Genomic DNA, 144,179 nt, shown 5'->3' with positions numbered 1-144,179 from the left:
TTGATGTGCCAGGTGACGGGGCAAGGCTAGTGTCCTTGGGGGCAGCCGTCTCAGGCCTGTTGCGCCGGCCCTTCATTTTTTGGTTCTCTTCCCAGGGGGTGGGCTGGCTGTCCCCTTGCTGCTGCCCGATGTTCCTGCCCTAGGAGCTGGTGGACTCCAATAGCCCTGAACTATGGTCCTAGTAGATGCAGGGCTTGTGGTGGCTGAGGTGCTGATTGGACTCTTACCAGATGGAGGGGGTGGGTCAGTTTTTGGAAAGAGGTCAAGTTTGGAAAGGAAAATCAATTTAGAAAGACAGTGACGGGTAGTTGTAGTGGGTATGGGAGTGGAGGAAGAGGATGTGGTTGTAGGAGAGTCAAGTGTGCTGTCTTTGGGTGCAGGTGCTTGTGACGGAGGCTGTTGTGAGGTGGATGGCTGTTGGGTGGGTGGCTGCCTGCGTTTGTGTGGTTTGGAAGAGGGGGTGACAGACACAGTGGGAGAGGACACAGGGGACGTGTAAATGGCAGTGGGGGTGGTGACTGCACTTGTGCGGAGTGTACTGGAGGGTGTGCTGGTGATGGACGTACTGGCTGATGGTGGTGTGCATGCAGGTGTGAGTGGAGACGTCGCAGGGAGGGAGGAGGGAGATGAGGAGGAGGGGGACACAGAGGAGGCAGTGGCTGTTGGCATGTCTGCATGTGGATGTTGCTTGGGTGAATGCTTGTGGGATGTGTGGTGCTTATGTCTGGATGAGCTGCCCTTGGGTGTTGAGGTGTGTGCAGGCTGGTCTGTAGGTGTGGCTGGGATAGGCAGAGGAACAGGGGAGTGGGATTGGGTGGAGGGAGTTGGAGGAGGGAGGCTGGAGACAGGGACAATGGCTGCCGTCAGTGCTGAGGCCAGAGCATTGAACGATCGCTGATGGGCAGCCTGACCCGAATGAATGCCCTCCAGGTATGCATTGCTCCGATGCACCTCCCTTTCTACACCCTGGATGGCATTCAAAAGGGTAGACTGCCCAACAGTGATGGTCCTCAGGAGGTCAATGATCTCCGCACTGAGGGCAGCAGGAGTAACTGGGGCAGGGCCTGAGGTGCCTGGGGCGAAGGAGATGCCCGCCTTCCTGGGCGAGCGGGCACGGGGCGAACGCTGAGGGGCTGCTGGGAGGGCGGAGTTGGTGCGCTGGGTGGCGGCTGTACTTGTTGTAGCGGTGGGCACGGATGTTGCCGCCACCACAAGGGAGCTCCCTTCCGAGGACGTGTCGGTGTCGCTGACGTCTCCACGGGTCCCCGTTGTGGAGCTCCCCTCGCCCTCCGTCTCACTGGTGTACTCGGAGTCGGTTGCATGGCCCTCCGGGGCCATGTGAGATGCAGCTCCCTCGTGCGCCGATGCCACTTCTCCTCCGCCTGATGATGCTAATGCACGCATGAACAGGAAGACCAGAAAAAAGGGGGGGGGAAGAAAGAAAGACATGTTGAATGCATGCATTGGCGACACCGTTGGCGGAGAGGACAGACACAGAAGCCCACTGCACTACGCCGCACACTTGGGGTACACCACTCAATCACTGGGACATGGCCTACAAGCCTATGGACGACAACTGCACACATAGATGACACAGGGCCATGAATAGCTGTACTAGGCACCCTACAGAGGTGGGGGGCGGGGGCACAGGGCCATGCCTCACGGAGGGGCATAGCCTACAGAAATCGCCCTGGCCTAGGGATACCCACATCCCTCCTCCCCCACCCAGACACCTCCACTGAGCGCAAAGATAGCAGAATGTGCTGGTACTCACCCCCTTGTTTCTGCTGTGATGTCCTCACGTGCCCATCCAAATCTGGGTAGGCCACCGCCAGGATCCGGGACATCAGGGGGGTCAATTGCCGTGTGGCACCCCTCCTAGGTTGGGAGGCCATCCCCAGCAGAGCCTCAGCGGTCTTTCTGCTCCCGCGGCGGATGTCCTCCCACCTCTTGCGGCAGTGGGTGCCCCGTCTGTTGTGGACCCCCAGGGCCCGGACGTCCTTGGCGATGGCACGCCAAATGTCGATCTTCTGATGGGCGCTGACCTATGTGACATGTACAGGGTGGGAAAAGAAACATCATCACTTTTATGCATGGTCGATGTGAGTGGCCCCCACTCCCCAACCTTGCCATGTGGCACATGCTCTCATCTGTCGTGCGATGCATTCCTCATCCGCTCCCCTCACCACCATCGTTCATTCACCCCACTCAACCCAGGCATTGCCCACTAAGCATGCTCCCAGTGTACTAACCTGTTGGTCTGGAGGACCATGGAGTAGCGCATACTGGGGGAGGACCCCATCCACGAGTGTCTCCAACTCTTCTGACGTGAAGGCAGGGGCCCTTTCCCCAGTCGCAGCAGCCATTGTCACTTCCAGACTGAGGTCACAGCAGCACTTGCAGTATAGGTCCTCTCCTGTGGATGATCAGGTCTCGAGTGATTAAGCAGATAGAAAATGGCGGTCACGCCCGCGGCGGTGCGTACCGCGGCGGTGCGTACCGCGACCGCCGGCGCACATCCTCATTGGCTTCTGAAACCCATAGGGTTCAATGTTAACCAATGCGGCTTTGCACCGCGGTCTTCGACCGCCTACCGCCACGGTGTGCCACGCCAGCGCAATGACCTCACATCACATAGTCACACTTCACAGGTCAGGCAGCCGCCATTTCAAAGGCCCACATGGCCTAATTTCTACTGCGTCACACAGGCCTAGGCCTTGCATTGCCACTCATACAAGCCATTCAATGCATAGAGATCGTGTACAGTGCAAGCTGTGTGAACGTACCTGTGGGTTGCTTGACTCTGTGCTCCATGTTGTCCTTCCTAGGCACCGTCCACAGGGACTTGTGAGGAGATGGAGGGCTGTTCCCGTGTACAGACCGCTGGTGGACCTGTCGACAATGGAAGAACGACATGTCATACTGACATACAGACTTGACCGTGCCACTATACAGGAACTGTGTGCCCAGCTGGAGCCAGACCTGATGTCACCCATCCGCCAACCCACAGGGATCCCCCCTCTAGTGCAGGTTCTGTCAGTACTCCATTTTTTGGCTAGTGGATCATTCCAAACAACAGTGGCCATTTCATCTGGGATGTCTCAGCCTATGTTTTCTAAGGTTTTATCCAGAGTGTTGTCTGCCCTGATGAAATACATGCAGAGCTACATTGTTTGACCTGAGGTGGAGGATTTGGCTACAGTGAAGGGTGATTTCTATACCCTTGGACATATTCCCAACGTCATTGGTGCCATTGATGGGACCCATGTGGCTTTGGTACCCCCCAGAGGAAGTGAACAGGTGTACAGGAACAGAAAAAGTTATCATTCGATGAATGTCTAGGTGGTCTGTTTGGCAGACCAGTACATCTCCCATGTAAATGCCAAGTTCCCTGGGTCAGTGCATGACGCGTACATGATGCGAAATAGCAGCATCCCTTACGTGATGGAACTACTTCAGAGACACCGTGTGTGGCTAATAGGTGACTCTGGTTACCCCAACCTGTCGTGGCTACTGACCCCAGTGAGGAATCCCAGGACCAGGGCAGAGGAACGGTACAATGAGGCCCATGGGCGTACTAGGAGGGTAATTGAGCGGACCTTCGGCCTCCTGAAGGCCAGGTTTAGGTGCCTGCATATGACAGGTGGATCCCTAATGTACTCACCAAAGAAGGTGTGTCATATCATCGTGGCGTGCTGTATGCTTCACAACCTGGCTTTGCAACGCCAGGTGCCTTTCCTGCAGGAGGATGGTCCAGATGGTGGTGTTGTGGCAGCGGTGGAACCTGTGGAGAGTGAAGAGGAGGAAGACGACGGGGACGACACAGACAACAGGGACAGAGTGATACTACAGTATTTTCAATAACACACAGGTAAGATTCAACACCGGCATTTTACAATTACTTACAATCTCCTGCCTCTCTACTGTCTGGCCTATTCCCCCAATGTATGTTAACTGAGTTGTGACTTTCCCTTCCAATTTCAGCGATGTGGCCCCCACTGCGTGACCTCTGCTTTGTTTCCCCATGGACTACAGCTGTATGACATTGGTATGTTTTCATCACTGTGTAACTGGACATTTTGGCAGCATTATGTTCAGTACATTTGTTCACAATACAGGCAGACTCCAGTTTGTTTTTGTGCAATAAGTGTTTTTATTAAAATGCTGAATTTAGGGACATGGTGGGAAATCGGTGATGGGTGATGGTGGAGGAATGTCCATGGCAGAGTCCAGCTTTTCAGTCTCACAGGTGCATTGTCCATATGCCTGTGGAAGGTGGAGCAGGGGCAGTTAAAGGTTGGACAGGGTGACAATGTGGGACAGTGGGATGACATCAGGGGGTATCCTTTGCTGGCGGGGGTCTTGAAATCCTACTCTGTCTTCTTACGAGATCTCAGGCCCCGCTTGCAGGGTGGTTCTTCTTCTGCAGGAGGTGGGGTTCTGGTGGCCTGTTGTTGTGTGGGGGCCTCCTGTCCATTAGCGCCGGCGGAGGTGGTTGCCTGTTCTTGGTCCATGCTAGTGACAGGGGCCCTTTGTGGTGCCACATGGTCCCGCAATGTGGTGACAATCAGGTTGAGGCCCCTACGATGGTGCCCATTGCAGAACTGATGGTTCTAAGTTCTTCCCTGAACCCCATGTACTGTTGCTCCTGCATGACCTGGATCTCCTGGAACCTGGCCAGTACCGTTGCCATCGTCTCCTGGGAGTGGTGGTACGCTCCCATGATGGAGGAGAGGGCCTCGTGGAGAGTTGGTTCCCTGGGCCTGTCCCCCCCCTGTCGCACAGCAGCCCTCCCAGTTCCCCTGTTTCCAGGTGCCTCTGTCCCCTGGACCGTGTGCCCACTACCACTGCCCCCAGGTCCCTGTTGTTGTTGGGGTGGTGGGTTAACCTGGGTGCCCTGTAGTGGTGGACACACCGCTGATTGACGTGTCCTGGAGACAGAGGCATGGGCCCGCTGGGTGGGAGCTGTGCTGGTGTTCCCAGAGGGGGTTGGGTCTGCTGTGGCCTGTGGCTCTGTGAGGGGAACAGACTGTCCCGAGGTCCCCGATGGTCCGGGCTGGTCATCTGGGTCCAGGGAGACAGAGCTGCTGTCATCACTGGTGGCCTCTTCTGGGGGTGGGATGGATATTTCTGGACCCTCCTGGGCAGTGCGGTGGCGTTCGGGTCCTGCAGGGGTATAGAGGTATGGTTATTGCTTCAGTGTGTGCCATATCGGTCTATGGGTGGGTGCCCGTGTACCCCAGGGCTGGCATTCCTGTGTGTGGGCGTTTGTGAGGGTGGCTTGTGGTGGAGATGTGTATGTGCAGTGGGCATGCTTTGGTGATGGGTGTCCATGCTTTGTGGACGCAGGCAGGTCTTGGTGTTGGGATGGGTGGGTTGTGATGGTGAGCCATTTGCAGGGAGTAGGTGTGATGGGGGTGGGGGTGAGGGTGGGGGTATGTGCTGGCATGCAGGTGGGGTGGGGGTGGGAAGAAGTAGTTAAAATTTGACTTACCAGAGTCCATTCCTCCGCCTACTCCTGCGAGGCCCTCAGGATGCAGGATGTGCAAGACTTCCTCCTCCCATGCTGTAAATTCTGGGGGAGTAGGTGGGGGTCCGCCGCCAGTCTTCTGCACCGCGATGTTGTGCCTTGATACCATGGAACGCATCTTCCCCCGTAGGTCGTTCCAGCGCTTCCTGATGTCATCCCGATTTCGTGGATGCTGTCCCACAGCGTTGACCCTGTCGACTATCCTTTGCCATAGCTTCATCTTCCTGGCAATGCTGGTGTGCTGCACCTGTGTCCCGAAGAGCTGGGGCTCTACCCAAACTATTTCCTCCACCATGACCCGGAGTTCGGCGTCTGAGAACCGGGGGTGTCTTTGGGGTGCCATAGGGTGGTGTGGATGAAGTGTGGGGTGGTGTATGTGTTGTAGAGTGTGGTGAGTGTGGTGATGTGTGGTGTTTTGTGCGTGGATATTGTGTGGGTGATGGTGTGGTTTGCCTCTGTGTGATGGTATTGTCTAAGCAGTGCTGTGTATCTCTAGCTTTCTGTCGATTTTGTTTTTCGAAGGGGTTTGTGGGTGATGTGAGTGTGTGTTTTATATTGTATTGGGTGTGTGGGAGTGTTGTTTGTATGTGTATCAGGTGTGTGTGTTTCAATTGTCCAATGTGGTTGTGTTTTGTAAGGGGGTGTGTATTTTGACCGCGGCGGTGTGTACCGCCAATGGAATACCGTGGTTGAAAGACCGCCACGTGGATTCGTGGGTCGTAATGGCAGGGGCATTTTTCTGTTGGCGTGACGGTGGAGGTTTGGTCATCGCCAGTTTTTCGCTAACCTTTGGTGTGGCGGACTTTTGTGGATGTCGGGTTTTTGGCGGTTTGCCAGTTGCGGGTCAGAATGACCGTGGCGGTTTACCGCGGCCGCGCGGGTGTTATGGCGGTCTTCTGACCGGCGGTAAGCGCCTTTTACCGCCGAGGTCAGAATGACCCCCATAGTGTTTATACATTTGCTCTGATGCCAAATCATTTGCTGTTGTTATGGTTAACACCTATATACATATACCTTCTTACTAAACACTATTTTCATAGTTGAGCTACTTATCACCCTCAATCTACTGGCACTGTTTTGCCCACTTATCTCATCTATATCATAATTATGGGTACAACCAAATTCCTTTATTTTGTTTGTCTATACTCTATCCTAATGGCACAGCCTCCAGTCCTTTGGATCGAGGTTCAACCTCTTATGGCCTCTGTCACCCATTCTCCAAATAGGTTTATTTCCATACCCCTTCCTGGTATCTAGACACATATTCACACCCTCTATGCTAAATCTATACTATCTCATCTTCTATCTTCTTGCACTCTCTCCCCCTTTATCCTATCCTTTAGTATCTCCTTTCCCACCACCTTCTTCACGTACTTCCTTCTCCCCCTCACCACTCCGCCACCTCCCCTTCGCCCTTCTTCACTCCAATTTCCACACCTTCACACACCTCTACCCCTATACCCCTGCTGCCATCACCTACCTCACACCAAAAACCCTCTCCGGCAATCTACTTGGGGCACTTCTGACATGAACCATACATCACAATTATGCATCGCATAAATATACTATCACTTAATGTTGAGGAACTAAACCACCCTACAAAACACAAAAAATCCTAGACTATACCTATAAACTCAAGGGACACCTCATACTTCTACAAGAGACTAAAGTTGCTTTGAAAGAAGCTGTCCTTCTAAGGGAAACTAGGGTTAGCAACCTATACTGTGCCCTAGCCACTAACAAAATAATGGCCTATTCACCCTTATCTCCAGCTCCTCTGTTCTCAGAATTACCTCTACAGAAGCAGACCCTGAATGCAGAGGGCTTATTACCAACTCCAGAAAATTATAGTTGTGAACTTTTATGTCACCTATAGCAACCTCCCAACATTCTGGACACATCTTAACAAAAAAAGTCTCTCTTGCCACCATAGCAGACTCATTGTGGGTGGAAACTTTAATCTCCCTTAGGACAGGATCCTCAAAACAAACAAATGCTAAATATTTGCAACACTCAGAAACTAAAATATGTTCGGAGACTGTTCAACCCCACAGGCAAAGACAACTCATTGGTTACCCATCCTCCCAATTCCTTTTCTTGCATAAACTATATTTTAGTGGATGAATCACACGTCCAGCTACATACAGCCCCACAATCAAACCAATCCTAGTTTCCAATCACACCTGCATTTCCCTGCTATACGATATTTCATGCTCCACTTCCATACCCAAAGCATGGAGAATGAATGACCTCCTCACAGAGGACCCTATATTTAAGGAAAAATTAGCAAAGAATTGTGTGATATGCTTTCAAATCCAGCACTCAGGGACATACAATCAAACTAATGTCAGTGAAAAAAACATCAAGATAACATGCCCTCTACCACCTGGAACAACAAATAAGATCTTTGGAAAAAGACCTGAAACAATTCAGACACAAATCACAGTTAAACCACTTAACCAAATTAAAATAGCAATACAATAAACTATTAAGTAACAAACCTCCCATTATTGCCCAAAGACCTTGCAGACAGAACAAAGCAGGGAGATTATTATTAGTTTTTATCTAAAACAAAACTGTCATAGACCAAGGATTACCCTCGTCACTATTAAACATGGCATACCTGTTACTAAAGAGGAAGATATATTATCCACCTTTCAAAACTTCTTTTGCACCCTTTGCTCAAAAAACAATGACACTCCCTGTGATTCTTGCCTAGAATACCTCAACAAGATTAACATCACCAAGATAGACGGCACAACCAAATCCTCACTAGATGATCCCATCACTAGTAATGAAATTACAAATGCAAATAATAGACACAAAGCAAGGAAGGCTGCGGGCCCACACTGGTTCCCTGCCTCTTTCTACCAAACTTGGGGACCTTTCCTAATCACCTTCTTCTCCTCTACAGGCATGATCAAGGGCACCACTGCAGAAGCCGCCATAATTGGTATCCCCAAAGAAGGGAAGGACCCGTCTAACTCCAGAAAACTACCACCACCATTTCCCTAATAAATATCTATTGCAAAATCTGTGCTAAAATCCTTGCAGTGAAACTGGAACCTATTCTCAAAAAAATCATTCGCACATCACAATCTAGATCCATGAAAGCCAGGTTCAGTGCAGACAACATCAGGATATTCAGCCACGCTATCGAGAAAGCCCAGCACCTCGATCTCCCCACCTGTGTGATCACTTAAGGCACATAGAAGGCATTTGATATAGTATTGTGGCCCTTTTTCCACTCCACTCTCACCACTTTTAACCTGGGCCCTTCCTTCACTAGAATGATTCTTGCTCTATACAAGGAACCCAGAGCTAGAATAACCATCAATAAAATATTTCCAACACCTTTACCCTTCAATAAGGTACCAGACAAGAATCCCTCTCCCTCCCCTACTAATATTACTTACCCTGAAATGTCTTCTTATAAAAATGAGAGAAAACTCTTACATTTCTGGTATCCTCTTTACTGCAGGCCTGCAAAAAGTGGGTGCTTATGCAGACGGCATCCTTCTATTCATTACACAAGCGGATTTAGCTCTGCCTATCACAATGTCCAACATAAGTGACTATGCTCAAGTATTAGGCTACTGCCTTAACAAAGAGAAAACAGGAGTCCTCCCTCACAATGTCCACTGTAACAGCTCTATCAACCATGATCACGGTCTTAATTGGGCCCCTCACAAAACAAAATAGACAAATGGGCACAAAAAGGCATACTGCTAGTAGGAAACCTGGGAGCTCCTTCCAATCAAATACCCTTTTCCCAACTTAAATCTAAATTAGGACTGGATGGCATAGGGCCTCATTTAGTTGGAGATATGTTACTCCATTACAATGGTCACAGATATCCTGTCCGCCAACATCTAAATACCATACGATATAATGGGATTTAGATATTGGTGGACGAGATATCCATCACTCTTGTGATGGAGTTACTTGTCTGCAAATACCTAAATCAGAACCATAGACTTTTACTACTTCTTAAAAATCTAAGCAATCCTATCCAGACAGAAACCCCCAGGACATCCTGACCAAGCCAAAAATTACACACCTATACCAGAGGAGGACACGTAGCCTCTGAATGTAGTCTCCAAACTTTACATTCTCTCCTGGCTCCCTGAACCTCCACTCTAACTATATCAATACAAAATAAATAGGAATCAATCTCAAACAATACAAAAAGTACTCAGGTTAAGTCTCTGAACTGGTCCTCCATCTGGGTGAACCTCACCTTAAACAAAATTACATCAACATTAGCTCAAAATAGTTTCCGGACTGCCTATATGGCCTATTGGACCCCTGGTAAAGTGCTTAAACTAAGTCCCTGGTACTCTGACACTTGCTGGAGCTGTGAGAGAGAACCAGGTGACCTGAAACAAATGAAACTTGACTACACCTTTTCTAAGAAATTCTGGACGGAGCTCAGTGAAACTATTTCACAGATTCTACAGATAAACTGGACACCTAACCTAGCCACCATTTCCCAAAGACTCCTCCCCCAGATACAAACTATACTAAGTAAAGAAGTCTGCTTTTTATGGGATATCCTTAATTCAGCCGGCCTAAAAGCCATTCTGTCTGAATGGAAAGACATCCAATCTTTCAACCCACACATGGTGGTGATGGGTACAATTCAACAGAGGAGTGAATAATCCTCTAAACACATACCTAGAGACACCATCAGGGAAAAAAAGATAAAATCAGATCCAAACTAGATGTATTTATCTCAAATATGTTTCCATATTACATGTCATTTTGCCCTTCCCCTCCCGCCTCCCTCCCCGAGCCACTCCTTTCACCCCATACCATCTCTCCCTTCTTACCACCTCTTCTATCCCTTTCTTCTTCCCATCCTTACTGTGCTATTCCTCCACAACACAGCTTTATCTTTTCACCACATAAGTAACAAGAGAGCAGATTGGACAGTCTATTGCAGGTTTTTCGCTTGTGAACATTTACATGTTCGACAGAAACAGTTTCCAGTTTCCCTAGCATATGCTATTACTACTCATAAATTGTAAGGTTTTAGTTTAGATGCAGCATTTATTAATATTGGTAGTACCCTGTTTATGGAAAGTATGTCATATGTAGTGTTGTCTCGATTTAGGGCATTGTTTTGTTGTTGGATCTAGATGCATTTGATCAGAGCAGAGTAAACACAGACTCAAGTTGTGTTACAGAATACACTGATTAAGAAGCCTTTATGCTCCTCATTTAGGACACTATCCATCTGTCCAAAGCTGAAAGTTTGAAAGCAGTGTAGTGATGGTGTTGCAGAAGAAGGAAGTTGTTAAGAAACAAAAAATGGAAAACGATGGAGAAATTGTTGGTTATTAATCATCAAACCCCTCTTGGTGTTAACTGCTATGCTAATGTTGTGGTAAACATTTTGTTTGCATTATCTCATGTTGTAGATGCAATTCAACAGAAACAACAGAAGATATTGTGTTCTGCTCTGTGTAGTTTGTTGAACCTTCTGCGTACTGACAGAACACAAATATATTCTTCACCAGTAATTCGAGACACTGTAGATCTATGTAGAGGATCTGCACAGTTTACACAAAACACTCCAGAGGATGCACAGGAGTGTTTAATGGTGATATTTGGTCTGTTAGAAGAAGAGATGTCTTTAAATGAACTCTTTGGGCTTAGTTACTCATGGCACCATGAATGTGAAGATTGATCATACACATCAATTACATAAATAGAATAGGAGCTTTTTCTTTTTTTAACATTACCACATTCCAAAAGAGTGAAAAATGCAACACAAAACAATGTACATCCAAATGATGTTCTGCTAAACGTACATGTAGCAAGAAGTGGGAAGTATGTTTTTTTTAACGTTACAATGGTGCAGAGCGGATGGTAGTAAATTACATACTGAGATTAATATCTTTAAAGCAGGACAAATATTTATTTCTAGAAAAAGTACACTACTGTTGCTATCATTTTTCATGAAGTACTTAGGGGGTGATTCTAACTCTGGTGGGCGGCGGAGGCCGCCCGCCAGAGTTCCCCCCTCCAGAACACCGCTCCGCGGTCTTAAGACCGCTGCGGTGATACTGGGTTTCCCACTGGGCTGGCGGGCGACCGCCAAAAGGCCGCCCGCCAGCCCAGTGGGAAACACCCTTCCCACGAGGAAGCCGGCTCCGAATGGAGCCGGCGGAGTGGGAAGGTGCGAAGGGTGCAGTTGCACCCGTCGCGAATTTCACTGTCTGCAATGCAGACAGTGAAATTCAAAGTGGGGCCCTCTTACGGGGGCCCCTGCAGTGCCCATGCCATTGGCATGGGCACTGCAGGGGCCCCCAGGGGCCCCACGAAACCCCATACCGCCATCCGGTATGGGGTGTCTGAATCCCCATGGCGGCGCAGCGAGCTGCGCCGCCATGGAGGATTCAGAAGGGCAGCGGAAAACCGGCGGGAGACCGCCGGTTTTCCTGTTCTGACCGCGGCCAAACCGCCGCGGTCAGAATGCCCTGCGGGGCACCGCCAGCCTGTTGGCGGTGCTCCCGCCGACCCTGGCCCCGGCGGTCTAGTACCGCCTGGGTCAGAATCACCCCCTTAGTATTAAAGCTGGCCATTACACTGTTAATTCAAAAAGTAGAAGTGGCTGGATAGAATGTAATGATAGGAATCTTAAATTCAGACACAGATTGCGTTGGAAGTTATCAAATTCCTATCTTTTGTTTTTGAACCAAAACTGCAAGGAGGGCCACAGCTGTAAAAGTAGAATAGGCTAGTTATAGTAGGTGCACTATCAGGATTTATGCTATCATGTAGCCTATCAAGGGTGATGTCTTTATAAGGTTTTGCCTATGCTTGTGAGTCTTTTATATTTAATAGCACTTCTAATGATAAATTCCACATTTTCAGCATATGTTTCTTTGTATTAGTAAAGGTGAAATTATCGTTTAAAAAATGTGGATTGTTGCTTATTTTCAGTGACATACTGTGCACTTTGTGGTGGTTTACTTTTTATCCACTGTTCAAAAAATGATTCTTTATACAGCAGATAATGTATGTTGTACAAGTATAAAAGCTGAGAATAGTAAAAAAGGGAAATTAAATCCTTATTTTTATTATAACAGAGCATTACAGCATAGGAAATGTATAGTGGTTGGTTTCTATTATGACGTCATACATTGTTGGAAATTCTAAGTTTATTTTAGAATTTTATAAATTGTTAAACTAATGTATATTTGTGTTTTTCTTTTTATACAGATGAGTGGCACCATCTACTGTAATGTGGTTTACAAATTAGTTCTTCCAGTGTTGTTGTATTAGTGTAGATTGTGAGGGCTTTCCAAACTACAATTAAAAAAACATACACCTACTTACACAGTCAGACACCCACTTACACTTCCATACAGCCACTCATATACCCACTCACACACTTATACAGACACTCACTTCACACATAACCACACAGTCATTCTAAGACCCACGTGCACAACCATGCAGCCACTCACACACCCACTCACAGATCCAACCAATCACTCACATACCCACTCACACACCCAGCCACTCACACACTCACTCATATGCCTGCACAACCACTCACACACCCACTGACAGACCCATACAGCCACTTATACCACACTCACACACCCATACAGCCACTAACACACCCATTCACAGACCGACACAACCAGTCACACGCCCACTCACAGAGTCGCACAAGCACTCACACAGCCACTCACAGACCTGCACAGGTACTGACACAGCTACTCATACACTCATACAGCACTCACACACCCACTCACAGACAGGTAAACCACTCACATGTACATTTGCACACTTACACACTCACTCACAGAACTAAAGAACCATTCACAAACCCACCCACAGACCCATACAGCCTCTCACAAAGTCACTCACACATCTATACAGCCAGACACAGCCACACATACACCCATAAAACCACTCACACACCCACGTAGCCAATCACACTCCCACTTACACACCCACAAAACTACTCACACACCTACTCACTGGCCCACAGAGCCTCTCACAAAGCCACTCACAGACCCACAAAACCACTCACACAGCCACTCACAGATCCACACATAAATTTCCATTCCTACTAACACACATACTTTCGCTCACACAAGTAGTGACACATCCACAAAGACACTTGCACACCAATTTACACTCCAAACACTCAATCACACACTCATTTACACATGCCCTCATCTTCTTAGATAGACTCAGATATCACTACAGACACTCACTCACTTATTCACACATCCACACCTCCACTTGCACACCCACTCTTAGACCCATGCAGCTGGTCAAGACATCCACTCACATGAGCTCTGATATTCCTATCCAATCAATCAATCAATCAATCAAGGCATTTATAGAGCGCGCTACTCACCCGTGAGGGTCTCAAGGCGTTGGGGGGGGGTTACTGCTGCTCGAAGAGCCAGGTCTTGAGGCGCTTCCTGAAGGCGAGGTGGTCCTGGGTAGTCCTGAGGTGGTCAGGAAGGGAGTTCCATGTCTTGGCTGCCAGGTAGGAGAAGGATTTACCTCCAGCGGTGGTTCTGAGGATGCGAGGGACGGTGGCGAGAGCGAGGCTGGTTGAGCGAAGTTGACGGGTGGGCGTGTAGAAGGCAAGGCGACTGTTGAGGTATTCGGGGCTCTTATTGTGGAGGGCTTTGTGTGCGTGGGTGAGGAGCCTGAAGGTGATCCTTTTGTTGACGGGGAGCCAGTGCAGGTGTTTCAGGTGGGCGCATATGTGGCTGTGGCGGGGTACGTCGAGGATGAGGCGTGCAGAGGCGTTTTGAATGCGCTGAAGACGTTTCTGAAGTTTTGCAGTGGTTCCTGCATATAGGGTGTTCCCGTAGTCCAGGCAGCTTGTGACGAGGGCGTGGGTAACAGTTTTTCTGGTATCAGCGGGGATCCAGCGGAAGATATTTCAGAGCATACGAAGGGTGTGGAAGCAACAAGACGAGACGGCGTTGACTTGCTTGGTCATGGTGAGAAGGGGGTCCAGGATGAATCCGAGGTTGCGTGCGTGGTCTGAGGGGGTTGGTGCGGTGCCCCGGGATGTGGGCCACCAAGAGTCATCTCAGGCGGACGGGGAGGTTCCGAGGATGAGGACCTCCGTCTTGTCTGAGTTCAGTTTCAGGCGGCTGAGCTTCATCCATTGTGCAACGTCTTTCATTCCATCTTGCAGGTTGGCTTTGGCGGTGGCTGGGTCTTTGGTTAGGGAGGGTATTAGCTGGGTGTCGTCGGCGTAGGAGATGATGTTGATGTTGTGTTTGCGAGCGATGTTGGCGAGGGGGCTCATTAAGATATTGAAGAGAGTAGGGCTGAGCGAGAAGCCTTGTGGGATGCCGCAGATGATCTTGGTGGGTTCTGAGCGGAAGGGCGGTAGGTAGACTCTTTGGGTTTGGTCCCAGAGGAATGAGACGATCCAGTTCAGGGCCTGTCCTTGGATACCAGTGGAGCGAAGGCGGGTTATTAGGGTGCGGTGGCAGACGGTGTCGAAGGCAGCCGAGAGGTCAACGAGGATGAGGGCGGTTGTTTCTCCATTGTCCATCAGGGTTCTGATGTCGTTGGTGACTACAATGAGGGCGGAAACTGACACAACCACTAAGACACCCTTACAGTCACTTACTGATCCATTTCCATTTTAGTATTCTACATAAGATTGCTAAACATTTGCTAGTGTCTTCTTTAATACTTTATAAGTTTGTTCCCCTCAGTGAATATTAAAGTTGTGACATGTACTACTTTGATTTCACTCATATGGGATGTGATACATATATTCATATAAAAACTCAAAAACATTTAAACATACAATTGCATAAAAACATAAAACATAAAGTTATCTCTATCTTTGACCAAAGATGGTTCTGCTGATGATGATGCTCAACCTCTTGACTCTCTCTCATCATTCTGTGTATGTGCAGTGATGTATCATTTTCAAATGCTTCCACATGGATGAAATTCCATGGGAATACTTTTTCAATGTTCCAAGTGACACTTGATTTCTGAGGATGTTACACTGGATGATTTTAGCCACCACCTTCTTTTTCACAGATGGAATTGAGAAATGTTTTAATACCTCAGACTCTTTTTTGGGAGGTGGCATATCTTTTTCATCATCTTGAAGTGGTTCAAAGTCTCTTTTCACTTTTGAAGAAGACATAGTTGTATTCCAAGAATGTATTTTTGCAGGCATGTAAAAAGCAATAGATCACTGGGTTTCAGTGCTCTCTATAGAGATCTAAAAGTCAAATGACTGGCTTAGGGTGTGGTTTGCAATGTGTATGGGTGGGGACTTACTATAGCCAACCAGGAAGTGAGGTTTGGGTGTGTTCCAGGCATCATGATGGATCCATGGATCTATCCTGTTGATCTGCAGATTTGCCAAACTTGTAAGATAAATATGTATGTTTTAAAACATATATGGGCTTCAAAATATTAACATATCATTATGTTTTCTCTGATGTTTATGTTGAAATTTGAGGGGCATGTATATCATATTTATATATTTTTTTTAAAAGTTTTTAGGAATCTGTGGATCCAAATCCATGGATCCAAATTTGCAGATCTCTTGCGATTTTGTCGAAGGAACTAGTAACCATCAGGTGCTTGTTTGGGCTTCTTTCAGGAATTTGCGGGAGATCTATGGATCCATAAAATGATTTAAAAAAATAGAAAAGCTTGTTGTAATGCATTGACATAAACAGTACATTTGTTCAATTAGTGTAAATTGCTAATTTATACTTTTAAAATGTATAATAATAAATATGAGAATTAAATGTATTTATAAACATTTAAAAATGTATATTTCTGAAATTTCAGTACAATGTATATTTTTAGAAAAACTTGAAATTCACTAAAAACCCAACGCTTACATGGGCATTGTAGTTAGAAAATAACATTGAAAACCCTTAGAAATTCACTGATAAAAAACAAAGGTTACACAGACATTATAGTTAGGAAACAGAATTTGCAAAAAACCTTAAAACGTTCAATAAAAAAAAAAAAAGGTTTCAGGCACCTTATAGATAGGCTAAGATTTTACATACACAAAACCATTGATATTCAGCAGTTAGAGTTACCTGAGCTAACTATAACTTACGCCCCCGCAATGCACCGTTTATGACCTCACATATTACAATCCTCTTGATATTTTCTTTGGATTACCCGCATCTATGAAAACCTATTGGGGGTTTGAATTCTGTATTTTCAGAGAATGCTGGTAAAAGTAATACAAGTGGCCCTGGCAGCACACAAAATGGACTAGGAATGGGACAAGGCTTGAAAAGTAAATTGTTTACCCTGGAGATACTTTCAAAGAGAGAACTCTCCAAATGCTGGGAGAAAACATCACATAAGAGGTATGTTGATATATGAGGAATAACCAGGGGATTAAGAATTATGACATCACCCAGTTATGAATACCTTCAGCTTGACCTCCTGAAGGAATGGGCTGGAAATAAATCAAGCAACTCACTAGGAATGGGAAAGCTTGACAAAGTTGGTGGAATTGCTTTCTCAAATAAAATAACTCAATGACCAGCCAGACAAGGAGGATGGCAAAGAGCAAATCAGTAAATTTAAGAAGGAAATGAAAGAGCGATTGAAAAAATATGTGGAAACCATAAAAATTAGGAAAGCTATCAAATTTCATAGTGATTGCCTTGACTATGACAGGGGCCAAATGAATATGTTCGCTGGATTTGAATGCATTAAGAGGCAAAAGGTTGGAGAATACAATAACACCAAGCATGATATTTCTATAAACAAGTTGAGCTCTGAAACCTCCAATCTTGACAGGAAAAACAAGCAGGTAAACAACTTACTGATGAAAGTGCTTGTACTTCGGTAGCTGATGAGTTTTGTTTTTTGAAGATGGACCAGAGGACAAACCACACGTCCTAAGGAGCAAACGGAAAGCCAAAAGATGGAGAAAGCAAAGGAGAAGAGGTCAAGACAAAAGAAAATTGTGAAGGGCAAAGCAGGAGAACAACGAACAGCAACAAAAAGTGATGCCAGATGTAAGAACTGTATTAAACCTTACTAGTGAGGTCCGTCAACAGATTTTGTCTTTTGGATTATCTTATTGCTTAGAATCATGTGTTTATCATATTCAAAGTAGAGAGAACTTGTACAACTGAAACTGAAAATTAATGAAACTTAAGTGAGTGGAGAAAAACCATGGGACATGACAGTATGGCTAGTGATGTAAATATCACAGAGAGTAATCTTTTGGCATCTGATGTCACTTTAATGATGGATTTGATTGCCTTAGAACATGGATGTGAGAGTGAACAGAGTGTAGTGGATAAACCTTTGGCCACAGAATTGACTACTTTGAACGTTGAAGAGGAAGGGGGACACAATTCAAGGCCAAGTCAAAATGTGTTCCACAAACTACACACAACAATTAGATACCTTTTCTGAAGTGATGATAAATGAGTTGAAATCCATACACAATAGAGTTTCTAAAAGAAAGATCAAAAAGAGAAATAGGGAGAAAATGTACTAGTGCACTATTGACAGACTACGAAAAAGTGATACTAAAGGGGTGAATTCCTCTGACAAGGGGTTAATGTAGTCCTGCGGCTGAAACAAATATATTTGTTAGAAGCTTAAATGTATCTCAATGCGGCAACCTGTTATGACAGAATTACTATGGATGAGTATCACAAGTCTAATGAAGAATTTGATCAGTAGCTGAAAGAGTGGAGAGGCCAGTGTTTGACCAATGATGATGAATATAAATTCCTGATGGAAACCTATATTAAACTCCCCATGTCATATCTCATCCCAAAAGTTCGTAAAGATGCCAGTAATCCCCTTGGATGCCTTATTATCAATGTTCAGGAGAGCACATTTGAAAATGTCCAAATATATAGAATCTTTCCTTAGCATCCGGTTTCCCCTCTTACATAAAGGATACATCAGTTTTCTTACACAGAATGTTTGACATTAACTAGGAGAGTAACATGCTACTTGTTAGACCTGGCATTCATGGCATGGATTCCCCCTGACTTTTTCCCTTCTGACCTTATGTTTGGCTGACTTAATTTTTGGTGGTGGTATGATTCTGCCGTGTTTATCACTGCTGACCCGTGCTAAAGTGCATGTTCTCTTTCCCTAAAATGGTAGCATTCATCTATCCACGGTTGCCATATTGAATTTACTTGTAAGTTCGTAGTAAAGTCCACTACATGTGTTAAGGGCCTGTCAATTAAATGCTACTAGTGGACCTGCAGCACTGAGTGTGCCACCCACTTATGTAGCCCTCTCACCATGTCTCCGGCCTGCCATTGCAGAGCTTGTGTGTGCAGTTTTACACTACCACCATATTGACCTAGCAAAATAACCCTTTTGCCAGGCCCAAACCTTCCCTTTTTAAAAGTATGTCACACCTAAGGTAGGCCCTGGACAACTCTCAAGCACCGCTCTGCTGGGCCCTTCATCTCAAGCACCGCTCCGCTGGGCCCTTCCTGTAAAGCACCGCTCCGCTGGGCCCTTCCTGTCAAACACCGCTCCGCTGGGCACCGCCGTCTCAAGCACCGCTCCGCTGGGCCCTTCGTCTCAAGCACCGCTCCGCTGGGCCCTTCATCTCAAGCACCGCTCCGCTGGGCCCTTCCTGTCAAGCACCGCTCCGCTGGGCCCTTCGTCTCAAGCACCGCTCCGCTGGGCACCGCCGTCTCAAGCACCGCTCCGCTGGGCCCTTCATCTCAAGCACCTCTCCGCTGGGCACCGCCGTCTCAAGCACCGCTCCGCTGGGCCCTTCATCTCAAGCACCGCTCCGCTGGGCCCTTCCTGTCAAGCACCGCTCCGCTGGGCCCTTCCTGTCAAGCACCGCTCTGCTGGGCACCGCCGTCTCAAGCACCGCTCCGCTGGGCACCGCCATCTCAAGCACCGCTCCGCTGGGCCCTTCCACTCAAGCACCGCTGGCCCATTGGCAGGGCCGGATCTGTGTCGGGCAGGCCTTCACGAAACACTCTGGCCACCATGCCTCCTCCATAACCAGTGGAGTCTGTAAACCACCTGATGGACTGTGGCTTTACACTCCCAGGATGGCACAGTGGGCAACCCACCCACTGCAGAGACTTGAGAGACTGTGGCTTTGCACTCCCCAGGATGGTCCAGTGCGCAACCCACCCACTGTAGAGACTTGTGAGACTGTGGCTTTGCACTCCCCAGGATGGTGCAGTGGGCAACCCACCCACTGCAGAGACTTGAGAGACTGTGGCTTTGCACTCCCCAGGATGGTCCAGTGGGCAATCCACCCACTGTAGAGACTTGTGAGACTGTGGCTTTGCACTCCCCAGGATGGTACAGTGGGCATGGAGGCCCCTCTTGGATCTGGCGTCGTGGACTCATGTGGCTGAGGTGCCCCCCCTTCCCTTCCCCCTGAGGTGCCTGTAGTTTTATTATCTGATGCCCCAGCAGTGTTCTCTCCAATGGAATTGGGTCTCGTGTGTGGGCTTTGCCCATGTGTTAATGCGCATTGGCCCACGAACAATGGCAGGTTGCCAAAATGTGCCGGACTTTTGGCCTATGTATATCTTGTTCATGCTGTTATTTATTTTATTTATGTATTTCATATTTCACATTACTTCATTTGAGCTATAATATACTTCAATTTTAATGATCATTTTATTTTGTCTTTGCATTATTCCGGGTTTGGGGGGTGTCACTCTGACTTGTTGCTCTGCATTGGTGTGTAGGTATTTGGGGGGGTGGGGGGGTGGGTGTGTCGCGTATGTGTGTGCCCGTAACCTTTTCTCCTCCCCCCTCCCCTGTGTCGTAGGTGCAGTACTCACCGTTGTCGTCTGCGCCGGCGTTCGTGCTCCTGGTAGAGGAGTAGGTAGACAATAGCTGGTAGGATGTTTAATTCGGGTTCCATGCTGTCCTGATTCCTCGTGGAGTGTGTAGAGGTGAGCGTTTTCCCGTTCGTAGTCTGTTTCCACCGTGTTTTTATCGGCGGTGCTCCCGCCCCGGAAAAGGTGACGGATTGGTGAGTTGTGATAGGGTGGGCGGTACATTGTCTGCCGCCTGCCTGTTGGCGGTGACCGCTGCGCTGTTTGTTTGTCCCGCCGTGGCGGTCGGAGTGTTAAAGTGGCGGGCTGTGTTGGTGGTTCCCGCCAGGGTCAGAATTCCATTTTTTTGACCGCCTGCCTTTTGGCGGGTTGTCTGCCGCTTTATCACCGACCGCCAGGGTTGGAATGACCCCCATAATATATATATATATATATATATATATATATATATATATATATGTATATATATATATATATATAGAGGAGGCTGGCCTGGTGTGTAATGCATACCTATGGTGCTCACACCTTATATCAGGTCCAGGTATCCCTTATTAGTGTAGTGTAGTCAGTGTCTAGAAGCCAGGCTCTTTAGATGTAGCTGTGGATGAGCAGCCAAGGCTTACCTAGGAGACATGCAAGGCTTATGCAATACCTCTGTAGTCCCACTTAGTACTTACACACATGAAAGAAAACACTCAGGGGGTCATTACAACATTGGCGGTATAAGGTGCTTACCGCTAATACACCGCTGCGGCCGCGGTAGACCGCCACAGCTATTATGACACACATCACGGAATCGGCCGAAATTCAGACACCCGCACTATATGCTACACCAAAGGTCAGCGAGAAACTGGCGGAAACACATCCTCCACCTCCACGCCAACAGAAACACGCCCATGCCATTACGACCCACGAATCCATGCGGTGGTCTTTCAACCGCGGTATTCCATTGGCGGTACACACCGCTGTGCACAAAATACACACACAGCTCCAAAACACCGCCACATTGGACAATTCCAAATACACACACCTGAGACACATACACACACCACTCCCACACACTCAATACAATATAAAACACACACCCATATCACCCACAAACCCCTACGACCAAACATCCGAGACGAAGGCCATAGAGATAGCACAGAACAGACAACCCCATCACACAGAGGCACACAACACCATCATCCACGCAACAATCAAACACAAAACACCACATACCACTACACTCACCACACTCATCAACACATACACCACCCCACACATCACACACACCACCCCATGTCACGCCAAAGACACCCCCGCTTCTCCGAGGAGGAGCTCAGGGTCATGGTGGAGGAAATCATCCGGGTAGAGCCACAGCTATTTGGCTCACAGGTACAGCACACGTCCATAGCCAGCAAGATGGAGCTATGGCAAAGAATAGTGGACAGGGTCAACGCTGTGGGACAGCACCCAAGAAATAGGGAGGACATCAGTAAGAGGTGGAATGACCTATGGGGGAAGGTGCGTTCAACGGTATCCAGGCACCACATCACGGTACAGCGGACTGGCGGCGGACCCCCACCTCCTCCCCCACAACTAACAACATGGGAGGAGCAAGTCTTGACCATCTTGCATCCTGAGGGCCTCGGAGGAGTCGTTGGAGGAACGGACACTGTTAAGTCTAATCTTAACCATCATACCCCCCACCCTGCCTGCATGATATCACACACCCCCACCATCACACCCTCCCCTATCACCCCAAATCCTCACCTATCTACCCATGACACCAACCACCCATCCCGACCCCAAGACCTGCATGACATAACTAAGCATGGACACCCATCACCAAAGCATGCCCACTGCACAGACCCACAACACCCCCCAACCATCAGCACACAAGCCCCCACACAGGAATGCCTGCACTGGGGTTCACGAACACCCAACCATTGCACTCCATGAAACACACACATGCAATAATCATGTACTTATACCCCCGCAGGAACCCGAAGGAACGTCACCACACCAGAGGGTCCAGACAACACCACTCCACCCCCAGAAGAGGCCCACAGTGACCACAGCAACTGTGCCCCACTGGATCTTGATGACCAGCCCGGACCATCGTGGGCCTCAGGACAGTCGGTCCCCTTGCCCAGCCACAGCCCAACACTGAGCTTACACCCTCTGGTAACACCAGCACAGGACCCACCCAGCGGGCCCAAACCTCCCTACCCAGGACAGGTCAATCAGCGGTGTGTCCACCACTACAGGGCACCCAGGCTAACCCAACACCCCAACAACAACAGGGACCTGGGGGCAATGGTAGTGGGCACACGGTCCAGGGGACGGAGGCACAGGAACACAGGGGAACTGGGAGGGCTGCTGTGCGACAAAGGGAGGACAGGCCAAGGGAACCAACTCTCAATGAGGCCCTATCCTCCATCATGGGAGCATACCACCACTCCCAGGAGACGATGGCCACGGTCCTGGACAAGTTGCAGGAGACCCTGCGTCTGCAGGAGGAACAATATTTGGGGTTTAGGAAGGAGCTCAGGACCATCGGCTCCGCCCTGGGCACCATCGTAGGGGTGCTGATGGACATTCAAAAGACATTGAGGGACACCGTGGCACTCCAAGGGGCCCCTGACACCAGCCACGACGATGAAATGCCCACCACCTCCGCCAGCGCTAGTGGACAGGACGCCCCGCCACAGGACCAACACACCAGCACCCCATCCCCTGCAGACGGACAACCACCACGCAAGCGGGCCCTGAGATCCAGGAACAGGACAGAGCAAGATGGCAAGACCCCCGCCAGGAAATAAGACCACCCTGTTTGTCCTCCCACTGTCCCACTTTGTTACCCTGTTCAAATCGGAACTGACCTAGTTCCGCTTCCAATGCCCAGATGGGCAATGTACCTGTGAGACTACTAGACTGGACTCTGCCATGGACATTCCTCCACCATCACCCATCACCATTTTACAACCCACCTTCATTTTTTAACACTTAAATAAACACCCTTGAAACACAAAAAAAAAAATGGAGTCAGTCTATGATTTGTAAATCTGTATTATCAATTACAGTTTCATAATGGGTTACCCATTGGAAGGCTAACATACCTATGTCACACATCACAAGCCCTTCAAGGATGCAAACAGTTGACACGTAGGTTACCACATTTGTGAAACTGAAATGGAAGGGGACAACTCAGTTAACAAATAGTGAGTGAAATGTCGGTACAGGAAAGAGGTAGATGTGTGAAAGTTAATGTAATGTGTCACTGGAAATATTGCAGTATGACTGACTCCCTGTTGTTGTTTTCGTCTTCCTCAGCTTCATCCTCATCTCTGTCTACAGGCTCCACAGACTCCACAGCTGCCACAACACCGTCATCTGGATCATCCTCCTGCAGAAAAGGCACCTGGTGTCGCAATGCCAAGTTATGGAGCATTGAGCAGGCGATGATGATGTCGCACACCTTCTTTGGTGAGTAGAATAGGGACCCACCTGTCATATGTAGGCACCGGAATCTGGCCTTAAGGAGGCCGGAGGTGCGTTCGATAACCCTCCTAGTCCGCCCATGGGCCTCATTGTAGCATTCCTCTGCCCTGGTCCTGGGATTCCTCACTGGGGTCAATAGCCAGGAAAGGTTGGGGTAACCAGAGTCCCCCAATAGCCATACACGGTGCCTCCGGAGTTCACCCATCATATCAGGGATGCTGCTATTCCGCAGGATGTAGGCGTCATGCACTGAGCCAGGAAACATAGCATTTACCTGCGAGATGTACTGGTCTGCCAAACAGACCATCTGGACATTCATTGAATGATAACTCTTCCTGTTCCTGTACACCTGTTCACTCCTGCGGGGGGACCAGAGCTACCTGGGTCCCATCAATGGCACCTATGACGTTGGGGATATGTCCAAGGGCATAGAAGTCACCTTTCACTGTAGGCAAATCGTCCACCTGAGGGAATATGATGTATCTCCTTACGTGTTTCAGCAGGGCAGACAACACTCTGGACAAGACGTTGGAAAACGTAGGCTGGGACATCCCTGATGCCATGGCCACTGTTGTTTGAAATGACCCACTTGCAAGGAAATGGAGCACTGACAGCACCTGCACGTCAGGGGGGATTCCAGTCGGATGGCGGATTGGTGACATCAGGTCTGGCTCCAACTGGGTACATAGTTCCTGGATTGTAGCACGGTCAAATCGGTAGGTCACGATTAAATGTCTCTCTTCCATTGTCAACAGGTCCACCAGCGGTCGGTACACCGGACGATTCCGCCATCTTCTCATATGTCCCAGCTGACGGTGCCTAAGAAGGACAACAGGGAAGAACCAGTCACTATTCCTCCAGGTATGTACCCACAGTTACACACAAGACTACAGCTGACACAAAACCCTTCCTGTATGTGTGTTGAGTGTAGGCCTCAGTATGTGTGATGCAGTTGAAAATGAATCCATGTGGGCCCCTGAAATGGCGGCTGCCTGACCTCTAAACTGGGACAATGGGATTGTGGGGTAATAGCGCTGGAGTTGCACACCGTCGCGGTAGGCGGTCGTAGAGCGCGGCGCAATGCTGTATTGGTTAACATTGAACCCTATGGGTCCCAGGAGCCAATGAACAGGTGTGCCGGCGGTGATGATGTGCCCGCCGCGGACGTCACCGCCGCGGACGTCACCACCATTTTCTATCTTTTGAATCACTAGATACCCGACCTTCGACAGGAGAGGACCTACACTGCTAGTGCTGCTGTGACCTCGGTCTGGAAGCGACGATGGCTGCTGCGTCTGGGGAAAGGGCCCCTGCCTTCACTGCACAGGAGTTGGAGAAACTTGTGGATGGGGTCCTCCCCCAGTACATGCTACTTTATGGTCCTCCAGACCAACAGGTTAGTACACAGGGAGCACGTTGTAGGGGCTAGGCCTGGGTGGACAGGGCTGGGATGGAAGAGGGAAGGGGGCAGAAGTCATACTACAGTAAAGCATGGGAATAAATGGGCCACATGGTCAGAGTAGGGAGGGGGCCACTCACATTGATGGTGCAGTTGGTAATGACTGTTCCTCTTTCCTTGTGCATGTCATGTAGGTCAGCGCCTACCAGAAGAGGGACATATGGCGTGCCATCGCCAAGGAGGTCTGGAACATGGGGGCCCACCAGAGACGGGGCACCCACTGCCGGAAGAGATGGGAGGACATTCGCCGCTGCAGCAAGAAGACGGCGGAGGCTCAGCTGGGGATGGTCTCCCAACGTGGGAGGGATGCCCGTCGTACCATGACCCCCCTGATGTTCCGGATCCTGGCGGTGGCCTACCCGGAGTTGGATGGGCGCTTAAGGACATCACAGCAGACACAAGGGGGTGAGTACAACCTCATTCTGCGGACTTTGCGTGCAGTGGAGGTGTCTGGGTGGGGGAGGTGGGCTCTGGGTGTCCCTAGGCCAGAGCGAGTTAGGTAGGCAAGGCCCCTCCGTAATGTAGGCCATGTGGCACTCAACCCCACCTCACTAAATTAGCAAGTTGAGGTATAGTTGCCCCTGTGGCATCTATGTGCGTAGATTTCCACCATTGCCATGTAGGCCATATCCCAGAAATTGCATGTGCAGAGGGCAGGAGCGCGGCGTTGTGCATGGGGCTGCTGCGTCTGTCTTGTCCGCCAACGGTAGCGGTATGCCATGCACTAAAACTCTCTTTCTTCTGTCTCCCCCCTTTTCCTGCTCTCCCTGTCCTTTTGAACATCAGCATCAACAGGCGGAGGTACAGTGGCACCGGAGCACGAGGGAGCTGCATCCCACATGGCCATGGAGGGCCACACCACAGACTCTGAATACACCAGTGGGACGGAGGGCGAGGGGAGCTTCACGTCGGCCACCGGATCACCAACCAGCGACACAGACTCGTCCGCCGATGGAGCACCCCTGTGGTGGCGGCACCATCTGTGCGCCCCACTTCTACAGGTACAGCCGCCACCCCCCCTACCAGCACCGCCCTCCCAGCAGCCCCTCAGCGTTCGCCCCGTGCCCGCTCACCCAGGAGGGTGGGCATCACCTTCGCCCCAGGCACCTCAGGCCCTGCCCCAGTCACCCCTGCTGCCCTCAGTGAGGAGGCCATTGACCTCCTCAGGTCACTCACTGTTGGGCAGTCTACCATTGTGAATGCCATCCAGGGTGTAGAAAGGGTGTTGCAACACGGTAATGCATTCCTGGAGGGCATTCATTCTGGTCAGGCTGTCATTGATGGCAGCAATTGTCCCTGTGTCCAACCTTCCCCCTCCAACTTCCTCCACCCAGACCCAATCCCCTGTACCCCAAGCCCATCCCAAGCACACCTACAGACCAGCATGCACACAAGTCAACACCCAAAAGTAGCTCAAGCAAACATAGGCACCACACATCCCACAGGCACTCACACAAGCATCACACCCATACAGACACAGCAACATCCACTGCCTCCACTGTGTCCCCCTCCTCCTCTTCTCCCTCCTCCCGCCAGTCTCGCCTACACACACACCTGCATGCACCACATCTACAGGCACTAGGACTCGCACCAGGACACCCAGCACCACACGCCGCTCACCAGCACTCACCACCTCCACTGCCATTTACACGTCCCCTGTGTCCTCTCCCAGTGTGTCTGTGAAGCCCCCTCCCAAAGTACCCAAACGCCGGCAATCACTCACCCAACATCCATCCACCTCACAACAGCCTCTAGTACCTGCACCTGCACCCAAAACAGCTAAAGTGACACCTCCTACAACCACCTCCTCTTCCTCCACTCCCAGACCCCCTCCAGCTACCCATCCCTGTGTTCATCAGAAACTGTCCCTCTGTCAAATTGATCTTTTTGCCCCCACCCCCCTCCAATTCATCAGTCCCGTCGTAGCGCCTCAGCCAGAAAGCCTCCAGTACCAGTGGTGCATGTTCCAGGTTTTTGGAGTGCACCGTCCACAAGGGCAGGCAGTAGGACCCGGAGCCAAGGCACTGGCAGCCCATCCCCTGTAAAGGCCCCGAAATTGGAGAGTGGACGACTGGACCGTGTCAAGACTCCTGGTGGGACAACAAGTGAAATGGGATCGAAGGCGATTGGTGAGTCAGCTGTAACTCCAAAAAAGGTGGGGAAGGTCCAGAGGAAGTCTGCCCAGCCTGTTGTGAGTGTCACGGCGGAGAAGTGCGCCATCATTTCCGGCGGTCCAGTCACAACCGCCAGCACCGTCGTCACTGGTCTAGAGCCCACCGGCAGAGTCAGTGCCCAGGAGGGCCCAAGTATTGTAACTGGTCCAGAGCCCACCACCAGAGTCACAGCCCAGGAGGGCCCAAGTATCGTAACTGGTCCAGAGCCCACTGCCAGAGTCAGTGCCCAGGAGGGCCCAAGTACCGTAACTGGTCCAGAGCCCACCGCCAGAGTCAGTGCCCAGGAGGGCCCAAGTATCATAACTAATCCAGAACCCACCGCCAGAGTCAGTGCCCAGGAGGGCCCAAGTATCGTAACTGGTCCAGAGACCACCGCCAGAGTCAGTGCCCAGGAGGGCCCAAGTATCATCACTGGTCCAGAGAGCACCGCCAGAGTCAGTGCCCAGGAGGGCCCAAGTATTGTCACTGGTCCAGAGACCACCGCACAAGACACAGCCCAGAAGGGCCCAAGCATCGTCACCGGTCCTGAGACCACCGCACAAGACACAGCCCAGGAGGGCCCAAGTATCGTCACTGGTCCTGAGACCACCGCACATGACACAGCCCAGGAGGGCCCAAGTATCGTCATTGGTCCTGAGACCACCGCACAAGACACAGCCCAGGCGGGGCCAGGATGCCACAGCCCCGCTGGGCAATGATGGAACGTCATGCCACACACCAATGTCCAGTGTGGAGATTGTCATGCCACACACCAATGTCCAGTAAGGAGATCGTCATGCCACACACCAATGTCCAGTGTGGAAATCGTGATGCCACACACCAATGTTCAGTATGGAGATCGTCATGCCACACACCAATGTCCGTATCAGAACCGCCATGTCAAGGCACCGCTGAACAGTCCAGAACCGCCATGTCAAAGCACCGCTGAACAGGGCAAAGACTGCCATGGCAAAGCACCGCTGAACAGTCCAGAGACCGCCATGGCAAAGCACCACTGAACAGTCCAGAACCGCCATGTCAAAGCACCGCTGACCAGGGCAAAGACCGCCATGGCAAAGCACCGCTGAACAGTCCAGAGACTGCCATGGCAAAGCACCGCTGAACAGGGCAATGCATCGGGTAGGAATGAATGGCCCACCACATCAGGCATCCTTATCCCATGTGCAGCTGGGACAGTGATAGGACACTACCTTTCACGGGGAGACTCATCCAGTCTGGGCACCAGTCACCCCCCAGTACCAGTATGGACCTGCATCGACTTGAGGGACTGTGGCTTTGTACTCCCCAGGATGGCACAGTGGGCAACCCACCCACTGTAGAGACTTGAGAGACTGTGGCCTTGCACTCCCCAGGATGGCACAGTGGGCACCCCACCCACTGTAGAGACTTGAGAGACTGTGGCTTTGCACTCCCCAGGATGGCACAGTGGGCAACCCACCCACTGTAGAGACTTGAGAGACTGTGGCATTGCACTCCCCAGGATGGCACAGTAGGCAAGCCACCCACTGTAGAGACTTGTGAAACTGTGGCTTTGCACTCCCCAGGATGGCACAGTGGGCAACCCACCCACTGTAGAGACTTGAGAGACTGTGGCTTTGCACTCCCCAGGATACATCAATGGGCATGGAGCCCCGTCGTGGATCTGGCTTCGCATTCATGTGGCTGAGGTGCCCCCCCTTCCCTTCCCCCTGAGGTGCCTGTAGTGTTTCTATCTGATGCCCCGGCAGTGTTCTCTCCGGGTTTGGTCAGGTATCTATTGTGGGCCTCGCCCATGCATCTTTGGACTGTTTGTGCACGGACATTGTTGTGTACATATCTGCAATACTTCTTGGATTATATATGTAAATATGAGTGATGTTTTAATACATATATTTGTATATATTTGTGTGACATGTATAGTGGCACATTACAAAGTTTGCCCGAAATTCGCATTGTCTTTGCATTCTTCCGGGGGGATTGTGGGTTGTTACTGTTCTTTTTGTGTCTGCATTGGTGTGTATGTTGTACTATGCGAGGGTGGGGGTGTTTGGTGGGTGTCCACCTAACTTTTGCCTCCCCCCCTCCCCCTTGTCGTAGGTGCAGTACTCACCGGTATCTTCTGCGCCTACGTCGCTGTTGGTCGTGAAGGAGCAGAAAGACAAGGGCAGGTAGTATTTGGAGTTCCGGGTCCATGGAGTCGTCGTTCCTCGTGGGATGTGTAGAAGGTGAGCGTTTTCCCATAGCAAAAGCTGTTTGTTTCCGCTGTGTTTTTATCCACGGTGAATCCGCCCCGGAAAAGGTGGCGGATTGGCCTGTTGTGATACTGTGGGCGGTACATTGTCTTCCGCCTGTCTGTTGGCGGTGACCGCCGCGCTGCTTGTCTGTACCGCCGTGGCGGGCGGTGTGTTAAAGTGGCTGTCTTTGTTGGCGGTTTCCGCCAGGGTCATAATTCCCTTTTTTTGTCCGCCGGCATGTTTGCGGTATTTCTGCAGCTTTAACACTGTCCGCCAGGGTTGTAATGACCACCTCAGTGTTACAAAACTAAAGTTACTTTATTTTTGTGACACAAATACCAAAAATACCATATAGACTATACTCCCTTAGGAGGTAGGTAATACACAAGTTAGATGCACTAGTATGCAGAAATAGACATAAAACAGTTGGGTGACCACCTATCAGGAAGGGGCTCTGATGTCACCTGCTGACACTGGCCACTCAGATGCTCCCAGAGTTCCCTGCCAACCTTGAATCCAAGATGGCAAAACCCAGGGACTCTCTGGAGGAGCTCTGATTACCACCCCTGGGTAGTAATGGACAGGGGAGTGGTAACACCCCTTTCCTTTGTCCAGTTTCACGCCAGAGCAGGGACTGGAGGGGTCCCTGAACCAGTGTAGACTGGTTCATGCAAGCAGGGCACCAAATGTGCCCTTCAAAGCGTCTCCATTGGCTTGGAGAGGCTACCCCTCCCAAGCCTGTATCACCCATTTCCAAAGGGAGAGGGTCTGACACCCCTCTCCCAAAGAAAATCCTTTGTTATGCCTTCCTAGGCTCAAGCTTCTAAAGCAACAGGAGGGCAGAAACCTGTCTGGGACGTGGCAGCAGCTGGAGCTGCCTGGAAACCCTCAGAAGGCTGTAATGACAAAACTGGGGGTCCTCTAAGGAGCCCCTAGAGTGCATGGAATCATACAACCAATTCTTGCAAATGCATTGGGGTATGATTCCAACATGTTTTATTCCAAACGTGCCTATATTCGGAGTTACTATTATATAGCTGGACATAGGTAGTGGCCTATGTCCAGTACACACATAAAATGGCATCCCTGCATTCACAAAGTCCGGGAAAATGGGCCTGGAGTTCATGGGGGCACCTCTGCCAGTGCAGGGGTGCCCTCATACACAGGTACTTGGCACCTTGCCCTCTGGGCTGGAAGGCCTGCCATAGGGGTGACTTATAACTGACCTGGTGTACTGAAAAGTGCCAGTGAAAGGGTGCTTGCACCTTTTCACGCAGGCTGCAATGGCAGTCCTGCAGACCCATAGGGATCCTCTGGAACTCAAATGCCCTGGGTACCTAGGTACCCCTATATTAGGGGCATATCATGGGCCACCAGTGTGCCGATTGTGGGTGAAATACAGACTTTTGGGAGAGAGAGCATAATCACTGGGGTCCTGGTTAGCAGGATCCCAGTAAACACAGTCAAACACACTGATATCAGGCAGAAAAAGGGGGTAACCATGCCAAGAAAGAGAGTACTTTCCTACACCCCCCCCAAATGAGGAACAAGAAGGCTAACCTTGCCCAGGTGAGTCTTACTTGTCTAAGTGGAAATCTCTGGAGAGACCATCTGCATTAGAGTGGTTACTCCTAGGTCTATTTTCCACTGTAAAGTCCATACCCTGTAGGGAAATGGTCCACCTCAACAATTTGGGGTTTTCTCCTTTCATCTGTTTAGGCCATAAGAGAGGTTTGTGGTCTGTCTGAACAATGAGTACCAAAGAGGTATGGTCTCAACTTCTTCAATGTCCAGACCACAGCAAAGGCCTCCCTCTCTATGGCTTACCAACGCGTTTCTCTGGGGGTCATCCTTACATTAATAAAAGCTACTGGTTGATCCTGGCCCACTGTATTAAACTGTGAGAGAACTACCCTAACCCTTACCTCTAAAGCATCCGTCTGAACTATGAACTTCGTGGAGTAGTTTGGGCTCCTTAGAACAGGTGCAGAGCACATGGCCTGGTTGAGTTCCTCAAAAGCTTTTTGACAGTTGGCTGTCCATAATACCCTTTTAGGCATTTTCTTAGAGGTGAGGTCATTAAGAGAGGCAACAATGGAGCCATAGTTCTTAATAAACATCGTGTAATACCCAGTGAGACTTAAGAAGGATCTGACCAGGGTTTTCTTGGTAGGGGGAGTCCAATCCAAAATGGTTTGGATTTTCCCCTGTAGTGGCTGAATCTGTTCCCCACCTACTAGGTATCCCAGATAAACCACTTTACCCTGCCCTACCTGGCACTTTGAAGCCTTGATAGTAAGGCCTGCTTTTTGCAGAGCCTCCAAAACCTTCCAGAGGTGGACTGGTGATCATCCCAGGTGGAGATAAAGATAGCTACATCATCTAGATACGCTGCACTGAAGACTTCCAAACCTTGGAGGATTATGTTCACCAGACTCTGAAAAGTGGCAGGTACATTTTTCAAACCAATGGACATTACTGTAAATTGGCAGTGCTATCCAATGGTAGAGAATGCAGTTTTAAGTTTAGCATCTTGTGACAAGTTTATCTGCCAATAGCCAGCAGTGAGGTCAAAAGTGCTATAAGCTTGGCAGATGCCATAGTATTTATGAGCTCATCTGCCCTGGGGATAGGATGAGCATCAGTTGTGGTTACTGTATGGAGCCCTCATCTCTCTTTTCCCATTTTGAGAGTGTGGTTTTGAGACCAGCACCACTGGCTATCTGAGTGCTCAGTGACTCCCAGGTCCAGCATCTCTTGCACTTCTGCTTTGATGCAGTCCCTTACATAGTCAGGCTGCCTGTAGATTTAACTATTGACAGGTAGGCTGTCCCCTGTATCAATGGTGTGTTCACACCATGTGGTTTGAATAGGTGTAATGGAAAACTGTTCAGAAAACTGCCCTAAGAGATTTTTGCAGTCTTCCTTTTGGGACTCAAAAAGGCAAACTGCTGAGACTACTGCCTCAACTGAGCCATCAGCTGCAGAATTTGAGAAGCGGTCAGGGAGAGGCCCTCATCAGTGGCAATGAGCAGGGTTAAATCAGCCCTGTTATAGTATGGATTTGGGCGATTCACATGAAGTAACCTGAGGGGACTTCTTGGAGGTCAAGGTCTACTAAATGAGTGACCTCACCCTTCTTTTCTACTGTGGTGTGTGGTCCACTCCACTTGTCTTGGAGTGCTGTGGGTGCCACAGGCTCCAGGACCCACACTTTCCGCCCTGGTCGGTACACAGTCAGGACAGTCTTCTGGTGATGCCATTGCTTTTGCAATTCTTGGCTTGCCTGAAGGTTCTTACTGGCCTTCTTCTTGTACTCAGCCATCCTTGATCTGAGGCCAAGAACATAATCCACTATATCTTGTTTAGGGTGCTTCAGGGGTTGCTCCCAACCCTCCCTCACAAGAGTCAGTGGACCCCTAACAGGGTGACCAAAAAGCCTTTTGGGGTACCTCCCTGTAGGCAAAGAGGAGGCATGGTAACAGGACGTCCCATCTCCTCCTGAGTTTTTCAGAGAGTCCCATTATCATACCTTTGAGTGTTTTGTTAAAACTCTCAACCAACCCATTTGTTTGGGAATAGTAAGGTGTGGTGAATTTGTAGGTTACACCACACATTTCCACATTACTTTTAAGTATGCAGACATGAAGTTTCTACCTCTGTCTGATACAACCTCTTTTGGGAAACCCACCCTGGAATAGATTCCCAGGAGGGCCTTGGCCACTACAGGAGCTGTAGTGGTCCTAAGAGGTATAACTTCTGGATACCTGGTGGCATGGTCCACCACCACCGGAATAAACCTGTTTCCAGAAGCTGTGGGAGGGTCAACAATGTCAATCCCTACCCTTTCAAATGGTACCCCAACCACTGGAAGTAGGATTGAGGGGGCCATTGGAGTGCCACCTGTCTTGCCACTGGCTTGAAAGTGTCACAGGAACGACAAAACTCCTTTGTGTCTTCTGACATATGGGGTCAGTGAAAGTGAGGGACCAGTCTGTCCCAAGTTTTGTTTTGCCCCAGGTGACCAGCAAGGGGAACGTCATGGGCTAAGGTTAACAAAAACTCCCTGTATTGCAGAGGGATGACCAATCTTCTGGTGGCACCAGGCTTGGGTTCCCTTGGTTCTGAATACAGTAGGTTGTTTTCCCAGTACACCCTGTGGTTGCCACTGACCTCCCCTGCATCTAAGAGTTCAGCTGTGTCAGCTTGAAATTCTTCAGGTGTAGGTTCTGTCCAAGGAGTCGATTCCTCCTCCTCAAAGGGGGATTCATCAGTGGAGGGAGGGATAGGGGACAAATTCTTACCCTTTCTACCCCTGCTTTTGGGAAGCTCTAGGTCTATAGTTTATAGTATTGCTCTGGGCGACAGCCACTTGGAACTGATGACCAAGTAGCTGTTTCTCAGGGGGCACCAGTTTTTCAGTCACCATGGTGACACTGGCACCTGTGTCCCTGTAGGCCTTAACCTGGACACCATTTATATAGTTTTTGCTTGTACTTATCCATATTAAGGGGACAAGCAACATGGGTGGCAAGGCCAATGCCACCATCAGAGATTAAAAAAGCCTCAGTTGTTTCCCTAACTAAACCATCCCCCACTATATGTCCCAGAGTTAGTCCTGCTATACCCTTGGATTGACTATTGGTAGTATTGGTCTTCCCACCACAGTGCTATTGCTAGGGGTACTAGTTGTAGTAGTGGTGGGAGGTTTTGTCTTAGGACAGGAGCTGTATCCTGCCCTATGGCCTTTGCACCAAGGCTTTTTGTTCTGTTCTGTGTGAAGAGGATTTAGACCCACCCCCAGAAGAGGTTTGTGGGCCTGATGAAGACTCTTTATTTCGTCCCCTCCTTTGTCATGTTACTGACCATCCATCTTCTTGTCCTTGTTACCCCCAGTATGAGCTTTTCTGCTCACCCTTGTTCTGACCCATTTGTCTGCCTTCTTTCCCAATTCTTGGGGAGTGTTCAGATCAGAGTCTACCAAGTACTGGTGCAACAAGTCAGACACACAATTATTCAAAATATGTTCTCTCAATAACAGATTGTACAAGCCCTCATAGTCAGACACTTTGCTGCCATGTAACCGGCCTTCTAAAGCTTTAACAAAACAGTCCACAAAGTCAACCCAATCTTGTGAGGCCTCTTTTCCGATCTCTCTGAACTTGATCCTATACTGCTCAGTTGTGAGACCAAAACCATCTAAGAGTGCAGTTTTTAGATTTTGTTATTGTCTGCATCCTCTTCTCTGACAGTGAGAACTCTATCCCTCTCTTATCAGAGAAGGACAACCAGAGAATAGCAGCCCACTGCCTTTGAGGGACCCTCTGAACTTTACAGGCCCTCTCAAGTGCAGCAAACCGTTTGTAAATTTCATCCCCCAGCTTATATAGGGGAACAATTTTGTGCAGGTTTCTGGAATCCGAGTAGTCTTCCCTGACTCTGTAATCCCTGAAACCTGAGCTGGTGCTGCCTCCATGGGGTGCTAACCCCAACCCTTGTCTTTCTCTCCTCACTGCCAAGGGCTCCCTATCTAGGGCTAGCTGTTGCTGCTGCAAACTCACACTGGCCTACTCCAGTCTCAGTTTCCTGTGTTCTCTACCTATAGAGTCATCCCCTGGAGTTTTGCAGTGGGATCCTTCAGATACCAAAGTAATGTGAGAATGAGCAGATGTGGATCTATTCCTAGGTTTGGTGAACCTTTCTACTAGCCCTCTGGGTGTGTAAGGAGCCCTACCAGTGTGACTGCCCTTCCCACTACCAGCTATGCTAGTTGGTCTACTAGGAATATTGTGATCCTTTGAGGAACCCTCCCCAAGCCTAGAATGCCCTCTTCTACCTCAGTGGGGTTAGGGTATTCTCCTTCCTCCTCTTCCTCCTGACCACCAGCTTGATCCTGGTCATCCTGGAGGAGGAGGCCTAAGAGCAGACTCTTGTTAGGGTTCATCCCAATATCTAACTTCCTCTTTGCACACAGCCCCTTCAATTCCTTGAAGGTCAGGTTCTCATAGGAAGCCTCCATGACCTCAGAGATATGTCATGCTGTAGACATTGGTGTGTGTTAGGATAGTGTAGGATGTACCTAACCTACCTAACTCCTAGTTTCTCAGAAATAAGTTTATAGTAAGGGCCATGTCTTTACCCTAGCTTACCTACACTTTAGAGACTAGTTAACTTCACTAGGTACTATGTATACCTCTAGGTATGGTGTAGTCTTTTCTGTGAAACTAGCCAGGTGACAAAGTGATAAGGCAATTGCAAGTAATTATCCCACCGCTGCCACCAATGTAGGATGCTGGCATGGTGTGTGGTCATACCTATGGTACTTAAACCTTATACCAGGTCCAGGTATCCCTTATTAGTGTAATGTAGTCAGTGTCTAGTAGCCAGGCTCTCTAGGGGAAGCTGTGGATGAGTAGTAAAGGCATATCTAGGAGACATGCAAACTCATGCAATACCACTGTAGTCACACTTAGGTCCATATTCATACTTTTTTAGCGCTGCATTTGCGTAATTTTTTTACACAAAAGCGGCACAAACTTACAAAATACAATTATATTATCAACTTTTGCATCAAAAAATGATGCAAATGCGGCACTAAAAAGTATAAATATGGGCCTTAGTACTTACACACATGAAAGAAAACACTCAGGCCCTCATTACAACCCTGGCGGTCAGTGATAAAGCGGCATTAATACTGCCAACAGGCCGGCGGTAAAAAAAAATGGAATCATGACCATGGTGGAAACCACCAACACAGACAGCCACTTTAACACTCCGACCACCACAGCAGTAGAAACACACACCTGCAGCGGTAACCACCAACAGACAGGCAGAAGACATTGAATCTCCACACTATTACAAGGCACCAATCCGCCAGCTTTTCCGGGGTGTACCAATGCCCTCAAAAGCAAGGCGGAAACAGTCTTTGGAAGGGAAACCACTCACCTCTCGACACTCAACGAACAACCAGGACTCCATGGAGCCCGAGTTACAGGTCCTGCCTACGCTGGCCTACCTCCTCATCTACCAGGAACATCAAAGACGGCGGCGACAATGACAGTGAGAACTGCACCTAGCACACCGGGGAGGAGAGGAGGGAAAAGAGAGTGACACACACACACACACAACACCCCCACGCCCCACAACAACACCCACACACATATCCAATCACATCACAGATACATCCCCTTCACCCCCTGGAAGAATGCAAGGACCAAACGAAATGAGTTTAACAAGTGTAATATTCGAACAATCAGATAGCCCAAGATAACTTTAAATTATCAGCACATACAAATATTAACAGAAAGTACACAAGTCCGTACACTGTCCCATTAAATGTCCGTGGACCATTGGTCCCAAAAAGCATGGGCAAAGCCCACACATGACACCTGCCTCAAAATGGAGAGCACACTGCAGGGGCATCAGCTCGAAAAAAACAGGCACCTAAGGGGGAAGGGGAAGGAGGGCACCTCAGCCGGATGATGGGATGACGCCACTGCTCCTCGAGGGGGCTCCATGCCCACTGCTTGCTCCTGGGGAGTGCAAAGCCACAGTCTCTCAAGTCTCCCAAGTGGATGGTTTGTCCACTGCTTAGTCCTGGGGAGTGCAAAGCCACAGTCTCTCAAGTCTCCCAAGTGGGTGGTTTGCCCACTGCTTGGCCCTGGGGAGTGCAAAGCCACAGTCTCTCAAGTGGGTGGCGTCTTCCACTGGTTCTGGAGGGGGCTTGGTGCCCAGAGTGCTTCATCCTGCCAAGGACTGTGTTAGTGGATGCTTTTCTCCACTGGTTCTGGAGGGGGCTTGGTGCCCAGGGATGCTGCACCAGGGGTGTGGCAGTTCCCATTCACTCACCTGGATGTCTGAGCCACAAGATTTTCCGGTAACGGTAGCATGATACTCCATGGAGGCAGAGCCACACTCCACCTTGCGACGACTTAGGCTGCAAACTGCTGGTAGTGCCAGTGCTGGTGGTGCTGCCTCATGTAGTGTGTGCAGGGTCCAGGATGTCTCCTGCAGCCTCAGACGGCTGCCCACTGGGGTTGCTGGCCTGTCTTGAGAAATGGGGGTCACCAGTCCCTCATCCGGATGCTCCATGCCCTGAGGTGACTTTACTTTGCTCTTGTGTCCCTTCCCCACCTGGGGATGCTGCTGATGTCCACTGTAGTGGCACTGGCTGGGCACGTCGTGGGGCGGTGTCTATGGCGGAGATGCTGCCGGTGCTGCCCGTGGTGCAGGTGTCTGTAGTAGTGAAGGGAGACACCAGGCCGTCTCCTACAGCCTCAGAAGGCTGCCCACTGAGGATGATGCTGGTGCCTGTAGTTGTGGCAGCTGCCGTGCAGGTGGCGGTGCAGATGGAGGTGCAGGTGGAGGTGCAGGTGGCGGTGCAGGTGGTGGCGCAGGTGGCAGTGCAGGTGGCGATGCGGGTGTCGGACGTTGCGGCGGTGCTCACCGTCGTACAGGTTGCTGGCCTGTCTTGAGAAATGGGGGTCACCAGTCCCTCACCCGGATGCTCCGTGCCCTGAGGTGACTTTACTTTGCTCTTGTGTCCCTTCCCTACCTTGGAGGTCGCTGCTGGGACCTTGGCACTGTCCTCTTTGGTTCTGGATGAGGCCTTGCTGGGTGGGTGGTGCGGCTTTTCTATTCTGCATGCTGGCCCCTTCTTTACCTTGGCAGGTGGCGGAATAGCGTGGTCCTTGGCTTCAGTAGGTGGCACACTGGCAGCCCTGATGGGTGCCCCCTTGGATCCTCCCGGACTTGCAGGGACCACAGTGGCTGAGGATTTGGAGGCTGAGGTGCTGGTCTGGGCTCGAGACAGCCTGACCCTAGGGGAAGGACGGGGGGAGGTGTAGGGAAGAGCTGCAGGTTAACAAGGAAAACATTTTTGGACTCACCGAGACGGGAAGATGGAGGAGGTTTGGGAGTGGAGGAAGAGGTAGTGGTTGTAGGAGGTGTACGTCTGCTGAGTTTGGGTGAAGGTGCATGGGATGGAGGCTGTTGTGAGGTGGATGGCTGTTGAGTGGGTGTGTGCCGGCATTTGTGTACTTTGGGAGGAGGGCTCACAGACACACTGGGAGTGGACACAGAGGATGTGTGAATGGTAGTGGGGGTGGTGATTGCACATGAGCGGTGAGTAGTGATGAGCATGCTGGTGATGGAGATAGTGGCTGAGGATGTAGTGCATGCAAGTGTGAGTGGAGACGAGACTGGGAGGGAGGCGGAGGACGTGGAGGAGGGGGACACAGTGGAGGCAGTGGATGTTGTTGTGTCTGCATGGGTATGGTGCTTGTGTGAGTGCCTGTGGGATGTGTGGTGCTTATGTTTGCCTGAGCCACTTTTGTGTGTTGATGTGTGTGCATGCTGGTCTGATGGTGTGCTTGGGATAGGCTGAGGTAGAGGGGATTGGGTCTGGGTAGTGGATGTTGGAGGGGGGAGGCTGGACACAGGGACAATGGCTGCCATCAGTGATGAGGCCAGAGCCTGAAATGCTCTCTGTTGGGCTGCCACGCCAGAATGAATGACCTCCAGGTATGCATTTGTTTGCTGCAAATGCCTCTCGACACCCTGGATGGCATTCAAAATGGTTGGCTGCCCAACAGTGAGGGATCTCAGGAGGTCAATAGCCTCCTCACTGAGGGCAGCAGGGCTGACGGGGGCAGGGCCTGAGGTGCCTGGGGCGAAGGAGATGCCCACACTCCTGGGAGAGCAGGCATGGGAAACACGCTGAGGGGCTGCTGGGAGGGCGGTGCTGGTGGGGGGGTGGCGGCTGTACCTGTTGTTGCGGTGGGCACAGAGGTGCCCTCCACCGCAAGGGAGCTCCAATCAGAGGAGGAGTCACTGTCGCTGGTGTCCCCTCCTGTCCCCGTCGTGGAGCTCCCCTCGCCCTCCGTCCCACTGGTGCCTTTAGACTTCGTACATTCACCCTCCTGGGCCATGTGGGATGCAGCTCCCTCCTGCTCCGATGCCTCTGCTCCTCCGCCAGATGATGCTAATGCCCCCAAGGACAGGGTGACAAAAGAAAAAGGGGGGGAAGACAGAGGAGACACATGGTCCATGCCAGCAACACCACTACAGTTGGCAGGCACAACACACAGGGAGCAGCCCTATGCACTAGGGCATGCACTAACAGTTTGTAGGAAACTGACCTGCCCATGGGGGACTATGCCTACCCCCATTTGCTGCACACCTGGAAGCCACAGGAGCCTGACTTGTTGTAGATGGCCACTACCACTACTGGGGTTGGAGTGCCACAGAGCCTGCCTAACAAGGGACCTACCCTACCAAGTTCGCCCTGGCCTTGGGGAACCCACAGCCCACATCCCCCACCCAGACACCTCGTAAAGTGTGCAGAGTCAGCTGAATGAGACTGTATTCAGCCCCTTGTGGCTGCTCTGATGCCCTCAAGCGCCCATCCAACTCCGGATATGCCACCGCCAGGATCCGTAACATCTGGGAGGTCATGGTGCGACGGGCACCCCTTCCACGTTGGGAGGCCATCCCCAGCTGGGCCTCCGCCGTCTTCTTGGTCCAGCGTTGCAGGTCCTCCCATCTCTTGCAGCAGTGGGTGCTCTGTCTATGATAGACCCCTAGGGTCTGCACTTCCTTGGTGATGGCACGCCAAATACCTTTCTTCTGGTGGGCACTGACCTAGAGGAAAGGTAAAGTATGAAAGGAACTTACCCCCCCTTCCGGTTTGCAATACTCATTGGCCACCAGTTCCCTCCCATGCCCTGACACACATACACTCACCATCCTCACATGCAGGCCTCAGCCCCCCCCAACATGTATCTTCCATCCACACCACTCCATACATTCATGTCCCACGCATCATGCTCACAGTTTACTCACCTGTTTGTCTGGAGGACCGTAGAGTAGCGTGTACTGGGGGAGGACCCCATCCACTAGTCTCTCCAACTCCTCCACAGTGAAGGCAGGGGCCCTTTCCCCAGTCACTCGAGCCATTGTCGCTTCCAGACTGAGGTCACAGCAGCACTTGCAGTGTAGGTCCTCTCCTGTTGAAGGTCAGGTATCAAGTGAGTGAAGAGATAGGAAATGGCGGTTACCTCCGCGGCAGTGCGAACCATCACCGCTGGCGTACATTGTCATTGGCTCCTGGAAACCGTAGGGCACAATGATAACCAATGCTGAATTGCGCAGCAGTCTTCTACTGCCTACCTCAACCCTGCACAACGCCAGCGCAGTTATCTCATTTCCCTCTTGTCCCTCCTTAGAGGCCAGGCAGCCGCCATTTCAGGGTGGCACATGGCAGGGCAACTAATGCATCACAGCACATTTGGGCACAAATACGGACAGACAACGCCACACACAGATTTAATCACATTAGTGCAAAAACCCTTGTGCAACCTATGTGGTACATGACCCTCTGCTCACCATTCTCCTCATTAGGTAACATCCGCTGGGGTAGATGATGAGATGGCGTCATCCTCCAGTGTACAGACCCCTGGTGGATTTGTCGACAATGAAAGACAGACACATCATTATAACCTACAGACTTGATCGTGCCACAATCCAAGAGCTGTGTGTCCAATTGGAGCCAGACCTGATGTCAGCTATACGCCATCCCACAGGTATCCCCTCTCTAGTGCAGGTCCTGTCAGTGCTCCATTTCCTGGCCAGTGGTTCCTTTCAAACAACAGTGTCCATGGCATCAGGGATATCTCAGCCAATGTTCTCCAACGTGTTGTCCAGAGTATTATCTGCCCTGCTGAAACACATGCGCAGCTACATCGTTTTCTCCCAGGTGGAGGATTTGCCCACAGTGAAAGCTGACTTCTATGCCCTGGGACATATCCCCAACATCATTGGTGCCATTGATGGTACACATGTGGCATTTGTCCCCCCCCGCAGGAATGAACATGTGTACAGAAATTGGAAAAGCTGCCATTCAATGAATGTGCAGATGGTGTGTTTGGCAGACCAGTACACCTCCCATGTGAATGCCAAGTATCCTGGCTCTGTGCATGATGCTTACATTTTGAGGAACATAAACATCCCTTATGTGATGGGCCAACTCCAGAGGCACCATGTGTGGCTAATAGATGAGCCCAAGGTCCCCACACAGTATGAATAGGTGTCTGGGTATGGGGTAGTCCCTAAGTGTTGGTGTATGTCTAACAGATATCCCTCGACATTTACAGGTGACTCTGGTTACCCCAACCTCTCATGGCTACTGACCCCAGTGAGGAATGCCAGGACAAGGGCAGAGGAACGCTTCAATGAAGCACATGGCGAACTAGGAGGATTATTGAGCGGACTTTCGGCCTCCTGAAGGCCAGATTCCGGTGCCTCCATCTAACGGGTGGCTCCCTATACTACTCACCCAACAAGGTGTGCCAGATCATCGTGGCTTGCTGTATGTTACACAACCTGGCTTTGCGACGCCAGGTGACTTTTCTGCAGGAGGATGGCCCTGATGTTTGTCTTGTGGCAGCTGTTGAGCCTGTAGACAGTGAGGAAGAGGAGGCAGAGGAAGAAGATATTGACCACCGAAACAACATCATCATGCAGTACTTCCAGTGACACACAGGTAAGAGACTGGCATTGCTCATCTCATATCTGACTACTGTAGGACATTGTATAAGTCAGCCTTTTTACCTTTGTGTATGGACCCTGACAGTTCACTTTGGCTTTCCTTTCCACAGGTCTGGGTACCACATTCTGCCTTCTGCTGTGTTTACTGCTGCCCAACAACTGTCATACTTTGGTATGTGCAAATGAACATTTACATTGATATTTGTCTAAGAGGTTGTAATAATACATAGGTGAAAGTACAGACTGACCCCAGATTGTATTGTGATTCAAGGGTGTTTATTTAAGTGCTAATAAGTAGAGGGGGATGTGCAATGAGTTGGGGTGATGGTGGAGGAATATCCATGGTAGAATCCAGTCTCTTTGTATCACAGGTGCATTGTCCAATGGGGCATAGGAAGTGGAGCAATGGCAGTTCAAGGTGGTTAGGGTGAAATAGTGGGACAGAAGGGTGACAATCAGGAGAGTCTTATTTCCTGGCGGGGTCCTTGGCAATGTTCTCTGTCTTGTGCCTGGATCGCAGGGACAGTGTGCGCAGTGGTTCACCTTTTGCAGGGGGTGGGGTGCTGGTGGCCTGTTGTTCCTGTGGTGGGACCTCCTGTCCACTAGCGCAGACGGACGTGGAAGGCTGTTCATCATTCGGGCTGGGGTCAGGGGCCCGGTGGTATGCCACTGTCTCCCTCATGGTGATGCCCATGTCTGTCAGTACCCCTGCAATGGTGACCAGGGTGGTGTTAATGGACTTCACGTCCTTCCTGATCCCCAGGTACTGTTCCTCCTGCAGCCACTGGGTCTTCTGAAACTTGGTCAGTACTGTGCCCATGGTCTCCTGGGAATGGTGGTTTGCTCCCATGATGTTTGAGAGTGCCTCTTGGAGAGTGGGTTCCCTGGGCCTGTTCTCCCTCGTCGCACAGCAGTCCTCCCAGCTCCCCTGTGGTCCTGTGCCTCTGTCTCCTGAACCGTGTGGCCACTGACCCCAGGTCCCTGATCGTCCTGGGTTAGTGGGGTTGCCTGGGGTCCCTGTAGTGGTGGACACAATGCTGATTGACGTGTCCTGGGAACAGTGGCATGAGCCTGCTGGGTGGGTGCTGTGCTGGTGTTTGCTAAGAGGGGAGGTTCTGTGGTGGGTTGGGACTGTGGCAGGGAAAGAGACTGTCCAGAGTTCCCTGATGGGCCAGGCTGGTCATCTTGATCCAGGCATGCTGTCGTCACTGTGGGCCTATTCTGTGGGGGGACTGGATATGGCTGGCACCTCCTGTCCGGTGACATTGTGTAGGGGTCCTGTTGGGTGTAAATGCATTGTTATTGTATCTGTGTGTGCCATCTTGTGCAATGGGTGTGTTTCCCTCTACTACTGTGCTTGCATTATCGCCTTGGCCCTTGTGTGTGTGGTGATTGTGTGCCCTGGGTGAGTCTAACCCTTGGACATGCTGTGGTGATGGGTGTCCAGTCAGGTGTTTGTTGGGGGTATTGCATTGTTGTCACATGCAGGGTTTGGTATTGGGATGTGTGGGTTGTGATAGTGGGGTATCTGTGAGGTGTTGGGGTGGTGGGTGTGAGGGTAGGGGTAGAAGTGTGTGATGGCATGCAGGTAGGGTGAGGTTTGACTTACCAGAGTCCAGTCCTCCTGCTACTCCTGCGAGGCCCTCAGGATGCATGATCGCCAATAATTGCTCCTCCCATGTTGTTAGTTGTGGGGGAGGAGGTGGGGGTCCACCGCCAGTCCTCTGTACGGCTACCTGGTGTCTGGATACCATGGAACGTACCTTCCCCCGTAGGTCGTTCCACCTCATCCCGTTTTTTTGGATGCTGTCCCACTGAGTTGACCCTGTCGACATTCTCCGCCATAGCTCCATCTTCCTTGCAATGGAGGTCTGCTGCACCTGTGATCCGAATAGCTGTGGCTCTACCCGGATGATTTCCTCCACTATGACCCTGAGCTACTCCTCAGAAAACCTGGGGTGTCTTTGAGGTGCCATGATGTGGTGTAGGTGATGTGTGAGGTGATGGTTGATGTGATGTGTGGGGTGATGTGTTGGGGTGTGTTCTTTGAGGTGCGTGGATGGTGTATGAGTGATGGTGTTGTGTGCCTCTGGATGCTGGTGTTGTCGTAGCTTTTCTGTCTCTCTGCTTCTTCCAAAAATATCATTGTACGGAGTTGTGGGTAGTGTGGGTGGGTGTTTTATAGTGGTGTGAGTGTGTGGGTGTGGTGTGTGTATGTGTATCAGGTGTGTGTATTTTGGATTGTCCAATGTGGTTGTGTTTTGTAAATGTGTGTGTATTTTGAGCGCAGCGGTGTGTACCGCTAATGGATTACCGAGGTTGATTGACCCCCGTTGATTTGTGGGTCATGATAGTGTGGGCATATTCCTGTTGGCGTAACGGTGTGCGTTTTGGTACCGCCAGTTTATCACTGACCTTTGGTGTGGTGGACTTGTGTGGGTGTCTATATTGTCTAGGATTTTTGAGTGTGGGTCATAATAACCGTAGCGGAATTCCGCCGCGGACATGGTATGTTGGCGGACTTTACCGTCAGAGTTGTAATGAGGACCTCAGTGTTACAAAAATACAGGTACTTTATGTTGGTGACACAAATACCAAAAATACCATAGAGACTATACTCCCTTAGAAGGTAAGTAATACACAAATTATATTCACTAGTATGCAGAAATAGGCATAAAAACAGTTAGAAAACAGTGCAATAAGTGAAAATCACAATAGAAAGAAATAGGCCTAGGGGGAGTACAAACCATGTACTAAAAAAAAAGGAATGCGAAAGTTGTTCCCCCACCTAGGTAAGAGTAGTGTGTAGAGGGGAGCTGGAAGTACTAGGAAAGCCCAAAGGTAAGTACCACAACCCACCCCAGTGACCAGGAAAACACGAGTAAATCACAGTAAGTTTCCCAGAACACATACAGAGAAGTTAAGAAGAATACTGCAAAACCCAGAAGAGACTGCAAGACACCAACAGTGGATTCCTGGACACGAAGACCTGTGGAAGAAGGGGACCAAGTCCAAGAAGCACAGCAGAGTCCAGGAAGGGCAGGAGCCCCTATCCACAAAGATGAAGATGCAAGAAGTGAACAACCGGTGAAGAAGCATCAGCACTGCACTCAAGAAGACGAAGTCGGGTTCCTGGAGGATGCGGGTGATGTTGTACGCCGAATGGAGGATTGCAGTCTGGTTTGCATCTTCGTATTCCGCCAACAAGCCTTGGCACACGCAAAACTCACAGTTAGCAGAAAGTGCAGCTGCATTGACCAGGAAGGACCAGTTTAAATCTACACAGGAAGGGAGTCAGAAGGGTCCCTCAGCAACACAGAGAGCCCACAGAAGCCCAGGCAGCCCCCACAAGAGTTCCACAGTACGGGAACAGGAGAGGCGCAAAAGAGGCCCATACAGCACTACAAGAAAGGCTCCCACGCCACTCAGGGAGCTGTGCGTTGCAGGAAGGAGTGCTGGGGGCTGGAGCTTCAAGATGACTGAAAATCTTGTGGAAAGGATGCCAACAAGCCTTGGCAGCTGCAAAGGACCAGTGCACAGGATTACTGTCCTGCCTGGGCAGGCAAGGGCTTACCTCCACCCAACTTGGACAGCTGGAAGAGAAGACCATTGAGACCATTTCAGTCTACCACTTGTGATGCAGGATCCATGCCACTCAGTAGGAGAGGGGATCCATGCAGCCGGTCATTTCAGTTGGTGCCTGCAGAAGCAGGGGAGTGACTCCTCCACCCCAAGGAAGATTCCTTTTTCCTTCTGATGCAGGCTGAGGACGGGCTGTCCTCAGAGGATGTACAACCGGGGAAATGTTGCAGTTGCTGGAAGGAGCCAGAGATACAATGTTGCTGGAGGTGTCTTGCTTCTTTGATGCAACTTGTAGGGGCCAGAAGAGTCCAGATGGAGTTTCTTCGGTCAGAAGCCAAAGTGGAGGTTGCAGAGGATCACTGCTGGAGACTTGCAATCTGAATCTGAGGAGCCATCCAAGAGAGAGACCATAAATAGCCCTGAAAGGGGAATTGGTCACCTAGATGGGTGACTACCCATCAGGAGGGGGCTCTGACGTCACCTGCTGGCACTGGCTACTCAGATGCTCCCAGAGTTCCCTGCTAACCTTAAATCCAAGATGGCAAAACCCAGGTACCCTCTGGTGGAGCTCTGAGCACCACCCCCGGGGTGGTGATGGACAGGGGAGAGGGGGTCCCTGAACAGATGCAGACTGGTTTATGCAAGGAGGGCACCAAATGTGCCCTTCAAAGCATTTACAGTGGCTTGGAGAGGCTACCCCTCCCAAGCCTGTAACACCTATTTCCAAAGGGAGAGGGTGTAACACCCCTCTCCCAAAAGAAATCCTTTGTTCTGCCTTCCTGGGCTTGAGCTTCTCAAGCAACAGAATGGCAGAAACCTGTCTGGGAGGTGGCAGCAGCTTGGGCTGCCTGGAAACCCTCAGAAGGCTGTAATGGCAATACTGGGGGTCCTCTAAGGAGCCCCCTAGAGTGCAAGGAATCATACAACCAATACTTGCCTATGTTCGGAGTTACCATTATGTAGCTGGACATAGGTAGTGACCTATGTACAGTAGACACGTAAAATGGCATCCCTGCAGTCACAAAGTCTGGGAAAATGGTCCTGGAGTTCGTGGGGGCACCTCTGCTAGTGCAGGTGTGCCCTCACACACAGTTACATAGCACCCTGCCCTCTGGGCTGGAAGGCCTGTCATAGGGGTGACATATAAGTGGTATGGTGTAGTAAACAGTGGCACTGAAAGGGTGCTTGCACCTTTTCACGCAGGCTGCAATGGCAGTCCTGCAGAACCCTTTGCTGGGGCTCTCTATGGGTGGCAAAATATATGCTGCAACCCAGAGGGATACCCTGAAACCCCAATGCCCTGGGTACCTAGGTGCCATGTACTCAGGACTTATAATGGGGCACTAGTGTGCCAATTGTGGGTGGAATACAGACTTTACAGACTTTTGGGAGAGAGAGCATAATTACCTGGGTCCTGGTTAGCAGGGTCCCAGTGAACACAGTCAAACACACTGACAGCAGGCAGAAAAGGGGGGTAACCATGCCAAGAAAGAGGTTACTTTCCTACTGTATATATATATATATATATATATATATATATATATATATATATATATATACATTCATATATGCAAAATAAAAGAGAGAACTCTGGGTAGTTCGTAGGTTTAGGTGGACAGCAGCTCCAGTAAAGAGCACCCTGTAACACCAACGACACTCTGGATATGCTCACCTCAAATGTCTGTTTTTCTAGCAAAGTCTTTTTGCATAGTATTGGCTCAGTGTCATTTTTGCCGAGCTGTTAAATGACAAAAGCCTTTCACCACTCCAGACACAGTATTACAGCTTTGGATTTACAAAATACCATCCAAGCCAACCTGGAATAAACAAAAGCAACCCATGACAAGGTGTTTCGGTGTCATTACGCCTCTTCAGAGAGGTTTAGCTTTGTCCAGACACAAGGGAGCAACCAGTATGAGTCAAAACAAAATATTTTCAGGGTTAGAGTGGTGCATAAATTATGCAAAATAAAAGAGAGAACTCTGGGTAGTTCCCAAGTTTAGACGGAGAGCAGCTCCAGTAAAGAGCACCATTCAACACCAGGACACTCTGGATTTGCTCACCTCAAATGTCTGTTTTCTAGCAAAGTTTTTAAGCGTAAGATTGCCACAGTGCCATCCACACCAAGCTAGAAAATGACAAAGTCCTTTGCCATTTGTACAGCAAAAGCTTTCAGCATAGGATTGGCTCAGTGCCAACCTTTACCGAACTGTAGAATGACAAACACCTTTCACCACTCCAGGCACAGTATTACTGCTTTGGATTGATAAAATACCATCCAAGCCAACCTGGAATAAACAAAAGCAACCCCTGACAGGTGTTTTGATGTCATCACATCTCTTCAGAGAGGTTTAGCTTTGTCCAGACACAAGGGAGCAACCAGTATAAGTCAAAACAAAACCCTTTCAGGGTTAGAGTGATGCATAAATTATGCAAAACAAAAGAGAGAACTCTGGGTGGTTCCCAAGTTTAAGTGGAGAGCAGCTCCAGTAAAGAGCACCCTGCAACATCAGCAACACTCTTGATTTGGTCACTTCAAATGTCTGTTTTACTAGCAAAGTTATTAAGCATCGGATTGGCACAGTGCCATCCACGCCGAGCTAGAAAATGACAAAGTCATTTCCCATTTGTACAGCAAAATCTTTAAGCACAGGCTTGGCTCAGTGCCATCTTTGCAGAGCTGTAAAATGACAAAAGCCTTTAACCACTCCAGGCCCAGTATCAAAGCTTTGGATTGATAAAAAAAAAATCCAAGCAAACCTTGAATAAACAAAAACAACCCCTGACACGTGTTTCGATGTTATGGCATCTGTTCAGAGAGATTTAGCTTTGTTCAGACACAAGAGAGCAACCAGTATAAGTCAAATATACATATATATATATATAGAGAGAGAGAGAGATACACACACACACACATATACACATCTATCCATTTATCTATCTATCTATCTATCTATCTATCTATCTATCTATCTATCTATCTATCTATCTATATATATATATATATATATGAATGAATATATAAATATATATATATATATACATATATATATATATATATATATATATATATATATATATATATATATATATATATATATATTCAATTAAAGTATTCGGAGTACGGAGGCTGTAAGTGGGCGGTCTGTTTCGGGTTCCGGTAGCGCTCTTCCATCTACACAAAACCTTCTTAAAGCAAAGAAAATTCTGGACTCCATGGCACCGCAAAAATGTTTAATACAAAATCGTAGGAATTACAGGCATCCACACCATCATGTTTCAGCCATAGCCTTGGTCATCAATCCTTCCAAAGGGGTAGGGTGGAAGGCATGAGAGTAAGAGTAAGAGGAATCGGCAAGCCAAGGCGAGAAGGTGGAAGAGAAGAACTAAATCCCATGGAAATGACAAGGGCCAAGAAATCAGCCGAATGAATGTGGTAAATTTATCTAATAGACTTTTGACAGAAACAGAACTCAAACTTCTATCATTAGGACTTTCTTTTTGTCCCACTGGTAATTTTGATTATACTCAAACACAAATTGATTTGTTCAAGTTTGTGAGGAAATTGAAATTGAGAAAGTGGTTTCATAATAGACGAGAGTACTCCAAAAAGACATATGAAACATCTAGTCCAAATACATTGTGCACTGGGGATGTGGAGTTATTGCATACCTTAGCAACTTCATATGAGGATGTAGAGGTTCATGAGGATCCGTTTATTAATTTGGCCACTTTGGGCTTTGAAGTAGATAGACCTTGCCCTAGTTCATTCAAACCCAAATCTATTTTTTGCCAGCAATGCCCTGTGATGCTATTGAGGTCTTTAAAACAGATGTAATCATGGAATTTAAAAAGATAAGGAAAAAACCAACTAACAGAGCCACTAATAATTTATTCCCATTACAAGTCAAGGCATTGGAGAATCTTAAAAATGATGACCCTATTGTAATAAGGCAATCAGATTAAGGGGGTAATATTGTCATTTTAGACAAAAGACAATATATCCAGGAGGGCATTAGGGGGTCCCAACTGCTATGCTAGGTCCAATTTCGATCAAGCTAAGCAAGCAGATAGGACATATAGGGATATACTGTTTGATTGGGAGGAGCAAGGCCTCCTAGAGTGAGAGGAATATCAGTTTTTGGAATGTGATCACCCAAAAATTCCAGTCTTAAACCTCATGCCCAAACTACACAAAGACAACATTAATCCTCCTCAGAGATCCATTGTGTTAGGACTCACACTCACACATGCACGCTTCTTGCTGCACCCTCACAAAATAAGAGTGAACATGGTCTTGTCACATTGTATCAACAATGGGCTCTCTACTGGAAAACACTTCCAAATATATTGATGTCTACCTTCGACCTTTTGTAAAGTCTCTACCATCTTATATCAAGGACACTACACATTTTCTCAAGGTCATTGAGGGCATACATTGGGAACAAGATTATCTGTTGATGACATTGGATGTTGCTAGCTTATACACGTGTATTGAGCATGAACTGGGAATAGGTGCAGTGAGATATGTGTTAGTTAGATCTATCTCTTTCCTGTTGCATACAGAGATGATATTAGATATGATGGCATTTTGTCTCAAAAATACTTTTTTATTTTTGACAAACTAATCTACAAGCAGATGCAAGGAACTGCGAAGGGCACCTGCTTCGCTCCCAGCTATGCAAATTTGTTCATGGGCTGGTGGGAGGAGCAGGTGTCTATTGGACACACTGAATTTGAGGAGCAGGTGATTTTGTGGTGCCGATATATAAACGATGTGATCGTTATTTGGAAAGGGGATGAAATATCAGCCAAGGAGTTTGCATTGAATTTGAATACTAACAAATACAATCTACAATTTAGTGGTAATTTCAGCAAGTCCTGAATCAAATTTTTGGATGTGGAGGTTATGGTAAAGGGAGATTGCCTGAGTACTAGGTTATTCAGAAAACAAAAAGCAGGGAACAGTTTGCTAAATGCACATTGTGCTCCCCACCTAGTCTCATACGTAGTATTCCTTATGGAGAGTTACTACGTGCTAGGAGGATGTGTAGTACTATGAAAGACTACGAGTAGGAGTGCATGATTATGTGCGAATGTTTCAGACAAAGAGGTTACAGCAAGCAGATGATATTCCAGACAGTAGAGAAAATCAAGAGTGTCACATGGAATAGTTTATTATATACTGTTGGCAAAAATAAAATAGAAGAAGATCAAACAGTAAGGTTCATTACAACGTTTTCCAATCAATCATATAATATTTGGAAAATATTTAATAAGAGTTGGAATATTCTGCTAACAGATCCTGTGTTGGCTAAATATTTACACGTTACACCTCAGAGTACTTTTAAAAAGAGTACATCTCTTCGTGATGATCTCAGGCACAATATGGTATCTCGACAAAGTCTGGGTTATTTTTGCTGCCTACAACGTAGGGCTTCTTCCAACAGTAGCACCTGTAGTAGTCTGCAGACTGGACAAGGCAATAGGCTGTATCACATTAGAGTTATCTTCAATTGTAATACTGATTTTTGTATATAGTGGCTATCCATCTAGCCCAAAAAATAATTGTGGAACATAGGAGAGCCATTTGCCACAACGATCAGAACTATCTTGTTGCCAGACACTTCTATAAAGTACATGGTGAAGATGAAAGGTTACTGAAATTTGTGGTAATAGATGAGGTGAAAACAAACATTCAAGGCGGGATAGACAACAAAGATTGAGAATACTAGAATCTAGATATATCATTGATTTTGAGACTCTCATCCCTCGAGGCCTGAACTCCAATGAAGAATTAGCCATACGTTTAGGGTGAGAATTATGTGGGCATGGGTTATCGTACTCTGAAGTATCTTTTAGCCTCCTAGGGTATTTCAATGATTGTAAGTTTGTAGCATCTTTTTAATGGGAGTGTATTTAATAACTGTTTGCTTTATGTTTTCTTTTTCATTTTTTCTACATGTGAAAGAAATGGTGAGCTTATAACAAGAGCCTTTTGGGATTACCATAGCCTCTGCATATCTGCTTCAATACTCACAAGCCATATGACTGATGGAGTATTTGATTCATACGTGAAATGTGGTCCATTGAATGCCCACTAGGGCAGTATTTATTCTTATCATGTATATGATGCAACATATTTTTGGGGCTTTCTTTTTTAGGAAATAGATATCACCATTAATAGATTTGATAATTTGTGATATTTTTTAAATAGGCTCTACTTATCTGCACTATTACTCAGTCATACACCCACTTGGGCAAGATTGATGTGATATGGGAGTTACACAAGAATTACGGCTCATGGAATGCCCACTGAGGTGATGTGTATGCTCTTGAATCAAAAACAATGGTGTAAACACATTATTCCTTTGATTGGGTGAGGCGCAGCATGAAATGAGTGTAGATGTAGATGATTAATTTGTATTTCTGATATGTAAGGGGCTATCCTATGGTTATTACTATTAATAAATTTGAGAATCTGAGGTACCTACATGTGAGAAAATGGGACAGATTGCAGAGGCCCCCTAACTTTTTCCCCCCATTTTTCACTTTTTGCTGGTATTTTCCTGACTCTGATGGTGCCCTGGGCACTGCTAACCAGTCCCAGGGCCTGTGGTCTGTCTAAAATGAGTATGCAAATTAGGCTAATTATATTTGGCTATGTCTACCTACCTATAAGTCCCTAGTGTATGGTAGGGCATGTAGGTGTAGAGACCCCAGCATAAGTAGTGCACCCATAGGTGTACTTCTGAGGTGCACAGTGTCATTGTAAAGGCAGGCCTGCCTTGCTGCCTGCCTTGCTGTCTGCTTTTAAACTAAAGTTATATGCAAATTCAGCTTTGGAATTAAAAATACTTCCAAAGTCTTAAACTACCTTAATTGTACATATAGGTCACCCCTAAGGTGTGCCACATGTGCCCCCAGGGTTGCGTGCCATGTAACTATAAGCAGGGACCTTATAAAAAATGTTTTATAAGCCCAGGTGAGGTAGAATAGCCAAATTTGTTTTCCCTCATTGTAGTGAATGGCCTCCATAGGCTAAAATAGGGAGACTTTATTTTCACTAATAAAGACCCCTTAAGTGTCAGATGACTTGAGTTAGGTGTCAAATTACTTGGTATGATAAATCCCACAACTTACAATTGTTGGATTTAATACAACTAACTCAGGTGAAGAGTTTTAAAACTCTACCTTAAAGTTGCCAACTTCAGCTCAGTAGTGCTCTTTTCTGATTGGCCAGGCTGCCTTGATGAAATGTGAAGTGGCCTGGGCTGAACACAAAGGATGTGCCTGGGAGAGGAGATCTGCCTCAGCAGATGGTGAATCAGGATGGAGGGAGGGTGACCAAAAAGGACTTCAAAGGCAGGGAAGGACATTTGGAGTAGCCCAGCACCTCCCTCACATCCTGCAACCCCAGACAAATAGGTACCCTTTTGATTAGATTAGGAGAGGGCAGGGGAGGGGTGTGTTTAGGATTTTTAGCCACATGAGTGGGTGGGCTCAGCCAGATCTAACCTCCAAAAATAACTTTCAGCCATGTTGGATTTTTAAAGAATGTTGCTCCCTGGGATTGATTTTGGCCACACTTCCCAGGAAGTGGTCATCGAGGGGGGGGAGGAGCCTGCCTGTGATTGGATACTCAGGACCCCTCTGTTTTTCACCCAGGAGCAAGGATAAATATGACAGAGCTGCACCCACACATCAGATCCCTACACGGAACTCGACAAAGAAGAAGAAGGACTGCCCTGCTTTACCCTATCCTGCACCTGGACACTGCACTCTGAAGGACTTCACCAGCTACACACTTGGGCTTCACCACTAAAAGGGCTTTGCATGTCTTCTACTGCTTCAAGAAGGGACTCCCTGTTTGCTACAGGTACAAAGGAGCTGCCCTGAGTCCCCTGCATCAAGTCCTGCAAGCAGAGCCTAGCTGACCAGCATCCAGTGACCATTTGAGGATTCTGACCAGGTGCATTCTGGGAATTGTAATGCCAACTCCCATGGAGCAACTCAGAGATTCTAGAACCTGGGATCAAGTAGTGGACATTTCAAGGACCCAAAAAGGACCTCTGAAAGAAGATCCAGAAGTTTGGAGATGTTTGGAGCAACGCCATATGTTGAAGAGGTGCATTGTGGGAGTTGTAATCCCAGACCCCCAAGAGGCAAGCCAGAGCCTCTGAACCCTTGGCTGGTGCTGTGGACAACTTTCCTGGATCAAGAAACACTTTTTGAAGTAAGTGTAACAGTATTACCTCATGGGTGGCCTGAACTCTGGACTTTTTCACTTTCCAGTGTGACAGTATTTAACCCTTTGAGCGCTAGTTGCTTCTGTGCACTAGAAAACATTAATTCTTTAAAAATTCATATCTCCGGTTCCCCTTATCCGATTCTAATCATTTTGGTGTCATTTTAAAGATCAAAATATAATCCATTTTTATAAATTGGTATTGGATTTTTATTGTGTTTTGTGTCTTACTTATTCACTGTTTTGTGATTTTTAAATGCTTTACACACTTGTCTCCTAAGTTAAACCTTGATGCTCGTTGCTAAGCTACCGAGGGTTGAGCTGGGTTTAATTTATTGAGACCTAACTGGACCTAAGTGGAGGTTAGTAGCCTATTGCTAAGTGTAGGTACTTACCTGCCCTTACCAATAATCCACTTTCCGACACTACCACATTCCAAAATAGCTGCCACATTAGCCCTCCATTGAGCACTGGTTAAAGTATTTGTCTGTCATTTATGTTTGTTGTTTCTATATGGATGTGCGTTTGGTATTTTCACTTTTTACCGTGAACAAGGCTACGGCTGAAACACGTTGGTGTGGATGCCTGTAATTCCTGTGATTTTGTATTAAACAACATTTGTGCAGTGCCATGGAGTCTGGATTTATAAATATATAAATATAAGTATATAAATATATATATATATATATATATATATATATATATATATACACACACACACACACACACACACACACATACACACACACACATCCCCTACTGGCAGTCGCCATTTTTTGCAGTGCCATGGAGTCTGGATTTATAAATATATATGCACACATCCTCTACTGGCAGTCGCCAGTACGTAATGTAGTTAGGACCTAGTTTCCATCGACAAAGCCTTTATTGTTTTGGTAATAACTTTGGTGCTGTTTGACGAATATTCATGAACTTTTTAAAACTAATTTGCCACTCATGTCAGATGCTGTCTTGGAAGCTTTGGGGTGATTCATCAAGCTTGGGCAGAGAAAAAGGGGGGGTCCAAAATGCATTTTCCCCTTGCAATTTCACGTAGGGATTTTGAACACCACTACAGCTTGAACCGCTGAACTGAACTACATTAAATTTGGTAGAAAGCTAGATGTTCTTTCAGAAACAGTGGATTTTGTAATTTGGTGTAAATCCATGAAGTAGTTTTTGTAGGATTCTGCAACACACATAGAAAGAAGAAAAAGCCTGGCTGGGTTGTTTTTGTGCAGGAAGGTGCCCCTCCTGCATGCAACACAGACATGGTGCATGGGTGACTGAGTTGGCACTATTCTACCTAAGGTACACCTGTGCAGGGGGAATTTTGCTGCTACCTGCAGCTGGGAGGAATGCTCACTGGATGCAGAACACCAACTTGGGCTGCAGAGGGATTGGGGCTCCCCCACCGTGGCCCCTAACAATCTTGTAGTGGGTTCCCTGGATGGGCTCCATGGAATCCACTCTATAATGGTTAGGTGATAGGGGATTGGGTCCTCAGGACCAATTTTGACCCAAGGAGGGTACCTGCGTGCCCCTCTCCAAAGTTAATAACTAATTAAATAGGCCCTGGTGCATGGGATCCCTGGGGCCAGAAATTGGCCCAGGGAGGGGAGGCTGTCTGCCCCTTCCACATGTACAATATGATTGGTCCCCGGGAGCTAGAGTACCTTGGGCCAAATGCAGCCTGTGTAGGGGGTGCATACCCCCTCTAAAAAATGTGGCAGATCCCTGGGGAAGGGGGGAGCTGCGTGACACACTCCCAGTTGGATGTCTTTGGGGGGTGTGACACAGGGCTTGGCCGCAGGCCAGGCCTTGTGGCCAAACCCCCTTGTGTGGGGATGGCTGCATGCATGCAGTTTGGCCAGAGGGCGGACAACCCCCCACCCCCGCCGCATACGGTCAAAGGCCATTCATGGAGGTGGTTGGACTAACGTATGGTAAGGTTATATTACTTTACATTAAGAAAACATGAAATTCACTGAAAAAAATAAAGGTTACAGGGACATTATAGTTAGGAAATAGAATTTAAAAAACTTAAAAATGACCTAAAAGAAACAAAGATTACAGGGATGTTGTAGATACAATTTACACACACAAAACCATAGAAATTTAGAAGTTATCTTTAGAGTTATCTCAAGAAACTATAACTCATATCCTAAGATAACTATAACTGGCGCCCTCCCCATTCACTGCTAATTACCCCACATATTATATCACTCATGACATCTGCTATGACATCATTGATAATATCAGTGCAACATTTCCTGTATAATTATTGATGAGAAAACTGTGCATGGCTGGGGTGGTGGTGTGCATTTTATATATTTCTTATATATACATATGTGTGTGTGTGTGAAAATGTCTGTCTGTGTGTATATCTTACCATTTCGTTGTAAAGACCTGTGTGATAAAGGCGTTGCGTGGTAAATTTCATTGTGTGGTAAAGGATGCATGTTAATGGCATTGCGTGATAAATGCTGAGTTGTAAAGGGTATTTCCCCAAGAGCTCCAGCCCACTGGGGAAATGTCAGGTGGCATAAAACAGTTTTCCGGCTCTGGTGCCAGTTGTATCCCATTCTTTGGTTTTTCAATGTTAATGATTATCACATGCCAGCTGAAAAATATTGGCTTACAATGAAGCTGTTGACGTGTGTTTGGGAATCGTGATTATGCCTGTTTCTTTACGTTCTTACTGTATTTGTGTTGAAAAAACACATATTTTTTTATATAATGTTTTGCTCACAGAAAGAAAGGTAGCTGTAGGTTTGACTTGTTCTTTGTCGTGTAACTTCCCTTCTCCCACTTGAAATGCAATTGTAATCTTTTCTACTGGAAGCTATATAAAAGTGAAAGTTGTCCTGAATATGTTGAGAATATACTTAAAAATATATAGATGCTTGATTTTCAAGGTTTATGTGGAATGATTTGCTCCAGAAGCCCCTGTGAACCTTTACTACATTTTTCAAATATGCTTTCTTTAAAAATATTTACTGGATACAGAGATTTGATAGCTCATTGTAGGGACTGTAGGACTCATTTTCTTGTCTGAACATTCAAACAAAGGATTTGAATTCACAGCCATATCAGTGGTAGTTCAGTTTTCTGACATGAACATCAAGCAATGGCACACATATTTGATGCACAAAATTAATTTTTATTGATCGGAAATCTTTGCCGCAAATGATGACACGCATAAGCCATTTACACTATATAGGTCGATTGGCAAATTATTTTAGAGCCCATTCTTTAGCTTCTGACTCCTTTGCAAAGACACTTCATTGCAGATTAACCACGATTCGTAATCAAGATATTATTTACTAATTCCAGCTAGTTTCCCAAGATTTCTCTCGTCCCAGGCGTGAAGTCAGGGATCGTCTTAGACAGGACATCCATCAAGGCATCTTGTTGGTCCTTCAAAAGAGAACACGAGATTTTAGCACAAAAGAAGCTATAGTAGAAAAATTAAGTTGCCATTTTGCTTCTTTGTCACTGATCCATCAGATATGCAGATAACACATTTACAATTGAGTATATAGCGTCATTTATTTAACTATTTTAAACCACCTGAGCTGATTTCATATCATATCACATTATCTACATATATATGACTTTCCCATTAGCCAGTGACCACACTACTCATCGGAATTCCGAGATTACTTTAGCGCATGGCCAATTTCATTCAAGAGTTTCAATGCGGAAGTGCTATGGTTTTTAAATTGCTTTTTCATTTCATCCTGTATTCTACATTCAGTTATACATCCTCCATCGCCTGCTGGCTATTACAGATATTTAAGGTAGTGTGGAAGCAAAATCTTACTTAATAAGTTAGTATTCAACTTGAATCATGTTCAACTTATTGGCAGCTAATACATCACTGAAGGGTAATTTTCTCAATGTAGCTTTGACGATATCAAATGATTACCTCTTGATAATGCATCCCACTGTCAACATGGTAGGCAGTGTCACATTCTTTTCTATCATCTCTTGCAGATCGCTCCTAAGTTTCAACAAGCGTTTGCAAAGCCAAGCAGCCTCGCTTTGTAAAACAAAGAATTTCCCCTGGGGTGGTCGATGTTGTGCCAAAAAAACACAATATGTAAACAATTTACACCATTATACCACTGCGAATGGTACACCATGTACAGAATTTTAAAAAGCTGAACGTTGATTCTTGTTCACCACTCTTGTCGATTATACGTTCTTCTAAATCAATGTTTGCAAACATATGGTATCAGTGGCACAGTGTTTAGGGGAAATAGTTGATGCTTATACACCTGGTGAGAACAAGGACCCTCCTTGAAATGAATACAAATAGTCCTTGTCTTCCCGTTGCTTTTTGCCCTCTATTATGGCAGTGAATGTTTCTCTTGATAAGTAGCTTGAAGGACACATAGGGGGTCATTCTGACCTCGGCGGTAAAAGGCGCTTACCGCCGGTCAAAAGACTGCCATAACACCGCCGCGGCCGCGGGAAACCACCACGGTCGTTCTGACCTGCAACAGGCAAACCGCCAAAAACCCGACATCCACAAAAGTCCGCCACACCAACGGCCAGCGAAAAACTGGCAATGACCAAACCTCCACCGTCACGCCAACAGAAATACGCCAATACCATTCCGACCCACGAATCCATGCGGCGGTCTTTCAACCGCGGTATTCCATTGGCGGTACACACCGCCGCGCTCAAAATACACACACACTTACAAAACACAGCCACATTGGACAATTCAAAATACACACACCTGATACACATACAAACAACACTCCCACACACCCAATACAATATACAACACACACCCACATCACCCACAAACCCCTATGACCACCATTTATTGACTAAGGCCAGAGAGAGACACTACCAGCTAGTACCGAGCATTCACAGGCACATAACACCATCACTCACACAACATCCACGCACAAAACACCACACTCACCTCACTCATCACCACAAACACCACCTCACACCTCATCCACACCACCCCATGGCACCCCAAAGACACCCCAGGTTTTCAGACGCTGAACTCAGGGTCATGGTGGAGGAAATAGTTCGGGTAGAGCCCCAGCTCTTCGGGACACAGGTGCAGAACACCACCATTGCCAGGAAGATGGAGCTATGGCAAAGAATAGTGGACAGGGTCAACGCTGTGGGTCAGCATCCACGAAATCGGGATGACATCAGGAAGCGGTGGAACGACCTACGGGGGAAGGTGCGTTCCATGGTATCCAGACACAACATCGCGGTGCAGAAGACTGGCGGCAGACCCCCACCTCAACCCCCAGAATTTACAACATGGGAGGAACAGGTCTTGGCGATCCTGCATCCTGAGGGCCTCGCAGGAGTAGGCGGAGGAATGGACTCTGGTAAGTCTAATCTCAACTACTTCATCCCCCCCACCAGCATGCAAAATCATACCCCCACCCTCCCTCCCCTCCCCATCACACATCCTCCTTGCTAATGTCTCACCATCACAACCCACCCATCCCAACACCAAGCCCTGCATGCGACCACAAACCATGGACACCCATCACCTAAGCATGCCCACTGCACATACCCATCCCCCCCCCCAAAACCACCGTCACAACAGCCCCCACAAGGGAATGCCAGCACTGGGGTACACGGGCACCCACCCATTGCACGCTATGGCACACATAAAAGCAATAAACATACTCTTATACCCCTGCAGGACCCGAACGCCACAACACCGCCCAGGAGGGTCCAGAAATGTCCATTCCACCCCCAGAAAAGGCCCACAGTGATGACAGCAGCTCTGTCTCCCTGGACCCAGATGACCAGCCCGGCCCATCGGGGACCTCGGGACAGTCGGTTCCCCACAGACAGCCACAGGCCACAGCAGACCTACCCCCCTCTGGGAACACCAGCACAGCACCCACCCAGCGGGCCCATGCCCCTGTCTCCAGGACACGTCAATCAGCGGTGTGTCCACCACTACAGGGCACCCAGGTTAACCCACCACCCCAACAACAACAGGGACCTGGGGGCAGTGGTAGTGGGCACACGGTCCAGGGGACAGAGGCCCAGGGAAACAGGGGAACTGGGAGGGCTAATGTGCGACAGGGGTGGGACAGGCACAGGGAACCCACTCTCCACGAGGCCCTATCCTCCATCATGGGAGCATACCACCACTCCCAGGAGATGATGGCCACGGTCCTGGCCAGGTTCCAGGAGATCCAGGTACTGCAGGAGGAACAGTTTATGGGGTTCAGGGAAGAGCTCAGAAACATCAGTTCCGCAATGGGCACCATCGCTGTGGCTCTCAATCAGATTGTCAGCACATTGCGGGACCATGTGGCACCACAAAGGGCCCCTGTCACTAGCATGGACCAAGAACAGGCTACCACCTCCGCCGGCGCTAGTGGACAGGAGGCCCCGACACAAGAACAGCAGGCCACCAGAACCCCACCCCCTGCAGAAGGAGAACCACCCCGCAAGCGGGCCTGAGATCTAGGAAGAAGACAGAGTAAGATGCCAAGACCCCCGCCGGGAAAGGATACCCCCTGATTGTCATCCCACTGTCCCACATTGTCACCCTGTCCAACCTTAAACTGCCCCTGCTCCACCTTCCACAGGCATATGGACAATGCACCTGTGAGACTGAAAATGTGGACTCTGCCATGGACATTCCTCCACCATCACCCATCACCGAATTGCAACCATTACCCAAATTTGAGCACTTTAATAAACACACTTATTGCACAAAAATAATCTGGAGTCTGCCTGTATTTTTGAACAAATGTATTACACAGAACCGTGCCAAAATGTCCAGTTACATTGTGATGACAACATACCACTGTCACACGGCTGTAGTCCATGGGGAAACAAAGCAGAGGTCACGGAGTGGGGCCCACATCTCTGAAATTGGAAGGGAAAGTCACAACTCAGTTAACATACACTGGGGGGAAACTCAGACTGTAGAGAGGCAGGAGACTTTAAGTAAATGTAAAAAGCCGGTGTTGATTCTTACCTGTATGTCATTGAAAATACTGCTGTATTACTTTGTCCCTGTTGTCTGTGTCGTCCTCTTCGTCTTCCTCCTCTTCACTCTCCGCAGGCTCCACAGCTGCCACAACACCACCATCTGGACCATCCTCCTGCAGGAAAGGCACCTGGCGTCGCAAAGCCAGGTTGTGAAGCATACAGCAGGCCACGATGATATGGCACACCTTCTTTGGTGAGTACATTAGGGATCCACCTGTCATATGGAGGCACCTGAACCTGGCCTTCAGGAGGCCGAAGGTCCGCTCGATCACCCTCCTAGTACGCCCATGGGCCTCATTGTACCGTTCCTCTGCCCTTGTCCTGGGATTCCTCACTGGGGTCAGTAGCCAGGACAGGTTGGGGTAACCAGAGTCACCAATTAGCCACACACGGTGTCTCTGAAGTAGTTCCATCACGTAAGGGATGCTGCTATTTCGCAGGATGTACGCGTCATGCACTGACCCAGGGAACTTGGCATTTACATGGGAGATGTACTGGTCAGCCAAACAGACCACCTGTACATTCATGGAATGATAACTTTTTCTGTTCCTGTACACCTGTTCACTCGTGCTGGGGGGGACCAAAGCAACATGTGTCCCATCAATTGCACCAATGATGTTGGGAATATGTCCAAGCGCATAGAAATCACCCTTCACCGTAGCCAAATCGCCCACCTCAGGGAAAACAATGTAGCTCCGCATGTATTTCAGCAGGGCAGACAACACTCTGGACAACACCTTGGAAAACATAGGCTGTGACATCCCTGATGAAATGGCCACTGTTGTTTGGAATTACCCACTTGCCAAAAAATGGAGTACTGACAGAACCTGCACTAGAGGGGGAATCCCTGTGGGTTGGCGGATAGGTGACATCAGGTCTGGCTCCAGCTGGGCACACAGTTCATGTATAGTGGCTCTGTCAAGCCTGTATGTTAGTATGACATGTCTTTCTTCCATTGTCGACAGGTCCACCAGCGGTCTGTACACGGGAAGATTCCTTCATCTCCTCGCAAGTCCCAGCGGACGGTGCCTAGGAAGGACAACAGCGAGCACAGAGTCAATCAACCCACAGGTACGTTCCCACAGCTTGCACAGTACACGATTCTCCATGCATTTAATGGCTTGTATGAGTGTTGATGCAAGGCCTAGGTATGTGTGACGCAGTAGAATTTAAGCCATGTGGGCCCTTGAAATGGCGGCTGCCTGACCTGTGAAGTGCGACAGTGGGATGTGAGGTCAATGCGCTGGCGTGGCACACCGTGGCGGTAGGCGGTCGAAGACCGCGGCGCAAAGCCGCATTGGTTAACATTGAACCCTATGGGTCTCAGGAGCCAATGACGATGTGCGCCGGCGGTCGCGGTACGCACCGCCACGGTGCGCACCGCCGCGGGCGTGACCGCCATTTTCTATCTGCTTAATCACTCGAGACCTGATCATCCACAGGAGAGGACCTATACTGCAAGTGCTGCTGTGACCTCGGTCTGGAAGAGACAATGGCTGCTGCGACTGGGGAAAGGGCCCCTGCCTTCACTTCTGAAGAATTGGAGAAACTTGTGCATGGGGTCCTCCCCCAGTATGCGCTACTCTACGGTCCTCCAGACCAACAGGTAAGTACACTGGGACCATGCTTTGTGGCCAATGCCTGGGTTGAGTGGGGTGAATGAACGATGGTGGGGAGGGGAGCGAATGAGGCATGCATCAAACGACAGATGAGAGCATGTGCCACATGGCAAGGGTGGGGATGGGGGTCCACTCACATCGAGCATGCAGAAAATGATGATATTTTATTTTCTCCCCCTGTACATGTCACATAGGTCAGCGCCCATCAGAAAATCGACATTTGGCATGCCATCGCCAAGGACGTCCGGACCCTGAGGGTCCACAACAGACGGGGCACCCACTGCCGCAAGAGGTGGGAGGACATCCGCCGCGGGAGCAGGAAGACCGCGGAGGCTCTGCTGGGGATGGCCTCCCAACGTAGGAGGGGTGGCACTCGTCAATTGACCCCCCTGATGTCCCGGATCCTGGCGGTGGCCTACCCCGATTTGGATGGGCGCCTGGGGACATCACAGCAGACACAAGGGGGTGAGTACAAGCACATTCTGCTGATTTTGCGCACATTGGAGGTGTCTGGGTGGGGGAGGAGGGCTGTGGGTATCTCTAGGCCAGGGCGATTTCCGTAGGCTAGGCCCCTCCATTAGGCATGGCCCTGTGCCCCCACCCCCCACCTCTGTAGGTTGCCTAGTACAGCTATTCATGGCCCTGTGTCACCTATGTGTGGATTTGTCGTCCATAGGCTTGTAGACCATGTCCCACGGATTGAGTAGTGTACCTCAAGTGTGCGGCGTAGTGCAGGGGGCTTCTGTGTCTGTCCTCTCCGCCAACTGTGTCGCCAATGCATGCAATCAACATTATTTCTCCCCCCCACCCTTTTTTGTGGTCTTCCTGTTCATGTGTGAATTAGCATCATCAGGCGGAGGAGAAGTAGCATCGGAGCACGAGGGAGCTGCATCTCACATGGCCACGGAGGGCCATGCAACTGACTCGGAGTACACCAGTGAGACGGAGGGCGAGGGGAGCTCCACAGCGGGGACACGTGGTGACACCAGCGACACAGACACGTCCTCGGAAGGGCGCTCCCTTGTGGTGGCGGCAACATCCGTGCGCACCGCAACAACAGGTACAGCCGCCACCCAGCGCACCAGCTCCGCCCTCCCAGCAGCCCCTCAGCCTTCGCCCCGTGCCCGCTCACCCAGGAAGGTGGGCATCTCCTTCGCCCCAGGCACCTCAGGCCCTGCCCCAGTTACCCCTGCTGCCCTCAGTGAGTAGGTCATTGACCTCCTGAGGACGCTCATTGTTGGGCAGTCTACCCTTTTGAATGCCATCCAGGGTGTAGAGAGGGAGGTGCACCGGAGTAATGCATACCTGGAGGGCATTCATTCGGGTCAGGCTGCCCATCAGCGATCGTTCAACTCTCTGGCCTCAGCACTGACGGCAGCCATTGTCCCTGTCTCCTGCCTCCCACCTCCAACTTCCTCAACCCAGTCCCACTCCCCTGTACCTCTGCCTATCCCAGACACACCTACAGACCAGCCTGCACACACCTCAACACCCAAGGCAAGCTCATCCAGACATAAGCACCACACATCACACAAGCATTCACACAAGCAACATTCACATGCAGACATGCCAACAGCCACTGCCTCCTCTGTGTCCCCCTCCTCCTCATCTCCCTCCTCCCTCCCTGTGACATCTCCACTCACATTTGCATGCACAACATCATCAGCCACTACGTCCATCACCAGCACACCCACCAGAACACTCCGCACACGTGCAGTCACCACCCCCACTACCATTTACACGTCCCCTGTGTCCTCTCCCACTGTCTCTGTCACCCCCTCTTCCAAACCACTCAAACGCAGGCAGCCACCCACCCAACAGCCATCCACCTCACGACAGCCTCCAGCACAAGCACCTGCACCCAAAGACACCAGACTTGACTCTCCTACAACCACATCCTCTTCCTCCACTCCCATACCCACTACACCTACCCTTCCCACTGCTCCTAAAAAGCTTTTCCTGTCCAAACTTAACCTCTTTCCATCACCTGACCCACCCCCCTCCATCTCATAAGTCTCCAATCAGCACCTCAGCCACCACAAACCCTGGACCTACAAGGACAATAGTCCAAGGATTTTGGAGTCCATCACCTTCAAGGCCATCTACTTCGGCTAGCAGTAAAGAGACAGCCAGCCCCCCACCTGGAAAAAAAGCCAAGAAACCAAGTGGCCGGCGCGAGAAGCCAGAGACAGCAGGCTCCAAAGGCACTACCCTGGCACCGTCAGGAAGTGGGGTGCCACCTGGCACACCGAAAAAGGGAGGAAAGGGCCACAGAGGAGCAGGGAAGGGTGGCAAGGGCAGCACGCCCGACAAGTCCGGCAGCAGGCGAGCTGCACAGGAGGGCCCCACCAGCCCCATTCCAGGTGTGAAGGAGGACACCCACGGGGCTGGGACGGCAGCACAGGAGGGCCCCGCAAGCGAGAAGACAGATGTGCACAAAGGGCCCGGCAGCCACATGTCAGGTGGCGACTGAAACCATTTCATGGCCGGATCTGGTGCCCTGGAGACACATGTCAAGCACCACTGAACAGGGCACCACCGTCTCAGGAACCGCTGAACAGGGCCCTTCAAGTCAAGCACCGCTGAACAGGGCACCGCCGTCTCAAGATCCGCTGAACAGGGCCCTTCAAGTCAAGCACCGCTGAACAAGGCACCGTCGTCTCAAGAACCGCTGAACAGGGCCCTTCAAGTCAAGCACCGCTGAACAGGGCACCGCCGTCTCAGGAACTGCTGAACAGGGCCCTTCAAGTCAAGCACCACTGAACAGGGCACCGCCATCTCAAGAACCGCTGAACAGGGCCCTTCAAGTCAAGCACCGCTGAACAGGGCACCGCCGTCTCCCGAACCGCTGAATAGGGCCCTTCAAGTCAAGCACCGCTGAACAGGGCACCGCCGTCTCAAGAACTGCTGAACAGGGCCCTTCAAGTCAAGCACCCCTGAACAGGGCACCGCCGTCTCAAGAACTTCTGAACAGGGCCCTTCAATTCAAGCACCACTGAACAGGGCACCGCCATCTCAAGAACCGCTTAACAGGGCACCGCCGTCTCGAGAACCACTGAACAGGGCCCTTCAAGTCAAGCACCGCTCCGCTGGGCCCTTCATCTCAAGCACCGCTCCGCTGGGCCCTTCATCTCAAGCACCGCTCCGCTGGGCCCTGCCGTCTCTGCACCGCTCCGCTAGGCCCTTCCTCTCAAGCACCGCTCCGCTGGGCCCTTCATCTCAAGCACCGCTCCGCTGGGCCCTTCCTCTCAAGCACCGCTCCGCTGGGCCCTTCATCTCAAGCACCGCTCCGCTGGGCCCTTCCTCTCAAGCACCGCTCCGCTGGGCAAGGCCGTCTCTGCACCGCTCCGCTGGGCCCTTCCTCTCAAGCACCGCTCCGCTGGGCCCTTCATCTCAAGCGCCGCTCCGCTGGGCACCGCCGTCTCAGCACCGCTCCGCTGGGCCCTTTATCTCAAGCACCGCTCCGCTGGGCACCGCCGTCTCTGCACCGCTCCGCTGGGCCCTTCCTCTCAAGCACCGCTCCTCTGGGTCCTTGATTTCAAGCACCGCTCCGCTGGGCACCGCCGTGTCATGCACCGCTGTCCCATTGGCAGAAGGGGCAGGCCCGCATCTGTGTCGGGCAGGGCTGCACGAAGCACTCTGGGCACCATGCCTCCTCCAGAACCAGTGGAGTCTGTGATCCAGTTGTGAGACTGTGGCTTTGCACTCCCCAGGATGGCACAGTGGGCAATCCACCCACTGTAGAGACTTGTGAGACTGTTGCTTTGCACTCCCCAGGATGGCACAGTGGGCAATCCACCCACTGTAGAGACTTGTGAGACTGTGGCTTTGCACTCCCCAGGATGGCACAGTGGGCAATCCACCCACTGTAGAGACTTGTGAGACTGTGGCTTTGCACTCCCCAGGATGGCACAGTGGGCAATCCACCCACTGTAGAGACTTGTGTGACTGTGGCTTTGCACTCCCCAGGATGGCACAGTGGGCAATCCACCCACTGCAGAGACTTGTGAGACTGTGGTTTTGCACTCCCCAGGATTGAACAGTGGCCATGTAGGCCCCTCGTGGATCTGGCCTCGTGGACTTATCTGCCTGAGGTGCCCCCCCTTTCCTTCCCCCTGAGGTGCCTGTAGTTTTGCTATCTGATGCCCCTGCAGTGTTCTCTCCAATGGAGTCGGGTCTCCTGTGTGGGCTTTGCCCATGTTTTTAGGCCCATTGGCCCAGGAACAATGGCTGATACCCAAGTTGGACCGGACAATTTACATATGTATATAGAGTTATAGATGTTTGATATATTTTTTTACTTAGCCATACAATATAATTCACATTTCATGGTCATTTCCTTTTGTCTTTGCATTCTTCCGGGGGGTTTGCGAGGGTAACTGTGATGTGTTGCTATGCATTGATGTGTGTGTTGTAGTGGGTGAGGGTGGGGGTGGGTGTGTCGTGTATGTGTGTCCCCGTAATTTTTTGCCTCCCTCCCTCCCCTGTGTCGTAGGTGCAGTACTCACCGGTGTCTTCTGCGCCGGCGTTCGTGCTCCTGGTAGAGGAGCAGGAAGACAATAGCTGGGAGTATGTGTAGTTCGGGTTCCATGCTGTTCAGATTCCTCGTGGAGTGTGGAGAGGTGAGCGTTTTCCGTTTGTGATGTCTGTTTCCGCCGTGTTTTTATCGGCGGGGCTACTGCCCCAGAAAAGGTGGCGGATTGGTGGGTTGTGATAGGGTGGGCGGTACTTTGTCTCCCGCCTGTCTGTTGGCGGTGACCGCCGCGCTGTTTGTTTGTCCCGCCGTGGCGGTCGGAGTGTTAAAGTGGCGGTCTCTGTTGGCGGTTTCCGCCAGGGTCAGAATTCCATTTTTTTAACCGCCTGCCTGTTGGCGGGTTGGCTGCCGCTTTAACACCGACCGCCAGGGTTGGAATGACCACCATATTGTTGTTTCTCATTGGTACTTGTGAAGATTTGGTGACAAATATGTGTTCAACAATCTGTATGTCATCTGTTCATTCACCCTTTTCTAGTAGTTGTATATAGAGTTAAATTATGACACTTAAGTCTACATCTGGTGAAACGGGTACTAGGTGTGAGAAAAGGCCTCTTTTTCACAGGATTAGCACCCACTTTTGCCTGGTAAATAACGTAGCCTAGAAATTGTTAGTGCCAAGACCCCTTCTAAAAAGGTTCCCTGGGTCAGATCTCTTCCCCCAAAGCTGTTGTGATGCATTGCCACAACCGAAAACACCATTAGCTGCCACCATAAGACCCTAGTAAATGGTACTTAGGTACCCAGGGCAGGAAGTACTAAAGGTAGGCACCTGAGAGCAACAGCACTGATTGTGCCACATTCTAGGACCATGCATTCAGGTGCACACAGCACTGCCACTGCAGGCTGAGTGTCCTGATGCACACCTAAAATGCAAACTTGACATGGAACACTGCCTGTGTGCCCTGTCCATACACACTGCATGCAATATAGGTAAGTCACCCCTCTGGCAGGCCTTCCAGCCCAAAGGCATGGTGCACTCTACTGTATGTGATGGCATAGCTGCATGAGCAATGAGCCCCCACTGTGCCCTTGCCAAACCTGGAACGTGGTGAGTGAGCAGTGCTGCTTTTTTAAATGCATGAGCTGGACACTGGTCAGTACGAGTTTCACAGCTACATGATGAACCCTGGGTTGTTTGGTATCAAACAACTCAGAATGATAAATCCAAACAGGTATCAGTGTTAGAGTTATTACAAAATGTACCTAGGGGGTCACCTTAGAGGTGCCCCCAGCAAGAGCTAAGTACCCTGGCATGGTAGTGACACACAGCCTGCCTTCACCAGACACAAGTTTGCATCCCTGGGGTGAGGGCCTCTGCCCTCTGGGATTCAGAACAAAGCCCTTCCTGGGTAGAGGTGCCAATTCCCCCTCCCACAGGAATGTGCCCCTTCCTGCTGGCGAGCTTCATTGGGCTTACCGCCCTGGAAACTCAACCCCAGGCCTGCTACTAGCAACAGATGGCAGCCCATTTGGAAACCCCCACTTTTGGTGGGAGCAACAGTGGGATAACTAGACAAAGAAGAGGAGGAGTAACCCCCACCTAGCATGCACCCCCCCCCCCCAAGGTGCTGCATGCGAGGTGACCAGTCCATTTCATTTCCTCCATCTTGGATGGAAGAAAAAAGCCAATCAGATATAAGGAAGTGACCTCTGCCTACTGGAGGTGGTCACTTAGTGGGTGTAGCCACCCTAAGGTAGATGGCCCATTGGCCACTACCAGGTTCCCCCTAAAAACACCCACTAAATACACTATTTAGTGGGAATCCCTAGACCAAGAACTCAGATTTGACGGACAGAAGAAGACCAGCAACAAGAAGAGCCAACGCACGAGAACTGTGGACCTGCTGCACAAAGAAAAGGCAGCTAACCTGGCCTGCGGCACCCAGTACCAACAATCGCTCCTAAGGAACTACCGGACCACTGAAAAAACCCTAAAGAACCCCAGAGGGTCATTAAGCACAAAACAACTATTTTTATTAAAATTCAAAAATGTACAACTCAAAAGTAATTAACAAATTATGATGATCTTGGTCTTCAAATTTTCAGAAAAATCTGAACTTTTTTTGTAAATTGGTCTCGTTATTCCTTTAAGTGTGTGAGTTGCAAGATTGTCGCTGTGAGTACAACAAATGCTTTGCACTTCTCCAAGAATGGAGTAACTGCATGACCAAGGTACCATAAAAATTAGACCATTAGGTGGTCTAGTTTTTACATCTGGAAACCAAACGTGTGGTTGCCTGGACCCCTTGCACAGTGTGCCTAGCTTTGCACACTACACAGAGAGCCAGACTCCTATAGTAGGTGAAAACAACATGCAAGAACTAACGTGCCTTTCTTCCAAGGGGGAATTTTAAAAGAAAGATGAGAATTATGGCACAGGCAAGTCATGTCAAATATGTGCCGCCCTCTAGTAGCTAGCCATGCCCTCATGCAGGTATATTTTAGTTGGGAGTATGCATTTTCTCATTTAGATATTTGATTAAACATAAATAGAATAATTTGATTCATGTAATCATGTTATTTACTGATAACATTGTATATGTCACCTGTGAGTTTATAATGTAACCAAATAATTCTGAGCCAGATGCGCACCCGTCCTTCGATTCACAGAGGAGTGCCCTTAAAGTTAAGGGCAGCTACCAGGCACTGTTGGCTGGAGCTGAGCAGCTCAGCCATGCTCGAGGGCTTTGCAATTAGGGACCCACTAAACCCTGATTATTGCTGTATTTTATAATACAAACAGCCTGTGGGACCATTTCTTTCCTTAGCATCAGTTGTTTCTGCAAATGCAGTGAAATATGAATGGTAATTAAGGAGAGCATAGAGACCAGCTTTTAACAAACTAATCTAACATTTGTTGTGACACATTTAAGTTAACACTGTGTAGCATCTGCCGATGGCATTTACTAACTTGAGTCACTCTTGTGAACAGTTCATGTGGAAAATCAAAGAATGAGGCTTGCAAAAGCTCCAGTGTGAAAAATAGTTCATTTTTCATCATCATATAAATCTTTATTTTGGTTAAAAACCACAAACGACATATTTACAATGCATCACAAAGGCAATAAGGTATTTCCCACAATTTCACAGTTAATAATATTAAACCAGCTCAAATGTTTCCTAAAAGTAAAATAATTTTTGAGGACGAGCACTTATTTTTCTGCATCAGACAGTTTTCCAGAGAGGGAAAAACACACAAAGGATATAGAAGGAGGAAGAGAAACACAAACATATTTCAAAAAGCGAAAGCAGGAACTTGCAAAAGTGAAATACAGGAGCAAGGAGTGTCTCATAGTGGATTAGAGAAGCATAAGGTGCATTGAAGAGGGCACAGACTTGATAATCAGCACACCGACATTTGAAAGCATTGGCTGCGGGCTTCTGAGCACATCTTTGGGCACCAGCATTCAATCTTTCACAAATTAAGCAGTGTTTACATACATATAAAATTCAGATGAATAAGAAAGGATGCAAAGTGCAAGTGTAAGACCATTGTAAGGCCTTCCCGTCAATGAACTTTCTCCCAAATACATTAGAGGGTTTTTGCCAACCTACGGACAATAAATTCTCTTGTGCCATTCTTCAAAATTCTCCAGGTAACAACATTGTGCTTAACCTCCAGTGTGCAGCATACCAGAATAAACAATTTCCAACGAGCTATCATATATGCCGGGTACAAATAAAATGTCAATGAGCTACTATTTCCTTGGTCACAGTGCAAGCAGGGAAGATATTTGAGAAGGCTTCTGTACCACAGCCTATCGAACAGAAACTATTTATAGACAGAACGTCATTTCTAATCTGTAAGAATACCTGAATTTCTCCCCCCCCCCCCCCCCCCCCCCCACACACACACACTCCGGAGCCTGACTACATCTAAAAAGTGCTCAAAGGAAAAAATAAACTGAAACTTGAAGAAAATTGGGACATATGGCGAACCGTCATGGCCATGTGGATGTAATCCACGAAGGGTCCGCTGTGCACATCACAGGCTGGGAAAACAGTGACTCGTAAAGTCCAGATTTGCTTCATAAGTGACAGAACAGACCATCAGAACCTATGGAGATGCGGGCGATGTGGTAAACAATTGCCAGGATAGACATAATAGGAGAGATGCCTGTGTGTCTCCTCGATGCGGAGAGAAAACATGGCAGCGATTGGGGCCGTGCTGTGACCATATTTGCACAAGCGATGGCCCTGATGCCATTTACAGTCTGAGAAGGGACATCAAAGCAGATACAGACTCTCTGAAGACAGACGGGGGATTTGGGGAGAAGGCTCCTGCTCACCAGAGACAACTTAAGTCATCTTTGCCTGACCTAATAAGGGCCGCAAACGCAGAATAAACCCCGGGCATGAATTCACCTGTGACCGTGTGGACCAATGGGACATCAACAGAGGGAGCAGGTGAGTGATCACACCTCCCGCCTCACTCCTGCTTTTCTCCCTCCACCGTGACTTGCCACTGGTGCTCGCGCTTTACTTTCCTTGCCTCTGCATGAGACCTGGGAGCCCCGTGCAATCTACGCTACCATTTCTACAGCATGGGCCCCCTGCTAATTCACTCACCACAAATTCATACCAGGAGAGACTGGTACCTCATAAAACCATGCAGCTAATCCTAGAAAAAGTGGTTACATGCGGACATCTGCCGCACCACTGAAGCAAAGTACTGCAGGACCCAGGAGGACAAGATCCAGTGAGCATGGGAGTGAGGCCCATGCGAAACCACACAATTGATTTCCAGAAGGATATGATTTACAGCTATTTGCGCTGAATAGGTCGTCCCCCATCCTGAAAACAACAATGAATCATTCCTGAGCCCACCACTAAGCTCTAATCAAACCCCAAATAGCAGCAGCATCCCAAGGCCTCTACTGACTCGCAACTCTGGTAGTGTCTATGCTGCCGAAGAAGACGCAGTCCAGCAGGGTATCCTATTATTTCACCCCTACAGAGTCCAGAGACCAAGACAAGAACGCCAGTCCCGGCGCAGCAATGACCTTGACAATGGAAGATCTTCTCTCTTCCCTTCGCGATTTCAAGAGGGAACTCGGGGAAGAACTGTAAGCAGATCTAACCTCTTCCCTTGATACCCTCAAAGCTGACATTATCTCCCGGCTCTCCTCCCTGCAGCCAATGTGAACTCAGCAGACACACGCACACTGGGTCTCAAGACAAAATGGCAAGAATTAGATCAGAGTCTGAGTCCGCTGGAGAATACAATGAAGCAGTTACAGACACAGCTTCAAAGTGCACTATTAAAATGCGAAGATATAGAAAATTGCTCCCAATGGGACAATATACGGATGCGCTGTCTGGAGGAGGGGATGGACCAGACCTGGAGGCCTTTGTGGTGGGCATGTTCTGAGAGCTTCTGGGAGAGGTGACACTAGAAAGAGGGCACAGAGTGGATCCACCAGCAACTGGTAAAAGGAAGCACCCCAGAGACATCCTCGCTAAGGTGTGTTCTTTTAAGACCAAAGAACTGATACTACAGGGGGGTAGAAAGCTAGACTCTGTCACTTTGCAAGGGGCATCATGCTCTCTCTTCAAGACATTAGCCCAATAACTTCAACACAACGCTTGTAATTCAAACCAGTGACCAATGGGCTGCATACAAATCATATCAGGTATCAATGGACACACCCCTTTGGCATAGTCTTTGAATTCCAGAATAAACTGCTTCATTTCACAGAACTGGAGGATGCTGCATCTCTGCTGGGATGGACACTAGCAGATCATCAAAATTCTGATAGTGAGAGACAGAGGTCTTCTACGGAACATGCAAGAATACAAGTAAGAGGTTTGTGGCAGACTCTGTGAAATGGGAGACAATCCATCAAATGACTCTCATTGGACTGCCCTATTCACTTCCATTTACAGGTCTCAACGAAAGTGCATCCAAGGAACAAACCATTGAAAATTGCACCAAAGTCTCAAACTAGACAGTGACCATTTGGGGTATGCCTGGAGCCACTTCACCTATGATGCAAACTCTTGGGTCCAACCCTAATTGAATAGGACTATGTCCTATCTGGCACATCCATGAGTGACTAATTCCTATGCAGACACTGAACAAATATGCTTTCCATAAGGAACCTGCGGAGTGCAGCAGTGGACTTGGACTTGGATACAAGACGACTGAACTCATTGAGCTTGATATATTTTTTTACTGTTGTGGAGAGATTAGACTCCCAAGTTTGTACAGTTTGTTAATTTCACAGTTGCTGCATATCTTGAGATCCTGGAAAAACCTATCAGTATCAATGAGGTCCAAGGAGCATTGATTCCCTTAAACTACACAAATCTCTGGGACCTGAAGGGTTCATTGCTCAATTTTACAAGACCTTCAGTTCAGATCTAGTACCACACTTTACTGCCCTCTTTAACTACGTGGCCAAGACACACGCAGTGACGCCATCAATAAGTGAGGCACTAATTACTGTCCTCTCAAAATTCGGAAAAGCTAACCCCAACTGCGCATCATTCCAACCAATTGTATTACTGAATTTAGACACCAAATTGTACACCAAAATATTAGCTAATAGGTTGGAGGATATTATACCAGAACTGATCCACCCAGATCAATCCACCTTTGTTAAAACTCATGACAATTTAACGCGGGTGATCCACGTGGTCAAAAAAGCAACAAAAAAACAGATCCCAACTGTGCTTTTAGCATTATACACCGGGGAGGTTTTTGACCAGGTGGATCAGCCCTTCCTTTTCCTGGCATTATGCTGTTTTGGTTTTAGGGAATGTTTGGTATCCATGGTCCAAGCTAACTACGCTCACCTTCAATTGACGGTACTAGTAAATAGAACTACTTCTGAATACTTCAACTTGTTGCGCGGCATGAGGCAAGGATGCTACCTCTCCCCACATTTATTTGCCCTTAGTATTGAGCCCCTAGCTGCTAGATTATAAGCAACACTCTCAATCCAAGGCTTGGCCTTCAGCTCAGTGGAACACAAAATATCAATGTTCGCAGACAGTGTCTTGCTATTGATAACACGTCCTTTTATGTTAATTTATTACACATTAGGACTCGTTTTAGGCCAATGAATCTTTTGACCCAGTTGAGAGACACCGTAGGACGAGATAACTGATCAATATGTCAATCAATATATCAATAATGTTGTCAATATTTATCACAACAATACATTTCACTTTGGTCAAAGACATTAATCAAATTGACGACGTAACCATGACCTTTCAGCCATGAATAACCACACCAGATAATAGAATTTTATGAATTTTATTCCCTATTAGTTACAATCTAAGATTAAGTGCGTCAGTCTTAAAGCCAAGAAACACAACAGCATAGTTACGAAATGGCAACTTTGGTAAGATTTCTATAAGGCAAAAATCATAAACATTAGAATATAACACAACGTAAACATAGATCAGAATATAGCATAGTATTGATATCACGTCAGTTCAACAAAGCATTCTCAGTCGTTTGTCTATTTGCGTCAATTTGATGATCACCTGTCTTAACCACTAATTAGCATTGGCATGTTGGGCTTCATGCAAAACAATTTAGAGCACCAATTTGGAAAACATCTAGCTATGGTCTCTGTCAAAAGCAAGCAGTTGGTAACTAGAAAGGAAAAGCAAACAGACAAATTGCAAATTGCATTGTCATAATTACCCTCCAAAGATTAGGTCAGCGCACAGGTTCAGTCTTCGTCTTCAGGACATCAATCGAACACCATTAGTCAGGGCTCAACTAAAAGGGCATAGGGGCATTTCCCTCTTAAGGAGGAAAAGTGTAAAAAGGTAGTCTATGGGTGAGGATGGTTTCAATAAGTCTCAAAGTCACCAAACAGAGTGACAGAGTTTCTGGATAAAATCAATAGCATTCCCTACCTAATTCTAATGACCCTTCTGTGACATGGGTTTATATCCTTTTTTCGTAGTACATTCCCCCAAAATTCTATTGGACCTATCAAATTTAGGATTTGGTAATCCCAATTGTCACCCCACATTAATTCACGGTTCTTTGATTGGTCTTCATAATTGATGTCTTCGGAGGTGGCACATCTGGCGTTACTTCACTCTTTGGCACGTCTTTTGGGTCAGCAGATTCATTGTCCATCGGTCTAAGTGACCTTGTACATTTCATTAATCTACATTTGTTTCAATTTACTCATAACTTTTAAACCAAGGCACAGAATATGCGCTTGGGAACGAATTTAGTATGGTTACATTCATCTTTCAAGTTGAAGAAAAAGAACATTTGCAAGGTCATGGCCCTTTGCGAGTCAGCACACTGGAAAAACAGAAAAATGCATTTAATATGAGAGCTTGGCAACTAAACCCGTAGCTCACGCTAACTTAAGGCCTATAAAGGTTATTAATGTTAATATAAGCTTAATTAAACATAACATAAATATTTTATTCATCATTATTAGTTTGCGTATACATTGGTGGCCATTCACCATGGTCAAAATTCAGGTGCACGTTTAAGAAATTCACTATTATTATGGTTTTCTATGCAGCATCATCACACATTGAAATAAGCATTTCATTTAAATATAGGTTATGTAAGCTACGCTCTCTCACTATCTTACCTCCCCTGAACATCATTGGCTGCACTGCAAACAGAACTCCGAATCTTTGAATCCATCGCCGGATTCCGTGTCAACCTCTACAAATCTTTTCTACTTAACTTAACCATTCCCATGGAAAAGATAGCATTCTCTTCCCCCTTTTATTGGGTCAAAAAAGAAATCACCTATTTGGAAATAAAGATTACCCCCCGGGTGTCTGACTTGTATAAAGTAAACTACCCCATCCTCCATTACGCCAACTTAAAAACAATGTCAGATGATGGGCCCTACTTTACTTGTCCTGGCTTGGTCACATTGATGTAGTAAAGATGACAGTGGTGCAGAGAATACTGTGGGGGTCATTCCAACCCTGGCGGTCGGTGTTAAAGCGGAGGCCAACCCGCCAACAGGCAGGTGGTAAAAAAAATTGAATTCTGACCCTGGCGGAAACCGCCTACACAGACCGCCACTTTAACACTCCGACCGCCACGGCGGGACAAACAAACAGCGCGGCGGTCACCGCCAACAGACAGGCGGGCGACAATGTACCGCCCACCCTATCACAACTCACCAATCCGCCACCTTTTCCGGGGCGGGAGCCCCGCCGATAAAAACACGGCGGAAACAGACTACGAACGGGAAAATGCTCACTTCAACACACTCCACGAGGAATCTGGACAGCATGGAACCAGAACTACACATCCTACCAGCAATTGTCTACCTGCTCCTCTACCAGGAGCACGAACGCCGGCGCAGAAGACAACGGTGAGTACTGCACCTACGACACAGGGGAGGGGGGAGGAGAAAAGATTACGGGGACACACATACGCGACACCCCCCCCCACAACTACCTACACATCAATGCAGAGCAACAACTCAGAGTGACAACCGCCAAACCCCCCGGAAGAATGCAAAGACAAAATAATATGATCATGAAATTCAAATATATTGTAAGGCTAAGTAAAAATTAATTTGAACATCTATAACTATATACACATATGTAAATTGTCCTGTCAAAATTGGGTTTCAGTCATTGTACGTTGGCCAATGGTCCGCAACACATGGGCAAAGCCCACACACGAGACCCGAATCCATTGGAGAGAACACTGCAGGGGCATCAGATAGCAAAACTACAGGCACCTCAGGGGGAAGGGAAGGGGGGGCACCACAGCCACATGAGTCCACAACGCCAGATCCACGAGGGGCCTCCATGGCCACTGTTCCATCCTGGGGAGTGCAAAGTCACAGTCTCTCAAGTCTCTACAGTGGGTGGGTTGCCCACTGTTCCATCCTGGGGAGTGCAAAGCCACAGTCTCTCAAGTCTCTACAGTGGGTGGATTGCCCACTGTGCCATCCTGGGGAGTGCAAAGCCACAGTCTCTCAAGTCTCTACAGTGGGTGGTTTGCCCACTGTTCCACCCTGGGGAGTGCAAAGCCACAGTCTCTCAAGTCTCTACAGTGGGTGGATTGCCCACTGTGCCATCCTGGGGAGTGCAAAGCCACAGTCTCTCAAGTCTCTACAGTGGGTGGGTTGCCCACTGTACCATCCTGGGGAGTGCAAAGCCACAGTCTCTCAAGTCTCTACAGTGGGTGGATTGCCCACTGTGCCATCCTGAGGAGTGCAAAGCGACAGTCTCTCAAGTGGATTACAGACTCCACTGGTACTGGAGGAGTCTTGGTGCCCAGAGTGTATCGTGCAGCGGAGCGGTGCTTGAGATGAAGGGCCCAGCGGAGCGGTGCAGAGACGGCGGTGCCCAGCGGAACGGTGCTTGAGATGAAGGGCCCAGCGGAGCGGTGCAGAGACGGCGGTGCCCAGCGGTCGGTGCTTGAGATGAAGGGCCCAGCGGAGCGGTGCTTGAGAGGAAGGGCCCAGCGGAGCGGTGCAGAGACGGCGGTGCCCAGAGGAGCGGTGCTTGAGATGAAGGGCCCAGCGGAGCGGTGCGAAGACGGCGGTGCCCAGCGGAGCGGTGCTTGAGATGAAGGGCCCAGCGGAGCGGTGCGGAGACGGCGGTGCCCAGCGGAGCGGTGCTTGAGATGAAGGGCCCAGCGGAGCGATGCGGAGACGGCGGTGCCCAGCGGAGCGGTGCTTGAGATGAAGGGGCCAGCGGAGCGGTGCGGAGACGGCGGTGCCCAGCGGAGCGGTGCTTGAGATGAAGGGCCCAGCGGAGCGGTGCTTGAGAGGAAAGGCCCTGTTCAGCGGTGCTTGTCTTGAAGGGCCCTGTTTAGCGGTGCTTGTCTTGAAGGGCCCTGTTCAGTGGTTCTTGTCTTGAAGGGTCCTGTTCAGCGGTTCCCGAGACGGCGGTGCCCTGTTCAGCGGTGCTTGACATGTGTCTCCAGGGCACCAGATCCGGCCAATATATGGTGTTCACTCGCCATCTGACTTCTCGCTTGCGGGGCCCTCCTGTGCTGGAGTCCCGTGCCCGTGGGTGTCCTTCTTCACACCCGGAATGGGGCTGGTTGGGCCCTCCTGGGCAGCTCGCCTGCTGCCGGACTTGTCGGCCGTGCTGCCCTTGTCATCCTTCCGTGAGTCTCTGTGGCCCTTGCCTCCCTTTGTAGATGTGCCAGGTGGCACCCCACTTCCTGACGGTGCCAGGGTAGTGCCTGTGGAGGCTGCCATCTCTGTCCTCTCACGCCGGGCCTTGCCTTTTTTGGATTTTTTCCCAGGGGGTGGGCTGGCTGTCCCTTTACTGCTGGCCGATGTAGCTGCCCTTGAAGGTGGTGGACTCCAATATCCTTGGACTATGGTCCTTGTAGGTCCAGGGGTTGTGGTGGCTGAGGTGCTGATTGGACTCTTACGAGATGGAGGGGGTGGGTCAGGTGATGGAAAGAGGTTAATTTTGGAGAGGAAAAACTTTTTAGGAGCAATGGGAAGGGTAGGTGCAGTGGGTATGGGAGTGGAGGAAGAGGATGTGGTTGTAGGAGAGTCAAGTGTGCTGTCTTTGGGTGCAGGTGCTTGTGACGGAGGCTGTCGTGAGGTGGATGGCTGTTGGGTGGGTGGCTGCCTGCGTTTGTGTGGTTTGGAAGAGGGGGTGACAGACACAGTGGGAGAGGACACAGGGGACGTGTAAATGGCAGTGGGGGTGGTGACTGCACGTGTGCGGAGTGTTCTGGTGGGTGTGCTGGTGATGGACGTAGTGGCTGATGATGTTGTGCATGCAAGTGTTAGTGGAGATGTCACAGGGAGGGAGGAGGGAGACGAGGAGGAGGGGGACACAGAGGAGGCAGTGGCTGTTGGTATGTCTGCATGTGGCTGTTGCTTGTGTGAATGCTTGTGTGATGTGTGGTGCTTATGTCTGGATGAGCTGACCTTGGGTGTTGAGGTGTGTGCAGGCTGGTCTGTAGGTGTGTCTGGGATAGGCAGAGGAACAGGGGAGAGTGGGACTGGGTGGAGGGAGTTGGAGGAGGGAGGCAGGAGACAGGGACAATGGCTGCCGTCAGTGCTGAGGCCAGAGCGTTGAACGATCGCTGATGGGCAGCCTGACCCGAATGAATGCCCTCCAGGTATGCATTGCTCCGGTGCACCTCCCTTTCTACCCCCTGGATGGCATTCAAAAGGGTAGACTGCCCAACAATGAGCGTCCGGAGGAGGTCAATGGCCTCCTCACTGAGAGCAGCAGGGGTAACTGGGGCAGGGCCTGAGGTGCCTGGGGCGAAGGAGATGCCTGCCTTGGTGTGCGAGCGGGCACGGGGCGAACGCTGAGGGGCTGCTTGGGGGGCGGAGCTGGTGCGCTGGGTGGCGGCTGTACCTGTTGTTGCGGTGGGCACGGATGTTGCCGCCACCACAAGGGAGCTCCCTTCCAAGGACGTGTCTGTGTCGCTGATGTCTCCACGTGTCCCCGTTGTGGAGCCCCCCTTGCCCTCCGTCTCACTTGTGAAATCAGAGTCCGTTGCATGGCCCTCCGGGGCCATGTGAGATGCAGCTCCCTCGTGCTCCGATGCCACTTCTCCTCCGCCTGATGATGCTAATGCACACATGAACAGGAAGACCACAAAAAAAGGGGGGGGGGACATAAAGACATGTTGAGTGCATTCATTGGCAACACAGTTGGCGGAGAGGACAGACACAGAAGCCCCCTGCACTACGCCGCACACTTGGGGAACACTACTCAATCAGTGAGACTTGGCCTACAAGCCAATGGACGACAACTGCACACATAGGTGACACAGGGCCATGGATAGCTGTACTTGGCACCCTACAGAGGTGGGGGGCGGGGTCACAGGGCCATGCCTTACGGGTGGGACTAGCCTACAGAAATCACCCTGGCCTAGGGATACCCACAGCCCTCCTCCCCCACCCAGACACCTCCACTGCGCGCTAAGATAGCAGAATGTGCTGGTACTCACCCCCTTGTGTCTGCTGTGATGTCCTCACGCGCCCATCCAAATCTGGGTAGGCCACCGCCAGGATCCGAGACATCAGGGGGGTCAATTGACGAGTGGCACCCCTCCTACGTTGGGAGGCCATCCCCAGCAGAGCCTCCACGGTCTTTCTACTCCCGCGGCGGATGTCCTCCCACCTCTTGCGGCAGTGGGTGCCCCGTCTGTTGTGGACCCCCAGGGTCCGGACGTCCTTGGCGATGGCACGGCAAATGTCGATTTTCTGATGGGCGCTGACCTATGTGACATGTACAGGGGGAGGAAATAAAATATCATCACCTTCTGCATGCTCGATGTGAATGGCCCCCCATCCCCACCCTTGCCATGTGGCACATGCTCTCATCTGTCGTATGATGCATGCCTCATTCACTCCCCTCCCCACCATCGTTCATTCACCCCACTCAACCCAGGCATTGGCCGTAAAGCATGGTCCCAGTGTACTTACCTGTTGGTCTGGAGGACCGTAGAGTAGCGCATACTGGGGGAGGACCCCATCCACGAGTTTCTCCAATTCTTCAGAAGTGAAGGCAGGGGCCCTTTCCCCAGTCGCAGCAGCCATTGTCTCTTCCAGACCGAGGTCACAGCAGCACTTGCAGTATAGGTCCTCTCCTGTGGATGATCAGGTCTCGAGTGATTAAGCAGATAGAAAATGGCGGTCACGCCCGCGGCGGTGCGTACCGCGGCGGTGCGTACCGCGACCGCCGGCGCACATCATCATTGGCTCCTGAAACCCATAGGGATCAATGTTAACCAATGCGGCTTTGCACCGCGGTCTTCGACCGCCTACCGCCACGGTGTGCCACGCCAGCGTATTGACCTCACATCCCACTGTCACACTTCACAGGTCAGGCAGCCGCCATTTCAAGGGCCCACATGGCTTAAATTCTACTGCGTCACACAGGCCTAGGCCTTGCATCTCCACTCATACAAGCCATTCAATGCATAGAGAATCGTGTACTGTGCAAGCTGTGGGAACGTACCTGTGGGTTGATTGACTCTGTGCTCCATGTTGTCCTTCCTAGGCACCGTCCGCTGGGACTTGCAAGGAGATGGAGGAATGTTCCAGTGTACAGACCGCTGGTGGACCTGTCGACAATGGAAGAAAGACATGTCATACTGACATACAGACTTGACAGAGCCACTATACAGGAACTGTGTGCCCAGCTGGAGCCAGACCTGATGTCACCCATCCGCCAACCCACAGGGATTCCCCCTCTAGTGCAGGTTCTGTCAGTACTCCATTTTTTGGCAAGTGGGTCATTTCAATCAACAGTGGTCATGTCATCAGGGGTGTCTCAGCCTATGTTTTCAAAGGTGTTGTCCAGAGTGTTGTCTGCCCTGATGAAATACATGCGGAGCTACATTGTTTTCCCTGAGGTGGGCGATTTGGCTACAGTGAAGGGTGATTTCTATGCCCTTGGACATATTCCCAACATCATTGGTGCCATTGATGGGACCCATGTGGCTTTGGTACCCTCCAGAGAAAGTGAACAGGTATACAGGAACAGAAAAAGTTATCATTCGATGAATGTCCAGGTGGTCTGTTTGGCTGACCAGTACATCTCCCATGTAAATGCCAAGTTCCCTGGGTCAGTGCATGACGCGTACATTATGCGAAATAGCAGCATCCCTTATGATGGAACAGCTGCAGAGACACCGTGGGTGGCTAATTGGTGATAATACATTTGTTCAAAATACAGGCAGACTCCAGATTATTTTGGTGCAATAAGTGATTTTATTAAAGTGCTCAATTTAGGGACATGGTTGAAAATCGGTGATGGGTGATGGTGGAGGAATGTCCATGGCAGAGTCCAGATTTTCAGTCTCACAGGTGCATTGTCCATATGCCTGTGGAAGGATGGAGCAGGGGCAGTTTAAGATTGGACAGGGTGACAATGTGGGACATTGGGATGACATCAGGGGGTATCCTTTGCTGGCGGGGGTCTTGGCATCCTACTCTGTCTTCTTCCGAGATCTCAGGCCCCGCTTGCGGGGTGGTTCTTCTTCTGCAGGGGGTGGGGTTCTGGTGGCCTGTTGTTGTGTGGGGGCCTCCTGTCCACTAGCGCAGGCGGAGGTGGTAGCCTGTTCATGGTCCATGCTAGTGACAGGGGCCCTTTGTGGTGCCACATGGTCCCGCAATGTGGTGATAATCTGGTTGAGAGCCCCGACAATGGTCCCAATTGCGGAACTAATGCTTCGGAGTTCTTCCCTGAACCCCATGTACTGTTCCTCCTGCAGTACCTGGATCTCCTGGAACCTGGCCAGGACTGTCGCCATCGTCTCCTGGGAGTGGTGGTATGCTCCCATGATGGAGGAGAGGGCCTCGTGGAGAGTGGGTTCCCTGGGCCTGTCCCCCCCTGTCGCACAGCAGCCATCCCAGTTCCCCTGTTTCCCTGGACCTCTGTCCCCTGGACCGTGTGCCCACTACCACTGCCCCCAGGTCCCTGTTGTTGTTGGGGTGGTGGGTTAACCTGGGTGCCCTGTAGTGGTGGACACACCGCTGATTGACGTGTCCTGGAGACAGAGGCATGGGCCCGCTGGTTGGGAGCTGTGCTGGTGTTCTCAGAGGGGGTTAGGTCTGCTGTGGCCTGTGCCTGTGTGAGGGGAACCGACTGTCCCGACATCCCCGATGGGCCGGGCTGGTCATCTGGGTCCAGGGAGACAGAGCTGCTGTCATCACTGGTGGCCTCTTCTGGGGGTGGGATGGACATTTCTGGACCCTCCTGGGCGGTGTTGTGGCGTTCGGGTCCTGCAGGGGTATAGGAGTATGGTTATTGCTTCTGTGTGTGCCATATCGTGCAATGGGTGGGTGCCCGTGTACCCCAGTGCTGGAATTCCCTTGTGGGGGCTGTTGTGACGGTGGCTTGTGGGGGAGATGGGTATGTGCAGTGGGCATGCTTTGGTGATGGGTGTCCATGCTTTGTGGACGCATGCAGGGCTAGGTGTTGGGATGGGTGGGTTGTGATGTTGAGCCATTTGCAAAGAGTTGGGGTGATGGGGATGGGGGTGGGGGTATGATTTGGCATGCAGGTGGGGTGGGGGGAATGAAGTGATGAAGGGTTGACTTACCAGAGTCCATTCCTCCAGCTACTCCTGCGAGGCCCTCAGGATGCAGGATGTGCAAGACTTGCTCCTCTCATTCTGTATATTCTGGGGGAGTAGGTGGGGGTCCGCCGCCAGTCTTCTGCACCGCGATGTTGTGCCTTGATACCATGAAACGCACCTTCCCCCGTAGGTTGTTCCACTGCTTCCTGATGTCGTCCCGATTTCGTGGATGCTGTCCCACAGCGTTGACCCTGTCCACTATTCTTTGCCATAGCTCCATCTTCCTGGCAATGGTGGTGTGCTGTACCTGTGTCCCGAAGAGCTGGGGCTCTACCCGAACTATTTCCTCCACCATGACCCGGAGTTCAGCGTCTGAAAACCGGGGGTGTCTTTGGGGTGCCATGGGATGTGTGGATAAGGTGTGGGGTGGTGTATGTGTTGTAAAATGTGGTGAGTGTGGTGGTGTGTGGTGTTTTGTGCGTGGATATTGTGTGGGTGATGGTGTGGTTTGCCTCTGTGTGATGGTGTTCTCTATTCTGTGTGGTCTCTCTCTGGCCTTCTGTCAGATTTTTTGGTCGTAAGGGTTTGTGGGTGATGTGGGTGTGTGTTTTATATTGTACTGGGTGTGTGGGAGTGTTGTGTGTATGTGTCTCAGGTGTGTGTATTTTAAATTGTCCAATGTGGTAGTGTTTTGTAAAGGTGTGTGTATTTTGACCGCGGCGGTGTGTACCGCCAATGGAATACCGCGGTTGAAAGACCGCCGCGTGGATTCGTGGGTCGTAATGGCATGGGCGTATTTCTGTTGGCGTGACGGTGGAGGTTTGGTCATCGCCAGTTTTACGCAGGCCGTTGGTGTGGCGGACTTTTGTGGATGTCGGGTTTTTGGCGGTTTGCCAGTTGTGGGTCAGAATGACCGTGGCGGTTTACTGCGCCCGCGGCGGTGTTATGGCGGTCTTCTGACCGCCAGAAAGCGCCTTTTACCGCCGAGGTCAGAATGACCCCCTGTATCTCTTCCGAGGCCTACCCATTGAAGTGGATTTGGAATTCCTTTCCACACTACGTTCTATGATTACTAACTTCATCTGGCAGGGTTCCAGGGCTTTATTAGCATGTAGTGCAATGACACTCCCTAGAGAAGAATGGGGACTGATCCTACCAGACTTTACACTCAACTATAGAGAGGCACAACTACAGGTTATGAGGGACTGCGACAAGCACTGGCTCCGCATGGACAAAGCGGTAATAAAAAGAAAATTTTTAGATGTTCTGTGGAAAGCCAAATCAGACTGACTGCCAAATGCCTATTTATGCACCCCGATTAGAACCACTCTAAAAGCCTGGGATGAGACAACTCACTCGCAATGCTTAGCAACTATTCCCTCTGCATACACCCTTATACATTGTAATACAGCCTTTAAACCAGCCTTATCACCGGAGCCCTTTGACTTATGAAAAGAAGCGGGCTGCCTTACAATATCAGACCTCTTCCACGGATGGGAAATTCTTACTTTTGATAACTGTTGACATAACTTTAACTTACTTGCCATGGAGATATACCATTATACCCAATTAAAACACTAAGGCCCTAATTATAACATTGCTGGTAAGTGACGCCTACCGCTGTGGCGACGGCCGCCAAAAGACCATGGCCACGGCTAACATCTGTCCGCCATAATATAACCACAGCCGGATTTCCGCCACAAGAAGGGTGGAAATCCAGCTGTGGTCATGCTGGCAGACGGTGCTAAGGTGGCACCACTACCACCAGCAGTGCCATGACAGTGTACCGCCACCAGCCGTATTATGAAAAATAATACGGCCTGGCGGTGTTCTGCTGGTGGGCGCTGCTGGCAGTAGCAGCGCCCCGTCCCAAGCCGGAAGACCCCCTGTATGCAGGTAAGTCGGGTTTCTGACAGGGGAGGGGGGTGGGGGGTGTTGTGAGCGTGTGTGGGGGTGTGTGAATGAATGTGTGTGCGTGAATGCAGATGTGTGTGTAGTGTTGTTTGCATGTGTGTGTGCATGTGTGAGAATGCGTGTATGAATGGAAATGTGAATGTGTGTCTGCATGTCAGTATGAATGTGTGTACGGATGCGTGCGTGAATTAATAGATGCATGCATGTATGAATGCATGTATGCCTGTGTGAGTGAGTGTGTGAATGAGTGGTGTGTGCCTGCAAGTGTGTGTGTATGCGGGGTGGATTGGAAAGGGGGGCGTGGATGGAGGGGGCGTCTGGGGAGTGTAATCCTCCTACCAGTGACAGGGAGGGAATTCCCTGTCACTGGTAGGGCCTACCGCCATGGTTTTCGTGGCGTTATGAATGCCACAAACCATGGCCGTAGGCAGGGTCGAAATGCATCTGGCGGTACAGTAGTGGCCACCGGGTTGGAGATTGTTATCTCCGGCCCGGTGGCTGCTACCACCATGGCGGTTGGTGTGGTATATTGGTGGGGTGGCTTCGGTCAACCCGCCAATGTCATAATGTGGTGGTATGTACCGCTAGCCTGTTGGTGTTACTACTGCCACATTTACACCGACCCCCTGGGTCATAATGACTCCCTGAGTGATGTAACCTAAAATGCATATGGGGGCCTCCAGGGATCTTCTTCCTATAGAGAAATTTATTAGGAGACCAGAAGGCATTCGGGGATGTATTTTCTTTCTCTACTCACTCCTACCTTTCGCTACCTGTAGTGTTAATCCTCAACTCATGACACTCCGGGAAAAACTTTGGGGTTGTCAATTTTTTTAAACCAGTGGTGCAAACTTTGGAACAATATTAATAGATTTAATCGCTCACTCTAGCTAAATAAAGCGCACTACAAAGTTCTTTACAATTGGTATCTATACCCAGCCAAATTGCACACATTGTACCCAGAAACCTCTGATCGCTGTTGGAGAGGTTGTGGCCTATTGAGAGACTTCCAACACATCTGGTCGAACTGCCCCATGATACAACCCTACTGTGTGGAAATCTTTGGACAGTTGATGGAGATTCTGGGATACCCTCTGCCACCCCCCCCGAATTTGTTCTTTTGGGATTACTGGAGAAATACATTTGATACCAAACACAGGGAGACCTCTCCATTCTGTGGTTAAGCTTCTGGGCAACTAAAATGGTCCTAGCTGCAGCCTGGAAAAAACCCAATGCTCCATCTATATTGTGATGGCATACCCACCTTTGGCAAGGTCTCACTATGGAACAGATGACAGATATCATTAAGTACATTCGGAAAGGCGTCAATTATGTATGGAGACCCTTAGTGTGGTTCCTTTCCATAGGACTCCCAATATCCTCCTGCCCACACTTACAAGAGTACTTCACCTCTTTCAGATCTGACCCCATGACCCAGGACCCACCCTATTCCTCCACTGCGCTAGGTGTGATTCAGACCTCCCAGCTTTCTAGTTCCTACCACATGTCAATCTCCTTCCTAGCAACTCAACACAAGCAGGCAGTTTAGTTGTTCCAATTGGTTAGGGGTGTTTGGGGGAGAGGGGTTACACTGGGCACATATCTTTAAAGTGTGATATAATTCCATGACAAACATTACAATGACTTCTACTTTATTACTTATTGACATATATGAAAGACCTACCTGTATGAATCTGTGACTACCATGGGCTTTGCTACCTGTGATTATGGTCTTGGGTCATGCTATTATGATCAATATACATTTTAAGAAAGTTTGAAAAATAGGAACAAATCTCGAACATTGTTGTTAAACTTCCATGTTTAGAGTTTGTGATTTTCTTTCCTGACACATAATTATAATAAATCTTTTTCAGCTGATTTTTATATATTACTGGGGTTCCTATCCTGTTTTTTAGAGGTTTTCCAGACCAAGAGATGTTATCACAGCAGTCATATTGTTAAGCCACAGGATACCATGTCAAGAGTGTAGGGTGATTACCTCTACAAGGACTAATTGATATTGCAACAATTCCTCTGCACACCACAGCCTTTGCAGAAAAAGCAGTTTTTCTAATATTTGACTTGAAAGAAATGGATTTCATATTCAGATCTAAAAGAATGGCAACAAGGGGGTGTTCTGTGGTAACTTCACCAAATAATGCAGAGATGTATTTTCAACCATATTAAGGTTATGTCCATGTGATTGATCCCAGATCCATGCTCCATACAGGGCAGCTCCCACAGCCTTAATATTATAAACACAAATAGCTGGAGTGATGGTTCTTGAGTTAGATGATTTAAGCATCTTCAAAATCCCCGGAATAGTCTGCTGAGGCTTTAGGCTACTTTTGCTAGTTTGCATGCCACAAGATATATTTTCCATTAGTTTGACTCCAAGGTATTCAAAATTCACTACCTTTTCAGAGTCAGTACCACCCAAAGAAATAGTACATGGCAAGATTTGTTTGGGTTTATGATCATGTATTTAGCTTTAGAAGAATTTAATTCCAGATCACTAAGATGTAAAAGACTCTACAAATTGATTTATAAGTGTCTGAAGTCCTGCCATCCAGACCTCAGAACCAGTGTTCTAAACCTTTACAAAAGATATGTTGAATTTGCTACCCCTAATTGGCAGAAGGCAATTTACTTATAAGTCCCCAATTATCGTACCAAGGGTACCCTTGGCATGTAAAACAAAGTGCCTCCCCAAGGCTGCAGCACTGGTTGTGCAATCCTGGGTGTGACAACGTACAAAACGACTCCCAGCCTGCAACTGCATCCTGGAAGAGCAGTTTAAGACTGTTAGGTTGACTTCTACCATTTAAACTACTGCCAAAGCACCCATTTCCCCTTAAACAAAATATGTAAGTCTTCCCTAAGGGAAGCCTATTGAGCCATGAGGCAGGGAGCGCTATATTACTAAGTAGGACATATATGTTAATATGTACTAACTGCAAAACTCCAAATTGTAATTTTTACTGTGGAAAAGGTGTAGCCCCATTGGCTAACAGAGGATTACCGGCTGACCCCTCATCTGGCTTACTTCTGAATGGGACTACCAAATGGGTACGCCAAAGTCTCAAATTATTTGTGGCATTAAAGCCGACTTGATGCATAAGTCAACAAATTTAATGTCACTTTTAGTGGAAAGGCAACTTTTAGAAAACAACATTCTGTAGCCCAGATTGTCCAGTGGCCTTTCACAGTTGCTGGCCCCAGATTGCTATCTGCCCTCCTGGGGAGTAGTGTTAACGCCTCCCAGGCTTGGGAACAATAGAAGCCTGGTACAGAGATAGGTATTGTCTCCCCCTTGCTGGAAGCCACTCAGGGTCTTAGCCCAAAAGACGATCTTCAAAGGCGAAGGCACCTTCGATGGGCAAATAGCGATCCCACTCCTGAACAGCTGCCCCCTTTGTTCAGGTAGACAGGCTGGTGAAGGGAACAAAGGGGGAAGACCAGTGGCCAAATCAGTTTTCCAGTGGGCCTGTAGTCCACAGGTAGCCACACTTCTAGGGTGGGCTACCACACTCTTAACATCAAAGGAAGGGTTCAGACATCTTGGGAGTAGGCAGAATAGCGTACTCTGGAATTGCTAGATGCCACACATAGCAGGACATTGTCACAGGGTGGTAGGGATCATGGTAACCCATTGGCTAGTGACCACACCATACCCCCGGCACTTTATCCCCAGGCACCCTAAACCTCAGATCACGTCTGAACTGGAGAAAGGGTGAAAGAAGCACTGCCCTGCTGACCCCTGGACCTGGTAAAAAAGGTTGCACCACCTGCTGGATTGTACCTGTTCCACCTTGGACTAATAAAGATAAGACTGTGCCTGTGGCTCCTAGCTCAAGAAATAGAAGTTCCTGAGGCCCAGACCAAAGAAGTGACTCCAATTGTCATTCAGCTAACCCTCTGGTAAAATGGCCCTCAAAGCTGAAGAAGCCCTAATAGGCAAGTTGGTAGCCACATACCTGACACCACTTCCAGGAAACCAAAAAGACTGATTCTTGATGGCCTGAGTCTACTGGATCCAGGAGTGTTGTCTGAGTCCACCAGTTTTGTCACCCTCAAGGGACACTTGCCTCTGTGGCTAAAGTCACCCACCCCATCCATGGACTGAGGAATAAACACCAGGACACCCGCATTAACCACACAGCACTCAGAGCATCCTCAGGATCCTGAATCCCCAGCATTGATAGTTGATAGATTAACAACTAGATTCGTACTGGAGGGTTTTTTACTTGGCTTCTCGTGACCATCTGTGGTTCCTCTCTGGACCACTGGATGTGCCTGCCTCTTCCTCTCCTTCTGCCTCTGCCTCTGCCCCGTCCGCGGCCTAAAAAAGGCATGTACGGCATCATAGGGCGAGGTTGAAAGAAGGGAAATGGTGTTTGCCAAGGCATAGGATGTTGCACCGGGTAAGGAGGGTAATTGTAAAAAGTTTGAGGTGGATTTTCATCGGTGCTCCACCCATCTGATGATGAGCCACTGCTGATTTTGCGAAATTTCTTCTGAGATGAGGTAGAATCATCAGATGATCGAGATTGGTTGTCCCCATCAAAATCATCTTTAATATACGGAAAAACCTTCTCCCTGCTAAATCTTGTAATGTCCTTTTGGAGTTTAGTAATCTTTTGTTGTGTTAAAAACTCCTTATTCTCATTAAGTTCAGTATTAATTTCAGAAAGACGGCTTTTGAAAGATGTCAAAGTGACCGTCGTTTTTAAGCCATTTTCTATGGTGTTAATTTGAATAGTAAGAGTATCCGCTAAGCGTTTAGAAGTGTTTATGATGAGAATCAGCCAATCCCTAGTACATTTCCAGGCTATTTGTGGCCAATCTTTTCTGAAAGCCAGATCTTGTAAAAATATCCGAGGGATATTAGAAACCAAAAGGCCATTAGGTGCGATATTTGCACGTAAGTATTCAGTCATGATGGTGCCATGCATGACAGTTTTAATTAGTTCTTTCTTTAAAGCAGAAAGTTTGTCCCATTCAGTTTTAAGACTGCCTGGGTGGAGCTGACCCATCGTAATCAAGAATAGATGGTGCTTGTAAAATTGCTGACACCATTTTGTCGTCATAGCTGAGACCCTGGAAATCATCCATTTTGAAGATCTCAACAGGGCAGCAATATAAAATAACAAAGACAAGGGTCCCACAGCAAGCAGCTGTACATAAATATAAAGGCAAAGGAGAGGGACCAGGAGTTTTTATGGCCCAGTGTACAGTCTCCCAATAATGTAATATACAAAAGGTACACTGTTCCAAACGTGCTCAAATAACCTAGGGCACCCGAGGTGTCAGGAGCAAAAACCCTCAAGCATCATATTAACGTGAGTACAGTGATTGTTAGTTACGCGACCCCCAGGACTTTATAGCTCGTTTTTCGAGCTTAGAAACGCCTATTGTTGTACTATTTTGGTACACCGCGTATCCCAGTGTTCGGGCAATTATTCTAATTACTTACAGTAACGGCCATTATGACACAGAGACTCCAATGTATAAATCTAGGATACACGAGTGTGGGCACAATTGTGGACATCTGTTTTTAATTGTGTGGCATTTATGGTGACTTGTACTAAATCTGACGGAGTACTCGTTTTCAATGATTGTTACTAATACTTTTCACGCACATAATTGCTGTGTTACTTTTGGCACCAACCTTGTCTCACAATGCAGCGCACCTATCACAGAGCGCATGGTGCTACTCATATTATTTGTGTAAATGGATTACATGGTTATCTTGTGCTTGTTGATGACTTACATTTACCATTAGGCAACGTGTTTCCAAGTCCCCGAAACGTGCCTCTCAAGGAGCCCTTTCCTGATTAGGGGATGGTAAGCCCATTTGTTACATTAAAGACTGCTTGATCTACCTTATGAGAATAACACAATTACACCATGATATTCACAATAGGAGGTATTATTAGGTGTATGAATATACTTCTGTCTGTGTGTTTTTTTGATTTAACACTACTCTGTCCCCTAGGGCGACCTGACAGTGACGTAGCCAGTTTTACTTAAAATGTAAGTGACCGGTATATATATTTAATTTTCGTCAAATTTTTTCCCTTTTTTAATTGGAGAAGAACTGTTATAATAATTCCCTTTTTTGGTCCTGATGAAGCGTCACTGGATCCTTAAGGACCACACGACGCGAAACATGTCGACCCTAACCTGAGGGTACTGTTAAAATTACAGACCCCGGTAGCTTGTTGCTCTTTGAAAGTAATTGAGCATCAACACTCAGTTTATTACTTTCATTCTTTGATTTTAATCTTGGTCTTCATCCAAGTATATTGATTAAAGGAATATAACATTTTCGGGATGAATAACCAATTTTAGTCTTACATCTTATTCTCTCCGAGCGTATGCTGGTGCCTGAATATTGGCATATCTGTCTGATGAGTTACCATTAGAACAGTACGGCTGAGTGCTTCCCTTTTTAGGGAAGCCCGTCAGGCGTTGCAGCGCCGGCCTGGCGAGGAGCAATTCCCAATGATGATGCCAGCCATCCATTGTGATGCTTGAGGGTTTTTGCTTCTAACACCTCAGGTGCCCTAGGTTATTTGAGCATGTTTGGAACAGTGTACCTTTTGTATATTACATTATGCACGTACAACAGTGTGCATTCAGGCACAGATCTACAGATAGGGCACAACTTAACGGTAAGAACATGAACATGAACAAACTTTGGAGGACTGTCTCTACAAGCAGCAGGTCCAGGTCGGAGCATAGTCTTTTGGGCACAGGGACCCCATGTTTTGTCCGTGCGCATCAGCAAAGAGCAGACAGGTGCACACACCGCATTCCCCCCCCTTCCACATAGGTCGCACTCTCAACTCAAGGGGCAAGGTCAGGTCCACTGCTCAAAATTCAGCACCCAGCCCACCGCACTCCCGCGCCAGGAGAAAATACAAATTCTTAGTGGCCATCAGACTGCCACCTCCACATCCGAGTTCTGCCCCAAGCCCCGCAAGCATGCCAGTATCGCCTCCCAGCTGACTGATAGCGGGCACTTACGCAGCCCCAGCGAATCCTCCCTAGCCAACGCCACCCCCTCCGCGCCAGCCCACACCTCGAACTAGGACTTCCAGGCCCTCTCAACCGGTGGGTCAGACGACTTCCACCGACGAGTTATCAACCTCTTGGCAGTTATCAGGCCTAGGTCCAGAAATCGCGCTGCAGCTCTATTCCACGCGTCCCTAGGAAAGAGGCCCAGCATACAGGACTCTCAAGTATATGGTACCGGCCGTGACACGCACTCCGATAAGCAACCCACTACCGCCCCCCAGAAGCAGCTCAACAATGGACAGGACCAGAGCATATGGATCATGCCCGTGTCATTGCAGGAGCAACGGGGACATGCCGCATCACTGCAGGCAAAGTATCTATTTATTCGGGCAGGAGTGAGGTATGCCCTGTGTATGATGTAGAATTGAATCAAGCGGAATCTGGAGTTGCGCGGTATGTTAACATGGCTGGAAAGAACTGACCTCCACTGCGTGTCCGTGAACGGAGTAGTCGCATCCCCATCCCAGGCCACACTCACCGAATCACATTCTAGGGCTTTGTGGAGGCACAACGCCTCAGTGAACCAGCAAATTAGGTGCCGCCCCTGTCCCATCACCTGCATATACTGTATCAGTAAATGTGTGGGAGGAGCAGTAGACAAGTCACCCCATTTAGATGGAAGTGACCTCAGCAGTGAGTTATAGAGCAGAAACTGCCCCACAGGAAGGCCTGAATCCTGTACCAACGCAGGGAACGGTATCAACGTACAGTCGTCATACAGATCACCCAACGTATGCCGCTCCACTGCGTGCCACGCACGCAGCTCGGACCCGGACGTGGAGCCACGGGGAATGCCCAGCAATGCCAGTGCAGGCGCAAACGGGATCGCACCCCGGCAAGCCGCAGGGATCTACGATAACAGCTGAGGGCGACCCTGAGGAACAACTGATCTGGTAATGCCATTCGCGTTATTGGGTGAAACAAATGTGAGACCTGCACGAGGGAGCAAGGGCCTTCCGCCAACCACTTAGACAGCCACTGGAGCTGGGATCCCAAATAGTAGTGCTCCAGGTTAGGGACCGACAGGCCACCCGCTCCAGCGGCAGGTACAATTTCCTGAGCGCTACTCTACACCTTCCGCCATTCCAAATAAAGTCTCTCAGGGCAGATTCCAGGCTCCTGAAAAAGCTAGGGGGGATATAATATGGGATGTTAGTGAAGAAATATAAGAGGCGTGGCAGAACTATCATCTTTAGGAGCGCTATCCTGCCTGCCACTGACAGCAGCAGCGTCTGCCAAAAGGTCATCTGGGACTTGGTTGAGGACACCGCTCTCCTGAGGTTTCCGTCTATTAGGTCGTCTTCGCGGTGATAGACGCGGATGCCCAGATAACGGAATGTACGGGGCTGCCAAGGAACCGCACTCCCAAAGAAGCAAAGCTCTGGACCAGGGAGCCCAGGGTCAAAGGGGAAAAGACAGGACTTAGCCCAGTTAACCCTGAGGCCAGACAACAAGGCAAACTGCTGGAGTAGGGACCCAACCCCCAGAGGGACTCGCGAAATATCCAGGAAGTATAACAAGAGGTCGTCGGCGTATAGCGATACCGCGTGCACGCCATCCCCAAGAGGGATGCCTTAGCTTGTTCCGCTGTCATGCAAGGCCGCCGCCAGTGGCTCCATAGCAAGGGAGAAGAGTAGTGGGGAGAGGGGCCAACCCTGCCTCGTACCTCTGCGCAAATCGACTGTTTTTGATATAATACGCCCCACCTTAACCCGACCTTGCGGCTTAGTGTATAATAGTTTAACCATACGAACAAAAAGGGGCCCCATTCCGAACCGCTGCAAGACCCCGAAAAGATAGGGGCATTCCAAGGAATCAAAGGCCTTCTCCAGATCAAGGACAAGGCAGCCTGCCCGTGGCCAAACTCTCCTCGTGTAGCACATAACTCGGATCAGCCGCCTAATGTTGTAGGATGTGTCCCTCGCCGGAACAAACCCATTTTGATCTGGGTGCACCAGATCCGCCGTGATGGGCACCAAACGCATCGCCAAAATTTTGGCTAATATTTTGTCGTCCGTATTGAGCATGGCCAAAGGGCAGTACGAGCCCAACTCAACCGGATCCCTGTCAGGCTTGGGAAGAGACACCAACATCGCCTCTCTTTGAGATGCTGAAAAGTGTCCCCTCTGCACCGCCTCTTCAAAGACACAGAGAAGCTTAGGTGCAAGAAGTGGGGCAAACTCCTTATAAAAGTCAGCCGGCAGGCCATCTGGGCCCGGCGTCCTACCCGAAGCCAGCTCCCGAATGGGAGTCTGCACCTCAGTAAGATCAAGGGGTTCCTCCAGTGCATTCCTCTGATCCGCCGTCAAACATGGGAACTCCACTCCAGAGAGGAAGTCATCACACAACCACTCTGGGGCCACCACAGCGGAGGTATACAATGTCTTGTAGTGTTGTGTGAATGCCGAATGTATTTCCCCAGGTGTGTGCAACAAACTGCCGGTCTCCGAGCGAACCTCCATGACCGGGCCATGGTCACGATCACCTCTGATCAGCCAGGCCAGAAGTCTACCCGACTTATCTGGAGAGGCGTGCATTCTCGCTGAGTGAGCAGCATAGTTCAAGCAACGGAGCCCCTCAAGCAAAGATAGACGCTCAGCACGGGCCCGAGACAGCAACTCCATTGTTGCAGGATCCCGAGCAACCTCCCGGTCCGGGCGCAATGTTTCACGCTCTATATGAGCAAGATCCTGCTCAACCGAACATCTCAAGTTCCACGGGGTCCCCAGACAATGGCCTCGGATGAAAACCTTAAAGGCATCCCACTCAAGTAGACCCATTGAGGCCTTGCCCTCATTATGCTCAAAGAACTCCGGGATGGCTGTTTCCAGTGATGCTTTAAAGGCGGTGTCCTCCAGAAGCTCAGGACTGAGCCTGCAGGTGGGGACTGCTGAAGGCAAGACATCCCAACATAGGCCCGCCAGTTGCGGGTTATGGTCCAAGTGCGTGCACCCCAGATAATCCACATCCACAATCACGGAGGCTAGATTCGGCGTGCAGAATATTCGATCAAGACGCACGTGCGGGGAGTGCGGTGCAGAGTAATAGGAATAAACTCTATTGTCAGGATTACGCTGCCGCCATATATCAACCAAGTGCCGACGATGGGCCCAATGGACCCAGCCGCGCACAGTCGCCACAGGTTGGCGAGGTGGGCAGCGGGGGAAGGAACGATCTAAATCTATTTCCAACACACTATTGAAGTCTCCACCCAGCAGCCAGGGGTAATCACTCCAACCCGATAAGTGATGGGACAGAGTGCGCAGGAAGGAAGCTTGATCTACATTTAGGGCGCTAATAGAACCCAGCACTAAGCCCCTGCCCGCTAGTCGCCCGCGCACCAGGGCAAACCTCCCCTGTGGGTCTATGATCTGATCCTCTGCAACAAAGGGGACACCCGGCTTAATCCAGATCAGGGCCCCTCTAGCATAGGAGGAGTTGCATACAATTGGCCCTCTCCAGCGGCGCTGCAAACAAGGGAGCTCTGCCAACGCCAAATGGGTCTCCTGCAAGAAGGCGAGATGGATCGAGTGCCGTTTAAGATACGAATATATGGAATATCTGTGCCTGGGTGTGTGTATACCGCGCACATTCCAGGTGAGCACAGTGCACGAAGTCATGACGGTTTTAGCTTAGCATACTCACATTTCACACAATCCGCCCCTAAGCACAGCGCAGCACACATCATGTCACTGACCTCACGCCCAGACCAATCGCTCACGCAGTGCCTCCAACATAAACAAAGCAAAAACAATACCATCAGAGCAGATGAACAACCGGTTCCCGCCCAAAACCAACAATTTGAACTTTCAACAACACAATCGCACTTATTAATCCTCCGGCAATAAGATAGTGGGGTAAGCCAGAACACACAGGGAGTCAGGCAAGCTCTGACCCAACCCGCCCGGCCATACTGGATAACAGCAGAGGAAAAAAAGGGGGGGAGGACCAGCGGCAGGCCAGGCTCCGGGCCACATTCTGAGACAGCCACAGCACGAGCAGAGGCCATACAGTTTATCAGTACAACAACAGGTTTCCTGGCATTCAGACCAGCAGGCTGCCCGTACAAAGTTATATGCCAGCTCCGCAAACCAGGCCCACATTTGACAGCAAGCAGAGGGCCACAGTACCTCCCGGCCACCAAGATGTGTCAAAGTAGGGCCTAGAAGAGGTCGTCCACAGTGGCAAGAGTCACCGCCGGACAATCCGGAAAGCCCAACTCCGAGAGCCAGTCTGGCGTGGCAGGACGATCACTGGGAGGCTGCGAGATGTCAGTATCCGAATCGGACACCCTCGGAGAAGTGCTGATCGCCGCTGCCGATTGCAGCACCTCGCACCTCTCCTGTATTAACTGCTCCAGGTCAGGGGCATGCGCCTCAGCTCCAGCAGTACCAGCACCCCTCCTGCGGCCACGCCGCCCCAGTCTGCGCTTGTTCTGGGACGCAGGCGAGCGCCTCTCCGCCCCACGGCCCGAGACGCGGCTCGTGGAATCCAGCCAGTCCCATGCAGCTTCTGGCGTGGTGAAGATGTGAGTTTTGTTGTCTGCTATGCTGCGGAGCTTGGCAGGAAACAATAGAGAGTACTCCAGGCGCAGCTCTCTAAGCCTGCGCTTCAAAGGCATATAGGAGGCCCTGTCTCGCTGCACAGCCAGAGTATAGTCCGGGGACAAAATTTTGTATGCGTCATCTACTCTGGGCGGCGGAGCGGACCTCACCAATTTGAGAATGATGTCACGATCCGTGTAATGAAGCAAACGTATTATGAAGGGGCGAGGGCCGCTTCCTGGAGGCCGGGGCCGCGTGGGGATTCCATGAGCCTATTTCACCGAGTAAAAGGGGGTCTGTGCACCTTCCGGCACCAACCCCCTCAGCCAGTTGTCTGAGTAAGTCACCGCGTCCCGGCCCTCTGCTCTCTCCGGCAAGCCCACCACCCGTATATTGTTCCGCCGGGTGCGGCCTTCAGCGTCCTCCACTCGTCACTCCAGCTCCGCCACGCGCGCCAGGGCATCCCCCATGTTGGCCTCCAAGCGAGACGTCACTGGGGCCAGCTCATCCACTCTCACCTCCAACATACCCATCTTGTCAGCCAGGTTTCGATGGTCAGTGTGCAGTAGAACCAGGTCACTGGCTACCTTGTCGATCTTGGCTTCCAATGAAGTGCGGGCACGTTCCAGCGAATCGCCAATGCGTTCCACCGCAGCCAACACAGCTTCCAGCTTCTGACTGTCCTGCGCCGCAGCATCTTGCGCTGTCCCAGCGCCAGTGCCTGAGCAAAGACGTCCCGCTCCCGTCATGGCGAAAGTCTATGCGAACTCCAAGTCAGCACCACCATACATTCCGGGCATCTCACCACAGACGGTGTAGGCGGCGCTCCCCAGCGCAGGCAACCAAATCCACGGGACTAGGTCAGGGGAGCAATAGTGTAGGTGCAACAGCCGCATGTCAGACCTTCTGAGCTAGCTCCTATGCTCTCCCGCAGAACCACGAGGCTAGCTCCGCACCCAGCGTCGAAGTCCGTCGCCTCTTCACCTCTAGCTCTCACAGGGCAGGCACCTCACCAAACCATCAAAGGGCCAGGCCCGCTTGCCTGCGCCCCCAGTATGGCACCGCGCAGCAGCACGTGCAGCCCGGCCTGCAAGACACCTGCAGCCAGTCTCCGTCCACCGTCCTCAGGACTCCGGCCGCAGGCTTCAGCCCACAGGTGATGCAAAGAAGTGGTTGCGCCAGGAGCAGCCTGCTCAATATGGACCACGTGGCCAGGAGGCCTGGGACCCTCCTCCAATGTCGGGGCTCTCCGCCTGGGGGGCCGAGGCTCGGCAACACACTCCGGGAGCCCAACAAACTCGGGCCCCGCTGGGCCGACCTTGCGGCGCCCAGCGCACGCGCCTCCACCAGGCTGCCGCCGCCGGCCTCCAGCTCTCAGGAGCTGGAGCCCCTGTTAATTGCGAGATAAGCCGCGCGGTGCGCGGAGCTCTTCTAGCTCGCATCCACCATCTTCAATGTCTTGGCCACGCCCCCCTTATTTTGTTGTTTCATGTTTCTAAATGCTTTACACTAGATCCTTTGTTTAAGCCTTGCTTCCCAAAGCCAAAGCTACACAGGTTTGAGCTAAAGGTTTTACAAATGATCCTGACCGGACCCAAGACAGTTTAGTGAGTGTATTGCATGGTAAGGTTGAACAACCATGCAATATAATACACCTCAATCCTCAAAGCAATGTAATAAGAATGTCTAGGATATTGTTTGGGACCCCCATCTTTCCCAAAATTAACTACAATTTACAACAAGGTACTGCGTCAAATGTGGATTTCAAATCCACAAAGGCTCCTTTTTTTGAAGAGTACAAATAAAAAAAAGTTAGGTTCTTTTGGGACCCCTAATTATGGAATGTGTTAGCAATCATGGGTCAAAGTTGGGTAAAAAAACACAAACCAATACACAATGGAGAGCTAACACCAGTGGTGCAACATTTGTGGAGTTGTTAGTGTAGGAGCTTCAAACCATCTCCCCTATTTTGGGCAAATTATCCGATATGTTTTTATCAGTTCTAGGCTGCCATAATAATCTTGGCATTAGTGAAGATAAAAAGGAGAAATTATTCCAACACCATGGAGAAATTCCTATGCTGTCAGAGTCAGTATTTTTTTTTTTTTTTTTATGAAAATAAGTTCCCTCTTTGGGAGGCTTATTTGTAAAGCAAAAAAGTTTGATGATCGGTCTCATGAAACATAATGACCGCTTTGCAGTCTTTCACTGCGTTCATAGGATCTACCATGATGGCTTATCCTTTGACAGCACCAGGCTGATCGAGATCTCTAAATATGGAGACAGTAGTCCTTCAAGGCAGTAGAGAGTATTTACTTTGCTCCTCTAGCAGACTGCGGGCATCCCACCAAACTAAAAAATGGCGCACATTTCCCCCAAAGTCTTTTCGTGAAATTGTTTGGGGTCCTAATTTTATATTGATATATGTTGTGAGACCATGCATTCTTGCCACATTAAGTTAATTTCTTGAAAGATAGGCATTTTAGTAGCTAATACTGCAAATAGGAAAGTTAGTAAAGGGGAAACAGTGAGAGTAAAATTGACTGTCATGTTGGAATTGCTATTCAGCCCTACTGTAAAAGACATGTAAGTCATCAGAAGGTGACTTAGTGATCATTTTGCCCTTTCCTGGATGCTGCATACTAGATTACCCTAAGACTGTAGCAAGAATTATGACACTATGGCCCTCATTATGACATTGGCAGTAAATCCCACTTACCACCATGCTGATTGCTGCCAACATAACGACGCCGCAGGGGTCAACCGCCAACCATATTATGACACACACATACCAATCGTCACAATACAGCCACACATGCAAGTCCGCCAGCCCAAAGGTCAGTGACAAACTGGCGGTATCTAAACCCACACCGTTACGCCAACAGAACAACGACCACAACATTATGACCCACGAATCACCACGGCAGACATTCAATGGCGGTAAACCACTGGCGGTACATACCGCCACGGTCAAAATACACACACACATACAAAACAACATTACATTGGCCAATTCAAACTACATACACCTGACACACATACACACACCACACCCACACCACTATAAAACACTCACCCACACTACCCACAACCCTTTACGACTACAATAAATTGCCAGCAGAGAGAGACAGCAAGAGCACTCACACATCAGAGCCACATACCACCATCACCTATACACCACACACGCACCTCACATCACACACCCCAACACATCACCCCACACACCCTCACCCACAGCACTCACTACACCCATGGCACCATAATGACACCCCAGATTCCTTGAGGAGGAGCTGAGGGTCATGGTGGAGGAAATCCTACGGGTAGAGCCTCAGTTATTTGGATCACAGGTGCAGCAGATCTCCATTGCTAGAAAGATGGAGCTATAGCGAAGGTTCGTGGACAGGGTCAACGCCTTGGGGCAGCACCCCAGAACAAGGGACGACATCAGGAAGAGTTGGAACGACCTACGGGGGAAGGTACGTTCCATTGCAGCAAGACATCAGCTCGCAGTACAGGGAACTGGTGGTGGACCCCCACCTGCTCCCCCACAACTAACAACATAGGAGGAGCAAGTCTTGGCAATCATGCATCCTGAGGGCCTACCAGGAGAAGGAGGAGGACTGGACTCTGGTAAGTCAACTACATACTACTATCACCCCCCTACCTGCATGCCAATACATACCCCCTCACTCTCACTCCCATCACTCCACCACTTCCCACACACCCTACCATCACATCTCACTCATCCCAATGCCTAGCCCTGCATGCTCTAACTCTGCATGGGCACCCCCCACAGACCTGCATGGACACCTATCACCACTGCATGCACGCCAGAGACAATCACATAGCTCACCAAATAACAACTCACACAAGGCAAAGCTGCCAGGGCAATAACAACCATAGAGGGCAACACACCCACAATATGTCACGTGCAGAAACAATAACACTGCATTTACATCCCCACAGGTAACCCAGTCAATGTCACTGGCAAAGAGGTGCCAGCAACATTGAGTCTCCCCCCAGAAGAGGCCCACAGTGAGGACAGCAGCTCCGGTCGCCTGGATCTGGATGACCAACCTGGCCCATCAGGGATCTCCGGACAGTCGGTTACCCAGGCACACTCTCACACCACCACAGAGCCTCCCCCTCAGGAAACAGCACCACAGCACCCACCCAGTGGGCCCATACCTCTGTCCCCAGGACACGTCAATCAGCAGTGTGTCCACCACTACAGGGACCCCAGGCCACCCCACAAACACGGGACGATCAGGGACCTGGGGTCAGTGGCAGTGGGCACATGGTTCAGGGGACAGAGGCACAGGACAACAGAGAAGCTGGGAGGACTGCTGTGCGACAGGGGGGTGACAGACCCAGGGATCTGACCCTCCAGGAGGCACTCACCACAATTATGGGAGCATACCAACTTTCCCAGGATGCGCTGGGCCAGATCCTGGACAAGTTGTAGGAGAATATGCGGCTGCAGGAGGGACAGTACCTGGGGATCAGGGAGGACTTGAAGGACATCAACACCACCCTGGTCTCCATTGCAGGGGTGCTGGCAGACATGGCCAACACTATGAGGGCGGCAGTGGCACACCACCGGGCCCCTGACACTAGCCAAACCGCGGAACAGCCCTCCACCTCTGCTGCCGCTAGTGGACAGGAGGCCCCGCCACAGGAACAACAGGCCACCAGCACCCCTCCCCTTGCTGAAGGAGAACCACCCCACAAACGTTCCCTGCGCTCAAGGCAGAAGCCAGAGACTATTACCAAAACCCCTGCCAGGAAATAACACTCTCCTGATTGTCACCCTCATGTCCCACTCTGTCACCCTGTCCACCTTGAACTGCCATTGATCCCCTTCCTATGCACCCTTGGCCAAGCCACCTGTGATACAAATAGACTGGACTCTAACCTGGATTTCCTCCATCATCACCCCAACCCACTGCTCTTGCCCCTCTACTTCTTAGTACTTAAATAAACACCCTTTGAAAAAATACAAGTATGGAGTATGTCAAATGATTCAAGTATGTATTCGTTTAACAAGGTTTAAACATTGCAATTCAACTGTTTACATTGGAAAGCCCTGTAGTTGGCTGCACTGAGCACACCAGGAGCAATAGTGGGGAACCAACATCTGCAAAAAGAGATGCCAAAGGGTACAGTGAGTGGGCAGAGAAGGAGGAATGCACAGCCTGCCAGTGACAATGTCACACATCAAACTGTCAATTATATGTGTTTCAACACTGTCTTACCTGTGTCTCATTGGAAGTATTGACGAATAATTGCACTTCTGTTGTCCTCATCCTCATCCTCTGCCTCCTCATCTCCACTGTTCACAGGAACCAGTGCTGCCACACAGCCATCTCCAGCCTTCTCCTCCTGCAGAAAAGGCACCTGGCGATGCAAGGCAAAGTTGTGCAAAATACAGCATGCCACGATGATCTGGCAGACCTTCTTGGGTGAGTAGCACAGGGATCCACCAGTTATATGAGGCACCGAAACCTGGCCTTTAGGAGGCCAAAGGTCCTCTCTATAATTCTTCTTGTTCGCCCATGTGCCTCATTGTAAAGTTCCTCTGCCCTTGTCTTGGCATTCCTCACACGGGTCAGTAGCCGTGAGAGGATGGGGTAACCACAGTCACCTGCAAATATCGAGGGACAACTATGAGGCACACACTAACCTTGAGGGCCCACACCGTATCTATATACCAACATATACTGGGTGGGAACTAGGGCTCACCTATTAGACACACCCTGTGCCTCTGGAGTTGGGCCATCACATTTGGGATGCTGCTATTCCTCAGGATAAAGGCATCATGCACAGACCCAGGATACTTTGCATTGACATGGGAGAAGTACTGGTCCGCCAGGCACACCATCTGCACATTCATGGAGTGAAAACGTTTTCGATTTCTGAAGACCTGTTAATTTCGACGGAGGGGACAAATGCTATATGTGTTTCATCAATAGCCCCAATAATGTTGGGGATATGTCCCATTGCATAGAAATAAGCTTTCACTGTGGCCAAATCCCCCACCTGGGGGATATCGATGTAGCTGCACATGTGTTTAATCAGGGCAGACAACACTCTGGTCAGCACTATTGAGAACACTGGCTGAGACATTCCTACTGCCAAGCCCACTGTCACTTGGAAGGAGCCAGTTGCCAGGAAATGGAGCACTGATAGCACTTGCACAAGAGGGGGGATCCTGGTGAGGTGACAGATAGCAGAGATAAGGTCAGGCTCCAATTGGGCACACAGCTCCTTGATTGTGGCCCTGTCAAGTCTATCGGTGAGGATAATGTGCCTGTCCTCCATTGTTGCCAAGTCCATCAGGGGTCTGTACATGAAGGGATGTCTCCATCTCCTATTCATCTGCAGAGGTTGCAATCTATGAGGCAAAAAAGTGAGCAGCTGGTCATTATCTCTACATTCCAACCACTACAGTTTAATGCATGTTGTGATTGTAACAGTATTTTGTTGAAGATGACCAAATGGTGCCATGGCCCGCCTACACCCCTGAAATGGTGTCTGCCCGTCCTGTATGGAGGGACAAATGGAAATGAGGTAATTCCGTTGACATTGTGCACCGTTGTGGGAGGTGGCCGAGGACCGCCGTGCAACTCCTCATTGGATAACATTGGGCTCTATGGGGTACAGTGGCCAATGGTGATGCACACCGGCGGTGACGGTACACACTGCCGCAGACATGACCACCATTTTCCATCTGTTCACTCACTTGCTACCTGACCTTCAACAGGAGAGGACCTACACTGCATTTGCTGCTGTGACCTGTGTCTGGAACCAACCCTGGCTCATTTCACTGGGGAAAGGGCCCCTGCCTTCACCTCAGTGGAGTTGGAGAGACTGGTGGATGGGGCCCTATCCTAGTACCGACTGGTGTATGGGACTCCAGACCAACAGGTGAGTACACCATGATTACGATGCATGGGGCATGAACGCATGGAGTGCTGTGTGTGAAGGCCTCGTGTAGGGGGGGTTGGTGGAAGGGCCCTGGACAGCGTGCAGCATGTATGGTGGGCCATGTCTGTGCTAATGGGGATGGGTAGGAGCATGGTGGGTCATGAGTGTAACAGGTAGGACGGTCGGATTATTCCTGTGTCTATTTCCCTGCAGGTCAGCACCCATCAAAAGAAGGGTATATGGCATGCCATCGCCAAGGACATTCGGACCCTGGGGGTCCATGGCTGGCGGAGCACCCACTGTCGGAAACGGTGGGAGGACCTGAGATGCTGGGGATGGCCTCCCAACGAGGAAGGGGTGCCCGTCGAACCCTGACCCCCCTGGTGGCCTCCATACTGGTGATGGCCTATCCGAAGCTAGATGGGCGATTGGGGGCATCACAGCAGCCACAAGGGGGTGACTACAGTGTCCATCATTACAACTCATGTCTGATGGGGTGGTATCCGGGTGGGGGGTGCGTGCCCTGTGGGTGCCCCTAACCCAGGCCTGGCATTGCAGGGTAGGTCCCATGTTGGGAAGGGTTCTGATGTGAAATTACTCTCACCAGCTAGTAGGCATCCACTACTGGGCAGGGGTCTGTGGGTCTCAGGTATGCTGCAATTTGCGTTAGGTGTCTCTATCCATGGGCTGGTGACTAGCATTGTGAGTGGTAGTGCATTGCCTAGTGCGTAGGGCTGTTCCCTGTATGTGAGTGTGTTGTATCCTTTGTCTCCCCCCCTTTTTGTTCTGTCGCCCTGTTCTTATGTGCATTTGCATCATCTGGCGGAGGAGCAGGGGCATCCCCGACGGAGGGAGTGGCATCCCACAGGACCCAGGAGGCCGAATTCACCGACAGTGACGGCACCAGTGGGACGGAGGGCGAGGGGAGCACCACGGCGGAGACAGGAGAGGACAGTTTGGACCCGAATACCTCCTCCAATGGAAGCTCCCTGGTGGTGGCGGACACCTCCGTACCCACCCCAGCCACAGGTACAGCCGCCACCCCACATACCAGCACGGCCCTCCCAGCAGCCCCTCAGCGAGTTTCCCATGCCCACTCACCCAGGAGGGTGTGCATCTCCTTCGCCACAGGCACCTCAGGCCCTGCCACAGTTAGCCCTGCTTCCCTCGGTGAGGAAGCTTTTGACCTCCTGCGATCCATCGCTGTTGGGCAGTCAACAATTGTGAATGCCATCCAGGGACTAGCAGCCCAAATGCAACAGACAAATGCATTCCTTGAGGGCATTCACACTGGCTTGGTGGCCCAACAGAGATCAATCCAGGCTCTGGCCTCCTCTCTGATGGCAGCCATTGTCCCTGTTTGCACCCTCCCCCCTCCAACTTCCTCTACCCAATCCCATGCCCTTCAACCACAACCTATCCCAAGCACACAGGCAGACGAGCATGCACCTAGGACAAAACACAAGAGAGGACATGGCAAACACAAGCACCACACATCATCCCACAGGCACTCACACAAACACCACCCAGATGCAAACATATTAACATCCACTATTTCCACTGTGTCCCCTTCCTCCTCGTCCTCCATCTCCCTCCCAGTTGTGTCTCCACTCACACCTGCATGAACTACATCATTATCCACTACCACCATCACCAGCACACCTATCAGAGCACATACCTCACTGGCAGTCACCACCCCCACATCCATGCACACGTCCCCCTGTGTCCTCTCCCACTATGTCTGTGCCCCCTCCTCCCAAAGTACACAAACACAAGCACTCAGACACCCAACAGCCATCCACCTCACAACAGCATCCAGCCCATGCACCTGCACCCAAACACAGCAGACTGACACCTCCTACCACCACTCCCCCTTCCTCCACTCCCAAACCATCTCCCTCTTCTCACCCCAATGTCCCTAAGAAGCTCTCCATGCCAAGATTGACCTCTTCCCTACCCCTCCCCCGTCCCTTACGTCAGGCCAGGGTGTTCAAAACCCAGACAAGCATCTCAGCCAACCAGTCCACGGACACAGTAGTGTCCCCAACTACTACAGGTGGGAAGGGATCCCAGCCACCAGCCAGCCAGACGGACAGGGTACCAGCCCCAAGTGTGTCAAGGAAGGGCAAGGAGGCAGCCCCAGCTGCAGGACAGAAGGGCAAGGAGGCAGCCCCAGCTGCAGGCAGGAGGGAAAAGGGGTCTGCAACAGCAGGCAGTAGAAACAAGGGACCTGGTGCTGGGACTCAGTCGGAGCCCCCACCATGGTGGTGCAGCCATCCAAGGCTGCAGGGGATAGGCTGGAGCCTCCCACCACCAGCGCTGCCACCAGCACCGCCACTAGCACCGCCACCAGCAGCCCCAGTGGGCAGCAGTCAGGAGCTGAAGGGGAAGGGCTGGAGCCTCCCCCACCACTGCTAGCCCCGCCGCCAGCAATTCTGCCAGCAGCAGCCCCAGTGGGCAGCCGTCCGAGGCTGGAGGGGAAGGGCTGGAGTCTCCCTCACCACTGCCAGCACTGCCACCAGCAGCCCTGCCAGTAGCAGTAGCAGCAGCCCCAGTGGGCAGCCATCTGATGCTGCAGGAGAAGGGCTGGAGCTCCCCACCACCACTGACAGCACCGCCATTTGCAGCACCACTGCCACTGCTGAGCATCCGTCACCACCGGCGGACAGTGTGTAGTCCTGCGTCCATGGGCTGTTGTGCGGCCTGGCCCCTGCAAATCTTGTGGGTCTGACACCCAGGTGAGAGACTGTGACCTTGCCCTCCCCAAGATCTGCATCACTGGGCACAATGCCCCCTCCAGAACCAGTGGAGAAGCCATCCACTCACCCCATCCTCCCCAGGATGAAGCTCACTGGGCACAATGCCCCCTCCAGAACCAGCGGAGAAGCCATCCACTCACCCCAACCTCCCCAGGATGAAGCTCATTAGGCACAATGCCCCCTCCAGAACCAGTGGAGAAGCCATCCACTCACCCGCTCCTCCCCAGGATGAAAATCACAGGGCATGTTGTCCCCTCCAGAGCCAGTGGGCAAGTCACCCACTTGAGAGACTGTGGCCTTGCACTACCCAGGCTCAAGCACCGACAATGTTGCCCCCTCCAGAGCCAGTGGACAAGACACCCACTGAGAGACTGTGGCCTTGCACTCCCTAGGATCAAGCACAGGGCATGTTGCCCCCTCCAGAGCCAGTGGGCCAGTCACCTACTTGAGAGACTGTGGCCTTGCACTCCCCAGGACTGAGTAATGGGCATGTTGCCCCCTCCATGACCAGTGGCGTTGTACCATCTTTCCGGCTGAGGTGCCCCCCGTTCCCGGTCCCCCTGAGGTGCCTGGCTATTTTCAACCTGATGCCCCTGCAGTGTTCTCTCCGTGTTGTTGCAGGATTAAAGTGGGGCCTTGGACTATGTGATTTGGCCCTGTGGCCCACGGACATTGAGGACTGGGCAGTGTCCCTACATTTGTAAATATGTATGTACTTTTTGATTTGGATGCACGTATTTATACTATTTTATCTTATTACAATCACTTTAATCAATTCCTTTTGTCCTTGCATTATTCCTGAGGGGTACGGGGTCAATATGTAGTGTAACTGCACCTGCTTGTGTGCATGGTGTTGGGGGTGGTGGTGTTGCGTGTTGCGTGTGTGTGAACTCTCTTTCCCCCCCTCCCCTATGTGCTAGGCGGCAGTACTCACCGTGGTCGCCTTCGCTGGCGTTGGTGTTCGTAGTGGAACAGAAGATGGAAGAGCATGGGGAACACATGCAAATCGGTCTCCATGGCGTTGTGGTTCTTCCCTGAGTCTCCACAGGTGAGTCCTTTGACTTCTGAGATCTGTTTCCACCAGGCTTTTGATGTTGTTGGAACCTCCCCAGAAAAAGTGGTGGATTGGTGTCACAAAATACAGTGGGCGGAACATTGTCTTCCGCCTGGCTGTAGGCGGTTACCGCCATGGTGCCTGTTGATTTCGCCCTGGCGGTCAGTGTGTTAAAGTGGCTGTCTGTATAAGTGGTTTCCACCGTGGTCATAATTTCATATTTATTACCGCCGGCCTGTTAGGGGTATTACTGCCACTTTATCACTGACCGCCAGGGTCGTAATGAGGGCCTATATTAGCAGCCCTTGAGCCATTTGAGAAGTTATCTGGGGATGAGATTCCAAATCGTATTGTTCATCCATCACTGTACAAATCATTAAGAATTATTTTGTCAATGAATACAGTTTTGTCCACCACAAAAAGAAACAAACATTGTAGTGGTCTAAAGTTTATAGGCGGACAAAATTACATTTATTAACAGCAGTAAAATATTGTAACAGAGAAACATTAAGAGTAGACTGCAACAGTAGACTCTAGAAGGGAGTACAAATTGACACTTGCCCAAAGTCAAAGTTACGGAATACGTTAGAAGCATTAAGGAGAAATAACAATCAGTCATTTTGCCACATACTCCCTCATTGGACATTCTAAATAATTTGTTGCTTTGAGTTTCCCAATCTTCCATCATGCACTTACTGCTAGGTGTCTGGACATGTTCTTAATCAATGTTTTCTTCTCTATTGCAAATATGAAAACTCAGTATAAATGTTTGACACACAAAGAGTAATCGTGTCGAGATTCATTATTGTCAACTAATGAAGTTGATGTTGCATTTTATGTAATTCCATTTTAGAATTTAAATTTAGAACGTTTTATCTTGCTAGGAATATCGGGATTCCAGGGTTGGTAGATGCAGTCAGACTAGTGATGCTGGAGGTTGTGTTACCAATTTATCTAAGTAAATGTTGTTAATCACGAACCGTCATTTTGATGGATTTATCAAACTCATCTGTTCAACATTAACCTACAGTTTTCACCCTCTGTTATTGTCTATGAAAGGAAAGTTGTATATTTTACAGTATATGGTCACACAGTTAATTCAATTTAGAAACCATGCAGCTTGATCTCTTTAAAAAAGATGAAATAAAGAACTGTTCATATTAGATTGTAAACCTGTCAAGATCACAATGAGACGTTCACCCATCTTTTGATTTCAAAGCAATTTTCAGCTGTTGATGTAGGGAACAAGGAGATACAAAGGCTAGTTCTTCGTCAAGATAATTGTTTGGGGTACCTTAAATTGTGCAGATTTTCAAAAACACCTTTGAACTTTGGCAAGTTCTTTTTGAATTCAGGCGGGTTTTCCAAGTTTTTCGTAGCTTCAGAAAGCACGTTTTGCATTTCAGTAGCCAATGAACTGTTTGGAGAGGCCATCCTGGTATTAGGAGCATCTGGATAGTCCCTGAAGTATGCTGTTGTCCAGGGATATATTACCATTAGTCTGGAAAGGCAAAAGACAGACGTAGACAGAGCAATTTATTTAGTTGCATTGCATTTAACGTTCTACTAAAATATGTTTGGTGTCTTATTTTTTATTAGCTTAATGAAATGTGTCTCCAGCTACAAAACTAACATTTACCATAATACAAACAGAAGATTACAAGCCATCAATTCAAGAACCAGTGATTACATTCAGCAGGTGATTGACAGGGCTCAGCCCTGGAGCTCATTTTTTAACACCGAACCCAAACTGACAGACTTGCATCTGTGATTGCACTGATTTGGAAGAGGCCAGTAGCTGTACATTTTGCACAAATACAGTGTTGCTCCTGAGCGATATAACCAATTGGGAGTGACATACTTTTTTTTATTTCAGCAGTACCACTGCTAGCATGGCCTACAAAGACACCAAGCAGGCCACGACACTGGATTATGTTGTCTAACGTTGGCTAACCTAAGGCAGGGTGCACGAGGACAGGGCTATATTCCTATCGCACCTCACACTGAACATTGGTTTCCTTACCAGTGAGTCAGGATGTATGAACCCACCACTGTAATTTTATGGCACCCCAGGGCTGAGTCATTCAGTGATGCGGGCCAAGATGGCTTGTATTGTGCTTCTCGATTTAGATTTTGATCTCCAGCTAAATCAAATGTGAACTTTCAGGCTGACCGATGATAGGCAAGTAACCTCTCCGGACATGTTTTATTCATTTAATACTGGTCCTTTTTCGAGTTTATTTTCAAATTATGCCGAAAAACAACAGAATACAAAGTAAAAAACAGGCATGTGCTATATACTCAGAGCAGGTTTGGAGCAATATAGTAGCAATGCATTTCTGCATTATTGTAGAAAGCGGATTGTTTATAGTACATCACAAAATTAAATTCATTAATTGATATTTATATAGTGCATAGTTATGTTCAAGTCTATGAAGGACCCAGGTCTTCCTACATCCACAGCTTGGTTCTGATGCCTGAATCTATAGCCAGTCATCGCCCCAAGCCTCATCACCTCTTGTCTTCTACTGGTCTGAGTATTGTGCTGTTATTATTATCTCAACTGATGGATGGAGAGCTGCAAGCTGATTGTGGGTCTCATTGGTTCAAATGTCCTATCTTCAGTGCAGGCCTAATTTAAGAATGTAGTTTTCCATCTTCTGTGCCTCCCAGACCTACTGATGCTGAGCTTCCATAAGATACTACTATTAGCGCAGGTGTGACCTTACTGAACATCTTGAGCAGGAGCAAAAAAAGCTCTTACCTGAGGCACATGAAGCCATGGTGCATCATACCTTTACACATAACCAATATGGCACATCTCATGGAAGTGCTAGTGGCCTTTTTGGAGGGTTTTTCCAAATATGAGACAGGGAATCTCGTGACATGAAACAATCCCTGCCAGTGTGATCTGGGAGGGGTTTGTGGAAAGTCCTTGCACTGCTTCAGTAATGCACCCTCTTTCTGTTTTTGCTTCCCTGGCCTGCTCTGTATCTTCACCTCTGCAAACATAACAGCTTTGATTCTACTAAGGAGGATCCATGTTTTTTTTTTTGATCAGGGGAGTAGAAGACTTTTAAAACAGCAAGTGTGCCCTAAGTGTACCCTCACTCATTATGGAGGGTAGCTTTTTCAACAATACCAGGATAGTGGAAAAATGATAGGCTTCTGCAAGCTGAATCAGAAAGCAGCCACAGGAGAGGATCAGCAGGAACCTTCAAATAAAATATGCTCTGTGTCCCATAATTGAGACCTCACTTAGGTCTGTTACATACTCAAGAGCCAAGAATGGTGAAAATTACCTAATGACATTCTCATTCATTTTGTCTTCTTCCTGGTGAATGTACAAATCTTCTATGGGTAAGATGTCTGTGTTGTGAGATGTTGGATTTATTTGACCAATCACAGCAACAGGAACATACCCCAGGACCAAGGCTGAGGGAGGAGACTCTTGTGATTCTTTTCGGCTCTGAATTGGGTGATCCAGGCTCCCGAAATAATAAAGCAGGTCAAAAGGCAGATCAGCTACCCAAAAATGCACAATAATTTGATAACTCTGGCATGACCTTGACTGTCCTATGATGGAGATAGAGATTGTCCCTGCAGACTTAGAGACGAAAATCTATGCTGCACATTCATATTTCTTTTCTGCAGTAACTCGTCTTTGAGTTAGCATTTATTCATGTACTGGTGATTTGGCTTGTGTGATTGTCCTTCATATCATGGTTGATCATGTCTCATCAGGAAAGTCCAGCAGTTATCTTCTAGACAGGGCACAGAAGTTGGCAATTTCTGGTATCCCTTGCCTGGTCCTAGCCTAGAAGGAACTAACAACACAAAGTCCTGAGGTGGTCTTCGAAAGAGTGCCTCTGAAGTTTGGGGGGAACAAAAGGGACAGACTGCAGAGTATTAATTCTTATCAATATCCAATGGCCACTGGCAGGAAGGCAGAGGGCATTCAGCCGATGAACACCTTCAAAAACTATCATTTACTGCAGTGCACACCCCTCTGGACATATCTAGATGGAAGGGAACCAAGAGACCGTGATCACAAGAGATTGCGCTTGAGAGTTAGAACAAAGACCTACTGAGCATGAGCTTTTCTGTTTTTGAATGGTTTCTCATACAAAAAACAGGAAGGGCAATGGATAGTAACATGGATGTATCCTTAACTGGTTTCAAGTTAAAGGACAAAATGTACGTGCAACTGGTCGCAAAATACTGGCTGCAACTTGCAACCAGTATTTTTGTGATCACTGTGGTAATTTGAGAAGCGGCCTATATTCTAATAGTTCATTTTGCAAGTTATCGATTTGGAGTGGGTCACAATTTGACCTATTTCATGAATATTAATGAGGTAGGTGGCAAATTGTGACCCACTAGGAATCACTAGGAGAGATGGTGACCTGCTGAGGTCAGCAGACCACCATGCCTGTTATTGTTTTCAAATAAAGCAATTTGTAGGCAATTGTGTATTCTTTAAATGCAATCTGTGTTCCTTATAGGAAAACCGGATGCATTTCAACAAAAAAAATAAAAGTGTATTTTGAATTTTTTAAGAGTAAGCCCTGGTCTGCCTACTCTTAAATATATTTTCTTTAACATTCACAAAGGGGTAGGTATCCCTTGGGGAACGGATCACTCATACTTTGAGGTGTCAGTAAAACATTAATGGTTTACGACTGCATTTTGGTTGCAAAACATTGATACATACCACTAAGTTTCAATAGTTGGAAAGGATGCCCTAAACACTCCCTGTCCATATTTCGAATAGCTATTAGGAAGCAAACCCAACTTGTGATTCAGCAATGAGTTACTGAATCTCTAGCTGGGTTTGATACATTTGAAAAGCCTTTTTATGGTCAAAAACGGTTTGTAACTGCAAAAAGACTTCATGCATTGGGTCGAAAGTTCAATAAAGCAAAGGTAAATGTTAATAAACTAGTAGTGCACCTAGAAAGATATATCATGGAGATAGTGAAGTTTAGACAGGCCAGTTGCATTTAACCATTGAATCTGTCTAGTACACCTATCAGACCAGCAGTTTCCATTATGCCAACTCATCTACAAGAAAGAATGAGAATATGAACAGAGAATGATAAGATTGGAACATGAGCCTACAGATGCATAGATCAGTCGGACTGAATGAAAGGTGTCAACTAGTTTTTTTTTTTTTGTTTAATTTTTTTTTTTTATTGAATTTTGCACATATTAACATACAATAACATAAACATAGACAGGTCCCCTCGTCTTAACAATAGCAGGATAACATAATGATCCTTCTCATCTCGTCGCTGCCCCAAGTAGCAAGAAATAAATTGCAGTAACATATCTCACAATGAGCGTCAATATCTGGGGGCACACCTACTAGTCTACCCATCAGTCACCAGATAACAAGGTCATCAACGTCAGCCTTAAAGAGGTTCATAAGCAACAGAGAATCTTAGCGTAATATAGCAGAGGGGGGAAAACAACAAGGAACACACTACTCTAATAGGCAGGTGGAGCACAAACCAGAACACTCAGATCTGTCTCAACAACACAAGAGCATACCTAATCCATGGGAAGGAGGGATGAGTCTCTCCCGTGGGCAGCTCCAGTCATATCACTTACACACTGCAAGCAGCTAGATAACTATTAAAAGGGGCCCAAATATCTCTGGGGCGAGACCCCCCAGACATGAGGTCCCAAAAGGTCACCAGCTGGTCATGACAGTAGGCAGCATCTCGCAACCATTCAGATCTGCGCGGAGCCCTCCTCCTACCCCAACACATAGCAACCCTTCTTTTTGCCAGCAGCAGAAGCAGACCTGCCAAACGCCTGTGTGGCCCCGGGATCTCGTCCATACATCCAAGTAACCCAACCCTGGGGGAGAGAGAAAGCTCCAGATCAACCATGACAGAGATAGCTTGCCACACCTCTACCCAAAAATCATGTACTTCCGCACATTCCCATGCCAGATGTAAAAAGCCCGCATCCGGAGCTCCACAGCGGCACAGCGCGAGTTAGAATGTAGGCCCATAGAGTGAAGCCCCTTGGGTGTATAATAAAGGCGATGCAGGAACTTAAAATGCAGCAGTCGCAGCCTGTAGTTCGGGGACAGCACTCTCATATGCACGCAGCACCCACGCCATACAGCCACAGTAATGGGTTCGCCCAATTCTTCCTCCCACTCAATTCTGGAGCGCTCCCCAGGACCATCTCTCTGCTCTTGCATACAATTATACAGCTTGGTCACCAACTTGTCAGGAGACCGTGCACTGCAGAGCACTTCCAAAGCACGAAATTCTGACGGGGCTCCAGGTGGATTAAGAAATCGGTCTCGCAACATAGCTCTAACTAGAAGAGCGCACAGAAGCTGCAGCGCCGTGCCCTCGCAGCCAGCCAGAGCATCCGAGACGTCAAGGAGACGTCCGTCCTCCAGCCAATCTCCTAGCACAGTCAAGCCAGCAGCACGAAGAAAATTACGCACCCCACCATCTCGAAACATCCTATCGTCTTCAGCCGCCATGACAGGGAGCGAGGGGGCAAATGGAACAGTAACTCCAGATCGTCGTCTCAGCACCTCCCACGCTTTCATGGTGCATGCCACTGTATCTATTCCCGTGGCCCGGGACAGTACCTGATTACCAAACATACGCACCAAACTATCTGGCCACACGGAGTCACTCTCTGGCGCCAAGTGCGGCATATAACGTATCTGGTTCATCCAATAATACGCAAAGTGGGCCTGTGCACAATAGTAATAAAGTTCTAAATCCGGAGCAGCAAGCCCACCCAATTCAAACGGCAGTGTCAGCTTCTCCCAGGAAATACGCGGCTGCCGCTCGCCCACGCCAAACTAATTAACGCGGATCGCAATTTCCGAAGGTAGCCGCCGGCAAGAGGGAGCGGGAGATTCACAAACAGGTACAAGAACTTAGGAAGCACCACCATCTTTGCTATGGCAATATACGTCCAATTAGCGAGAGAGGTAGAGCGCGCCAGATCTCAACCTTTTCCTCCAACCATGCTAATGCAACATCATAGTTAGCCTGTCGCAGTTTATCAACATCTCTGCACAACTGGATACCCAAATATCGCAATGGTCCCTCTGTCCATTCCAGAGGGTATCGGGAGGTAAATTGCGTCACACTGGGGGTTATAGGCAATATTGTCGATTTCGACCAATTGATAGTGATTCCAGAGAGGCCGCCAAAACGCACAACTTCATCTAATAAGATATCCAAGTTCCGACCGGGGTTCCGCACATACAACGCAATATCATCAGCATATAGCGAGATCAAAACTGGTCGTTGCCGAAACTGCAAGCCTCTATCATTGTGTCTCTGTCGCAACCCCGGCGCTAAAGGCTCCATAGCTATCGCGAACAGGAGGGGCGACAGCGGGCACCCCTGACGCGTACTGCGCGCAACTGGAAACGCGGCCGACACACCTCCATTGAGGCGCAACCTGGCAGTGGGAAGAGTATATAGTAGATGGATCCACTGCACAAAACGAGCACTGAGTCCCACCCGGCCTAACAGCGTGAACATATAATCCCAGGCCCAAGAGTCAAAGGCCTTGGCGGCATCAAGAAATACCGCAGCCACATTATCTCCATCCCCCAAAAAACCTGTCACCGCAAAGAAAGTACGCAAATTGTGGCTCGTAGATCCTCCAGGGACAAAATCAGACTGGTCCGGCAACACCAGCCGAGAAAGAAGGGGCTGCAGACGCGTCGCAATCATCTTTGCCAGAATTTTATTATCAATGTTTATCATAGAAAGAGCGCGGTAAGAGTCGCAACGCGTCGGGTCCTTCCCAGGTTTAAGAATTGTTACCAACAAAGCTTCTCTAAGGGAAGCCGGAGGCGACCCCGCCTCCAGGGATTCCATATACACCTCCAACAAGCACGGGGCAAGGATATCTACATATTCTTTATAAAATGCCGGGGAAAGGCCGTCCACTCCTGGAGATTTATCCCCTGGCAACCCACGGATAGCCTCCGACACCTCCTCTACGGTGAACGGTTCATCTAGATACGCCCTGTGCGCCTCCTCAAACCAGACCAGAGCAATATCCTCAAAGTAGGCCCGTATCGCCTCCCCACTTGGGCCTGCCGGGGCTGCGTAGAGCTGCGCAAAGTATTCAGTGAACACCTGCATTATATCATTGGAGCCAGTCACGCTTCCACCACCGTCGTCAATAACCTCTGTGACATAATTGCTGGCCCAAGGCCTACGAAGCATGCCCGCAAGTGTACGCCCTGCTCTCTCACCTTCTCCATATCGACGAGCTTGGGCATATTTCCCAGCAAAACATAGCTCTCTCATAGAGGCCTCCTCATACAAGGAAACCGCGTGTCGGATTTCAGCAAGCACCTCGCTCGACCAGCTGGATGCCAACTGCCTCACCAGCTCTACAAGCCTACTCTCCATATCTGCCATCTCCCGCCGCATGGCCTTCACGATCCCGTGCTGTTTGGAAAGACACACTCCGCTTATAACAACTTTGAATGTCTCCCATACGGTGCCCACTGAGTTCACAGATCCGCGGTTTTCAGAAAAAAACAGCTGTATCGCCACCCTGACTTCCTCCCGAAAAACCTCATCTCGTAGTGCACCACTAGGCAACCGCCACAAAGTCATCTGATGCAACTCACTGGGTATCAGTAGCTCCAGCTTCACTGGTGAGTGGTCCGATAAGGTGCGGGGGAGGTGATCTACCGCACTAGTCCAAACCTCCACCTCTCTAGTGCTCAGCCAACGGTCTATACGAGACCAGCTGCTATGTACATAGTTCAGACACGTCCCCTCTCTCACACCCGCGTGCCTCCATCTCCACAGATCCACTAACTCGCCACTCTGCATTACCGCCGTCAGGGACCTTGCCGCCGAGACGTGCTGAGGACTCCACAAGTCGCCACAGCTCCAAGAAGAACTCTGGGTCGTCTACATTCGGTCCATATACTGCCACAAGTCGGCAGGCTCTGTCGAGCAACGTACCGCTCAATAAGACGTATCTACCATTTGGATCTACAATAACTTCGCTTGTGCGCCACTGTAACCCCTTTCGGATTAGGATAACGACTCCATGAGCATACCCAGAGTACGTGGAGCAGTGTACTTCGCCAACCCAGCCGGCTTTCAGTCTACCCATCGTGGTCGCCACCAAGTGTGTCTCCTGCAGCATACAGATGTCAATGTTGTGTCGCTTAACATATGCAGTTACCAATCGAGCCTTCCTCCAATCATTAAGCCAACGTACATTTCACGTCAAACAACGAATCAGCGTCGCTTCATCACCTCTCATCCCATATCACAGACGCCCATAACCTCACATGCAAGCACACCTCCACCTGCCAGAAACTGTAATAAAGAACAACCATGACATCTATAAAACCCAACATAACAATCAGCATCAATCTGTGCCCTCCCCCACCCACACTGGCCCCCCAATCGGACCCTTACAGTAGCCCACCCATTCAACCCCAAGACCCACCCCCAACTTCGAAAGCAGAAAGTAATCGGACTCATCCCAGGGGCAGTGGTCGGCCATCAGCTCTCCACCCAGAGTACACTAGGGGAAGAGGGGCCCATGGGCCTGGTAGCAACCCACTCTACAGACTCAGCCACACAGGACTCGGCCCGCGCCCCCCCCGGCAGCCCCAATCTATGCACTTAAGTCAGTCACAGACGGCTAGTCATTATCATTTAAATCAGCCTCCCCAGCCCCCGGCCCTCTGGACCCCACAGCCCCGCGCCCATCAGGCAAGCGCCTAGCAAACTTAGTCGCCTTCTTTGTGTCTGTAAAGTACAGCGCCTTTCCCTCGTGTCGCACCCTCAATCTAGCTGGATATAGTAGAGCAAACCCAACTCCAGCCTGATTTAGCAGCCGTTTGGCCGGCAGGAATGCTCGCCTCTGAGCCTGCACACCAGGGGTGTAATCCGGATAAAAGTTAAGTTCGGAATTCTTATAAACTGATGGCCTTCTCTCCCTCGCCAGGCGAAGGAGGGTGTCTCGGTCTCTATAGTTCAGCAGACGCGCTATGATTGGCCGTGGAGGCGCTCCCGGCGGAGGACGGGGTCCCAAAGACCGGCGCGCCCTCTCCACCACCAGCATCCGGTAGAGTTCACCAGTAAACAACTCCGATAACATACTCTCAACAAAGTCTTCCATGCGACCGAAATCCGTCGCCTCCGGAAGTCCTACAATGCGGATATTATTCCGCCGAGAACGCGCCTCCAAGTCCTAATTCTTGTTCCGTATTACCTCCAGGATACGCTCCATTTGTGCGACTTGGTCTCAGTCTCCCCGGTGTGCATCCTCTATCTCTGACATGCGTGATTCCAATGCCTCAAACCGGGAATCGTGATCATCAACCCGGGCTCTTATGTGGTCTAGCCGCTCCGTCACATGATCTAGCTTGGCGTCAATGCCAGCCAGACTAGTCTTGAGTTCTAGAAACATGGATCGCACCAAAATCTCCGGGCTCTCTTCTCCTACTTCAACTTTGCTGGACTGGGAAGCAGAGGCAGCACTTCTCTTTTTTCCACCTTCAAAGGTGAGTTTCGCCGGTCTATGGTCAGACTTGCCCATAGTGCAACACTGCTTGTACGGTCACCAGGCCGCACCAAAGCGTCTAGGATTGACCAGGACAGTGGGGGTTTACTGCAATAACCGTGCACCTAGCTGCCCCACTCGCCCCTCCGAGCCCAGCCAAAATTTGACTCACCAGGTCCACAGCGAGTTTCACCACAGATCAGATCGCATTGGCATTCACAAGCGACTCACCAGTCCTTAGCCTCCGCCAGGAGACTTCACAACACAGTAAGTATTCAGTTCTTCCATCGAGTCCAGACTCCACGGTTTAAGGGCCTCGCACAGCCTCAGGCTTTCAGCAAATCTCAGCACACTGGGGCCACTCGCCTCCACCAGGTCCCCCCAAGTGTGTCCAGTAGGGTGACCAAGGGAATTCCATACAAGCCCCCTGAGCGCGATATGGTAGAGGCTCCTCAGTGGTCAGGTAGCCCTCCACTGCGCCCGAGGGGAACGTCCTCAATCCAGGCCACTGCCTTCCCCAGCTGTCCGCTCTCCTACGCGAGGGCTCCCAGGCGCCGCTATTCTCGGGTCCGTCACATCTCCTAGGACCCACCGGCATACACGCAGGTCCGGTCCTGGCGCCCCCCTGGCCTATCTCAAGCCAGGCACTGTCCTCCCAAGCAGGCAGCCAGTGTAGCCAAAGGGCCCCAAGGCCCAAAAAGGAGCACCTCCTCCAGCGCGGGGCCACTGAAGCCCCAAACGGCAACCGACGGCCCAGGCACTAAATCTGTGAGAGCTGCGGCCCGACTGGCCGCCCGTCCGGCTCTCGCACACACTCTCGCTCCCGGCCGTGCACAGTTGCCGGGAGCGGCCGCAGTCCCTCACCTCCCCTCGCCGCAAAAGCGCGCGAGGGGCAGAGGGCAGCTCCGGGCCCGGCCCCGCGGAGCCCGACCACAGCGCCGCTCTCGGCCGCCACCGCGATGCTCCACTTGTCTCCGGGGCCCCCGGGGAGGCACCGCCAGGCCCGCCCCAGCCGCTGACGTCCACAGGATAAACAAAAAAACTGAGTTTTGGCCCGAGGCCCGGCGGCCAGGCCACGCCCCCCTAGGTGTCAACTAGTTACATACAGATGAAAGCTGAGATACAGGGGACACTGGGAGAGATTGGAGAGACAGAAGAGAAGGAAGGGGAAAGCAAAATACTAGAGTGATGTGGAAGGAAGGAGAGAGGGGGGATAGTATGAAAGGATAAATAGAGTGCAGTATGGAAACAGTTGCAAATGACCGGGAGGATAAGCATGCAGTTGGGAATGGGGAAGCAAAATGTGGAAATAGAAAGATATAAAGCCTGCAAAAGGAGGGGAGAGTAGAGATGTTCGGGGGATGATGTACGACTCGAAAAATAGGGAAACGTTGAGGAAATTCAAGTGACACGGGGACAGACAATGGATAGTGAAAGGGACAAGAGATATGCAGGAGAAAAGTGAGTGAATGGAGAGAAGGGACAATATATATGCAGGATGAAAGTGAGTGAATGGAATGGAGCGATGCACTGTAGAATGTAAACATACGTGGATAATGGAGAGGTGAAGGATAAAAGAAATGCAAGGGGAGTGTTGTAGAGTGAAGGTTGGAACATAGTCATGTACATGAAAAGGAAAAGCGCAAAGGGTTGGAGACATTCTGGGAATGATGCAGAGGTTAAACGGGAGTGAAGAAATACATGGGAGCAAGAGAATAGCATAACATTAGTGTAGCATCTTTAGTGGTACCATGGTATGTGAGGCCTGTGCGTGGCCCACTACACTCCAGTTGGGGCTGTTTTGTTTTACTATTTATGCACTGGGGGTAGGGCACCCATTTTAATTACTTGCACTAAGCCCCAATAAAGCCTTGCTAATCGATTGGTAAGGGGGAAACCCCAGTCTAATGCCATTTTTAATAAATGAGTCAATAGTGCCTCCATCCAAGCCCATTCACCGTTTTTAAAGTGCCTCTTTTGCCAGGACGTTTTTTGTCTTTAAGTGATGAGTGGTATCTTGGGATGGCTAAATGACAGTGGTCAGCAAGCTTAATGTGCAGCTTTTTTAAGCTTACTCGATCGAAAGATTGTAGTGCTGTGTGCCTCCATTTTTAGGGTTGAGCACGCAAACGCTTTGGCCCCTGTTGTAATCTTTCTGTGGGCTTTTAACCATACCCATGTCACATCCATCAGTTTAGTTGGTTCCTGGGCTTTTGTTTTAATTTTAAAATTCAACTGATTTCATTTGTGAAAAGCATGCGTACGTAATGCCTTTTCTGGTGTTTAGCCCTTCTCAACAGCACCTGTAAACTACTGAAAACATACGAGGCTCCATGTTTTCGGCATAGCTTTTGGACTACTTTTTCTTTCATTTTGTGCGCAGCTCGATCTCGCTGGGCAGTAGTGGAGCGCTTTGCATGACATCAACCCTGTTACATACATAATTGATTAACTGCTGATACGTTTGACTACAATGAACTTCTGTTTCCTTTTGTGTGTGCCTTCATGCTCATGTCATGGCACTTTAATCGGCTCCCTTATGTAAACCTGTATCACTTTTCATTTTCAAGTTATGTGGCAAGAAAAGTCCAGTTAGAAATTTACAATGCTAATAGCTCTAAGTTGATCAAATGCAAGACCCATTGCATTGCAAATGCAAGTTTCTTTTTTCCTGCCTTTGAAGATTTCCCTGTGCCTTTGCTGCTTCTGCCTTTCATTATCCTCCATGCCATGGCGTATGATCCCACAAAAAGAAACCCTCAATCAAACATCTGACAGAATGAAAGATAAAATTGGCACAAAAAAAAGTTGAGAATTTAGCAAGAAGAAATCATCCTCTGCGAGCTCACCTTCTAATTGATTTACCCACCAATTGACCGAAAAAAAACGTTGTCTAATGAATGGTGCTCACGGATCAAATTCCTTGAAAAAACAGTATCAGAGTCCTGAGTCGGGAAAGATTGGCCAGCATCCGTTTTAGTTTCCGGTAGGACCAGAACGTGATAATTTATCTTAATTAGTTACTGTCCCATTTTTTTATGGCTAGGATTTTACATCCGTGCTTCAGTCCATGTTGGATATCTGTTAAAGGTCTAAAACATTAACTGCAATGACAAGCACTCGACAATGCTTCCTGTGAAGTATTTCCTGATTGTTATGTCTGGTGTGCCATTTATGGGTATACTCACTCGTTACCCTTGTGTCTACATGTTTAAGGCATTGGTTGTATGAAAAATAATTAATAGCCTTAATTCTGTATTATGGCTTTTTTGGTAATTGGGAGAAAAAGGTAATTTTATGTCGTGTGAACATATTCATAAAGAGCAATCTTTTTCTGGAGCTTTCAATAATTAAAAAAGAAGCAAACAGATTTGAGACATAGTGACACATCTTCTGAATGTTTTCACGGGCGCAAAGTCATGCAAGGTTATGCAAAGCCTTGCAAGATTAGTTACTTCCTTACAAAGTTATTGAACGCCAGGAAGGTGCACTTTTCTCAGTGCAAATAGCACACTGCTCCACCTTGTGTCACGGAAGGTGTGTTACTTGGGTGTGACTTGGGCAGAGCAGCATAAGCACTCACCATTTGTGGCCTAAAATACATGTTACTAACATAGGCGAGCAGGCATTACATGAAACAATAACTCCTCCTTGAAATAAGCACCATCAAGGAGAAACTTCTCTAAACATTCCACACATTGCACATATACTGCACTATCCAGTGAACATACAATGTGTATAATTTGTAGACTCTCACTAAGCATAGATAGAGTGTTCTACTTTAAGGGAATGAATTCAATACAAATCCTATGCTAGATAGTACACACACCTCTGCAGTATGTAACTAGGAAGCTTGTTTTTTGGGCAAGGAGCAGGGGATGACAGCACCTGCATATCATTTTTAATATATATGTCTGTGCCCTGTTGTATACTTATGTAGTGCAGCAACTTTGATTGTTGTGTTGCATTGCAAAAAAATAAATAAACACAGGACTGTTTTTAGGGTGGTGCGACTGGTGCAGCCGCACCTGGTGTTAACCTGGATGGGAGGATGCTATGGTTAGCAATAAGTTATGAAACTTGCAATTTGAAAGCAGCTGCTGAAAAGTTCCTTGTGCGTCAAGCCTTCAGGAAGCAATTAAAATGCCTAGATAACTCCTGTGATTAACGTTCTTGCTAGATAACTCCTGTGATTAATGTTCTTACTAGAGATAAAGTAGGGCAGAGGGTTCATTTGCTTGCAAATTCTTTAACAAAGCTATATTTCCTCTAGTTGTTACGAGGTGTCCCTCTCAATCCAAACGCAACCGCTTGAAAAGTCTTTCACAAAATTGCATTTTTTCATGTAGTTGCTTTATGCCCATCTCAAGCCAGATCCAACTGATTTAAATCTTCATAAAGAGGGAGTACCTCAAGTCATTGACTAGATGTCCCTCACAAGTCAGATGTACCAGCCTGAAAAGCCTCTCTCAACGTTGCAATACTACAAACGGTTACTAGACTCCTTTTGAGTCAAAGTCAACTACCTGAAGTTGTTACAAAGCTGCAGTAGCTAAAATAGTTGCTAGATGTCCCTCATGAGTGAGATATAACTTCTGTTTTAAATGTCCTTTTCAAAGCTGAAAGGGTTTGGCTTCAAAGTGAAAATTTGAACATACAGTTTTGGTACTCTACTTATTTGCACTTGCATTCTATAGGATAAATTATTATGCCAAAGACGATTTATGAAGATGAGTTAATACTGTAATTTTCAATAAATATATTCATCACTATGGAACGCTATAATAACATTCAAGCATGCATGGGTACTGGCGGTCAGTGATAAATTAAAGTACTATTAACCTTCTTTTTAATCAACTGGTGCTTCACATGTGCATTGTAAATTGCAATTGTTTATAGTGAGGCCATCCTAAGGCGGAAAGGTCCTGATCTATTGTGATATGCTGAGTGCAGTTTTACTCAGTTTTTTTTAGAAAACGTGAGGCTGGCAGTACCCAATCTGTCAGTACTTCAAATCTTTACTACATATTCCTCTCAAATCAGATGCAGTACCCAAAAAAGTAATTAACAAAGCTGCTGAGTTTGAATTGGTAACTAGACTGTCTCTCTGGTGCCACATCTAATGGCTTGAAGACTTTACAGAGATGCAGTACCTCAAATGTTACTAGATGTTCCTCTGAAGTTAGTTGCAATTATGTACACAACAAAAGTAGCTAATTGCTGAGGTGAGCTGACTCATTGTTCAAACCTGTGTGCTCTGGACGGAGAAGATATAGTTGGAGTAGCACTTCAACATGAGGCTAGCAAGGCAGCTAAAGCTGTCTTTGTGCCAGACCTAAAAACAACAGCCATGAGGTCTAGCATATGAAATTATAATTTATAAATTTTGCAGACATGAAGATATAGGAATAGATCTCCTGCTTTATGTACCTGGGGTCTTGTTGAATTGTATTATATTGTAAATGTACAGGAAATTGATTACTCCTTTTCTAACCCTTGTGAGGACACAAGGTCGAATGCTAACTAGTGATATGGACATATAGATGCTCTTTATGTGTATAGGACATCTCCCATTTAAATGAATTTTAATCAGCTGTGCTCATTTATAGGGCTATAATTTTTCCGCACTATAGTTTGTTAATGAGTTTAAAACCCTTGAACAGGAAATCCTCCAGGACAACAGCTTTTTGCCTTGAACGGGAATTCTGAGGCCTTGTGCTTAATATACCTTACAGTTTAGGTACTGGTCTGTTGGTCACTTTTGCCTGGAGAACATTATTCTTTATGGGCATGCAGTAATCAGTGGCTACTGCATAATTAAGTCTAAAACAAAGCTGTGTATTTTTTTGCAGAAGATGTCTGACCTTAATAATGCTCCTTTGCAGTTAGAAGTTGGTTGACCTGTGAAATTTTATGATAAACTACAGCTTAAATAGTTCCTTGTATCAACCTAAAGTACCGTTTTTATGCAACTGAAGGAAAGAGAAGCTGGGAGAATTATCGAAGATGTTCCACTGTTTGTAGTGCTACTAAAAATATTTGACAACCCCATTGGACTGCAGGTTTTGGAAATCATTTTTAAGTTTTAGATTCCACAATATATTTCCTTGCTCAATGGAATGAACTTGGTTGGAAGTTCCAATAGAATCTTGTTGTTTGTCACTTGTGTGGCATTGAGTGTTAAACCTTTACCCAAACTTTTGCTATGTACTGCTTTTACACATCCTGGTATTTAATTGTTACGATGTATATTTAAATAGTATAACATCTTTAAGTCAAATGTATTTTGAAGCAAATTTCTTCTAATTACATTTATCATGCTTTTGTACCTTTATTTTATTGTAAAACATAAACAGATCAGTTGATTATTGATTGAATGTTTTTATGTGATTTTCGATTATTTGTTTATGTTATGAGATGATGTAACTATTGTAAATAATGTGAACTAGTTTCCTTTTTAATTAATGAATGATTGTTCTCTATCTCTCTATCTAAACATCATGGTATGATGTTTTTTAAAAAAGATAAGCAGAGCTTTTAATAAATAAAATAGATGTGCGCTTGTATACTGTACATGCTAAAATAGATGTATGTTTGTATACTGTACATGGAGTCAACAAAACCTGTACAACAATAACTTACTTATTCCTCCATATAAACTGTCAGATGAAATAAAGCAAAAACTGTTAAATAATATTAATTGTCCGCATACCTTGATGGGTAGTACTCAACAGACCGTAACTCTTCAGTGTTCATTCATTGCAAATAAAACATCAAAGATGCATGTCTGCCTTGAACCACATGTGGGCACAATATATGTACTTATATTTGATAACTCCACGTAGTGCCACACCACTAATTAAGTGTACTTACACATTGTCTGCCTTTCATTAAAAAAAATGAAAAAACAAGTTTTCAGTGGGAGTGAGTTTACAATTGCTTTTGGATGAAGCACATTAAAAAGGAGAAAAAAAATCATAGTAAGCAAATGCATGCTGTAAGAAGCCATAAAACATAAATACATCTTAAGCCCACTTTGACTAACATTTTGCACTGGGTTTTGATCATCTAGCACATTTTTGTTATTAATTTTCTTTCAGGTGCAAAACGTGTTGTGCACTGTAGTGTAGTCTGAAAGGATCGCAAACTAGCTCGTATCACTACTTTGTGTTACTTAGGGGCATATTTATACTCTGTTTTCACCGGATTAGTGTCATTTTTTTTAACTCTAATTCGGTGCAAAACTAACTCCATATTTATACTTTGGTGCTAGACCCCTCTAGCTCCAAATTTATGGAGTTAAAGTCATTTTTTTAAAGTGGAGACCCACCTTGTCATAATGAGATGCAAGGTAGGCGTTCCCGTGTAAAAAATGACTCTATGGCCTCAACGCCATATTTAGGGGCATATTTATACTCTGCGGCATATTTATACCCTGTTTGCACTGAATTAGCATCATTTTTTTACTCTAATTTGGTGCAAATCTAACTCCATATTTATACTTTGGTGCTAGACCCGTCTAGTACCAAGGCCCTGATTTATACTTTCTTTGCGCCGCAATAACGTCATTTCTTTACGCAAAAGTGGCACAAACTTACAAAATATTGGCCCTTATTTATACTTTTTGCTGCAAAACGACACTAACTCAGTTTTGCACCAAAAAGTTTAGCATCGGCTTGCACCATTTCTGTGCACCAGCCGGGCACCATATTTATGGAATGGTGTAGCCGGTGCAAAGGGTAGGCTACAGTAAAAAAAAAAAAGACTTTAGTCGGGTGGGGCTGGCAGTATAGAAGAAGAGGGTTTAGCACCAAAAAATTACTTTAGGCAGGTTAGAGTAAAAAAAACATGACTCTAACCAGATTAGCGTCATTTTATGGTGCTAAACCTACCATGCAACATGACTCCTGCCTTAGAAAAGGCAGGAGTCATGGTCACCACCTCAATGGCCAGCACAGAAGACAGGAGTCCCCTGGGCATGGCCATTGCACCCTGTGCCATGTATGGGGGCCCATTTCAGGGCCCCTATGGCACTTTAAAAAAAAAAATGCAATCTTACCTGTACTTACCTGGGATGGGGTCCCCCATCCTCCGCAGACCCTCTGGTGTGGGTGGGGGTGCCCCTGGGGCCTGGGGAGGGCACCTGTGGGCTTATTCCATGGTGTTCCACCATGGAAATAGGCCCACAGGTCCCCTAACGCCTGCCCTGACCAAGGCTTTAAAAAATGGGGCAAAGCTTGCTTTGCCCCATTTTTTGACCGCTCCTCCCTCCCTTGCACCATTTTTGCATGGGAGTATAAATATGGCGTTAAGGCCATAGGGTCATTTTTTGCACGGTAGCGCCTACCTTGCGTCTCATTAAGGCAAGGTAGGTTTCCACTTCCAAAAAATTACTTTAACTCCATAAATTTGGCACTAGATGGGTCTAGCACCAAAGTTTAAATATGGAGTTAGTTTTGCACTGAATTAGAGTAAAAACAAAATGATGCTAATTCAGTGCAAACAGAGTATAAATATGCCCCTTAGCATAAAAAATGATGCTAACCTGGTCAGAATCATTTATTTGGACTCAAACCTGCCTAACATCATTTTATTTTAAGCTAGCCTACCCTTTGCACCGGCTTGCACCATTCCATAAATATGGTGCCCAGCTGGAGCTAAAAAATGGTGCAAGCCGGTGCAAAACTTTTTGGTGCAAAACTGCCTAAGTGCAGTTTTGCCTCAAAAAGTATAAATAAGGCCCTTAGTGTCAAGGGAACATTCCATTGTTGATACATGGGTGATCACATGCAGCCACCTATGCTTTTTTAATGCAAAACCCTATCTACTAACAATGGGAAACAGAGTGTTGCTTTAAAAATGAATGCCACTTGCAAGCAGGCGTTAAAAGAAGAAATGTTTTAATTTCTCCGTTCTTTACTGACTTTGCATGTGTGCTGCATTGTATAATGCACATAAAAAGTAGAAAACATTTGAAAAGTTGTCTAGCATAGTATTTTGTACTGAAAGGGAACCTTTCCAGAACAAACCTATGCTAGACTCACGCACACACCCTTCTACGATGATGTAGCAAAATTCTGTGCAGCGCTAAGGAGAGAGGAGCAGAGTGCCATATCTCTGTAGATATGGCGCTCTTCTGCTCCCTGCCTATCCGCAATGCAGTGCAGCATTTGTGGCTGCTGCAATGCGTTGGGTGACACTTTCATAAATATACCCTTTCATCTCTTAACATTGCCACAGCACAGCACAAAACTTACTGCATAACACAATACACACATTCTCGAGGTGAGGTAGTTTAATATTTGTCTAATAAGCCACCTTACCACCTACATTTCCTTAATTTTTAGGGATTTTAAGTCCTTTAGTCAATAACCACTGCAACCTTTACCCTAAATAAAAGCATGACATATTTTCATTCTTCATCAATGTAGTTTACTTACTTATCTAATACGTTCTCGACATCCCCAGAGTAATACTGGTCTAACATTATTCCCATTGCCAAGTAATCCGTTGCTGTAAGGGCCATTCTGGAGGTTTCAGGCTAGTCACAGTGAGTTTTTCTGCAAAAGCACAGTGCTGGTCGAGGCTGTTTCTCTAGAGTTTATATGCTACCCAGTTACCCGCCTACTGTCCCTTCCTGCTCATAATTGGCTTTTAGTAGAAAAAAGGCTGTGGCTTCTTCTGTAGGGCAACAGCAATTTTACATCATCATAGAAGAACTTCAGGGCTTTAAATTCCACGCCTGTCCAACTGCTTTTGTAAGTAGCGCAGAGAATTTTTTCAAAGCATTAGGAATACTCAAAAATGGATCTTTACTCTATTTCTTTCATGTATATTTTTCCAAGTAATAAAATGTATGTCTAGATTGTTCGAGCAACATGTAGTGTAAACTATAGTGAAAAGAAACAAATATGATAGAATGGCATGGCTTTTGAGCAAATATTCAAAATATTTTTTTTCAAGCAATTTTCTAGGCAATCACATCTTCACTGAATGGGTAAGGCTTATGTCCAGTTAATGACATTTTTAAAGTGAGCGCAAACAATACAACACTTTGAGGTCCTCTGTAGCCTCTTTTATGTTAATTGTACAGCTTACTAAGAGTTTTATTGTGCTATTGCGGCATGTGTACTTCCGTAGCGTTCTCTCTACTGCCACATGTGCTAGACTCTACACAATCGATTCTCATCGTGATTAGCTATACACACATTTGCATGCACAATAGATTTAGCTTTGCCCAACTGTCTCTCAAAAATGGAGGCACTGAGGAAAGCTAATACGCCCTAGAATTTCAAGAGATGGTTAGAAAAGCTTGTATACTAATGTACAGATTACATATGCTCATTAGCGTGATCCCAGACCTTTTCTTCATAGAGTTTGTGGCATTTTATCTCAGAAGGAATGGAAAGAAAGAGTGAACACGTAGCATATGTTTTATGATGTATTTTGTATCTGTTATCTAATTGGCTCCAGCAGTGTTCACAGATGGATTGTACGTTGTCTTCACTTGAAAAGATATTTGTTAGAAATGGGGTCTTTGGTTGGCAGTCAGGTTACCCCCAGTCCAAGCAAGGACCCTCACTCTTTGCAGGGTAAAGGAGAATAACCCTCAGTTAACCTCCACTCACTGCCTTGGCTTTACTTCAGAAGCAAGGTGTAAAGTATTTGTACCTACACACACAGTAACTTGGTGAAAACACTACAAAATGACACCACACCGGGTTCGAAAAATAGATACTATTTATCTAAGCAAAACAAGACCAAAATGACAAAAATCCGACATACACAAGTCAAGTTATGAAATGAAAAAGCAATAAGAGTCCTAAATCCTTTAGAAAACAGCGAGAACGTTGTTAGCGTACATAAATACCTGGGTAGCGTCAAAATAAAGCCACATGCACAAGTGTGCTTCGAAAAAGGCCAGCAATGTGTAGATTTCTCATCCACAAGCAAGAACGTGCGTTGTGCCTTTTCCAGTTGTCTGGCCGCTCATCATTTCATCTCTCCCGCAGAGACAAATGCGTCAATCCAGACAAGCACCTCGGGTCCGGGCAGGCTTTGCGTTAATTTTTCTGTGCCCAGTGATGTTGCATCGAAATCCGGTCTCGTGGTGCCAAGAAACCACTCTGCAATGGGACTTGCATCATTAACAGCAGCCGCTGCGGGTGTTGAGCGTCGTTTCTCCAACCGCGTTGCGTCGATCTTCCAGCTGCAATGCAGGTGGAGAGTCAATTTTAGCCGCGTGGCAGACGGTGCGTCATTTCTCATCCACAAGGCGGGTGGTACATGGATTTCTGTCCTTTTCCACCAGCCGCACCTTTCAAGGGCCCAGAGACAGGTTAGGGCACCACTTGGCAGGCAGGACTCTCAGCAGAAAGCCCAAGTGCTGACAGAGAGAAGTCTTTGATGTCCCTCAGACTTCAACAACAGGAGGCAAGCTCAGTTCAAGCCCTTGGAGATTCTTCACCAGTGGGACGTCACACAAAAGTCAGTCTTTGTCCTCTCTCAGGTAGAAGCAGCTACTGCAGGCCAACACAGCAAAGCAAAGTCACAGGGGCAGTACTCCCTCTCCAGCTTTTCTCCTTTTTAGAGGTTCCTCTTGGTTCCAGAAGAAATCTGATTTTCAGGGGTTTTAGGTGCTCTTCTTACACCCTTTTCTGCCTTTGAATTAGGCCTACTTCAAAGAGAAGTCTCTGTTGTTTTCAAGATCCTGCCTTGCCAGGCCAGGCCCCAGACACACACAGACCTTTCAGGTGTAAGTGACCACACCCCCTCCCCTCAGCCCAAGTGGCCCATCAGGATATGCAGGCTACACCCTAGCTCCCTTTGTGCCACTGTCTAGAGGAGAGGTGCAAACAGCCCAAATGTCAAACTGACCAAGATAGGGAATCCACAAACAAGCAGAGTCACAGAATGGTTTAATCAAGAAAATGCCTACTTTTTAAAAGTGGCATTTTCAAACACACAATCTAAAAACCCATGGCACTAAAAGATGTAGTTTTAAATTGTGAGTTCGGAGACCCCAAACTCCACATGTCCATCTGCTCCCAAACGGAATCTGTGCTTTAATAATATTTAAAGCAGCCCCCATGTTAGCCTATTAGAGAGATAAGCCTTGCAACAGTGAAAAACAAATGTAGCAGTATTTCACTGCTAGGACATGTAAAACACATAAGTACATGTCTCACCTTTAACATACACTGCACCCTGCCCAGGGGGCCACCTAGGGCCCACCTTAGTGGTGCCTTACATGTATAAAAAGGGAAGGTTTAGGCCTGGCATGTGGGTACACTTGCCAAATCAAATTGGCAGTTTAAAACTGCCCTCACAGACACTGCAGTGGCAGGTCTGAGCCGTGTTTACAGGGCTACTAATGTGGGTGGCACAACCAGTGCTGCAGGCCCACTAGTAGCATTTGATTTACAGGCCCTGGGCACCTCTTGTGCACTTTAGTAGGGGCTTACTAGTAAATCAAATATGCCAATCATGGATAAGCAAATGTACACATATAATTTAAACAGTGATCACTTACACTTTAGCACTGGTCAGCAGTGGTAAAGTGTCCAGAACAAACAAAACAGCAAAAACTGAGTCTAGCACACAGAAACAACCTGGGACATGGAGGCAAAAAGTTAGGGGAGACCATGCCAATGATGCCAAGTCTAACAGTATTTAGTTATATAAAGGCCCTTAGGCCTTTCTCAGCAGATTACATCTGTTCTTGTGTGTTTAATAAGTACTCAATGTGGAATAAGGTATGCTGTATGCAGATGTTGACCTTTACATTTGGCAACGTTCTGCTTATCATCCAGCAGATGTGCTTGGGTTAAGGTACTGTTTTCTGCTTGTGCCTAGTAATACAATTCAATATGTGGCCCAGAAGTATTTTCTATGAGATTAACTACCAAGTTTATCATTCATTTGGGATTTCATTTACTGTGTCTTTATTGTGGCTTAACTCAAAGTTGGTTGAGGTTTGTGCTCAATCAAGTTTTTTCTCTGGTCAGCCTGTCCTAGGTTTTCTCTACTTCACACTTGAGTCCATCTGGTGATTTCCATGAGTCCGCAGTGTGCTCATGCCTCATAAATACTCGCACTTGCTCACACTCAAAACTCTTCGTACATCCTATACATCTGTATTTGCATGTGGCCTTTATTATACTGTTAGCATTTGGAACAGTTCACTCCTTCCATTAGTCAGAGTCGTTGATGACTCATTCTTTTTTCGGAGACTTCCCATTTCCTTCTCTGATCAGCGTGCTTCTTAATTGGGTTACCCTGCCACTTACTGGCCTTGAGTCACAACATATTTTTCTTGGACAGTATATTATTTCTTCTACAGAGATGTGCATGCTTGTGCAGTTTTTAGAATTATTGGTTCTGGGTAACAAACTAGCACTACTTTAATTTATTGTTTGCAAAGATCCCATAAACAGTAATTTGTATGTTTCTGTAAACTTCTATATCGGGATTTATGAGGGAGAAAACTAGGGAAGGGCAGAATATCTGTTCCCCCTGCAGAATTGGTGGAATTTTGACTACTCTGCACTTCTCTTGTGACGTGGAGTTCTAGTCCAATTCCCCCAATCGCTGTGTAGTTGAATGTTCTCTCATGCAGGTCTTCAGAATGGTACATTTCTGCACACAAGTGAGTTTTGGTGTCCCCGAGCGTGATTTTCAGTCATTAGGAGGACACCTGGTGAGATTTTTCTAACTTGGGCAGTTGCTGGCGGTTATAACCATTCACTGTCAGAAGGCTGCCACTTAAGTAGAAAATATACTCAAGTGGTAGCTAAATAAACTGGAGTAACTTCACCTTGTGGTGGTGCTCATGCTGATTTTCGAGTACCGAATATGCTACAGGCGCTAAATCACAGCACATGCCTATTTCCACCAATTTGCTCAACTCCACAGAATCTTGTGGATTTTTTATGTAACTCCACAAATTTGCAGAGTCAAGTTCCACAAGTTACAACCACCTCTACTAAAAACATGTTCTGAATGCGTAATTTAGGGCCAGATGTAGCAAGGGTTTTGCTAAAGTCTCTACGCGATGCAGAAACGCATTTTACGAGTCGAAACTGACTCACAAAATGCGTTTCTGACTCGCAAATAGGAAGGGGTGTTCCCTTCCTATTTGCGACTCGCAACGCGATGCAAGTTCATTTGCGACAGCGAAAGCGGTCGCAAATTAACCCGCAGTTACCATCCACTTGAAGTGGATGGTAACTCTTTCGCAAACGGGAAGGGTTCCCCATGGGACCCCTTCCCTTTGTGAATGATATCAAAAATAATTTTTCAGAGCAGGTAGTGGTCCTATGGACCACTGCCTGCTCTGAAAAAAAATGAAACAAAAGGGTTCGTTTTAAGGAAAACGGGCTGCAGATAGAAAAAAAAACTGCTTTATTGCAAAAGCAGTCACGGACATGGGCCCCGTGAGTGCCCAGACTCGCAATGGGGTCGCAAACTGCGACCCACCTCATTAATATTAATGAGATGGGCCTTTGCGACCCCATTGCGAGTCGCAGAAGGTGTCTGAGACACCTTTCTGCATGGCAAATTGCGAGTTGCAATTTGCAAGTCGCACAGACTCGCAAATTGCAAGTCGCAATTTCCTTTCTTCCTACATCTGGCCCTAAGTGTTTAGTACTCATGTTTTTCTCATTTATTGTTTCTCTATTAATACTGCTTCTATTCTGTATCTTCTCTTTCTCTTATGTACATATATTTATTTTCTTCCTTTGTTTACTCTTTTCAACATGACGCAAATGGCTATAGATCCCACTTCATTTCTTCATGATCCTGCTGAACCTTCTTTAAAGTGGTGGAATTCAGATATTACAATGGTTATCCTGGGCTAAATTTAAACCTGCTCATAAAATAAGTATCTTGTATTACTATCTTGAGTGGAAGGTCAAAATATTTTTGATCATCTACAAGACTTTATACTTGGTAAAGATGATCATGTTTGTATGAATATCAGGTTGCTTTGAAACAATTATAACATTATTTTGAAGGCAAAGTAAATCTTGTAGGGACACACAACATATTCACCTGAGTGCAAGGTCCAAATAAATCTTTACATACTTATGTGACAGCCTTCAAAGTGGTAGCTTACAATCGTGAGTTTGAAAATGTTTATTTTCAATTGAGCAGGTTAGGGCACAAATATTATCTAGAAGCAATTCTAAAAAAGTTCAACATAGACCTTTCTTTGACTTGTAAAAATCCAGTTTAGATGAAGCAGTGGAAGCTTGCCCATAATTTTGAATGCTTTCAAGAGCATTCCAAGCAACTAGATTCACATTTTAATCAAACTGCCAAGGTCAACAATTGTATCCAAGTCTCCATTCAGGCTAAAAACAGTAACAACAACAAAGGGAATTTTTTAAATATTTCAAGATAACAAAAGAGTTTTAGATGTTGTTTACCTGCTTATTTGTCTAATTTCAAAAATTACCGGGCTGGTAGACAAGAGTGTTGGAAATGCAATACGGTGGGCCATTTTGGAAACATGTGTAGAGGAGGGAAGTGTCCAGTTGGTTCGGGGACAAACTTTGTTTGATGAGGCTAGTATTGTTCAAAATAAAATTGATGACCTGGTTTTTCCCAGTGAGGGAAATTAGCTGTGTTGACAAAAAGGTTCAAATGTATAGTGATTCAAGTGTCAATATTTCCATTGATAGGTCAAACATACCACTATTGCTTGATTTAGGAGCAAGAATTACTATCATAGCTATGGATATGTCCAAAACAAAATGGATGAGTTCAAATAAAAATGGCTTCATAAAGAACTATTGCCTCCTAATGTTATCACTACTGCTGTTGAAGGTAGTACAATCGATTTACTTGGATATTTGTAGGCTAATATTGGATTTTAGGGTCGGAATATCAAGAAGAAGGGTAGCTCAAAAAGGCATTATTGTACTGGATAGTGGCATCGGATTTTGGTATGGCACAGCAATCAGACCTAGAAGCAACTGTCCCGTGACTCTTGAAGATAATTCTCAAACCTCTGTGGTTGCTTCTTGCATGAACCATCAATAGGGGGCAAAATTGTGTAATGCATTAAAACACGGGAATGGTTCAATCAAAATAAGAGATTTAATTGAAACAGGGTATCCTCGTTAAACATAAACTACTCAATGTCCCTTTGAATTTAAGAGAGGAACTCACATACACTCATTGCAAAATGCACAAAGATGGTATGGTTGATGCTTTCACCATTTTCTTTAGTCAAAAAATGGAGAGTTACACTTATGCATCCACCTTAGATGTTTTAATAGCAGTATTAGAGTTGAGAATTTTTCACTACCTCACTTTGAAGATTAAGGGCCATATGTACAAAACTTTTTTTGAGGTAGCAGACAGCCCAATAGGCATAATTAATTGAGCCATTTGCGATCTCTATGAGATTTTTAAAAGGCCAATTGAAATTCAGTAGCCTGTTACCGCATTGCAATTTGGATTGGCGAATTTGTATTTGGAAGGAGCATGTGTAGGACTGAAAACTTAAAACATGGCTGCCTTCTACTAGACCTCTCTGCGGCTTCCCTGCCTCTCTTAATGCATAATGCGGGTCGACTGTGGTCAGCCCTGGGAAGCCTCGTCACGGAGCAGGAATAAGCTTTACAAATCTTGTTGTCATAACATAACATATGTATAATTGTTTCGCAACCAAATTATGGTTGCAAAACATTAATTTTTTACTGACACCTCAGAGAAGGTGGTAACATTTGCACATGAGAAGGGGGCCCCGTTGTGAATGTTGATACAAGTATTTTTTAAGAGCAGGCAGTAGTCCCACAGACTGTCCCTTCTCTTAAAAAAAATATACTTTAACATGTATTTTTTCTTTTTAACTACATCGCATTTTCCTTTAAGGAAAACGGACTGCATCAAAAAAAGATTGCCTTAGTAAAGTAATTACATACATAGGGCTTGCTGAACAAAGCAGTCCACCATCCGTGATGGCTGAAATTCTTAATAGGTCACTAATTGCAACCTACCTCATTAATATTCATGAGGTAGGTCTAATTGGGACCACATTAGGAATCGCTATCTGAGGCTTGTAAGTTTCCTAATTGGGATTCGGTAAAAATCACTCTTTGGAAATCACAATTTCGATTTTATTGTACATATGGGCCTTAATAAGATCTATGGGTCAGTCCAAATGATCCACCAAACTTGACCTGCGGGCAGCCTAGCATCAGGTGGAATTGGTCAAGGGTTCATGTCATCTCACTGCCTTTGTAACACCAGATGGAATGGTTCAGCTTTGCAGGGTTCCATTTGGATTGACCTCTTTGAAATCCATGTTGCAGATGAGATTTAAAAAGTGGTGGCATTTCAAGACAATGCATTTGTTCTTTCTGAGACACTAGAAAGGCATGATGTTATCTTGAATAATGTTCCTAATGTGCTGCTAACAATGGAGTTATACTTAGAAAAGACAAGTGCTATCTGCTGATAGTGTTAAACCAATACAAATGGTTCTAGATTGCATTGCTAAAGCTCCACACCCTACTGATAAAGAACAACTTTGTTCCTTTTTAGGAATGTATGAACATAATTTCAGAAATCTTGACAATTATGCCAATCTTACTGAATGGTTTAAAAATGTATTGAAACACAACGCTGATTTTATTTGGTCACAGATGTACCAGGAACATCTTGAATGGATCAAATTGGACACTGTTTCCACTTCTGCTTTAAAACCATATGAACAAAAATGCTAAACATTTTTTACTGTAGATCCCATAACATATTGTATGGGGGCAGTTCTGTCCCAATGGGATGGTTTGAAGAAGTGACAGTGGGATTTGCAACTAGACAATTGAGGGAAGTGGAAACTAGATATTCTGTGATTGAAACAGAGATGCCTGTGTGTAGGTAGGGTGTGGAGAAGTTCAAACATTATTCCTGGGGTTAAGCATTTTGTCTATGCACTGCCAATCACCCCTTGGTGGATATATTGTCTGGAGCTAAATCAAGAGGGACACTGCTCATTTTTCAAAATTCTCTACAAAGTTGTTAGAACATAAACATCTAGAATTGTATATGCAGGTGGCAAGAACGTCAAAGTGGATTGCTTATCAAGATTACCTAAATAGATAAACAACAGGAATATTTGGAGAGAGAAGTTGAAGAATGCGTTATTGCCAAAACTGAAGATCGTGTTGTTTGTTTCAACGTGCAGGATTGGTGCAAAGTGTTAGGGATAGATGATGAACTGAAAGAAGTGGTTTCTTTAGTCATCAGTATGTAGCTAAAAGTAAAATGCTGAAGAATAATCTTTAGTTTTTCTTCAAGGTTGCAGATGAGATGTCTTTAGAGAATGGTATTTTGGTGAAGGATGATAAACTGATTCCAATATGGTATTTTAGATAGTCCATTCTTGAGATAGCACATCCTGGTCATTTAATTATGAGCACCATCAAGAGTCAGTGTACAGAATATTTTTTTTATGGCCTGGCATGGTCAGGGATATTTCGAAATTAGTGAAAAGCTCTGAGCAGTATACTGGCAGTAACAAACATATTGTAACAGCAGTTCCACTACTGCTTTTATCTCTATGTCTTCCTAGTGAAGCAGAAAGTAGTAGCTGATTTTTTAGAACCTTGTCATGTGTTACTCAAGTACCTGAAGTAATTTCTAGTTTTGTGTGACCACCTTTACTGCTGGGTATGAGTGAAGGGAATATCCGAACACACTACTGAGAGTGTCATTAGTTTCTTTAAGGAACATTTTGCTAGGAAAGGTTTACTGGGTGACATTTCGACAGACAAAGGTGCCCAATTCTGTGGACATGACGGATTGCCTTGACAAATGCACTGTTACACATTCTTGTACTCCTCTTTATTACTCTCAATTCAATTGTAAAGTGGAAAAGTTTACTAAAGTTTTAGGAGAATGTGTTTAGGGTGCCTTTAGCTCCAGATAGCACTCTGCAGAAGTCATTAGAGAATGGTTGTGGGCTCATTGTTCCATACCATACTCAATCATTAGTGAAGTTGCATGTGAACTAATAAGATTGATATGAGTGGTATCAAGACTTTCACTGTTTTAGATAGTTGAACCCAGGAGTAATGAGGTTGAAGTTCAGGTTTCAAATAGTAGAGCAAAGCACAATGGCTATGCTAGAAATGCTGTACAGTGTACATGTGAGAGTAGATCAAGCAAAATAAAAGAAGTGTCAAGTTTTGTGTGAGGAGTTAAGTGTGCATGAAAGATCTACGGTTGTTAAGAAAAGGTTTGTCAAAATTTAGAAAACCTGTACAAATGAGTGAGGTACAAGGAAATGCTATACCAACATCTAATGGTAAATCATGAAATGCATCTTGTGAGGGTAGGTTTGATATGGAATTCTGTGACACAAAGATATGAATGACAGTGTAGAGCACCTTGGGGAAGATCGTACTGACCCAGACCTGGGATTTAAGAATTCTATAGGACACGGTCAAAGTCAACAGGTCCGCATAAGCAGCCACCCGCAGATGATTAAAGTTAATAATGTGACCAGGTTTTTGTATACGTTTTGCATTTTTGTATTGTTGTTTATTGTTGTGTTTGTTCTATCATTTTCTGAGGAGAAGATATGTGGCATCTTGTGATATCATCCTATCCTATCATTGTATGCATGTGTGTAAGTAATGTCTGTGATGTAATTTGTATCTGTTATCTAATTAGCTCCTATATGGAATGTACTCTGTTTTTACTTGAAAAGGGATTCTGGTATTTTAATGCTCCTGTGCCTCCCACAGCAGATTACTTCTGTTCTTATCATTTTAATAAATTCTCAAATTGACATATTTTTCCTCTATCAATATGTTGACTTCACAAATGGCATTGTAGCCAATAATAATAGCAGCTCCATGAATGAACCATCATTTATGGCCACACTCAGTAGTGAACTTTAACAGTCCCAATCAGCAATGAGCATTAGTAGCTCACATTATTGATCCTACACAGTAACTGGCATTAGTGGCCCTGCGTATTGACAGGCAGGTAGAATGAGAAACAAGGAATGAGAAGCTGATGGTGATGAAGGAGAAATGCAAAAGCTAGAGAGAGGGAAGAGAAGCAAAAAGGAAGAAAGCATTACTGAAGAAGTAGGCAGGGCATAAAAATTAACTACTGACAAATGGGTGGGAGCCAAGTAGGCACACACCAATATGAAGAACAGTTTCAGGAGAGAAGAAAGAGATAGTGTCATTCTATTTTCTAAAAATGTTTCTATTTCTAAATTAGTTTGGGATTTTTCATTTGTTGTTTTTTCACTTTATTACTGCTTTTGTGCTGGATAATTACACCTTGCCCATAAGTGAAACCCAACTGATTTGTGCCAAGCTAACAGGGGGTTAATCACAGCTTAATAAGTGTGACCTTTTTCTGATTCGCCCTGAAAAGGATTGTGTTTATTATCTGAGTGGGACGTTCACCCTTTTCAGATAATAACCCAACTTCTTACAGAGGCCACAAGCCATTACGATACAATTGAATGGATATTTGAACAGGCTGGGCAGTGGCATCTGGTGATCTTTAAAAGTGGTGGGACATGATCTTTGGCTCAAATTCCAGTAAGCGAGCTTGACGTCTCAGTGGGTTCAAGGGGGGTACACTCAGTCCCACTCTGTCTCACTTGCTCTCACTCAATCTAATGTTCACTCTGACTCACTCACTTAGTCTCACTCATTCTCAGTTAGTCTAACTCAGTCTCATTCAGTCTTGCTCATCCCCACTCATTCTTACTTGATTAGTCTCACTCTGACTAACCTATCACTCAATCTCACTCTGACTCCCCTAGTCTCACTCAGTCTCACTCGTTTCCACCTCGTCACATTCATTCTGAAGGACTCTGCCTCACTCACTCTCTGACCAACTCAGTCTTACTGATTCTCTGACTCAACCAGTCGCACTCATTCTCAGTCATTTCCACTGTTTCTCAGTCAATCAATCTTACTCTGATTCATTCAATCTCACCTACTCACCTAGTTTGAATCATTCTCACTAATTCCTACTCAGTCCTACACATTTAGACTCACTCTGACAAAATCAGTCTCACTGCTTCTCACTCTGTCTCACTCATTTTTGACACACACTGTGACTCATTAAGTTATTCACATGCTGTTTCTCATAGACTCACTCTTACTCACAAAAGCACACAGTTACCTATCTGTGCAGCACACAACATTTAAAAGCTTTTTAGCTTTTTACTTACCTTACTGAAAGTCCCGTTTGGACCTATTGCCTTAGCCGGTGCTCTGGAGAGTGAGCAGCAGATGACTGAAGTACAACAGACCGTTACTAGATGACTCATTTTCAAGAATGAGGACCTCAAGGCTACAGTATGAAAGAGTGCTACAAGTTGTCTTGAGATTAAAAAATTATTGCAATGACTCTGAAAATTAAATAATTTACATTAAAAACAATTTTAAAAAGAAGAGAGTAACTATGTTAACAAGACTGGACCATTCCTTTAAAAGTACTATACAACAGTGGCACATACACCTAGTGATAAAGAAGGTCTATTGTAGCTCATACAACCAGGTAATGAAGAAATACTAAAGAACATATAGAAGGAGTGATTTAGAAGAACAGCAACAGCACATTAAAGCAGAGGCATTAAAGGAGGACCACAGTGGCACATACAATAAGCAACTCTGTCAATGAACGGAAGTGGCACATAAAACAAGGGATTTTGTAGAAGTAACATGATGACTTATACAACTAGCAGCATGGTAAAAGGACCACCGTGGCATATATCATCTTTCTGAGCTGCACGCACAAAAAGAAAACGCAAATAGTTCTTCCAACCTCAGGAGAGATGTGGAAGCCCTAGACTAATAATTGCAAGACTCATGAAGTAAAAGTGTATGAATACTGGATAATACTTGTGAAGTGTATTTTTAAAAACACTATTTTTATGTAACTTTTTTAAACCCACAGAAATGCACAAAACAGAATGCATAGAGGAAGCAAATGCTTAATTTACAGATCACGCTTTGAGTAAACATTTGCTTCTAACTAAAAACAGCCTGCTTTCAAAGAGAAACATTTTTTTGTCAAAATTGCCTGTGCATTTACCAATTACTCCCTGTCAAATACTGAAAACAATGCCCTGCATGCGAGCACTGAAAACATTTTCTAGAATGTGACTGAATGTCATAACAAATTTAGCTGCATAGGTTTAGAGATGTTTACCCCTTTGAAGTCAACTGTATTTTTTTTTTGATGTACACTGCATGTTTATTGTTTTAGATGTGTAGGAACAACTCCGGTAGAGAGTCGAAGGGTCACACCAGACATAATAATGTGGAAACCCATGCCTTCACAGGCATAAACAAATGCTATTTGAATATGTTATCACATTAAAGTCTGACCCGCTCACTTTTTCAACGCAGGTGCCTCAAGAGTGAGCAGAACTAGACTGCAGCATCACAAGCTTGTACTGAGGGACCCAACAACAAACAGCAAAAGCTATCTGTACCACAATCTGCTACTATACGTCTGATAACGCGTCCCTTTATGTTAATTTATTACACATTAGGACTCGTTTTAGGCCAACAAATCTTTTGACCCAGTTGAGAGACACCGTAGGACGAGAAAGCTAATCAATATATCAATCAATATATCAATAATGTAATCAATATTTATCACAACAATACATTTCACTTTAGTCAAAGTCATTAATCAATTCGACGAAGCTACCATGACCTTTCAGTCATGAATAACCACACCAGTTTAATAGAATTTTACGAATTTTATTCCCTATTGGTTACAATCTACAAGCAAAAGGGTTAATCTCAATACCAAGAAGCATAATAGCATAGTCACAATGTGGCAACTGTGATAAGATTTCATTAACACGAGAATCACAAACATCAGAACATAGCACGGCGTGAACTTAGATCAAAATAGCAGAGTGTCAATAACACGTCAATTCAACATAGCATTGTGTCAGTCATTTGTCTATTTGTGTCAGTTTTGATGAACACCTACCCTAACCACTAATTAGCATTTGCATGTTGGGCTTCACACAAAACAATTTGGAACACTAATTTGGAAAACATCTAACTAAGGTCTCTGTCAAAAGCAAGCAGTTGGTACCTTGAAAGGAAAAGAAAACAGACAAATTACAATTGCATTGTCATAATTACCCTCCAAGGATTAGGTCAGCGCACAGGTTCAGTCTTCGTCTTCAGGAGATCAGTCAGATAGCCATCAGTCAGGACCCAACTAAAAGGGCAAAAGGGGCACTTCCTTCATAAGGAGGAAAAGTGTAAATGGCTGTGTATGGGTGAGGATGGTTTTCAATAAATCTCAAGTCACCAAACAGAGTGAGAGAGTTTCTGGATTAAATCAATAGCATTCCCTACCTAATTCTCTCGACCTTTCTGTGACATGGGTTTTTATCCCTTTTTCGTAGTACATTCCCCCAAAATTCTATTGGACATTTGCTATACCCCACTATCTTTAACCTATCAAATTTGACATTAGGTAATTCTAATCTTCACCCCATATTGGTTTACAGGTTTTTGATTGGTCTTCGTAATTGACGTCTTCAGAGGTGGCACATCCGGCGTTACTTCATCCCTTTGTAATTCTTTGTATATCTTTTGGTCAGCAGATCTTCTGTCGCCCCTGGTTTGAATGACCTTTTACATTACATTAATCTACACTTGTTTCAATTCATTTAGAACTTTTAATCCATGGGACAGAAGATGCGCCTGGGAACGGATTTAACATGGTTACATTCATCTTCCAAGTTTGAAGAAAAAAAACATTTGCGGGGTCATGGCCCCTTGTGAGTCAGCACACTGAAAAACAGAAAAATGCATTTAATATGAGAGCCAGGCAGCTAAGCTGCAGCTCACGCTAATTTAAGGCCTATGAGGATTTTCAATACAGATTAGATAATGCGAATGTTAATATAACTCAATTGAACATAACATAAACATTTTATCCATCATTATTAGTTTGCGTATATATTGGTGGCCACACTTCGTGGTCACAATTCAAGTGCATGTTTCAGCAAAATCGCTATTATTATAGTTTCTATGCAGCATCATCACACATTAATATATAAATATTTTGTTAATATAGATCATATAAGCTACGCTCTCTCAGTCCCTCCTCTGATGACGTTCGTCATCACACAAACCTTTCACTTAATTTTTCACTTTACACATAATGCGCATTTCAACATCTTATCCCTTATGTGAACTTTCCCAAATTTCATTGAACATTTTCTCCCTTTCACTTTCTTCATTCCTCCTGGTTCTTTTTGTCCAATTTCTTTTAATTATATCATTAATTTTGCATGCTCCCCATGATCCTAATAGACAGGCCAGAACAACTAATAGACCCCCTAATATTTTTGCAAGTACCCCATTCCAAATATAGGTAAACCAGCTCCCCACTCTGACAATACCTTTTCCAAATTTCTCCCACACTCCAGGTTCCTTCAAATCCTTCAAATCTGCACTATCTCTAGTTAGGTTAGTAAGCATACCTCTAATCTTTTTACTATTATCCGGAATGAATGAGCAACAATGACGCTCATTGAGCATCTTGCAGACCCCTCCACTCTTTGCTAAAAGAATGTCTAAAGCAAGCCGATTTTGAAGAGTCATAGCTCTTTCTGCATGAAGTTCAGTATCCATCAGGAGTATTGCCCCTGTAAAATTTGTCAGCATGTTATTCACAATAGTAGACAACTTTTGAATCTTCATGGAATTCAAGATAACCCCTACTGAAGGGATTAGGGCTCCAAATATATCACCAATGACAGCAGCCACTGATTCTCGTTTTTGTCTAGCGTGTTGTAATTCAGACGTTTTAGGTATTTGCTTTAAGTCATCAATCTGGTAAATCTTTGGGAAAACTATTCCCAAATAACATGTCCCATACCATATCTTAGGGAGACGGTAATAAGCATTAAGCCCACAGATATATTAGATCCCAGGGATCGCTGGATCCTGTCCATTCAACATAAATGTCCATTTACTCTGAAACAAAAACACATGTCTACATTCACTTGTTCCCACAAACAAATTGTCCTGCTCAGATGTTGGCCTATATATACAAAGCCTCCCTACATGTAATGCATCTATAGCTAATTTACCTTGAGTCTTGATTGCAGTGTAAGCATAATCATTTGCATATGTGCGTTTTTCTAGCCCCTTTTCTAATCTTTCTTTTCATGCTTTGCGTCTATCATCAGTGTGATCTAAGAAGCTTTTCTCTACAGGTGACAGTAAGCAGGTCAGATTGTTGAGATGTGCATAAGCTGTCCCAAATGTAAGCGTCGGTTCAAAGAAACCTCTAACTATTTTTATATTCTGCTCTTTAGCTAGCTTGTTCAGGAACTCAATCACAGGCACAAAAGAAAACACAACATCCAGATTTGAATAAAAGTATTGCACATGCTCTTGATTATAGAATCTGGTTAGAAGCAAGCTACAGATAATCCTGTAGGTTAATGGAAGGCTATGATAGGTGACCCCTTCTTGCACTGATGAAGGAATCTTTTTGTACACACATAACAGTCTTTCGCATCCATGGTCTCAACATACTCATTCACCAAGCAATAGAAGACATTAGAAGAAAGCTCCCCCTTTGAATTAGTTCCCTTATGCAAGTGTCTTGCATCCTGCTCAAACTTTTCCTACGGTGTTAATGTTGTAGTCTCAGGTTTTGAAGTAGCGTTAATCGTTTTCTTATCTAACCACGGCATTCCCACAATCACTCCCACAATTATTACTGCACACACAATACCTATTATAAGGCTTAACCAACCACACACCTTACTCTTCTTGTTACAACCTCTATTATAAGCCATGTCTGTATAGAATCAGATAGCAGAATAACAATCAACTTGAGGACGATATAAACTTTTCTTCTTTCTCTCTTTTTGCGTGTATTTACAGCGTTTTCATTCACTCCAGGATCCTTTTTGTCAAATCAGGTTAGCAGCTCGTCACAATTAGATTTTTCAAAGTCAAATTAGGTTATCAATGTCGCATCCGGTATTTTATAAGTCTCTTTTTAGTTTTTGATTTTTAACAAAGTCTTTTCTTTGAGTTATTTCAGGTACCGTAATATTAGCCTGGTACTTCTCGGTCAAAACAAAATGCTAGGAATTCTTGTTGCCATTCAGATGTTCTAGCATA

General features: G+C 47.8%; 1 protein-coding gene across 1 annotated transcript; it reads right to left on the bottom strand.

The window, feature by feature from the left end:
* Positions 1 to 57,181: 57,181 nt before the first annotated feature.
* On the bottom strand, positions 57,182 to 127,566 carry LOC138260743 (hemoglobin subunit beta-like). Its single transcript, XM_069209213.1, has 3 exons — positions 127,446 to 127,566; positions 108,755 to 108,961; positions 57,182 to 57,459 (listed from the first exon to the last, which is right to left on the bottom strand). The coding sequence occupies exons 1-3, from the start codon at positions 127,529 to 127,531 to the stop codon at positions 57,441 to 57,443; spliced, it is 312 nt and encodes a 103-aa protein (XP_069065314.1). The 5' UTR covers positions 127,532 to 127,566; the 3' UTR covers positions 57,182 to 57,440.
* Positions 127,567 to 144,179: the final 16,613 nt, after the last annotated feature.

Source organism: Pleurodeles waltl, chromosome 10 (genome assembly GCF_031143425.1).
Source record: "Pleurodeles waltl isolate 20211129_DDA chromosome 10, aPleWal1.hap1.20221129, whole genome shotgun sequence".
NCBI lineage: Eukaryota > Metazoa > Chordata > Amphibia > Caudata > Salamandridae > Pleurodeles > Pleurodeles waltl.
Note: the sequence above shows the minus strand (reverse complement) of the source record. Positions and strands in the feature narration are given on the sequence as shown.

Excerpts from the sequence above, each read along its gene's own strand:
- LOC138260743 (XM_069209213.1), bottom strand. The coding sequence starts at position 127,531 with ATGGCCCTTACAGCAACGGATTACTTGGCAATGGGAATAATGTTAGAC. Across the intron at positions 108,962-127,445 it reads GTCGAGAACGTATTAGATAA|ACTAATGGTAATATATCCCT; the intron begins GTAAGTAAACTA and ends TTGCCTTTCCAG.